The 142120-nt window shown below is 52.1% G+C and overlaps 1 protein-coding gene across 4 annotated transcripts; it reads right to left on the bottom strand.

Moving 5' to 3' along the window:
* Nucleotides 1–70726: 70726 nt before the first annotated feature.
* Bcor (BCL6 corepressor) lies at nucleotides 70727–115268 on the bottom strand. 4 transcript variants are annotated; one of them, XM_077106982.1, is made up of 15 exons: nucleotides 114435–115268; nucleotides 95311–95436; nucleotides 94044–94122; nucleotides 90212–93055; nucleotides 89492–89545; nucleotides 88814–89000; nucleotides 82677–82940; nucleotides 81941–82183; nucleotides 81063–81385; nucleotides 80514–80768; nucleotides 75286–75452; nucleotides 74053–74198; nucleotides 73055–73132; nucleotides 72714–72870; nucleotides 70727–71870 (listed from the first exon to the last, which is right to left on the bottom strand). In XM_077106982.1, the coding sequence occupies exons 2-15, from the start codon at nucleotides 95394–95396 to the stop codon at nucleotides 71579–71581; spliced, it is 5175 nt and encodes a 1724-aa protein (XP_076963097.1). In that variant the 5' UTR covers nucleotides 95397–95436; nucleotides 114435–115268; the 3' UTR covers nucleotides 70727–71578. The 4 variants fall into 4 exon arrangements, with proteins under 4 accessions (XP_076963097.1, XP_076963095.1, XP_076963098.1 ...); XM_077106980.1 differs by having other exon boundaries at nucleotides 81941–82285; XM_077106983.1 differs by lacking the exon at nucleotides 89492–89545.
* Nucleotides 115269–142120: the final 26852 nt, after the last annotated feature.

Genomic DNA, 142120 nt, shown 5'->3' on the forward strand with positions numbered 1-142120 from the left:
AGTCCCCCACTAAAGGCCCTGGAGGTGGGGCGCAGCGACCCGTCCCGATCTGCTGGGAATGAGGGTCACCCCAACCCTCAAAGCCCTGCTGGAGGCTCTCATGGCAGGAACCTGGCCCCCAGCCTAGAGTTGGGGCACACGTCCCTGCCAAAGAAAGCTGTCCCCAAGTGAAGTCGCCAGAAAACGCCTTCCTGGAGGAGCGAGCACCGGAAAAATGAGCTTCCCGGTGCAGCTGGACAGTTCCTCGGCCTCCGCTGCTCCGGAAGCATCACTTCCGCAGGCTTCCGCTCGCACCAACAATGGTGGGGCCAGTACCCGGCAGATCGAGGCAAAGAGGGGCCTCCTGGGAGGGGTGCCGTGGAGCAAGGCACACCAGGGCCGCACCCCGGGTCCCATTTCGCTCCAAGGCTTCATCGTCCTTGGCTCCCAGTTCCTTCCTGAAGCCCGCAGAGCGCTGTAGAAGCTGTGTTGTGAGGCCCGAAGGTATTCCTTGGTCAGGTGACTTTGGGAAACAGGGTGGGGTATCCTTGATGGCCCCAACCCTTTACTCCTCCCGGGATCCATGCCCTTTTTTAATATTTTCTTTTTAACCAGGGATGGAACTCAGGGCCCTCGACCACTGAGCCACATTCCCAGCCCTATTTTGTATTTCATTTAGAGACAGGGTCTCACTGAGTTGCTTAAGAGTGTTGCTAAATTGCTGAGGCTGGCTTTGAACTCGAGATCCTCCTGCCTCAGCCTCCCAAGCCGCTGCCATGACAGGCATGCACCACAAGCGCCCATTGAATCCAGGCACTTTACCTGAATTTTGCAGGGTGCTCCTGTTGTGGGGAAGGTTCCCTGCTCAGCCTCGGGACTCTGCCATGTGATTTGGCCAGTGCCATGCCAGTAGGCATGAAGAAAGCTAGCACTTGACCCCTGGCTCTCTTGGACCCACCTGGGGCCTGATTGCAGGGCAACAGGAGGGACACAGCAGACCGACCTTAGTCATCCCAGGAGGACCAGATCAGACACACCTCCAGCCACCAGAGCCAAGCACCGCAGAGATGCCCAGCCAAACCCCAGGCATATGGCAGGAGGTCCCTGAGGTTTCCTGGTGTGTGTTTCGCAGTATTGTTGAAGCAGATGACAACTGAGAGCACCCTGCACACCACCACCCTCCAGGAGAAGGGTGAAAAGCACATTAGCATAGTAAAGGTGCCTAGTAAAGGTGCTGAGAGTCCAGGAGAAACCGGCTTAGCCTCACTGAAGTCTGCAGATCCCAAACTATTTGCTCATGAACTGTTTTCTTTCCCCTAGTAACACCTTAAGGAAACACTAATGAGGACTCCCTCCTCATTTTAAGTTTCTTTCTTTCTTTTTTAATTTCCTACTGGAGATTGTCCCAGGGGCACTTTACCCCGGAGCCACATCCCCAGCCCTTTTTAAGTTTTATTTTGAGTCAAAGTCTTGCTAACTTGCTTAGGGCCTCCTTAAGCAGCTGAGGCTGGTCTCAAACTTGTAATCCTCCTGTCTCTGCCTCCAGAGTGGCTGGGATTATAGGCCCACTATGCCTGGCCCACCTCTCGTTTTATAAATGATGAAACCAGACCCAGAAAGGGAGTTCTCCTGGCTTCTGGGCTACAGTTTTTTCTCCTTAGTGACTCTGCCATTTGCTGTCGGCAAGGTTGCTATCTCCCTGGACTGAATCAAGGTCTGAGCCACACAACCTCCCATTTGACTCTTTGCTCTGTTTTTTTCTAATTCGATAAGAAAGTTTGAATGAGTACCAATTGTGTTCAAGGAACAATGCTAGGCACCCGGGACAGAGAAAAGTCACCGTCCTGACCATCAAGCAGCTGACAAACTAGTGGCAGAGGAAGGCAAAGGGAACGAGGGTGACAATCTATTGGGAGAAGTACTGTGATGGGAAAAGCATTGGGTGCTATGGGGTGGGAGGGTGACATATCAGGGAAAGCTGCATGGAAGAGGTGACATCTGATCTGGGTGTGGAAGAAACAGTAAGTAGGAGCCAGGAACGGTGGCGCATACCTGTAATCCCAGGGGTGCAGGAGGCTGAGGCAGGAGGATCACAAGTTGGAGGCCAGCCTCAGCAACTTACTGAGGCCCTAAACAACTCAGTGAGACTCTCTGTCTCTAAATAAAATATTTAAAAAAGGGCTGGGGATGTGGCTCAATGGTTGAATGCCCCTGGGTTCAATCCCTGGTACAAAAAAGTAGGAATTACCTATATAAGAAGGACAAGCTAAGATGGACCAGGGCAGGGTGGAGGCATGGGGGAGGGCTCGGAGGCCCTGGGAGTGAAGCAGGAGTGAGCAAGCTGTCAGGGGTCAGGGGTCACTTGAAGAGAATAGATCCACTCCAGCCAGTTGAAACAGAAAAGGATTCCTTGTGGGGTATTAAGAGGCTAACAGGATTATTTGGAGAGCTGAAGAAGGCCACTTGATGCTGACGAAAGTTTCCCAAAGCCACACCACAGAACTGAGCCACCACCCTCAGGAAGCCATTCCACAGTCAAGCCATGTGGCCTCAGCCATGATCCACAGAGACAAAATGCCTTCCTCTCTCTCTTGGATGGAGATCCAAACTCAGGTCTCCCACAAGAACATCTCCCGGGCAGAACCTCCTCACGCCTGCAACCCTAGCTGCAAGGGAGTCTGGGAAATGGACTGGTTTGATGTCTAAAGGAAGCTGACATGATGTCAAGCCACCAGACCGCTCCAAAGTTCTCCTGAAGGAAAACAGCCCAGGGGTTTGTTTCTTAGGGGTTCTTCCCCCCCCCCCCCCCGCTTCTAGGCATACCAGAGGCGCTCATTAAGACCTCCAGAACGCCCCAGCTATCTCTTAACTTGCCTCCTCGCCACTCGATCTCTAGGGTGGGCGGGTATCAAGATGAATAAACGCAAACTCTTTTTCGTTTTCTTTTCCTTTTTTTTTTTTTTTTCGGTTTTGCCTGGAATAAATTGCTACTTTCTCGAACACACAGAAGGTGTATTATTATGAAGGTGTTCTGTATTATTACTGAGAACAATTATTCAGAAGCCTAGAGCTGACTAGGTTATATTCTCGGAGGAGAAATTCCACAAAGCATTCCTCATTCACTTTTTTTGCTTGCAAAAAAATCACCTTTCCGTTCCCTCTAGTGGCTTTCCACTCCAAGAAGGGACTCCATACTCCACGCTCCTGCTCCCGCCACAGGAGGGAATGGCTGACTGGGGAGGCAGGGATCTCCATTCTGATCCCCAAGCCAGTGAGCAGTCCCTGGACAGGGCCTAGATGGAGACCTCCACAGGAAAGGCCTTGGCAATGAAGATTCAGCTTGGGAAAGAAAACAAGAATGTTTTCAGAGAAGTCCCAGGCCGACTGCTCATGATGGAATCCCCACCTGCCCAGGCCTCCCTGGAAGTGACAGGTCAGGTGGCAGGGTGCTCTCCTCCACTGTCCAACCGAAGCACGCTCGCTCTGCCCTAGCATCAGGAAGGCACTGCCCCTGGATCAGACATCTGTCCAAACCCCACAGGAGGCACGGGAGGCCTAATTAATTAATGTCTGTGGGGCACCTGTATGGCCTCAAATGAGAGGCGGAAGGCGACCACAAGCCCCATTAATTACCACTGCTGATGGAGCTCCGGCCCACCTCCCCTTTCATTTCAGCCGGTTGCCCAATCTCTGGGCAAAGTCAGGCAGGAACCAACTGACTGGGCCGCTAACTGGGAAGAAAAGCCCGCTGAGCCCAGAGGTCCTGGCCAGAGCCTCAGCTCCCTGCAAACACTCAGAATCACTGGAGGGTTTCTGTGCATGACCAGTTTCCTCAGAAAAAAATGACTCTATTCCTCAGAGCATACAAATGTCTTCTCCAAGTGTTTTTCTGTCCTCAGAACAAGGTACCAGAGTTAAGTTGAGACATTCACCTAAAACTCTAGCCCCTGCCCTGTGTGGTGGCGCACACCTGTGATCTCAGCATTTTGGGAGGCTAAGGAAGGAGGAACTGAAGTTAGAGGCCAGCCTCAGCAATTTAGAAAGACCCTAAGCAACTCAGTGAGACCCTGTGTCTAAATAAAATATAAAAAGGGTCTGAGGATGTGGCTCAGTGGTTAAGCACCCCAGGTTCAATCTCTGGTACAAAATAAATAAGTGAGTAAATAAATAAATAAATAGAACAAACTCTGGTCCTTGCTTTAAAGTGGACTGGATCCCTCGTGACTGTCTGCAAACTTCGAGGACCATGTTTACTTATTTGATAGTGGAGTTGGAATCCAGGGCCACTTTGCCACTGAACTACATCCCCAGTCCTTTTCTTATATTTTATTTTGCCACAGGGTCTCTCTCGCTGCTGGCCTCCAACTTGCGATCCTCTCGCCTCAGCCCCCCCCCCACCCCCCAGTCTCTAGGATTACAGGCATGGGCCATTGTGCCTGGCTCCAAGGACCATATTTAAATGCGCCAGGGTCAAATTCAGATTCCAACGTCCATCTCCTTCTTGACTTCTCTGTTTTCTTCCCCATTCTTTACCATCACCCCTGGGGAGAGGGAAGGAACAGGTTGATGAGTGAGAACCTGGTTTTCCATAAGTCAGTGAAGGCACTGAGTTGTTTAATGTTCAAGCTCCAAGGACACCCTTCGGCCAGCTCATCACCCTGGATGGAAGTTCAAGGTTGCCCCAGCCTTCCTTGTGCACAGGCTGCCAGAGCCGAAGGGCTCTGGGAATTAGCAATGTGGACACACTAGAGCATGCAGGGAAGCTGGAGGTGGCCACTCAAGGTCAAGGTCAGAGAGAACAGGATGTATAGGACCTGGGCCTGCTTGACCAAAGTCTGTAAAGTCGTCAGTGGTGTGACCCAGGCTTGTGTGGACAAAGTCTGTGTGGCTATTGCCACCTTCTTTCCTGGCCAAAAGTCTCCTGACCCAGAAGAGGGAGGTGCAGAGCAAGCCAGAAAGGTAGTGGGAATGGGGTCCCCATTGGGGAGGTGCGAGGAGGTTATGTGAGCACTCCCAGGAGGACCCTGGCACCCCTTCTCAGAGCCCGGGCCCTCCCTCCTTCGCCAGCCACCTCCTGTTTCTCTCTCCAACCCCCACCACTTTCCGGTGGGGGGAGGGGAGACACAATGAGCTAGGAGTTGTGAGTGCAATGGCCCGGGCCACCAATCTTGCCTCTCTGGGTGACAGCACAGGCTTGTTTTCTTTACCTTTCCTGACCTCCCAGGCTCCGGCCACATGGCTCAGGCAGAGAAAAGCCCGGAGGCCTGGCAGCCTTCAGAACGGGGAGAGACCTGGAAACACCACCAGAGGAACCGGCGGCCTTCATTATTAATACCAGGGTTAATATTTAATGTCACAAAACTGCAACTCTCTTCTTCGCGCGTCATTAGACCTAACCCGGTCAAACTGACCAGGACTCTCCCAACCCAGCACCCCGTAAAGCTCCATGCCAAGACCAAAACAGTACTTTAGATTTCCTTGAAATTTTAGATGCAAAATGAATTCTCAAAAAAGTAAATTCACCAGGTGCGGTGGCACATGCCTATAATCCCAGAGGCTTGGGGAGGCTGAGGCAGGAGGATCGAAACTTGGAGGCCGGTCTCAACAACAATGGGGTGCTAAGCAACTCAGCAAGACCCTGTCTCTAAATAAAATATAAAAAGGACTGAGCATGTGGCTCAGTGGTTAAGTGCCCTTGAGTTCAATCCCTGGTAACAACAACAAATTCAAATGAAATAAGGCTAATTTTTTTCTTGCTATTGAAATTAACTCTATTCTCTGGGCTGGGGATGTGGCTCAAGCGGTAGCGCGCTCGCCTGGCATGCGTGCGGCCCGGGTTCGATCCTCAGCACCACATACAAACAAAGATGTTGTGTCTGCCAAAAAATAAAACTAAAAAATAAATATTTTTTTAAAAAAAGAAATTAACTCTATTCTCTAAACATTGCCGATATTCTGGGTTGAAGTGCCAGAACATTTGATACACAGGGCAAGGAGTAAGTACAACCCTTGATATAGCAAAGGTTTATTCCTCTTGAGTATTTTGCGTGGGGTTGATATTCTGGCAGTATTTTTTTAAATTTTTTTTTTAGTTGTAGACGGACACAATACCTTTATTTTATTTATTTATATGTATGCGGTGCTGAGGATCGAACCCAGGGGCTCACACGTGCAAGACAAGTGTCCCCCCACCGAGCTGCAGCCCACGCCCTGGGAGTCTTTCTCAGCCACTAGCTCTGTGGCGTGAATGCCCTCAGCTAAATCCCTGGAGTCTGATGGCCATCCTGAGATAAAGTCAAGATATCCAAAGAACAGGAATATCTACCACTTAAGCAATCGGCTAATTCTTAACTATCAAAACCAACCTGTTTCTCAACCTGGGGCACTACTAGCATTTGAGAAGGGACACTCCTCTATTACACAGGACTGGCCTGCTCTCTAACCCCAGAATGGTCCCCTGACATTGTGACCACACAAAACACCAAGGACCCATTTCCAAATGCTGCCAGGTGGCAGGGGGTGTAGCCCCCAAGTGAAAACCCTTGATCTGGGGGCACCGAGCAGCGGTTGCCTGGGTCAACTCTGTGGCCACCACAGAGGTGTCAAAGCAAATTCAGATTTTTCCAAGGCCAGCAGACCAGAGGGACCCGTCCTCAGATCAAGGTGGTGAAGGTGGCAAGGTCTGAAGTTTGGCCACCTAAGGAGAGCCAAAACAGTATCCTACCCGCACCCCACTCCACCTTCAGCCTACCCCGACCCCACCCGACCCCAGAGCGGCAGTACCCTCCCCTCCCTGCGAACAGCAGGCTGCCACCTCCATTGGGGATAGGAGTGGCCACGACTTGCAAAGCTTTCATCTTTAAGACTTCAAAGAACAGCCTAGAAAAAATACCCCAGGCACAATTTTCCAGGATCCAGGAAACTGAATGATTCACCTGCGCTGGCACCAGCCTAGGTCCCGCCTGGCCTCCTTAGACTTGAACCACACCTACCAGACCTCACCTTAGCACTGGCTCAAGACAAATATTTCTTAAAAGGACCCGTTCCCTACCAAGCTGGGTGCAGTGACACAAGCCTGCAATCCCAGCAACTGGGAGGGCTGAGGTAGGAGGATGGGAAGTTCAAGGTCAGCCTCAGTAATTTAGCGAGACCCTGTTACAAAATAAAATAAAAAAAGATGCCAGGTGTGGTGGCGCATGCCTGTAACCCCAGCAGTTCATGAGGCTGAGGCAGCAGGATCGCAAGTTCAAAGCCAGCCTCAGCAAAAAGTGTGGCCCTAAGCAACTCAGTGAGACCCTGTCTGTAAATAAAATACAAAATTGGGCTGAGGATGTGGCTCTGTGGTTAAGCATCCCTGAGTTTAATCCTGGATACCAAAAAAGAAAAGAAGAAAGAAGTTTGATAGTTTGTGAATTTTTTTTTATCAAGCTAAACATTGACCCCACGACCTAGCCATTCTACTCCTAGGTTACATGAACATTCATTGCAGCTTTCTTTATTATAGCCTCAAACTGGAATGGATAAATAAATGGCGATGTAGTCCTACATTGGGATTCTTCTTACTGATAATAGGGACCAGACTACCAGAATATGCCAGATGATTCCATTTATATTAAAATTCTAGAAAATGCGAACTATTTTAAGTGATGGAAAGCAGATCAGTGGTTGCTTAGGGGTGGGGCATTGGGAGAAGAGGCTGGAGGGATTCCGAGGAGACACAAGGAAATTTGGGGAGGCAATGGATTTGTTCACTGTTTTGATTGTGGTGATTTCATGGGTGTGTGCACATACTGAAGCTTATCAAATTCCATACTTTAAATATTGCTGGGTATGGTGGTGCATGCCTGTAATCCCAGTGGCTTGGGAGGATGAGGCAGGAGGATTGCAAGTTTGAGGCCAGCCTCAGCAACTTTGTGAGGCCCTAAGCAACTCAGCAAGATCCTGTCTCTAAATAAAAAATAAAAACAGGCTGGAGATGTGGCTCATTGGTTGACCACCCTTGGGTTCAATTCCTGATACCAAAAAATAAATAAATATGGTTTATTGTGTATCAATTAAATCTCAATAAAGCTGATTTTTAAAAAGATGAGTATTTTACTACATGAAAAACATGCCTCCTTTTTTTTTTTTTTTTTTTGGAAGTGGGGAGTACCAGGGATAGAACTCAGGGGCACTTGACCACTGAGCCCCATCCCCAGCCCTACTGTGTATTTCATTTAGAGACAGGGTCTCACTGAGTTGCTTAGAGCCTCATTTTTGCTGAGGCTGGCTTTGAACTCACGATCCTCCTGTCTCAGCCTCTGGAGCTGCTGGGATTACAGAAGTGTGCCACCATGCCCAGCTATCTCCATTTTTTTTTTTTAAGAGAGAGTGAGAGAGGAGAGAGAGAGAGAGAGAGAGAGAATTTTTTTAAATATTTATTTATTTATTTATTTAAGTTATTGGCGGATACAACATCTTTGTTTGTATGTGGTGCTGGGGATCGAACCCGGGCCGCACGCATGCCAGGCGAGCGCGCTACCTCTTGAGCCACATCCTCAGCCCCTATCTCCATTTTTTTTAATGCTAGAATCATCCACCATCCTTCTTTCCAAACACACACACGCAAAACATAGGGGTCCCAGAATTCCACATATCATCCAAGCCATGGGATGAAGCAAGAAAAATCCTACTTTAAGCCCAAGGCAGCGACATAAATGTGGATGGCACACTGCAGAAGTGCCTGGCAGGCAAGTGTATGTGGCAGAGCCAGACCTGCCTTCCCCCCATGTGGCCCCGGCTCTCACTTATATCACAGACTAAAGGGCTGACATAAAAAACAGGCAATTATCCCCAGGGTAACTAGGGTGGTGCACGGATTTCCCCCTATCTCCACCTTCCTTCTGTCTGCTTCTCCGTGTTCCTCTTCCTTCTCAGGGGTGACTATTCTCGGCAGGAACTCCAAACCAGCTACCAAAATACTGCACCGTGACAACTTCATCTCTTAATTACAGTAAATATTTACATAATGCTCAGGCCTTGCCAGTGCAGAAAGATTCGTTAATGCAAAAACGTGCCCTTTAACCATCCCGTTTTATTACACAAACCCCCCGGGGATCTGAGCAGCCCAAGATTTGCAAAAGATGATGGAGAAATTGGCGGAGATATTAAGCCCCTTTCCAGGTGCAATTAAAAGTGGGACCGAGAGCCTCCTGCTCCCAAAGACGCATGTTTCTTTCGTTTAGAATTGGCACAGAAAGCATCCCCCGTACCTGATCGTCCATTGATGGCTAACATTTGCTGGAGATGGGGTTTTCTTTTCATTCTCATTTTCGTCTTTCCATTTCTGAATTGACAACCCCGCAGGTTTGGCTGTGCGGTCTAATATTTCCACCGTCGCCCAAGCGCGGGGCCTTGGAAATAAGCCTGAGCAGCAAAGATCCCCATAAACATTATGAACATTCTCCTTGCTTCGAGCCTTCAATTCTTCAATACAGGCCCTCTCTGCAGGGACCAACTTTAATCACATTGCCTCGAGCAACAGCCAGCTCGCCTGAGGAGGGGCAGCCCAGGCCAGGCGAGAGAAGGCGAGAAGGCGGGGTTGCCAGGGCGGGCTCCCCACTTTCAGGAGGATCCAGAATAGCATGCAAGGAAGGTCACCTAAGGAGGGAGAGGAATGACATCAAACCTGGGCTTTTGCAGGGAGCGGTGGTGCACACCTCTAATCCCAGCGGCTCAGGAGGCTGAGGCAGGAGGATGGTGAGTTCAAAGCCAGCCTCAACACAGTGAGGCCTTAAGCCACTCAGTGAGACCCTGTCTCTAAATAAAATACAAAATAGGGCTGGGGATGGGGCTCAGTGGTTAAGTGCCCCTGGGTTCAAAAAAAAAAAAAAAATACTGGGCTTTTTCCCAGACTCCCTGTCTCCCTCCCACTCTCAGCCTCTTCCCGGCTGTGTGACCTGGGAAAAGTGGCACCTCCTTCCTGTGCCTCAGTAGCCCTGTCTGTTAAGCTATGCTAACGGGACCCACTTTGCCGGGATATTATGTGACTGTCATGAGGTACCTCCGTACAGAGCCCTCAGCCAGGGCTGACAGATCAGTCCTGCACCGTGCTTGGTGGCTGCTCAGAGGTACCATTATTATTTTCTCACAATCACTGGTATTATTGCCATACCTCTCAGACCTTAGGAGGCAAAAAGGATCGCTCATGTCACCTTGCTAGCAATGAAATGACACTCAAGTGCCCTTGCATCCTCCTTGAGCAACACATGTGACCTGAAAGACGAGCCTACACCAAATCGGCTTATGAAGTACACCTCTGGGGTCCCTCTCAGATTGGCAAGAAACGACCCTGGGCTGACCGGGGTAAAGGGGCAGCTCTGAGCAGAGGGCTGGCTTGGCTGCCTGGTGGGAGAGAGGTGAGTTGGGGAGGGTGTGGGATGGAGGGAATGCGGAGGACAAGGCCAACCAAGAGCCTGGAGAAAAGTTCAGCATCTACAAAGAGCCGCGTATAGTGGTGCCTGCCTGTAATTCCAGTAGCTTGGGAGGCTGAGGCAGGAGGATCGGGAATTCAAAGCCAGCCTCAGCAACAGCGAGACTCTAAGCAACTCAGTGAGACCCTGTCTCTAAATAAAACACAAAATAGGGCTGGGGATGAGGCTCAGTGGTTGAGGGCACCTGAGTTCAATCCCCAGTATCAAAAAAAGGGAGGAGGGACTACAGATGTAGCTCTGTAGTTAAGGCCCTGGATTCAATCCTTGGCGCCCCCCCGCAAAAAAAAAATAGAACTCTTTGACCTTGAGTCATAGTATGAAACTTTGCACACACTCACCCACCTTACTAGACAAAAGGTTCACAAAGCGCTACTCCTTGTGACGCACTCTGCAATCCTCCATTCTCTTCTTCCCTATTCTAGCTCAATCATCTCACTGGTGGCCGTGACCCACATAATTGATTTTTATGGCCCACCAATGTGTTCTGACCCACAACTGGAAAAATACTAGCTTATGCACTAAGAAAACTGATGATATCAGTAACAAGGAGTGCAGAGTCGTGGGGAAGCTAGCTCCAGGTAACAAACTTTCAGCAGCTCTGTGTCCCCAAGGACCTGGGTGTCCCCATTTGCCTGCAACATTGGCTTCAGATCAACCTCTGGCTAAGACTGGTTGGTGTCTTTGGAGGTCATGAGGTGTTCAGGGGCATCCTCAGGGATACATCTGAGCAGACACGAGTTCAAAGGAAGAAAAGGCAGGTTAGACTCAGAGCACCTTTTGTAGGAGCCAGCCAGTATTTCCCAGAAGCCCCCAGAAGATCTATCTTCTCATTGTTCCGAGCTGAGCCACAAGTCTACCCCCGACCCAATCCCCAGCAGGAGAAATAGATTCACCACCCAGGGAGATGATACGTGTCAAAGATTCAGCCATGTGATCCTCTCCACAAGCCCACAGGGGCATGCCCTCATCATGGATACCAGCCAAGAAACTCAGCCCTGGGGTTTTCAGCAGAGGTGACGAGGTTAAACAGACAGGTGTCCTCAGTGGCCTTCCAGGGCTAATGCTAGACTGTGCCATGGGAGGTATGTTGGGTACCGACCAACATGAACAATGGGTGGGAACTAGATACCCTGACCATAATGTGGAGGCTGGCTCTTGGAGGGCGGCATGGAAGACTGAGGACAGGGTGCCTGTTAGCACCCAGTCCCAGTCCTACCTCTAGAAGAGACCCACATGGGACATTGAGTGAGGCATGGCAGCCACGAGTCAGGATATAGGTAATGGAGGGCAGGAAAGTTTTCCAGAGGGGCCAGGCCTGGAAAAGTGGGGTGGCATAGAACCAAGATGAGTTGGAAGTGGGGTTCAATCTACAAGAAGGAACATGGAAGCTATCTTAGTCCATTTTGTGCTGCTACAATGGAATGCTACACACTGGGTGATTACAAAGAACACAAGTTTATTCCTCCCTGCCTGGAGACTGGGAAGGCCAAGATCAAGGTGCCAGCATCTGATGAGAGCTTTTTGGCTGCATCATCACATGGCAGAAGGAAGAAGAACAAGAGAGGGACAACTCTGTTCTCAGATGATAGAAGAGCAAAACCATTCCTTGAGCTGGGTTTGTTTTGTTTTGCTTTGTTGGTACTAGGGATTGAACCCGAGGGTTCTTAACCACTGAGCCACATCCCCAGCCCTTTTTGTTTTTTATTTAGAGACAGGGTCTCCATAAGTTGCTTAGGGCCTCGCTAAGTTGCTAAGGCTGATCTTGAACTTGGGATCCTCCTGCCTCAGCCTTCTAAACTGCTGGGATTACAGACATGTGCACCAGGCCTTGCCCCCTACTTGAGTCTCCCCCCCCCTCACCCTTGAGCCTTTTTGATAGGGCACTAATCCATTCATGAGGAATTCCATTAGGCCCCATCTCCCTATAATGTCGCACTGGGGATTCAGATTCAATATGACTTTTTCTTCTTTTTCTTTTCTTTTCTTTTCTTTTTTTTTTTTTTTTTTTTTTTTTTTTTGGTACCAGGGATTGAACCCAGGAGCATTCAATCCCTGGTATTAAAAAAAAAAAAAAAGATTCTAGTGCAAGAAGTTCACGTATGCTTCAGTTATCTAAGGCTGGGCAAGGGAGCACCCCAATACTTGGTGGATTAACATAAACATTTATTTGCTCATAATTTTATAATTTGGGCATCAGCTGGGGCAGCTTGACCGGAGCTTGAAGACCTATTTCATGAGGAGCCAGCAATTCAGTCCAGGCCGTTGCCTGGCAGCTCCACTGAGGCCCGATGCTCCCCTGCAGTGGCCTCCCCATGCGATGTGGTGGCTGGACTCCCCCCTCCCCCACCCAGCACAGCGACTGGGTTCCGAGACAGAGCAGAAGCTGCCAGGCCTCTTAAGGTCTAGGCCAGACCTGGCACAGCACCCTGGCACCATCTGCTACTGGTCAAAGGAGTTCCAGGCCCAGCCCAGATTCTAAGGGGTGGAGGACACCTTGCTCCTTTCCTAGGGCTGCCATAACAGATTGCCACAGCCTAGGTGACTTTGAACGATAGAAATTCATGCTCTCGCAGTTCTGGTGGCCAGATGTCCAAATTCAAGGTGCCGGCAGGGTTGGTTTCTTTGTGGTGGCTCATTCTGGCCTCTGGTGATCTCCGGCCGTCCTTGCCATTCCTTGGTGTCTGCTACATCACCCAGGCCTCCATCTCTGCCGGGTATTCACATGGCACGTCTGTGTGTCTGTCTCTGCGTCTTCACAAGGCCCTCTCCTGAGTGTCTCCATGTCCAGATGTGTTCTTAGAAAGATACCAGTCACAGCTGGGTGCAGTGGTGCACACCTGTAATCCCAGCAGCTCCGGAGGCTGAAGCAGGAGGATTTTGAGTTCAAGGCCAGCTCAGCAACTTAGCAAGGTGCTAAACAACTTAGTGAGACCCTGTCTTTAAATAAAAAAATACAGAAAGGGCTGGGGATGTAGCTCAGTGATTAAGGGCCCCTGGGTTCAATCCTTGGACCAAAAAAAGAAAAAAAGAAGGGAGATACCAGTCATTGCATTTAAGGGACCCTATTTCCAAACAAGGTCACACTTACAGGTACCACGGGTGGGGACCTCAACATATCTTTTGGGAGTACATAGTTCAATCAATAACAACAACCTAAAATAATAATAATAACAACAACAACCTGCCTCTTAGACGTACAAAGAATCTGCTGCCGTCATTTTGTGCCACAGTCGGAAAACGACGCCAGGAAGGGAAGCCATAGGGAAGGAACGAGAAGGGAGGGGACCTGTTAAAGCTTACGCAATCAAGGCAGCTGTTAGTGTGGGCCCTGGAGCCCAGTCGTACCGGGGACCTCTGGGAGACAGTGGGGAACTCAGTTTTCCCCAACCAAGAGGCAAGGCCTCTGCCACCGATGGTTTTCATTCTGGCGGCCTGCCCTTTGTGCAAGAAGACTAAGCCACAGAAAACGCCCTGTGGCAGCCACGGGTGTTTACAGAAGTGGTCTCCCGAGCACTGAGGCCAGGCTCAGGCAGGCAGGTGGGGCACCCAGAGTGTCTGCTACAAGGGGCAGGTCAGGGCAAGCCACTCACAGGGGCAGAGGTACCTCGTGGCAATGCTCCAATCCATCAGATTGAACCACTAGTAGAGGGCTGGGGGTACGGGGCATGGGAAGACAGAAATGAACCCCAGGGGCTACCCCACAACCCTGTGAATCCGAGGCTGGAAAGCAAGGGGGGCAGAACATGGCTTTTTCATGGGTGGGCCGCTGGGAGCCCTGTTGGGGGCAGGATGAAGGCCTGTCACTAGGCCCAGGCTGTGGCTCTCAGCCAGGATCTTGGGCAGGCCCAGGACTCAGGGCTGAGCCTCAGGAGAGTGGTTTCCTGGCCTGGAAAGTTTGGGGTGGGGGTGGACCTAACCACATTGGTTCCTAGGGGAGCTAAAGTCTAGCCTGCGTCAGATCTAAGTGTGGCTGGATCACCCAAGTGGTTCCACATGGCAGCTGCTGAGACCCAGGCCTTAGGAAAACATGCAGCAGAGAGGGGAAACGGTTCTGTCAGCTTCTCCCTGCTGTTCACCTTCCCTTGATGGACCCCCAAACCCTCCCAGGCTCTCGTGGCCAGCAAGGCTGTCTGCAGAACTCACAGCCGTGACTTTCTCATGAATGATTTTAAATGATTCGTGCTCTGTCCGTGGGGGGAAATCAAGTATTGAAAATCCAGCAGAAGCTGGAGCCCACGGAGGGCTGTCCTGACAGCATTGCCACTGGCGTTCAAACCGCAAGGGGTCCTGGGAGAGAAACGAGCTCCCCAGGCCAAGGCAGGCATGAGCCTGAGGCCATCCCCTCTGAAAATCAGGCCACGGTGCCCCTACTCCGGGCCTCTCGCAGGCATGGGCTCGTTTAATCCTTGCAGCCCGGCTGCATCTCAGCCGTTCATTATGCAATGAATAATCACAAAGCACTTGCTATATGTCACTTGCTGTTCTAGGCCCTAGGAAACTGTAGTGAGCAAAACAGATTTTTTTTAAAAATCCCCAGAGCCACAGAGCTTACATCCGTGTGGGGGAGAAAAGTAGCAAACAAATAAATAGGCCAAACCTATAGAGGGTACCATGGTGGCCGGTGGGAAGGGGACATGGAACAGGGAGGCAAATAGTAAATGCTGGCACTGGAGGCTCGGGGAAGGGGACAGGATTCAGAAAAGTGACAGGGACTTACTGAGAAGTTGACACTTCAACAAAGACCTTACAGAGGTACAGGAGGGATCCCTGGGGATCAAGAGACAGAGCAGGAGAGGGAACAACATAATAGCAGGAGGAACAGCAAAATCCCGGAGGGAGCCAGGCACCATGGCGTATGCCTGTAATCCTGGCAGTTTGGGAGGCTGAGGCAGGAGGATCAAAAGTTCAAGGTCAGGGCTGGGGATGTGGCTCAAGTGGTAGCACGCTCGCCTGGCATGCGTGCTGCCCGGGTTCGATCCTCAGCACCACGTACAAACAAAGATGTTGTGTCCGCCGAGTACTAAAAAATAATAAAAATTAAAAAAAAAAAAAAAAGTTCAAGGTCAGCCTCAGCAACTTAGCGAGACTCTGTCTCTAAATAAAAATATTTTTTTAAAAGGGCTAGGAATGTGGCTTAGTGGTTAAGTGGCCCCTAGGCTCTCTCAGACAATGTAGAAATGTTCTGGAACATTCTTCACAGACTGGATGTGACTTGGGTTTTAGGGGATCCTTCTGGAAGCTGTAATCAGAACAGACTGTGGAGGAGAGAGGGCAAACGGAGGTCACCAGTGAAGAGACTAGAGGACCAGTAATTCTCTCCACCCAGATACTGAGAAGCACGCAGCTGTAGTTGGAAATGTTATTTTAGGCCAGCATGGTGGTGTCTCAGCAACTCCAGAGGCTAAGACAGAAGGACGGCAGGTTCAAGCTCAGCCTGGGCAACTTCTTGAGACCCTGTCTCCAAATAAAAAATTAAAAGGGCTGGTGATGTGGCTCAGTGGTAGAGCGACCCTGGGTTCCATCCCCAGCACCAAAAGCAAAATTCACACTCACTTCCCACGTGACCATGTGCGTAGCTCCTTGGTTTTCTATTACCGTGTAACAAATGACACGAGCCAGCAGCTTGAAATTCCACCCATTTATTACCCCCCAGTCCTAGAGGTCAAGAAGTCCAGGTGAACTTGATTGTCTGTGCTGGATCTTACAAGACCAAGGTCAAGGTGTCAGTCAGGAGAGGCTTTCATCTAGAGGGTTTGGGAAGAACTCACTTCCAAGTTTGTTCACGTTAGTCCCAAAATTCACATTCCAACCAGGGAAGGCACTTTTAATTCTACTGCTTCCAGTCTCTCTGACCTCCTGCCTTCCTCTTCTGCCAACAGCCAGGGAAAATTCTATTTTTATTTATTTATATTTTTTGGTAGTAGGAATTAAACCCAGGGGCACTTTACCGCTGAGCTACGTCCCCAGATCCAAGTTATATTTTTGGTTTTCTTTTTAGCCCAGTTCTTTTTTTATTTTGAGACAGGATCTCAATAAATTGGCCAAGTTGGCCTCAAATTGGCCATCCTCTTGCTTCAGCCTCCCCAGTTCACTGGGATTACAGGCATGTGCCACCGCACTCAGCAATTCTCTTCTTTTAAAAGTCTCCTGAAGTCGGGCTGGGGCTGTGGCTCAGTGGCAGAGCGCTTGCCTTGAACATGTGAGGCACCAGGTTCGATCCTCAGCACCACATCAAAATAAAGAAATACAGATACTGTGTCCACCTACAACTAAAAAAGTATTTAAAAAAATAAAAAAAGTTGGAGATGTAGCTCAGTGGTAGAGGGTCCCTAAATTCAAACCCCAGCATCACAAAACAAGTTTTAAAATAATAATAAAAAATAAAAGGTAGGCTCAATGGCACATGCCTGTAATCCCAGCAACTTGGGAGGCTGAGGCAAGAGGATAATGAGTTCAAAACCAGCCTCAGCAATTTGCTGAGGCCCTAAGCAATTTAGCAAGAAAATGAAAAATAAAAAAGGGCTGGGCTGTGGCTTAGTAGTTAAGCGCCCCTTTGTTCAAACACCGCTACCATAAATAAATAAATAAATAAAGGGCTCCTGTAGTTTCCTCAGAAAACTAAAAATATAAGTATCATATGATCCAGCTATTTTCACTCCTGGATATAAATCCAAAGGAAATGAAATCAGTATATCAAGGAGACACCAAGTTTACTGCAACACTTATCACAATAGCTAAGATATGAAGTTAATCTTGGAGCCCATCAAACAGATGAGTGAATAAAAAGATGTGGTCTGTATACACAATGGAATATTATTCTGCCATAAAGAAGAATGAAATCCTGTCTTTTACAGCAAACTGGATAGAACTGGAGGACATTATCTTAAGCAAAGTAAACCAGACACAGAAAGACAAAATCCACCTGTTCTCTCTCAAATGTAAAAACTAAAAATAAAGTCGACATGGCCAAGTGCGGTGGTGCATGCCTGTAATTCCAGCATCTTGGGAGGCTGAGGCAGGAGGACCTCTAGTTCAAAGCCAGCCTCAGCAATTTAGTGAGGCCCTAAGCAACTCAGTGAGACCCTGTCTCAAAATAAAAAATAAAAGGAGCTGAGGATGTGGCTCAGTGCTTAAGTGCCCCTGGGTTCTATCTCTGGTACCAAAAAATAAAATTAATTAATTAAAAAGTCGACCTGAAGGTAAAATAGTGATTGCTAGAGGCTGGGAAGGTCACATGGGGAGGGTGTGGGGGACTGAATTTGATCCATGCATTTTATACACATGTATGGAAATATCACACATGAGCCGATTCATGTGTATAATTCATATGTGTTCATAAAAATTAAAAACTTCAAATGTTAAGCTCAATGCTAGAGTGCCTGTCTCTCAAGAATATGGGTTCGATCCCCAGCACTGCAAAAAAGAAAAAAAAAGGAATGTATTTGGGGGAGTACTGAGAATCGAACTCAGGGGTGCTCTACCACTGAGCTACGTCCCAGCCCTTTTTGTTTCTTATTTTGAGACAGGGCCTCACTAAGTTGCGCAGGCTGGACTCAAACTTGGGATACTACTGTTTCTGCCTCCTGAGTCCCTGGGATTACAGGCCTGTGTCACCGTGCCTGGAAAGAAAAAAAAAAAATTTAAAAAATAAAAATAAATACAGGACTCCTGCAATAAGATGAGGCCTACCGAGATAATTTCCCTACTTTTAGGTCAACTGTCCCAATCAACAAAACACCATCCCAGGGCTGAAATGGTATCACATTCGAAGGTGACTTGGGTATGGAATTTTGATGACCCAGCATGGAAGCCAGCCCTGCAGACAAATAGCCCAGCTCCCTGGCTCTTTGGGTGGGTCAGCTCTCCACGGACTCCCAGAGATCCCCTCCTGGATCATTGGTTAATAATTCCCTTTTGGGGGGAGGAGGAGGTACCAGGAATTGAATTCAGGGGTACTCACCCACTGAGCCACATCCCCAGCCCTATTTTGTATTTTATTTAGAGACAGGGTCTCACTGAGTTGCTTAGTGCCTCGCAGTTGCTGAGGCTGGCTTTGAACTCGAGATCCTCCTGCCTCAGCCTCCCAAGCGTTCTCCAGCTCACTCCTGCACCTTGGTCCTGGTGCCTCCTCCCAAATAAAACAACTGGCCCCTCCTGATGTCAGCACCTGCCTCTAGGACCCGAGCTAAGATGGAAGGACACAAGGGATTGGAATGGGTATGAGATTGTTTCAATGTTTTATGGTTTTTTTTTTTTACACGGAATGTATTCATGTATTATTAATGCAATTAAAATCCATTTTAAATAATAAATGTTTGAAGAGGAGAAACTCCGGCTAAGGGACAGTGAAGTCACTGAAAGACACCACACCCTACATGCCGCAGTCCGTCTCCTCTTGCTCTGAGACCTCGCTGTCCCACTGACCTCCACATCTCCCCCCACCCCCCTGAGACACGACAATAGGGCGTGAGCATTTCGAGCGTTTGAATGGGAGCTGACATTTGTGGAGCAGACCCTGCGCACAGAGTCGCCCTGTTATCTATTTAACAGACCCGGGCGCAGCCCACTAGCCGCCCCTCCTGCCCAGGTCCCTTTCATAGGATCCTGAAGGAACAAAAAAAGGTATAAACCCACGTTAAGGAAGGGGGGTGTCAGCAGATGAGAGATTTCAACACATTGCTGGGAGACAGAGAGCAGAAAGAAAGGTGGTGACAGGTGACACAGAGCAGAGGGAGCCCCAGCTGGGTCCTCCCAGGCTAGGAGACAGAAGAGAGAGGCCCGGGCTGACACAGCAGGGGTACCCAGAGGGCATGTGGCTGGAAACTGAGCAGACTGAGGGGGCTCTAGATGGCTTTAGTGGCCACCCCACTACCATCCCCACCTGTGGGGTGCAGGGGGAGTGGGAGAGCCACGAGCAAGTGTCTTAGCATCTTTTTTATTTTTGAAACTGGGGATTGATGGGCTGGGGATGTGGCTCAAGTGGTAGCGCGCTCGCCTGGCATGCGTGCGGCCCGGGTTCAATCCTCAGCACCACATACAAACAAAGATGTTGTGTCCGCCGAGAACTAAAAAATAAATATTAAAATTTTAGAAAAAAAAAAAAGAAACTGGGGATTGAGCCCAGGGATGGTCTACCCACTGAGCCACATCCCCAGCACCTCCCCTGTTTTTCTTTAAATTTTATTGTTTATTTTGAGATGGTACCAAGGTTGGTTTTAAACATTCAATCCTCCTGTTTCAACCTCCCCAGCAGCTGAGATGAAGGGCAGGGGCCTCAGCCCTGACAAGTTTCTTGGCTTCTACAGTTGATATTGGAATTGAAGCCTGTTCTTCCCAATATTTGTAACAGTGAAATATCTGGAAGACCCTTTTTAAAAGAATAGGAACAGTTGGGCGTGGTGGCACATGCCTGTAATACCAGCAACTTGGGAGGCTGACACAGGAGGACGGCAAGTTCAAGGCTAGCCTCAGCAACTTAGAGAGGCCCTAAGCAATTTAGTGAGACCTTGTCTCAAAATAAAAAATAAAAAGGGCAGGGGATGTAGCTTGGTGGTTAAGTGTCCCTGGGTTCAATCCCTGGTACCAAGAACTAGAACATATTTTCTCCTTTTCTTTTTCTTTCTTTCTTTATTTTTATTTTTTATTTTATTTTATTTTATTTTATTTTTTTTTGTGTGTGTGTGTGTGTATGTGTGTATGTGGTACTAAGGATTAACCTAGGAGAAATCTACCACTGAGCCCCACGCCCAGCCCTTTTTCTATTTTATTTAGAGACAGGGTCTCACTAAGTTGCTTAGGGCCTTGCTAAATTGCTGAGGCTGGCTTTGAACTCACGATCCTCCTGCCTCAGCCTCCTGAGCTGCTGGGATTACAGGCATGTGCCACCACGCCTGGTTTTTATATATTCCTCCACTCATTCCGTGAATGAAACATCCTATAGAGCCAAAAGCAATCTATTACTGAGCTACACGGTCAGCCTTTTTTATATTTAATTTCAAGAGAGGATCTCACTAAATGTCCCCAGCTGGATTTGAACTTTCAACCCTCCTGCCTCACTCAGCCTCCTGAGTCCTCCCAAATACCTGAGATTATAGGTGTGCACCGCTGTTCCCGGCCTAAGTGGAACACAATTTCCGAGGACAACTGCTGCAGTTTGTGTGTATGGTAGTGCTTTAGAAGAGGGTCTCCCCAGAATCCATCATTTGGGAGACCGTTGCTCAGAACCCTCCCCAGGCACACATCTTATAATCCACCTCTAGGTCCCTCTCGCTCTGTGGGAAGATGCAACCATCATGCTTCGTCATCTCAAGAAAGTCTGCAACATAAAAAGGCAAAACCAAAGGGAATCAACAGAAAAATTGATCCTTGAGGAAACAGAAATAATTTCAGGAGTAGAGAAAAACTTTAAAAAGAAGAAGAAGAAGCCGGACACAGTGGTGCACACCTGTAATCCCAGCAGCTCAGGAGGCTGAGACAGGAGGATTGCTAGTTCAAAGCCAGCCTCAGAACAGCAAGGCCCTAAGCAACTCAGTGAGACTCTGTCTCTAAATAAAATACAAAACAGGGCTGGGAATGGGGCTCAGTGGTTGAGTGCCCCTGAGTTCAATTCCCGGTACAAAAAACTAAAAAAAAAAAGAAAAAGAAGAAAGCTTTCCAGAGTCCTCTCAGAGAGATTTGTGAAGCTATTGCATCCATAGGCAATTAAAGAGAAAAAAAGCTCCCGTGGAAATTAAAACTATGGAGACACAGTGAACAAAATGAATTGAAAGCCAGAAAGAAAGAAATCAAGAGAATCTTCCAGAACATAGAGCCTAATGAAAGAGACAGAAAACATAAGAGAAAAGATGAGAGACATAGAGAATCTTTCTGGGAGGTCCAATATGTGACTAATAATAGGATTTTTAGAAAGAAAGAATAGGGAAGGCAGAGGGTCGAGCAAGCCTGCCAATAGTCCTGAGCCTCGTGGCTTATGACAATGCTGGAAGGGACAGGCTCGGGGAGGCTGGGGGTGACCCCTGCACTTTGTGAGCCCGGCTGCTTTCATGGTTTTTGTGTTCTGTGTCAATTTCCCGTTTAGTGCTGTCGGCTGAGCCAAGAAGAGCCAATGGGGGAAGAGTGTGTCTATGCAGGGGACCCAAGTGTGAAATGGAGAGGGGGCGACATCGGAGACTAGTGCGGTAGAATCAGAGGACCTCAAAATGAGGTCCCTAGGGGAAAGGGACTCTAGGGGCACAAGGTTAGAGCTGCTCACTTCTCAACCCTCTGAGAGAGTGTGTTTCCAGAGCTGGATTCCCGCAGGCCCTGGGTTTGGTTTGAAAAAGGAAAGCCTAGTTTTCTCCCCCCACTCGTAGGCTGCCTGGCAGGTGGGGAAGTCAGCTTCTCTTAGATGTCCCGTACTCAGAGGGCACTAGGGTCAATAGAAGGGCTTCATAGGAGGCAACGGGAGCAGAAGTTATTGAAGACCACTTGCCCGGTGCCGTGGTGCACACCTGTAATCCCAGCAACTCAGGAGGCTGAAGCAGGAGGATCACAAGTTCAAAGCCAGCCTCAGAAACTTATGGAGGCCCCAAGCAACTCAGTGAGAGCCTGTCTCAATTTAAAATTTATAGGAGTTTGGTGGTTTAGCTCAGTGGTTAGCACCCCCGGGTTCAATCCCCACTACAAAAAAAAAAAAAAAAAAAAGACTTCTTAGCCAAAAGCTTCTTTTTTTTTTTTTTTTTTTAATTGGTACCACAGATTGAACTCAGGGGCGCTTAACTACTGAGTCACATCCTCGGTCCTTTTTATATTTTATTTTCAGACAGGGTCTCACTAAGTTGTTTAGGGCCTTGTTCAATTGCTGAGGCTGGCTTTGAACTTTCGGTTCTCCTACCTCAGCCTCCCAAGCCACTGGGATAACAGGCGTGTGCCACCGTGCCGGGCTCCACAAGCTTTCTAATTCCAGAATGAGATGTCTGGCAAAGGAGTGAGCCTTCTGTCACGGGAGGTATTGAAGCAGAACTCACATAAACATCTGTCAGCAAAATTGTAAAAGGAATTGAACTCTAGATTACGCAACTTTATAGAGACATAAAGTATACTACAGCAGAGCTTGGTGGTGCACACCTGTAATCCCAGTGATTGGGAGGCTGAGGCAGGAGGATCGAAGATTGAGACCAGCCTCAGCGATTTAGCAAGGTGCTAAACTGGGGATATGGCTCAGTGGTTAAGAGCCCCTGGGTTCAATCCCCAGTGCCTAATAATAATAATAATGTAATAAAAAGGAATTGGAACCCCCGTCCATTGCCGGTATGGATGTAAAATGGCCCAATTGCAAAGTTTGGGAAATTGCTATATGACCCAACAATTTGACTCCTAGTTATAGACCCCAGGGAACTGAAAATATGCATGCACAGAAGACTTCTATGCAAATGTCCCTGCATTACTATTCACCATCACCAAAGAGTAGAAACAACAAGAATGTCCACCAACAGGTGACCGGACGAACCAAATGTGGTACATCCATGCAATGGAATATTATTTGGCTGTGAAGTGTCAACATGGGCTCCAACACAGATGAGCCTTGGAAAATGTATGCTGAGTGAAAGAAGCTGAGCACGAACATTGTACACTGTATGATTCCACTTATGAAATGCACAAATAAGCAAACCTACAGAAACCAAAATTATATTACTGGTTGCCCAGGTTTGGGATCAGGGAAAATGAGGAGTGACTGGTAATAGGTATGTTTTCAGGTAATAAAAAGTGATGATGGAAAGCCTAGGTTGGTGGGCCGCGCCTGCAATCCTAGCTGCTAGGGAGGCTGAAACAGGAGGATTGCAAATTGGAAGCCAGTCTCAGTCACTTAACAGGATCCTGTCTCAAAAATTTTTTTAAAAAATGTTTAGGGCTGGGGATGTGGCTCAAGCGGTAGTGCGCTTGCCTGGCATGCGTGTGGCCTGGGTTCGATCCTCAGCACCACATACAAACAAAGATGTTGTCTGCCGAAAACTAAATAAATAAATAAATATTAAAATTCTCTCTCTCTCTCTCTCTCTCTCTCTTAAAAAAAAATGTTTAAAGGGCTGGGGATGTGGTTCAGTGGTAGAGCACTTTCCTAGCATGTGTAAGGCCCTGGGTTCCATCCCTAGCACCAAAAAAAAAGTGTATTTTTTTATTTTTATTTTTTTGTACCAGGGATTCAACTCAGGGGCACTGAACCCCTGAACCAGAGCCCCACCCCCCTTTATTTTCTATTTTGAGACAGGGTCTTTCTAAAGTTGCTTGGAGCCTCACTAAGTTGCTGAGGCTGGCCTCGAACCTGTGATCCTCCTACCTCAGCCTCTCAAGCCACTGGGATTACAGACATGAACCACCACACCTGGCTTTATCTTATATTTTAAAGAATGGTGATGGATTCATAACTCTGAATGTACTGAAAATCGCGGTCTGTGAATTATATCTCAATAAATCTGGATTTGTTGTTGTTGTTTTTAAAAAAAGGAATAGGCGTTTCCCACGGAGAAACTGGAGCTGGGGCCAGATCACCTCTTTCCATTCCAGACGGGGCTGGGGGGGGGGGCTGTCAGTAGCTGCTAGATGCGCTCCCCTGCCACGGTGCCTGCTAGTGGCAATCCAAAGCTTTGGGCAGCCCCAAGAAGACACCCCCGCATCCAACTGTCAGCCTGGCCCTCGGGGTTGGTTTGTTTTTCCAAGGCATAAACGTATTTTATGGAGAAATAAATGCACGATAATAAAGAGGGGGAGGGGAGAGTTTCCACAGGCCCACATTTTATCCAAAGGGGCCATGATTTGGCATCCCTGGCTGGAATATGAAATTATTACACAAGAATTGACTCTCGGTGTCTCCGATGCTCCCTGGGATGATTGCTTCTATAACTTATGGAGACAGCTGAGCGTTTGTATTCAAGTGATCACATAAATTAATATCCATATGTGGAAATGGTGTGCTGGGAGCCGGCCTGGTTGCAGAATGCATTCCTTGTAATGATCCTCACACCTGAAGAAAAATGCCCGGCCAGGGCTCTGCGTGCAGGTCTCTTGGAGGATCAGGAGGCTTGCGAGGCAAATCAGACCCGTCAAACATCACCCCCTTCAAGTGGTGAAAACTGCGTGCTACCTTCAGCCATGACGTCATCAGAGGGAGAAAATAATTGAGGTTTTTTCTTTCTTTCTTCTTCTTCTTTTTTTTTTTTTTCCTTTTGCAGTACTAGGGATGGAACCCAGAGCCTTCTGTGCACCGGGCAAGTGCTCTACCATAGAGCTACACCCCCAGCCCTCATTTTTTTTTTTTTTTTTTGCAGGGGGTACCAGGAATTGAACCCAGGGGCACTCAACCACTGAGCCCCATCCCCAGTCCTATTTTGTATTTTATTTAAAGACAGGATCTCACTGAGTTGCTTAGGGCCTCACTTTGGCTGAGGCTGGCTTTGAACTCAAGATCCTCCTGCCTCAGCCTCCTGAACTGGTGGGATTACAGGCGTGCACCAACATGCCCAGCTCCCCATCCCTCTTAATTTAAAAAAATACACAAACAAGCATGTGCCTTAAAATGTAATGTTCTGCTCCTAAGGCAGAAGTTAAGCCCAAAGTTCTCATTATATGCATGGCAGTGAAGACCTGACAGTCTTCATGCTTGCCAAAAGCTTTTATTTTGCTATGTGATAGGAGACAAAATTATTCCCTTCTCCTTAGGAGATCACCAACACCATGCCACAGTTCATGGGGGTGGCAGGGCACCAGTAAGAACTGCTGATTGCTGGCTGCGATGCCGCATGCCTAGAATCCCAGTGGCTCCAGAGGCTGAGGCAGGAGGATCTCAAGTTCAAAGCCAGCCTCAGCAACTCAGGGAGGCCCTAAGCAACTCAGTGAGACCCTGTCTCTAAATAAAATACAAAATAGGGCTGGGGCTGGGGCTCAGTGGTTGAGTGCCCCTGAGTTCAATCCCTGGTATCAAAAAAAAACAAAAACAAAAAACAAACTGCTGATGGTCTTCATGGCGGCAGGGGATGAGATCTGGACTTAGAAAACCCACGTCCCATCCTCAGATCAGGTAGGTGAGGCCACAGGGCACAGCCAGGCAAAGCTGCTGGGACCCAGAGAGTCCCAGGGACAGGAACCAAAAAATATTTGCTGAATGAAAACACAAAAGAAAAGGATCTAGTCATATGAAGCAATTTCCACCTCCCTCCTTCCCCAACTCCCTCCGTCACTTAGTAGACACTTTTGTGATCTCTGTGTGTGTCAACAATGTCCTAGAGAAATCTGGCCAGGCATGGTGGCACATCCAACTCTCTGGAGGCTGAGACAGGAGGATCTGAGTTTGAGGTAGAGTGCATGCTGGTAGAGTATTTGCTAGCACGTGTGCAGCCCTGCGGTTGATATCCAGGACCAAAAACTTCTAGCTTCACATGAAGGGGAGTCAGATAGCAGAGCCCTCTCACCAGTTGCACTCAATTCATTCTCAGGTTTTTCTTTCTTTTCTTTTTTTTTTTGGGGGGGGGCACCAGGGATTGAACTCAGAGGCACTTAACCACTGAGCCACATCCCCAGCTCTTTTTATATTTTACTTAGAGACAGGGTCTTGATATGTTGCTTAGGGCTCTGCCAAGTTGCTGAGGCTGGCTTTGAACTCTCGATCCTCCTGCCTCGGTGGTTTCCTGAACCAGTGGGATTATGGGCATGCACCACCTCGTCCAGCATTTAAGACACTGAACTCTGCGGAAGCTTACCAAAGTCTCTGCCAAGGTTTCAATGGTATGAACTACACTGTTTAACAAGCGACTCTGTGGGGGGGGGGGGGGGATGGGGGGTACAAGAACAAAAGCCTGTTTGTAGCGTTGGCCAATTTCTATGGTGTAAACACTCTTGGTGGCCGGGCGCTGCGGTGGAATCCCAGCAACTCAGGAGGCTGAGGCAGGAGAATGGCGAATTCAAAGCCAGCCTCAGCAACAGTGAGGTGCTAAGCAACTCAGTGAGACCCTATCTCTAAATAAAATACAAAATAGGGCTGGGGATGGGGCTCAGTGGTTGAGTGCCCCTGAGTTCAATCCCTGGTACCAAAAAAAAAAAAAAAAACTTCTGCTAGGCTGGATTTCAAGCTACCAGCTTCATGGCACCAGTACCAACTGTATATTTGGGAGGAGATGGGTGGAATCAGTTGTCCTTGGTTCACAGGCACCAGGAGCACAGGCAGCCACCTTTAGAAATCAGCCTGGAACAAATACCTTGGGAAGTACAAAGGGCATCACGGGAAGGGCTACACGGGCTGTCACAGGTTGAGTGCCTCTTTCCCTGGGACCATGCTGGCTCTGAGAGGTAGTCACATGCCCGCTGCCTTGATCGTCCCTAGAATCTGTTCCAATGAGAAGGAGAGATGGAACCCTTCAAACTTCCAGCAAAGTCTCCCATTTCCCCCAATTTCGAGAACATTCCCTGGCTTCTCTCTCCTTGCTTTCAAAGGACCCAAACAGTAGCCACCAGGGAGAATAGACTCCACACTCTAGAAACTTAATTGTGATTTCGTTGAAAAGCCCAGACCTTCACAGTCCAATATTTCTTAATAAGAAAGTGGGAATCAAAATTCTTCCCTCTAAGAATGAACAGTGGAATGAGAGACGGAGAAATCACTGAGGTGGAAAAATTGATTTGCAATATCCACAGCAATGTCCTTAACAGCACCTGGATGAGCCCTGTGCTTCTGCCAGAGACTGGATGTTTCTAGAACAGCATGCACTTCTACTCTGAGCAGTTTGCATGCAAGCCATAAAAGCTACGTGGCAGCTTGTGATACCAGCTTGTGATACCCCCAGTTCCTTCTCACTGAGGACCTGGTGACACCATTACTGGGCCCTTCTTCCCTCTGGATGGCATTCTGTGTCATAAGCAGATGGGTTGTACCTCCTTTGGCTTCAGGTCTTGGTGGCTGAACCCTTAATTTATTTTTTCTTTTTTGGTACTGGGGATTGAACCACATCCTCAGATCTTTTAGTTTTTAAGTTTTACTTACTGATTTGATACCAGGGGATTGAACCCAGAGTTGCTTAACCATTGAGCCACACCCCCATCCTCTTTTATTTTTTATTTTGAGACGGGGTCTCACTAAATTGCTTATGGCCTTGCTAAATTGCTGAGGCTGGCCTTGAACTTGTGAGCCTCTGACCTCAACCTCCTGATCTGGGATTACAGGTGTGCACCACCTTGCCCAGCTTAATTTTTTACTTTTAGACACGGTCTTGTTAGGTTGCTGAGGGTCTCACTAAGTTGCTGAGGCTGGCCTTAAACTTGCAGTCCTCCTGCCTCAGCTTCCCCAGTGGCCAGGATTATGCCACACCAAGGTTGCACTGCTGATCTTTGCTTACACACTGCATGCCGTGTGGTAGACACATGGTTTTTCCCAGCAAATATTCACTCCACCTCCCCATTCCAGCCCCTCCATAGAAGGAGTACACTTCCCAGCACCATGGATGTAGGGTTCAGACTTGTAATGCTTTGATTAGTGGAACAGAAATCATGTGCTACATAATGATGTCACAGCCAGTGTAGACAGCATATATGACAGTGGTCTCATGAGAGTAAAATGGAGAGGAAAACTTCCAACTGCCTAGCGACATGGTGCTGTTATGGTGCAATACACTACTTGTGTTTGTGGTGATGCTGGTGAAAACGAACCTATTACACTGCCAATCATAAGACTGTAGCACAAGATGGGTGCAGTGGCGCATGCCTGTAATCTGCCGAAGTCTGGCTGGGCACAAATCACGAGCCACTGAAGCAGGAACAAACTTTATTTCCGAACTCCCCCAAACGCCACCCATGCGGCCCTTCCAGGGACACCACACACCAACCGGAACTCCCTCTACCTGAACTTCACCAACCAATGCAAACTCTCCAGGAGTCCCAGCGAGAACTCCAAAGTAGCGGGAGCCTGAGGCAACAGGAGCCGCCCCACTGCCAGACAGCAGGGGCCTATGTACAATTGAATACACAGCCTGCTTCAATCCAGCATCATCCAGTCACAGCAATTATACACAGCTTAATTTAATTATCATCATCTTAATGGCTCGCCTCTCAACCATTACTTCTGGAAAAATGCCAGGGGCCATTCTGACTCGGCTGTGGCTCTCAACAATAATCCATGGGTTTGGGAGGCTGAGGCAGGAGTTTCAAGCCAGCCTCAGCAAAACCGAGACTCTAAGCAACTCAGCAAGACCCTGTCTCCAAATAAAATATTAAAAAGGACTGGGGATGCAGCTCAAAGTTAAGCGCCCCTGGGTTCAATCCCTGGTACCAAAAAAAAAGAAGAAGAAGAGGAAGAAGCCACATCAAGTGACTGATTTCTACCATCTAAGTTGACTTAAGTACTTCTGTAATGCTTACATAATGAGGGTCCTACCCTGCCACCATCCATCAGGAGGAGAACATGGCCCAGGTAGCTGTGGGACCCTGGAATGAGAGATGGGTGGAGCTAACCTGAATCCAGCCACAGCTGAAATAGGGGCGCTCCCAGTATCCCTGGTGAGGACGTGGGGGTGTTTTGTTCTGCTGCGTGGTGGCCATGGTTATTACACACACTGGCCTTTTGCTTCTACAGAATACTTGGCTTCTCACCAATATAGTGTCAGAGACTCTCATGTAAATTAACTCCCAGGTAACTACACTAGTACTTGAAGCATGGATTCGTCCCACTGGCCACCCATTGCACACACACATGCCTACCTGAGTTAGCAATGGCATTTGGTCTATTCTTTGTCTGTAAAAAGAAATCAGTCGCTAAGGACCTACTATATACTAGACCCCATGACTAAGAAGGCCACCGTTACACATGAGCACAGAAGTACATAAATAGATTAACATTTCAAAACTCAAGTGAGTCAGGCATGGTGACACACACTTGTAATCCCCTGCAACTCTGGAGGCTGAGGCAGGAGGATTGCAAGTTGGAGGATAGCCTCAGCCATTTATTGAGGCCCTAGGTAATTTTGCAAGACCCTATCTTAAAATATAATAATGAAGTAAAATTAAAAGGGCTGGGGATGTGGCTCAGTGATTGAACACCCCTGGGTTCAATCCCAGACAAAAGAAGAAGAGAGAGAAAGAAAGAAAAAGAAAGCCCAAGTGAAAGATACAGGTAAAGAGTGCTGGGAATTCAAGAGGGAAAGAAAAATATCAGTTTTGGATAGGAGGGAGGAGCAGAGGAAATTGAGAACATTTCATAGGAAAGGAAGAAATTGAGATGACCCTTAAAGAGAGAGTGACTGTGAGATGCGACATTCTGGTCAATGAGTCCAGGTGTGATCACAGAAGGTTTAAGGGGCAAGGTGCAGAGCAGACCCCTTAGGGGGACAGTAAACTGAGCCGGCTCACAGGGGCTTTCAACATCAAAAGACTCTTGATTCTATTCTGGGGACAGAAGCACCATGAGCGATCCAGGGTAAGGTGCAAAATCTTAAAGGTGGAACAGACTTGGAAGTTAGACCACATGGCAGTCTGAGATGATAAGCCTCAACACAGGGTTAGAGACAACAGAAAGATACAGGAAGCTACCACTTAAAAAATCAGAATAGTTATTTTTTAAAAAATCTCCTAAACTGGGTGTGGTGATACACACCTGTAATTCTAGCGGCAGGGGAGGCTGAGGAAGGAGGATCACAAGTTCAAGGCCAGCCTCAGCAACTTAGTAATTAAAAGGGTTGGGAATGTAGCTGTCATAAAGCACTTGCCTAGCATGTGTGAGGCCCTGGGTTCAATACCAGGTATTGGGGTGGGGAGGAATGTGGTAAGTAACAGAAATCCTGATAAATAATTGTCTTGGAGAAGTCAGAGGTTCTTTTTGTCATGTAGTGACAAGTTCAGAGGAACCTATAGAATCCAGTGCTTGTACATCTGCTCAAGTTATCAAGCACCCTGTCTCCTATCTTCCCCCTCTATCATTCACAGCATGTGATTTTCCTTCTTATGGTCCCAAGATGGCTGCTGCATCTCCAGGCATAGCACCCTTATTCCAAGCAGGAAGAAGGATTCAGGGTTATGCCTTTTTGGGAAGGGAAACTCTTCCCAAAGATTTCTGCTTACCTCTCATTGAGCAGCATTGAGTCACATGGTCACCACTATCTCTAAAGGAACCTGGGAACTTAAGAATTTCACTATCTATTCTCTAAGATAAAGACAGAGAAGTCAGACGGGAATTTGAATAGGTTTGAGTGAGACTAACTAGAGTATTTGCTTGATCCCAGTGTCTCTTATCTCCTGATCCAGGGCTCTCAGTAGTTTACATGTGACAAGGCTGGCTGCAGGCAGGGAGACAGGAGAGGGGACCACACATTTACCTAGGACAGAGCCAGAGAAAATGGCCACCTCTTTCTTAGATTTTTTTTTTTTTTTTTTGTACTGGGTATTGAACCCAGGGGCACTTAACCGCTGAGCCTCATCCCCAGCCCTTTTTTGTATTTTTTACTTAGAGACAGGGTCTCTGGCTAAGTTACTTAGTGCCTCACCATTGCTGAGGCTGGCCTTGAACCCATGATCCTCCTGCCTCAGCCTCCCAAGTCCCTGGGATTACAGGCATACTCGATAGCGCCTGGCTCTTTCTTAGATATTGATAAGACATCAGTCAAGACTTGAGGCACCGTCTTGAATAGAAAAGATCACATTAAGGCAATGCGTAGGAATCACGAAAATGTCCTTGGAAAGGGGGCAAGAAAACAAAACAGAAAAGCAAAGAGGAGAAGTTCATCTTGGGAGGACAGCTAAGGGGCGGGCGTGAGAGCAAAGCGTGAAGTCCTGAACAGACTCCATCACAAATAAAAGCCAGCCTTCTCCCCTGGCATGGGACGGCCCGCCCGGCCCACTCAGCTCACTTCTGGGCGGGTCCTTTGGAAAGAAAAAGAAAACTGAAAGGACAGCAAAGCTCCTTGGTCACGCACTATGGTGGAAGAAGAGAGCCCGGTTTCCATCCTGGTTCCGAATCTCCTGGATTTAACTTCTGCAAACTTCTCTGGGCATGGTGACCTCTATATTTCCCTGAGGAGGCAAATAAAACATGACTCTGTCACCTGCAAGGGACAGAAAACCCAGGCCAAAGTGATATAAGCAAAGAAATGAAATGTATTGGCACATATCCAGGAACAGGGCTGGCTTCAGGTTCAACAGGATCCAGGAACTCAAGCAACTGTCACCTGGCTCTGCTCTGTCTTTGTTGGTTTCATTCTCAGGCTGCCAATCATCCCAGAAATAAAGCCTATCTTTTTAGCAACCTCAGTAGAAAGGGTGATTCTCTTTTCCACTAGAAAAAGTAAGTTCGGGAATTTTTCTGGGACTTCTGAACCAAACATTGCCAGCGTCAGGTGAAGGAGCAGGTGCAGGATAGTCCATTCATCCCACTTTGGCATCCAGAAGAGGAAATCTGTCCCTTCTTCTCAATGCACAGGGACTAAAGGTCAAAGAGCAGTGGTTCCAAAGGGCCGGGTCTGCAGGTAGAACAGGGATGAAATGTTGGACAGGCAAAGCCAGAACTGTCACAGTGTTTCTAAGGAGCTGCCAAAAGAGCCAGAAATACCCAACCCCCACCCCTCATCCATCAAAAGCTGCCTTTTGCAAGCACCCAGCTACACCCAGTCTTGGAGATTAGAACCCTAGCTCCTGCCAGCCCTTGTCAAAGACAAGGTCAGAATGTCTGAGCTGAAGGCCCTTGCAAACCGTCCCCTCTTCAACTCAGCAAGGCGTGGGGAGGGAGGAGGCCTGTCTGAGCGTTCAGGGCTTACTCAAGGCAGGCCCACGACACCAGGCAGGAGCCCGCTGTCCCTTCCACCTGCAGCTTCCCTGGGAATGATTTACAAAGGACTAAATAGAGCACTGGACAATGTCACCAGGAATGCAAAGAGGGTCCGGCCAGCCTACTATGGGAGCTCAGTGATGAATTTCTTCAGGGGTGAGGGGTGGGGGGGATAATTCCTCTTGGACTGAAGCTGAACAAAGGGCTGCGATGGCCAGGACCCCTCCAGCCTGGATCAGGGACAGTGGGGTTGAGGGATGGAGCCTTTTTCCATGAGAGACAGATTTGGGTTGAGAAGGGCAGGTCCACGGCCAAAGGATCCCCACCGGGACCTCACCCCACAAAGAGCGCCGCTTCCGGCTGGCTCCTCAAGGAGGCCAAGGTGTGCCCTTCACTTTGTCACCACAAAGGAAAATACAGTCCCTCCCCTGGCTTCTCTTTGATCTTTCCCTTGCTGGCTACCAGCCAGCAGTACCATTTCTCAGAAACTTGGGGACACACTTAGGAAGTTGATCTGAGCAACGTTTCCCACGTCAGAGAGGCAAGTTGGTGGGGGGGGGATGGGTTGTACCGCTCTCCATTAGAGAGGCCTTTCTGTTTGTCTCTCTCTTGTGTTTTTCTTTTCCTTGTCTTTGTTTTTTCACAGGTCTCCAGCAGGAACACCAAAATGCCTCAGACCCTAAGGAATTTGAAAGGATTATCGTGATGGCTTAAGCAGGAGTTTCGAGTGGGAAGCTAGGAAAAGCCAACGAAGCTTCTAAAGCTATAACCCTTCCAAGATTGGCCAGATAAGTGTGGGGCCCGAACAAACAGACAAACCAGGGCGGCAGTGCTCTCCTTAACTCGTTCAAAGCCTGGAGAACACACACCGAAGGCCTGCGCATGTCCCTTTGGACCCCGGGTCTATAATTTACCAAGACAAGCCTTCATGCCTTAAATAAAAGTTCATGAACCCGTTCTTTTCTTCATTTGCTTTTAGTTCTCCTCCTGGGTCCTCCAAGGAGATACAGCTTGGTCCTTGGCCAGCGATCTCCTTCAATCAGGCACAAAACAGTCTCCAAGGGAGGAAAGTTGGGGTTCTCCCAGGATTAGGGGGGCTTTCAGAGCATCCAAGCCAGCAGCCAGTGCTGGGGATTAGAACCCTAGCTCCTCCCAGCCCTTGTCAAACTCAAGGCCTGACTGTCTGAGGTGAAGGCCCTTGCCCAGGGTCGCCCAGCCTTGCCTGGTCCCTTCTCTGCTGCTGCAGGGCCAGTCAGAGGCTATCCAAAAAGCCTCATATCTGGTGGCCACAAGAAGCATCCAACCCCCTGGCAGCAGAACCAGATGGAAGGCTTAGGCTGGTGGCCATTCTGGTCTGATCACCCAGGAGGGCATCCCATGATGCCCCCAGGGTCTGAGGAAGCCTCAAGGCATTTACAGCGCCAGGGGCTTCCGCTGGACAAAAAGCTGCAGGATTCAGGCCACGCCTTCTCTCCAGATATCACCGCCAGCCAGGACTGGGGGTGGGGTGGCTGCTGGCTGGTGCCCAAGGGTGCTAAACAGGGCAGGGAGCCCCCCCCCCCCTCAGGCCATACGGGCAGGGAATCTCTGCTTTCAATTTCCCCGAGTTTGCAAAAGAAAAAGAGATTCTACACAGAGTGCTGGCCTGGGTCTGGAGGACCCTGGATGTATCAGGGGACAGGTTTTATTTATGTCACTGAAGGCAGACACAACACTACAGCTTTGTGCAAATGAAGGGAAATGGGGAAGAAGTGACATTTGGTTGGGTTTTTTTAAAGATAGGTGCCTTTGAATTCTACAACTCAGGAGGGCACCAGGACAGGAATCGGTAGTGAATTTTCCAGGAACTGATAACCCCCGTGGGCCTTGCCAATCCTGGACCCAATCCTGATGCCAGGAAAGGACAAGGGGGGAGGGGGATATTCATCTGTCCCTCCCTGGGCCTCCTTCCTACTGGCAAGGGCTGCGAGGGGCCTCTGCCTGGAACCCCCACAGCCCACCCCGCCCCCACGCCATTTCCAGTCCTCTGGGCGAGGGGGGTCAATGTCGTTCAAGTAATTTCTCTGCGAACACAAGATGGCAGCCTTAAATAAATGCAACCCTGCGCAGCTTTTAATCTTACACATCATTAAATTCCTAATTTACACATTATGTTTTCGTGGGCCAACCCATAACTCATTAGTGTTGAACTCACGAGGTAGAAAGACCAACGCACGACGGGCGCCGGGCGCCGTCACCTGCCTGGGTTAGCAGTGCCCGCCGCGGGGGCAGGAAGGCGGGCGGAGAGGGGCGCCGGGGCGCCAGACGGGCAGAGGCCGGGGCGCAGGCGAGCCCCAGGTGCCAGGCCCGGTGTCACACGAGGCGCCTGCAGCGTCTGTGCGGGGAAAGTGCCCAGGCCGGTTCGCTCCTCCGCTCCCGGGCCTCGCGGGCGCGCGCGCGCGCGCACACACACTCCCCGCACACGCACACCCGGGTGGCCGCGCGGGGCTCGGAGTCGCGCAGGCCTCCTTGGCAGACATCTTCCTGTGGGAGGATTTCAAACGAGCCGTGAAAGCCAGAAACTACACGGGTTACAAACTCCGGAATCCCTGGCCGGTCCCGGGCCTCCCCCCACCTCGGCCTGGTCCCCTCCACTCGGCCCGGGGCCAGGAGCCCACCAAGGGCAAAGCGCACACGCCCAGGCCGCTGGGCGATCTGGGGCACAGACACTGCTCCCCAAGTCTGGTCTCCCTTATAGCCCCAGGACCTGCGCAGCTGAGCCATAGGGGTCCAGGGCCAACCCAAGCGCGCAGGCTTGGGGGCCCTTCCAGGCCGGAGGTGGAGCGGAAGGTCAGGATGGCCATCAGACACTTCAGGCTGGCCGTCGAGGCCCCCCAACGCCCCTCTTCAGGGAAGGGGGAGGAGGGGTCACCTGGGCGCAGCTGACAGCCTCAGGCCCCAGCCTAGGTGCACCCTAAAGAAGGAGGTGCACGCCTGTAATCCCAGTGGCTCAGGAGGCTGAGGCAGGAGGATCGCAAGTTCAATGCCAGCCTCAGCAACTTAGCGAGGCCCTAAGCAACTCAGTGAGACCCTGTCTCTAAATCAAATATAAAGGGGGGTGGCTGGGGGTGGGGCTCAGTGGTTAACTGCCCCTGGGTTCAATCCCGGGTACCGAAAAAAAAGAAATAAAGAAAAAAAGATGTGGGAGGCTGCAGCCTTAATGGCCCTGGGGCTAAGGGAACTGGCCCGCGCGCAGGAGGAAGGAACCAGAGGGGAGCGCCAAGGACAGCTGTCCAGGCGGCGAGGGCCACGGCTGGCCTCGCCTTGCGCCGCGCCTGGTGGCTGGGCCCACGAGGTGCACGGCGCCTTCTCCGCCAAAAGCCAGCTCCGCGCCGCCGGCGGAGTGGGAGGGAGGAGGCTGGGCGAGCGCCCCGCCCTCGCCGCCCGCGGTCACAGGGGCAATTACACTCCTCGCTGCAGACGGTTACCAGCTCGCCCGCGCATCCCTCTCCAGCTCCCCTCCCCTCCTCCGCCGAACTGCTAGCTCTATCTTAGCGAGGGCGCGGGGAAGCGCAGCCGAGGCCAACTGCCTCTAGGGACCTCCGGAGGCTCCTCGCTTGGTACGCAGCCCCCGGGATCGCCGGAGCCGGCCCACCGCCCCCTGAAGCACATCCCACGAGCACCACGGTCTTGGAAGTGACTTTCCAAGTCGCGAAAGGGCGGCAGGACCCTTCTCCGCGCGCTGCAAGACCCCAGCAGCCACGCTGCGCCCTGCAACCCTGCCCCCAGCCAACGCAGCCGCCCTCGCAGCCCCAGCCCCAGAAGAGCTGTTTTCTGGGTCTCTCACGCGACCCCCTGGCGTGCTTTCCTGTTCCCAACTGGACGCCTAGACCTCTTGCCTGAAACCTTTACTCTGCCAGGCGGCTCTGCTGCTAGTAAACAGTCCCCCTCCCTCCCCCTATGGTTTATACTATTCCGGAAGGTGTCTTAGAAACTGTGAATGAAAACTCGGGCTTTGGATTAAGGGCTTCAATTTCGACTAGTTGCATGATTTGTAGCAAGTTTCTTAACCTCAGTTTCTTTATCTGCAAAATGGGAGAAATGATGCCCACCGAAGTGTGGCTGCTCGTTTAAGAAGATGTATGTACGAATATGTGACATGCTTGGCACAATGTCCTTACGGTTGGCAGCATTATTACCACGTGGCCAGAACTGTGGTGACATTAAAAAGAGATTTTTTTTTTCACCCTACCAGGAGTAAGCCCTGCAGAGTTCTGGGACCTATCTCACAAAACCAGGGGATCTCAAGCAACAGGATAGGCCTTCGGGGAGGACAGAAAAGTGAAGAGACAGCCAGCCCAGCCAATCATTCAGCCTCCTGCTTTTGCAAATGAATAGGGCTCTGTCTACGCTTCCGGCCATTCCAAGGCCAGCTCTGGAACTCCTAAGGTTTAAACCGGGTGTGGTGTAAAGGTAAAAGTAGCCTGAAAGCAGCCCCTCTTAATGGGTGAGGACCTCTCCTTGGAGGAAGAAAAGGGAATAGGGTTAGGAAATGGAGTTGCAGGGCTCAGTGCTCGAATGCTTGCCTAGCATGCCCAAGGCCCTGGGTTCCATCATCAGTACAGAAAGAAAGGATTTTCTCTAGGAAGAGGGACCCCGGATAGGAAACATTCAGGGCCTCTGGCAGACCACTGACAAAAAGTAATTGGACTCAAAAGAAGCCTCCCCAGAAATTGGGCCACCGTGGGAGCTGTGCGAGACAGACTTCCCATCTGGGAAGGGCTGCCTACGGGTAATTGGGTTTGCTGGAGTTGCCTCTATAATTAATAAGTGATTTGACTTGGAGATTGGAAATAGTCATTGAAAGAAAGCCGGCGGGCGTAGGGGTATGAAGCCTGGGAGCCCCCCTTCCAAATTCAATGACCAGGAGGAGGACAGTTTAAAGAACAGAGGAAAGTGATAATATTGGCATCTAACCTTCCAGTGTTTGAGTAATTCGTTGCTTAGCTACTTTGGATAGGCCATTATTTTGCAAACTGGAAACATTTGCAAGCGGTGATATTTTGCTCCTGCCTGACGCAGGGGCTGCAAACCTACCCCAGCTCTGCTGAACTCTTCGAAATATATATGCATAAATTGTTCCTAATGAGACCATCTGTTTTTTATGGCCCCTCTGGAAGCAGGAGGAACCCGAAGACTGCTCTGTCTTGCAGAAATCTGCGGCCAGGCAGGCCTGGGAAATAAATAGGGGAGATTAGAACAGTGTGCGGTGATTTAACAATACGCGGGCAGTGGTTTGGTGGTGGAGATGTGTGCTGCTTGGCTTCCCAGGGGTGCGGGTCATTTAGGGTGATTCCGGGCTACTTGGGGCATGTTGTCTGCCGTGGATGGGCCTCCTAAGAGGCCCCAGGGCTGTGCTGGGGTTTCAAAGCACACACGAACCTCGGTATTTCCGTATTTGGAGCATCACCAGAACCACGCAAAACCCTAAACTTGCCTCCTGCCCCAGGGGCCCTGGACATGTCTCCAGCTGTGGGTGGCCTCAGGCATCGCCCACTAGCCAGAGACCCCCCAGCTATGGAGGTGAAAGGAGCCGGCCTGAGTCTCAGAGGCTAACACCGGGCCTCATTCCACTCCACGACCGACCGGATCAGAGCCTAGCGTTCACCCGGGCCTGGTCCCAAAGGCTGAGCTTTCAATGCTTTGCGCGTCTGGCAGGCCCAGGAGCCGGGCCTGAGCCCGCACCGAGGGTGGCAGGACAAACACTTTTTACATTACCGGGGGGCTGTTAATTGGGGCAGTGCAAAAGATGCCGCGCCTGCCCCTCATCGGCGGGGGAGGGGGCGTCAGGAGTGGCCAGTGGGGTCTGCTTAATAATAGAGGGGCTGCCCTGGGGAGCCTCGGATATCGGTAACCCCCATGATTAATTCATAACTCTCCACTGCGCCTGGCACCGTCTCGGGTCTTTAATCGGTTCTGAATGTCAGCGAGGCTTCCCCGACAGCCTGAGCGCTGCCTTTTGAATGTGTTGAAAGTCGCTGCGCGCACACCAGGAGACAAAGTTGCCATCTGCTCCGGGGACCACGGCAACTGGGCGCTGGGAGGGGCCTTCCTCCTGCGGCTCCTGCTGCCCAGAGCGGCCTCCTCTTCCAGGCCTGCCCTAAAGCCAACACTGTCCCCCGCAACACCCCGCCACCTCCCGTCCCGGACTCGGGGGCATGCATGGTAGAAACTCCAGCTTGCTGCGAAGTAGAGCGTGGTGGCGGGGCGCGCAGGGACTCTGCGGTCACCCAGACCGAGGCCTATGCTAATGAGATTATAAGCTCGGGTTGTTTGTGTGCGCGGACGCGGGGGTGGGGGGAGCAGATAAAGTGCGGGGACGGGAATGACTTCGAGGGGGGAGGGGGAAGCCCCGGGAGAACAAAGCTCCTGGCCTTCGGCCTCCGAAGAGTCGCAGAAGTGACCGCCACTGCCAGTACACAGGAGGAAGCGGGGTGACGGACCGGGGGTGACGGACCGGGGGGGGGGCGGGGGTGGGAAAGACTCAACCTGCAGCTAAACATTTGGCCTTCGGGATGTTTTTTCTTTTATTTTAAGGAGCTGGATCCCAGGAAGCTGGGGCGGGGGACATCGCGCCCGGTAATGGCAGGCAGGTTCTACTCTGCTTCCCGGAGGAGCCCCGTCCTTTCTCCCCTCCCGCGTCCAGGCCTGCAGAACGGGCGTTAGGCGGCCTCTCCGATCGTGACCCGCAGGAGGACGGAGCGGCAGGGGGCGGCCGGGGGTCTCCCAGCCTCCGGCCTGCGCTTCCGCACTCCGGGGCTCGGAGCGTCGCCTCCCTCGGCAGCGCCTCGCCACCAGACTGTAATTCCACACTCCCGGGAGCGCCGGGGCTGCGGGAGGGAGTTGGAACTGCATCCGATGAGCACGCCGGGAGGTGAGATCGGGTAGGAAATAGCCCAAACTTTTGAGTTTTGTGCTGGCCCACCCCCACCCCCCACCCCCTCACACTCCCACACCCCCATACCCTCCACACACCCCCCACACACATAATTTACCCTCCCTCTTCCCAGCCGCCACCTCCCCCACCCTCTCGATTCCGCAGGGTTTGCAGCCAGTCCTGTCATATGGTTTTGTTTCTGAGCTGCTGCTTTTTTTCAGACACGAAAATTGGACACGTGGAGAATTAGCCCGGCTGGAGAAGCGCGGGATGCCGACTGAACAATGGTTTCCAGCACCGAAGCTGGAGGGGGCACTTTCCCCACCCAAGCCCCGAAGGGCGGCTGCCTCGGTACACTGTGGGCATAGCCCCCGCTCGCCCCCTCCCTGAGCCCGGGAAGGGAGCAGCGCGGGTTGTGCGTTGGGGAGTCCTTTCCCCAGAAACAAACCCCGGGTGGGCCTGGGCTCTGAGGTCACTGTGCCTTGGGTCTCCGGGGACTTCCAAGTAAAGAGCTTGCAATTTTTCCTGGAGAAGGTTCTGTCTCAAAGACGCCACCCCAAATGTTAATGTTTGAAAACCCAGCCAAGCACCCCGTCCTTCAGCAATTGTACCCTTCTTAGGCTGGACTTTCTCTAGCTGCTTGGAGGCCCCCCTCATCTGATGAGGGTCCCTATGTGGCAGCTCCTCTTCCGAGTAGCTTCCTTTAGCCACAATCTTCTTGCACTGAAACCCCAACCTTCCCCCACCAGGACGCACTCAGCCCCCTCCTCCCCCCAGCAGGAACCCGCAGCAGCCCTGGTTCCCCCAGGCAGTTTCTCTTGCTCAGAACGGCTCTCGCTGGGGCACACACACACACCCCGCCACAGAAGCTCCCTTGCCTCTCCCAGCCGGTTTCCTTTTACAGGCTCCCTTGGAGCTGCTGGGGCTGTGGCAAAGCCTGCAGCTCCCTGTGCAGCTGTGGGTCTCCCTGCAGCGCTGTGGGCTGTGAATCTGCCTTCCCTTCCCTTCCTGCAAAGGTCAGGCTGCCTCCTCTCCAGTGGCCACACTTCAGTTCCGGCCTGCAGAGCTTGCACACTGCAGCCTGAATGTGGGAATGGAGTGAGTGTGCATGCAAGGGGGAGTCACCCCCTAGCCCCAGGGGCAGGGACCAAGGAGTGTGGGATTCAGGGAGGGAAACACTGCAAACCCCAAGACAGTTCAGTATTTGCAGCCAAAGACTCAAGAGGAGACAAAACCAGGAAATGCTGTTGGACCTTGAGTGCAAAAGCCGAGGCCTTTCTCCCTCAGGGGTCTACCCTAGGAGCAGGCCAAGAGGTAGGCCTGGGACCTTTGTGGCATTGTGTCCCATGAAGTTTCCTGGAGCCCTTGCAACTTGGGTAAGGCTGCAGTTCATTTCAAGCAGGGATCAGAAGCAAGCTAACAACTCAGGCGTGGAATTCATCAGCCACTTGATATCAAGTCAGCTGCAGCCCCATCAAAGAGGGACCCCCAGAGAGATCTTTGTGCCAACCCAGCCCCAGAGACTACCGGGCAGAAAGTTGTGGAGAGAAATGGGAGGAAACGCCATTAAACTTGCTTCCTCTAAAGAGCCCCTACCCCCAGTCTTCTCTGAACTGTACCTAAAAAGTCAGGAGAGAGAACTCGTTAACTTTTGTTTGGTTTAACATTGCCAGCTTCAAGTCAACCATAGGCCCCCCGAAGGTTTTGTAAAATATTTAATCTAGCTGAGACAATTTCCTGCAGTCCCTAACCGGACCACCCCACTTACTGAGCCGCTGCCAAAAAGCCAGCTTGACTGCAGGCTGGTAACCAGAGGCCTTCCAGCCGCCTGGCTGCCCTGTGACCTCCACCGGAGGAGCCACAAGACCTTGCACAGAACCCAGAGATCCAGGCCTGGGGAAGCCTGGAGGTGCAAAGGAGTGGGGAAGCAGCCCAGGAAGTGGAATTAAAGACCCTTTTCACACTAAACTGACTGTTGTCCCTGTGACCTTCTGGGGCCCTCACCCTCTGAACTTTGTAAAATACTCTTGGATAGTGTCTCACCTCCCTCCGGGTGTGGAAGAATGGGCCCTAGGAGAGGGTTGGCCCTCTGTGTGTCCCCCAGCGCCCTCCTGTTCGGTCCCATTCAATGTTTTCCTGGACTTAATCTTACTAGAGAATACAGGCGGGAGTGAAATCCTTCGACTCCGCTGAGCCTCAACCCTTTCCAAACGTGAGGCTCACGGGGAGAACGCTCTGCCCAGTTTCCATTCCCGCCTCCAGAAGAACGAGCCGAAAACATGTGTACTGTAAATAAAGCCTGTCTAAATACAGCACTCGGGTAAAGGCTGCCGAGAAAACACTCGGCATCGCTCTGCTCAGAGAGTGAGTCAGCTTCCCAGCCCCAGCCCCCGGGGAACAATGGGGACCTTCTGTCGACCCCGGACGAACCCCAGGCCCGTTTAGGTGGCAGGGGCGCGGGCACCCTGGGACCTTCGGCCCCGAGGTTTGGGGGGGAGGGGCGCTCCCGGTGGCAGAAATAGGGGTCCAGCCCCAGGATCTGCAGGCCCCGGGATCCCTCTGCCCGCAGCTGCAGCCCAGGGGTGGAGGGTTAAACAAACACCGGGCAGAGAAGCCAGCCTGCGGGGCTGCGGCCGGGGCTGCGCGGAGAAGGGAGGGGACCCGGTGCGTGCCTCGGAGCCTCCCGACGGGAAGACGACCCCTCCCTACTCCAGGCTCCCACTCTCGCCCACCCGCTGGGACGCCTCTCCTCCGCGGCCTCTAAAGTCTCAGCGGAAAGGAGCGTAGCAGCTGCCAGAGTTGCCTTACTCCTTCGATTGTCCCCATAGGCCCAGCCACGTGAACTAGCCCTCCACACCCACACACGCAAGTGTGCTGGAGACTTCAGGAAGCCTGGCCTCCAGCTGGCAGTGTGGGCACCCATATTGTGCGACCCGGCGCCTCTCTGGCAGAGGGCACAGAGGTGGGACTTGTGGTGGCCTCCAACACTACGTCTTCTGTCGTGACCTCTGGGTTTCCCTGGGGAAATTGCACTCCCCGGCGAGTGGGGCCATGTGGAGACCTGAGGTTCAGCACCGACTGGTGTGATGGCCTCTGCTCTGGTGTGGGCCGGCGGTTTCCCCGCGCCCGATGACCTTGAGGGTCAGGGATCCACCCGACAAGCCCGCGGTTTCCGGAGCCGCGCAGCCAGCCCTTCCTCTCAGCCTCGCCCGCTCAGGCCTCCCCCAGCCGCCGAGCCTCGTCGCGCTAGCCCAGCTGGCTCCCCGCCCGGAAAGGGGGCGCAGGGGGCGCAAGCACCCAGGGCTTCACCCACGCCCTAAGCACATGCGCCCGGCCAAGAGCCGGGGCCGCCACAGGCAGCCTGAAATTGCCAAATCGTCGCAGGGCAGGGTTGGGGGTGAGGCCTTGGGAACCGGGTTTGAGCAGAAGAGGAGGAAAACAAGTGAAACGGGAGGGGCGGGCTGGGGTGACGGCTCGTAAATCACCCGGCCCCACCCTCGGGCCTCAGCGCAGAGGCGCCCAGGCCCCGCGGGGGAGAGGAGGGTCACTCGGCCACTCCTGGCCGACCTCTGAGCTCCCCCGAAGCCGCCGCCCCACCCTGGGCTCACGCCGCGCTCGGACCAGCTCCGGGCCCAGATCGTAAACCGCCCGCCGGATTCGGCGGGAAGCCGCCCTTGGACGCAGCGCGCATCCGCCCAAGGGGAAGTTTATTTATAGCTTGTAAACGTAAAGGAAACCAGACCGCGCTAGCTCGCCGAGCCCGAGCCCAGCACCTGCCCACCAGGAGGGCGCAGCAGGGCGGGGGGACTGGCTGTGCTCCCCCAGTCGCTGGGCACCCAGGGGAGACCAGGGTGCTGAGATGTTGGCAAGCCTTCATTTCCTCCCGATGTGCCCGTGCGGTGCCGTGAACTGCAGAGAGGGTGGAGGCCAAGGCTCGGGCACCCCGTGGTTAAGGTGGGGGAGACCGAGTTGGCCCACTTGGCACGCACCCGCGGGCAGGCCAGGCGGCGTGGCGCGGGATTCCGCACATCCCGCTCCAGGCCGGGGGAAGTCCTGGAGTGCCAGAGAGCTGGGGAGGGGGCGCTCCGGGAGCCTCTCCTTGGAAAGCGGGATGCTTTCCCCGTTTCTCCTGCGCACGTGTCCTCCTCAGAGCAGGCAAGGGCTGCGTGCCTGGGGCTGCGATCCGCGGGTGACAACGGCTGAGATCGCGCCCTTTCCACTCCCCACCCCCGCCGTCGCCGCCTCTCCCAGGGAGCTCCAGGCTCCGGGGTGCGCTCGGGGCAGGCCGGAGGAGCCAGAGAAACGGAAAAGTGCCAGGGAGGAGATGAGGAAGAGAAGACCTTCAAAAAACGCAGCCCCGAATAGACAGCAGCCGAGCTGGAAAAAGACGCCCGCACCCCCCCCCCCGCAACCCTCGGCACGGGCGGCCCCTCCCAGTCCCAGCGGAGTGCACCCACCCCGGCCTGGGTCGGGGCGAATTCCTGTGTGTGGTGTGTGTGTGTGTGTGTGTGCGCGCGCGCGCGCACCCGGCCGCCGGGAGGGCAGTTGCGAAACGGGCTGTTGGCTGCAGCGCGGCATAATGGAGGTGGCTGGAACAATGCGCGCTTTGTGCGCGCGGGGAGTTGTTTTCCACCCGCCTCGCCCCCCTCGCTTGGGCCGTATGGCACTTTAATCCCCGCCACGGCTCGGCACAAATGCACTTGTGTCCTGCGGGTCACCGGGGGCCGCGCGACCGGAGCCGCCCCTAGCCCTCCCCCCCGGACCCCACCGCCGGCCGCTCCATCTTCCTTCCTGCGCACCCCCCACCACCACCTCTATTCCCAGCGTGGGCCGGTGAGCCGGCTTGGAAGCTTCCGGACCCGCCGGCCACTTTTATTTTCCGTGAAGGCGGCCCCTCCCCCTCCGCGCGCGCGGGGGCGCGCGCGCGCGCGCACACACACACACACACACACACACACACACACAGCGGACCTCAGGCCCCACACTCGCCGCCCGCCCTCGCCTCGCCTCGGTCCGCCCGCCCCCGCCCCGCGCTCCGGACTCCTGCGAACAATAGTAAATGTCAACAGATTCCGCGCGGCGAGTGTCTGACTCGGCCGAGATAAGGGTGCGCGGTTGGCCCTGCGCTCCGCGACGCCGCGGGGGGAGCCCACCCTGACCCCAGCTGGAAAGAACCGGCTGTGATGAAACCCAGGCCGGGGAGTGGAGGGCTGGAGGGGAGAGCCCCAGCCTGTGCCCGGGGGGGAGCCTCGTGGGGACACCAGGCCTTGCCCCGCCCCCACCCCGCTTAACCCGGTGCTGATAGGGGGCCGGTGGGCACCGGGAAAGCGACCGGGTAGACGTGGCGCTTGGGCCTGCTTTCAGCTCACGTCTCCTCCGATCCCCAGCGGAGGTCGGAAAAATGCTGATCCGGGGGAGGACTCCAGCAGTTTTCGACCTACTGGGAGCCGACACCCGAAAGACGCGAAGGACTCGAGGGCTCGTCTCTGGAAACTCATTAAAATATTTTTTGAAGCGCACACGCTCGCGGGTCCTTCCCCTCAGTTGTCCGCAACCCACCACCCAACCGAATTAAAATTCGCAAATTGATTCCCACGCGTTCGTATTAATGGGTTGTTCCTCTTAAATTGTTACCAACTTTGCTAATGGATTATTATTTAAATGATTTCTTTTTCATAAAGTACGTGTTGTTTTATAGATGCGTATTTACTTAAAGAAATCAACTGCATCTATTAACATATTAAAGAGAGAATAAAGCATCGAGGCCGGTGTAATGCACTGTTCAGCCTTACTTTGGGTGCTGCGAAGATAGGAAAATCTTATTTGTTTAATAATAAGTCACTCATGAATATGCAAATGACATCGGTGCAGTACCTCACTTCTGTCACTATTAATGAGTTGCAAATTAATGTGACAACAAAAGGAAAATCTATTTAGTGGAGGAACTCCGGTTCCTACCTGGGGAGATCACAAGCAGAGCTGGAACTTGGGTCTCGGGAAAGGAGAGGGCTGCGGCTGGACACCTCTCCATCCAGCCTTTTCCCGGAGCCACCACTATTGTCTGGACTCCAGGCCTTGCTTTGTCAGAAGCCCCTTAAAATTCCTGCTCCAGGCCAGAGGAAGAAAGGCTGCTCCCGGGTAATTAGGGCCAAGTGTGATTAATGGAAATCAGCCCACAGTTTGAAGTAAAGCAATTGGTGAAGCACAGTTTTGGGGGGTCTCCTCCCTCCCCTGGTTTAAAGATTCCCCAAAGCCTTTTTGGCCTCTGTTGCTCTGGACAAGGTTTAGGACTGGAAATAGCGAGTTAGGCCTCACAGGCCTGATCACAGGAATTAAGACAGCACCCTATGCACTCGCGTTTTATGAGGTGACTTTGCTGATGGGAGATTTAAGAGCAGATCAGCTCATTTTCCTGCCAACCTGCTTCCCAGAGGTTACGGACTGAAGTCTGGTTGTCTTCCATGTGAGCAGTCTCTCTTTTCTGGCCCACACAGCTGAGCCTCTTTTTATTTCATTGGTGGATGCTGAAGAGAGTGTTTTTAATTCAGTTTGGAAACATCACTGAGAAAAAATAAATAAGCTGCCCAGGGCCACGGGACTCATAATCCAGGAGCCTGGGTAGGATTTCAAGAAGCTGTTTGACCAGGGAATCTTCAGGGAAGTTGCAAATCTTCTGTATCTTACCTGGTTAATGGTTACATGGTTTTATACATATGTGAAAGTTCATCAGGTGTACTCTACTATGGCTAAGGCATACCTTGTTTGGGTTAGCTGTAACTGCATAAAGCTACCCCAAAACTTAGTAGCATAAAACAACAAGGAGAATTTATTTTGCTGAAGAACCTATACAGTCTGGGGCAGGGCTGGGGAGGGGCAACTCACCTGGGTTCTGTGCTGTGTCACAAACAGGGTTGGCAAGTCAGTACTGTTTCCCCTCCATGTGGGCCTCTCCTTGGGCTTCCTCCTAGCATGTTGGCTGCAAGCCAAGTGGTAGCATCCCGAGAGAGGAAACGGAAGCTACCAGTTACTTAAGGCCTAAGCCTGGAAGCAGATTTTTGTGGGTCTCCTCTTTCCAGCTTAAAGTTTCCCCAAAACCTTTTGGGCCTCTTTCTCTCACTTTGGACAGCATTTAGGTCATGGGCCTGATCCCCTATATGAAGATAGTACCTTCTGTACCTTACCACGGTGGCACTTCTGCCATAACCTATTGGTCAAGCAGTCCCAGAGGCTAGATTCAAGGAAGACAGGACATAGGTCTCTCCTTCGCACTTCTCAGATGGGAACTGTGTCGGAGATCTGGGAGCTCTTGTTTGAAAACTTCTATACAGGTAATTTTAGAAGAAAATAAAATGTGTGACGTCATTTCTTGCCTCATGTCCTACCCGTACCCTTTTCTTTTTTCAGGGTGCTGGGAATTGAGCCCTGGAAGAGACACATGCCAAAGAAGCACTCTACCACTGAGCTATGCCCAAGTCTGCAAGTCAAATTTTAATTCCTTTTACCTTAAAATTGCAAGTCTAAACTGGGCGTGGTGGAGTTCCCCTGTAATCCCAGTGGCTGGGGAGGCTGAGGCAGGAGGATTATGAGTTCAAAGCCAGCCTCAGCAATTTAGTGAGGCCATAAGCAACTCAATGAGACCCTGTCTCTCTCTATATATATATAAATAGACAGGGCTGGGGATGTAGCTCAGTGGTTAAGCACCCCTGGTACCAAAAACAATTTTTAGCTCACAAGTCTGAAGTCTGTTACATGATCTTAAGTTTGAATCAGAAGAGTAATCTATCAGATTCTTTAATGCTCTCAAGTTTTCATATATGCTAGGAATTAAATCACAGATTGTTCCTGAACTTAACACCATAATACCACTCCAGTATATTTGATTCATTTCATCTTCACCATCTTCAATTCTCAACCTTCCCAAGGTTAAAAGGACATTCTCTGAAGAACACATTTTGCCACGTCAAGGGAGTTGAAGTTACTTGATGTCAGGAAAAATTTAAGGCTTTGGAATAAGCAAAAAAATGGGAATGCCTATATACTTACAAATCTGTGAATACTTCGTATCTCTAGACTAGCAAATAACTTATCTGAAAGATGGACAACCCCACCACCCCAAAGTCAATTTTGCATCCATTTGCAAATTATTTCAACATTCTTGATGTCTGTTCTTGGGATTCTCCTTTTTTGGGGAGTGGGGGAGGGAGCAAGGATTGAACCCAGGGATGCTTAACCATGAGCCATAGCCTCAGACCTTTTTATATTTTATTTAGAGACAGGGTCTCACTAAGTTGCTTAGGGCCTCGCTAAGCTGCGGAGGTTGGCTTTGAACTCATGATCCTTCTGCCTCAGCCTCTGGAGCTGCTGGGATTATAGGTGTGCGCCACTATTGCCGGCTGGGATTCTCCTTTGAATCAGTTGTAATATCTTCCCCATCCCCTCATTTAATTATATTATACTGTATTGTATTATATTATATATTATATTATATTATGTTATAAACTATATTCATTGCATGCAATGAAACTTTTTTTTTTCTTCTTGCAGTCCCGGGGATTGAACCCAGAGCCTCACACATACTAGCCACTCCACCACTGAGCTCCATCCCAGCCCCTTTATTTTATATTTGTATGAGAGTACCAATTTCGCCTTCTCTTAAAAATGAGTCTTTACCATTGGTCAACAGCTCATCCTTCCATATGGATCATATTTGTGGCCAGCTAGCAATTAAAAACCAGGAAGCAGAATACAGGACCTGCAGAATCTAGAAGGAATTCACTTACACCCCCAACCAACCAGCACAGTCTTTTAATCCTGTTTATTCTTTGTCTACTTTGTTTTTGTTTTTGTGTTTTTAGGGTCACTGGGATTGAATCACCCAGGGCCTCTTGCATTCAAAGCACGCACTCTACCACTGAGCCACCCCCACCGTCCTGATCCTATTTATAATTGCTATGACAACGGAAGATCCAAGGCCATACCCTTCAGGTGGAATTTTTTTCTCAATCTTAAGTTCCCAGTTCAAGGTAAATCCTTACCTGATTCCTTTTGAACCTCCCCTGTTTCAGCTCTGTCATCCATGGGAGGAAAGGAAAATATGTAGCTACCATTCCATTTATGTCGCTGAAACACTTGATTGGATTCAATTAACCTATTTACCGCCTGTGGTGGTTTTAAAATATGTCCACAAATTCTTTGATTCCCCTCCCTTCAAAAGGTGGAGCTTAATTTTCCTCCCTTGAGTTGTGGACTGTAATTAGTGACTTGCTTCTAATGAATAGAATGTGACAGAAGTGGCTGTACACGACATCCAGTATTAGGATGTAACAGGCGCTGTGGCTTTCTCTTTGCTCTCTGGGAGAATCCAGCAGCCAGGTCATAAGGACGTTTAGGCAGCCCCGTGGAATAACCCATGTGTGGAAGAACTGAGGCCTCCTGCCCACAGCCATGTGAGGGAGCCATCTTGGAAGCAGCTCTTGGAGCTCCAGTCAAACCTTCAAATGATTGCAGCCCCAACCGACATCTTTTTTTTTTTTTTTTTTTGTACCAGAGATTGCACTCAGGGGCACTCAACTACTGAGCCACATCCCCAGCCCTATTTTGTGTTTTATTTAGGGAGAGTTTCTCAGTGAGTTGTTTAGCACCTCACTTTTTGCTGAAGCTGGCTTTGAACTTGCAACCCTCCTGCCTCAGCCTCCCAAGCCCCTGGGATTACAGGTGTGTGCCACTGTGCCCTGCCCCAGGCAACCTCTTAAGGGACGCTGAACCAGAGCTGTTGAGCTTAACTGTCCCCAAATTCCTGACCCATAGGTACTCTGAGATAATAAATATTTGCTGTTTCAAGCCATTGAATTGTGGGGAGATTTGTTACGCAACAGTACACGACCAACACACAGGTCAGTCTTGCATTCGGACCCAGCCCTACGCCATTCTAACACTAAACATAGTTCTGCTTTGCTCCAGGTGGTAAATGTCCCTCTTTCAACCTCCATCCAAGGCAAGACATTCACCTATTTATTCCCATCCTTGAAAACTATTTTCTAAGAGTCACAGGGAATAACCTAAATCACATTGCCGAGAGTGAGAGAAAAGAGGGAACATATATAGCAAAATAAAGTTTCCGGCACAAAAAGTGATAATAAACTAACAGAAGCAGTAAAACAGTTTTAAATAGTTCTTTTGATCACTTTGCAGTTGAAAGTCGGATCTTTGTAAGAATTCATTAGCATTTTAACTTACAGAGAGGAACCATTCTTGAGGGTAGAGTCAAAACGAAACAAAACAGACATTCATACCCTATAAGAAGCCACCAAAGTGTGAAAAGCAAACCCAGGGTGATTAAGTTGTGGAGGAGTGAATCTCCTATAGGTATGCCCCAGTGTACTGACACATCAAACGACTTCCTCCCTATCGGCACTGGTATTTTTTGAACAACTGAAATGATAAAACATTTGGAGAGTGACCTAAATGACTCAGGTTGCTTCCTGTCCCAAAAGCAGGGGCATTGTAGTATAGTTAACACTCTCCTTCACAAAAGGAGTAGAGGTTCATCCCATATTCAAATGATTTAGTCCTACTCCTCTGTAGGTGCTTAGATGGGACAAAGGAAGATGTGTGTGATTTCAGTAAATTTAAAATTAAAATGCAGTAAACTGATGAAAAAGCATAAGGAATAAAAAGCCAAGCCCAGGTGCAGTGGCACACACCTGTAATCCCAGTAGCTCAGGAGGCTGAGGCAGGAGGATCTCGAGTTCAAAGCCAGCCTCAGCAACTTAGCAAGGCCCTAAGCAACCTAGTGAGACCCTGTCTCAAAATAAAAATAAGAAGGGCTGGGGCTGGGGCTCAGTGGTAGAGCACTCGCTTAGCACGTGTGAGGCACTGAGTTGGATCCTCAGCACCACATAAATATAAATAAATAAATAAAGGTATTGTGTTCATGTTCAACTAAAAAAATAAACTAAAATAAAATAAAGTAGAAGACAATGATCCAAAAACATGGTAGACGTAACCTTTGTTAAAGATACTTATAGTGTGGTAGAGGGAAACTAGGGCCTAAATAACAGTGACATACAATAGAGTGTCATAACAGTTTCAGCAAAAGTCTTTTTAGGTTATTAGGTAACTAGGCAACTGAAATTGTATAGACATGTTCACCAAAAAAGCATGGCTGACAACAGTGCTGGTGATAATGATCTCTGCTGGGCATGATGGTGAACGCCTGTAATCCCAGTAGTTTGGGAGGCTGAGGAAGGAGGATTGCAAGTTTGAGGCCAACCTCAGCAACTGAGGCTCTAGGCACCTTCTGAGGCCTTGTCTCAAAATAAAAAATGAAAAGGGCTGTGATGTGCCTCAGTGCTTCAACATCCTTTGGTTTGATCCCTAAAAAAAAAAAAAAAAAAAAAAAAAAAAAAAAAAGTCAAATGCTCATCAACAGGAGAATGGACAAAGGAACACTCTTTTTTTTTTTTTTTTTTTGTACCAGTGATCAAACCCAGGGTCCCTTAACTACTGAGGTCACATCCCCAGCCCCTTTTCATGTTTTACTTTGACACAAGATCTCGCTAAGTTGCTTAGGGCCTTGATAAATTGTGGAGGCTGTTCTCCAATTTGCAATCCGCCAGCCTTAGCTTCCTCAGCTGCTAGGATTAAGGCGTGTGCCACTGCGCCCGACTGACTATGGAATCTCCACACAATGGAATAGTATACGCCAGTGAGAATACACAATCTATAATCACACATTACAATATGGAGGGGGCTCACCAACATATTATGGAAAGAAGAAGCCAAACAACAAAGGCGTAGACTGGGTGGTTCCAAGAAGATAAAGTTTAAAGCCAGGCCAACTGGGTGAGGTGGCACATGCCTGTAATTCAGTGACTCCGAGACGCTGAGGAAAGAGGATCGTGAGTTCAAGGCCAGCCTTAGCAATTTAGAGAGGCCCTAAGCAACTTAGCAAGACCCTGTCTCAAAATAAAAAAATACAAAATAGGGCTGGGGAGTGACTCAGTGGCTAAGCGCCTCTGGGTTCAATCCCTGAGACCAAATAAATCAATAAAACAAAACCAGGCCAAACTGACTCATGCAGTTAGAAGTTAAGAGAATAGTTACCCTTCTAGGGGGAGGGACGTAATGATGGGAGGTGGCCCCAAGGGGCACCTCCGGAAGACTGGGAATGTTCTGGGTCTTGATCTGGGTGCATGCTTACGTACAAAGGCATCAAGTGTGTTCCGTTTATGAGAAGTCATTGAGCCAAGCAACTTACACTTTCTATATGTGTGCAGTACATCAATAAAATGTGTTAAACACACACACACACACACAAGTCCACCCTCGGGTGCGGTGGGTGGTCAGTGAAGAGGGAGAGGTGATGTGGGTCTGGTCCTCACAGGGAGCTCCATTGTAGCCTTGGGGACAATAAGGGAAGATGTTGGAGAAAGGGAAGCGGTCCAGCAGAGCAGAGCCCAGTGGCTGGAAACAGCCCAAGCCCTGGGGACCTGGAGGCGACAGTGGCAAGCAGTCAGCAGCCAGGACAGCTGGCACAGTTTGATCAGAGAAGCTGCCTTGCTCCTTGCTCACCAGTGTCACTTGGGAGTGGGAACTGGAGAGGGCAGGATGACATTTTTGTTCTCGGAAGCTCTCCCAGCGACAAGCAGGACCGAAAGCTGAGGGAACTTTCCAAAATATGATCCAGGCCAGGGGCAGGGTGCGCTGTGGGGGTGGGGACAGAGGATTCTAAGGGACAGGAAGAGGAGCTACAGAAACATGAGAAAGAAGCTCAGAGCAAGGAGGAGAATGAAAGGAGGGGTATTTTTAAAGCTTCCGGTTACACATATAAAAATACAGTCTGTTCAGCTTTCTATAAAGACAGTTTCCCTGAATTCTTAAGAAGGACAGAATTGGTCATCAAAGGGATGCCCCGGTTTCTCTCTAAAATAGGGCTTCTTGGCATCCAGAGATGGAATTCAGGGGACTTGGGAACTTGGATAGGGGGGGCGTTTTTCTTTTTCTTTTCATTCACCTTGAATTGGCTGAGCACAGTGGCACACACCTGTCTTCCCAGCAGCTAGGGAGGCTGAGGCAGGAGGATCATGAGTTCAAAGCCAGCCTCGGCAACTTAGTGAGGCCCTAAGCAACTCAGTGAGACCCTGTCTCTAAATAAAAGGCAAAATAGGGCTGGGATGTGGCTCAGTGGTCAAGTACCCCTGAGATTAATCCCTGGTACCTCCCCCCAAAAAAGACAATTTAATGGCTAAAACAGCAATAATCATAACAATCTATTTTTGTTCTTTGAACCAGAGATTGAACTCAAGGGCACTGGACCACTGAGCCCCATCCCCAGCCCTATTTTGTATTTTATTAGAGACAGGGTCTCACTGAGTTGCTTAGCATCTTGCTCTTGCTGAGGCTGGCTTTCAACTTGCTATCCTCCTGCATCAGCTTCCCAAGCAGCTGTGATTACAGGCGTGTGCCACTGCGCCCGGCATACAATCAATTTAGTGTGTGTGTGGGGGGGGTACTGGGGATTTATTTAACCCAGGCACAATCTACCACTAAGCCACGTGATGCCTGTCTGTCCCTCTTCAAGTCTTCTGACCTCTCCTTGTCCCCCACCCTACCCTCTCTCTCTCTCTCTCTCTCTCTCTCTCTCTCTCTCTCTCTCTGCTAGGGATTGAATGCAGGAACTTGTACATGCAAGGCAGGTATTCTACCACTCGGCTACACCCCCAGTATCCTTTATTTTTTATTTTATTTTGAGATGAGTTCTCACTGGGTAGCTGAGGCTGGCCTCGAACTTGCCATTCTCCTGCCTCAGCCTCCTGATTCATGGGGATCATAAGCATGCACCACTGTACCTGGCCATAGCTGAGCTTCTTACAGGATAGCTCACAGCCTCCAAGAGTGTCACAGTGTGCAAGGCGGAAGCTGCCAGGCTTCCTCTGAACTAGCTTTAGAAATTCCAGAATGCTGCCCCTGCCATGTTCTATTGGTCAAACAAATCTCTTACTAAGATCAACCTTACACATAAAAGGAAGGACCATAAAGCCCACCTCTCAGCTGGGGAAGTATCAAAAGAATTTGTGGTCACTGAGCATGGTGGTGTACGCCTGTAATCCCAGAGACTGGGAAGAGGCCGAGGCAGGAGGACCGCAAGCTCGAGGCCAGCCTCAGCAACTTAGCAAGACCCTCTCTCAATTTGCTTGTTTACTTTTAAGGTACTGGGGATGGAACTTAGGGTGTCACACATGCTAAGAAAGTGCTCTATCACTGAGCTACACCTCCAGCCCATTGGATACTCTCTCAAAATAAAAAATTTTAAAAAGGACTGAGGCTGTAGCTTTGTGACAGAGTGCTTGCCTAGCACATGTGAGACCCTGGGATCTATCCCTAGGATGGAAAAAAAAAATTCCCACAATGACTATATCACAAATGTATGTTTTTTTAAAAAAATATATTTTTCAATTGTAGTTGGACACAATAATATTTGTTTATTTTTTTAATTGTTTTTAGTTGTAGATGGACACAATCTCTGTTTTATTTATTTACTTATATTATGTGCTGCTAAGGATCGAACCCAGTGCCTCATGCATGCAAGGCAAGCGCTCAACCACTGAGCCCCAGCCCAGCCCCCTTATTTGTTTATTTTTATGTGCTGAGGATTGAACCCAGTCCGTGTCTGACACATGCTAGGCGAGAGCTCCACCACTGAGCCACATCCCCAGCCCCGCCCCACCTCCTGTTTAAGAAATTTTGAGACAACCTGTCACTAAATTGCTTAGGGCCTTGCTAAATTGCTAAGGCTAGCCTTGAACTTGCGAGCCTCCTGCCTGGACCTCCAGAGCTGCTGGGGTTACAGACCTGCTTCCCTCTGCCAGGCATATTCTATGCATTTTAAAATATAATTATGAGAAGGTGCTGATAAGCTTTATCTGTCAGGTTAAAGAGTCAATGATGAAGAATCTCTGCTCCAGAATGTTGCTGTCATTATAAGCATTCTCGTGTCCAGTCCCCATGGCCCAGATTCCGTCATTCTTTTTTTTTTTTTTTTTTGGGGGGGGGGTTTACCAGGGGTTGAACCCAGGGCACTTCACCATTGAGCCACATCCCCAGCCCATTTAAAAAAAATTGATTTGTTTATTTTTTTTAGTTGTAGATGGACAAGATACTTTTATTTATTTGTATGTGGTGCTGAGGATCCAAGCCAGTGCTTCACACATGTGAGGCAGGTGCTATACCACTGAGCCATGACCTCAGCCCCACCAGCCCTTTTTATATTTTATTTTGAGACAGTGTCTTGCTAAGTTGCTGAGGCTGGCCTGAAATTTGTGATCCTCGTGTCTCAGCCTCCCAGATTGCTGGGATTACAGTTATCCATCAGTACACTGGGCTCTCGTTTGTTCTTCCATTCACTCAATGAATGAAACATCCTATATAGCCATAGTAAACTGATCCATTGCTTGGGCTGGGGTGTAGCTCACTGGTAGAACACTTGGTTAGCACACACAGGGTTTGATTTAAAAAAAAAAAAAAAAAACTATGCATTTCTAATGAGGAGGATCCCAAAGGCTTTTTGTGGCCACCTTGTACGTTTAGACCTAGAATATCAGACATGGGCCGGGATTGCAGGCTGAATCCCACAGTCATTGGCAGACCTCATTGTCATGGGTCTCAGATCCCCGTCACCCCCATTGCTCCATGGGCTTCTCCATAGGCAGGTCCCCAAATGACAGTTGTCTTCCCCTAGACCTAGTGATCCAAGAGAGCAATATACAGACCAAGCAGAGGTCCACAGTGGGTTAGGACCTAATCATGTTCCCTTTACTCACTTCATTGGAAGTAAGTAAGGAAGTCTAGCCCTCACCCAAGGGAAAAAAACTTGGTTTTACTTTTTTTGGGGGAGGATACTAGGGATTGAACCCAGGGGCAGTTGACCACTGAGCCCCATCCCCAGCCCTATTTTATATTTTATTTAGAGACAGGGTCTCCCTGAGTTTTGCTGGGGCTGGCTTTGAACTTACGTTCCTCCTACCTCAGCTTCCTAAGCCACTAGGATTCTGGGTGTGCGCCACCACACCCAGCTTAGTTCCACTTTTTGAAGAAAGCAATGGCTAAAGAATTTGTAGACCGGGCTGGAGATTTGGCTCAAGCAGTAGCGCGCTCGCCTGGCATGCGTGCGGCCCGGGTTCGATCCTCAGCACCACATACAAACAAAGATGTTGTGTCCCCAAGAACTAAAAAATAAATATTAAAAAAAAAATTCTCTCTCTCTCTCTAAAAAAAAAAAAAAATTTGTAGACCACTGGGCAAGGTGGCACATGCCTGTAATACCAGGGGCTCTGGAGGCTGAGGTAGGAGGATGGATTGCAAGTTAGAGGCCAGCCTCAGCAACTTAGTGAGGCCCTGTCTTACAATAAATAAATAAATAAATAAATAAATAAATAAATAAATAAATAAAAATAAAAACAGACTGGGCGGGGGATGTTAGCTCAATGTTAAGGCACCTCTTGGTTCATCATCATTACCATTAGGGACCACCACAATCACCTCCCTGTAAGTACTTAAAAGCACAGAGCATTTAAATAGCTACTTGCTTAGGTTATTTGCCTTTTCTACCATCAAAGCCCAAGAAGTTGTATTCAGACTTCCCAGAAAGCTTTGAACTGAGAGATTTTGTCAGCACTAGTGTACTGGGTCGCCTGACACAGCTTTCCAAAACAAGCGACCTGCCTTTGCTGACTAAGTAGCTGGGGACCCGAGGGTTTCCATATGAAAATGCACCGAAAGCTAAAAGAACTCATTGCTATTCCCTTGGTTCCTTCTTTTTGTGTCCATTTGTGGCCTTCAAACAGAACCACCAAGTGCATTCACCAAGTGCATTCAGTGGTCTTTGTTTTTCGTTTGGTACTGGCAGTTGAGCCCAGGACTCTACCACTGAGCTACCCTTTAGGTTATTTATTTACTTATTTGGTATCAGAGATTGAACCCAGGGGTGCTTAACCACGAGCAACATCCCCAGCCCTTTTTATTCTTTATTTTGAGACAGAGTTTCTTTAAATTGCTGAAGCTGACCTTGAACTTGCAATCCTCCTGCTTCCACCTCCTAAATTAATGGGATTACTTACAGGTAAGTGCCACTATTTATTCATGACAATATCCAAGTAGTGGTGTCCGCCAAAGATGGTTAAATCTTGGTCAAGTTTCTTTGTTTCTTTTCTTTCTTTGCCTTTTGGTTTTGGTATGCTGATTATGTCAGGTGACCTCTTTAAGTATTGCAAACTAGCATTGATTGAGATCACTTCAGGCTACAAGGACTTCCCCAAGCACCCCATTGTTATTCAAAAATAAAGTAACTGAGAGTGTCCTGTAATGCAGCAATTTTGCTTGGCCTTAAATATAAGACCACCACCCAGGCACACCTGCAATCCCCAGCAACTCAGGAGGCATATATGTATAGGCAACTGTGGAATATTTACAGAATGGTATGCCACACAGCAACAGCAAGGTACAATGACTTGGACTAATCGCTTTAGCCATATGGATGAATCTGCAAATTAAATGCTCAGCAAAAGAAGCCACACAGAGCCAGGCCCACTGTCACATGCTTATAATCCCAGCAACTCCTCTGGGGAGGCTGAGGCAGAAGGGTCACAAATTAGAGGCCAATCTGCACAATTATTTAGCTAGACCCTGTCTCAAAATTAAAAATGAGAAGACCTGTTACTGGGCTTGGCTGTATGGTAGAGCAGCCCTGGGTTCACTCCCCAATACCAATTAAAAAAAGAAAGAAAGAAGGAAAAGGAAAAAAAGAGAAATTTCATACTAATCCATCTGTTTCTTTTCACTTGCTTTCAAACCCAGTATCTTCTGGAATCTGCCCAACTGTGGACAGTAAGTCCAAGAAGTTGAGAACTGTGTGTTTGCCATTTGACCTCAGTTTCTGATATGTGACCTGACCTATAGTAAGTGTTCAATAAATAGTTTTTTTTTTTTTTTTTGTGCCAGGCATTGAACCCAGGGGTGCTTAAACACTGAGCCACCTCCCCAGCCCTTTTTATGTTTTATTTTGAGACAGGATTTCACGAAGTTGCTGAGGCTGGCCTTGAACACTTGATCCTTCTGCCTCAGCCTTCCAAGTTGCCAGGGTGACAGGTGTGCACACTGTCCAGCAATGAAGTTCTTGAATAAGGTGAATGTCAGGTTCGTTTTGTGACTTGTATTATGCCATTGCTGTGATCTCTTGCCTCCTACCTCTGTGTACTGAGCCCTCATCCCAGGCCATGCTTTTGAAATCCTAGTGTCCTTCAAGAGCAGGTGTTTTGTCACCTCTTCAGGAATTCATCTGTTTTGAGTTGAATTATGTACCCCTAAAACTCATATGCTGAATTCCTGCCCCTAGCATGTCTGAATGTGATCATATTTGCAAATAAGGTGTCTGAAGATGCAGTTGGTTCAGGTGAGGTCATAATGGAGTAGAGCAGCCGCTAATCCAATACAGCTGATGTCCTGGTTAGAAGAGGGGAAACCTGGTTGGGCATTTCCGGAGGCTGAGACTGAGACAAGAGGATTGTGAGTTCAAAGCCAGCCTCAGCAACTCAGTGAGACCCTGTCTCTAAATAAAGTATAAAAGGGGTTGGGGATGGGGCTCAGGGGTAAAAGGCACCTGGGTTAAATCTCTAGTCCCAAGAAATAAAAGGAGGGGGAAGACAGACATTCCTGAGGGACAGCTAGAGGTCAGAATGATGCTTCTACAAGCCAAGGAACCTTCAAGACCGGCCAGTCGCCAAAAGCTAGGTGAGGAGTGGGAACAGGTTCTCTGTTCACTGTATGCAAAGGAGCCAAGCCCAGTAACACCTTGATGTCAGACTTCCAGGCTCCAGGAGAGACAATAGCAAAGTACTGTCATTGTGGCCCTTTGTTCTAGCAGTTCCCCAGGGGCCCTCCTTGCACTGTCTCAAGCAGGTGAAATTCAGAATTGGCTCTGCTCAGGGGCCTGTCGCCTTAGTCCTGCATGTGAAGCCCTGAGGCAAAGGCCCCAGGAGTCCTGCAGTCAAACATTTGTGAGTTTGACAGGGTCACAGAATTTTCCAGAGCCCTGGAAGTTAGGCTATGTTTGAGGTAGTACTGTGACTTGGCCATATTTTCCTTTCTTCTAATAATGATTACTAAGGGGCTGGAGATATGGCTCAGTTGGAAGAGTGCTTGCCTCGCATGCACAAGGCTCTGGGTTCCATCCCCAGCACCACAAACAACCAACCAAACAAATAATAATAATAATAATAACTAAAAAAATAGAATCTACACCCTCCAATGGAGAGAATTAGTACATTTGTAGGATTTTTTCATTCTTTTTTTCTTTCCTCTTTGGTACTGAGAATTGAACCACCCAAGGGTGCTTAACCACTGAGCCCCATCCCCAGCCCTTTTTATTTTTTTATTTAGAGACAGGGTCTGGCTGAGTTATTTAGGGCCTCGGTAAGTTGCAGAGGCTGGCTTTGAACTCTCGGTCCTCCTGCCTCAACCTCCCATGTTACTGGGGTCAAAGACACAGGTCTACCAGGCTCTGAATTGTTTTCAAACCAAGCAATACAATCTAAGAAAATCTTTTTTTCTTCTTGTTCTTCTTGGTAATGGTATTGCTGCTTTCAAGAAATGATCTGTCTGCTTTACAGATTGCCCAATTAAAATGATAGGAAACAGGAACAGGAAAAACCAGGGGGACATGGGGCTGGGCAGGAAAGGCTGTCAGTGTGAGAGAGAGTGGCCCAAAACACAGCTGTAGAAGGGAAATGGAACTTTCCAGGTGTTGATGAGCTGGTGACTGCAACGTACGCTTCTTAGGGGTTTGTTGTTTTTGTTTTCTTGGATTTTTATTTTATTTTATTTTATTTATTTTATTTTTTTGAGACGCGATTTCTGAGTTGGTGTGCCTCCCAACTCCTGGCTCAAGTGATCCTGCCATCTCCGGCTCGGAATAGCTGGCACAGCCCAAGGATTCTAAGGTCAAAATCCCTGCTGCCTGAATTCTGAAATTCTGCAAGGCTGCATGTTTCCCGAAAGATGTTGGAGAGTTTAATTAACTAGCAAACAAATAAACAAACAAAAGAAAACAACGTCATTTCTGCTTGGGGCTTCCAGGAGGGGACAGTGGCTTCCTGTCACTTCTCTTTGCTAACAGGGAAAGAGGTGCGATTCTGCACATTGAGACAGGGCCTTGTACAAGTGCTCAGAGAACACAAAGAAAACTCTCTTCAGCCTCCAAGATCTTGCAATTTAGTGACAGACAATACAAATTCCTCCAGGTAGGTTGCCCGGGATACAAATTGGCCAGTGTAGAGTGACCCAGCCTTAGAGATGGGATTGCTTCACTCCTTGAAACTGGTAATTAGGGAACCCAGGCCAAGTCTGCCTGCGTCCTTGATGGGAAGGCCATTGTGTGTGGAAGGCTGAGGAGACCTTGGTCCTTATCGTCACAGAATTTAGGACACCCAGGGCAGAATGTAGTGCGTCTGTCAGAGTTTCTGGGCGTGGAAAAGAAATGAGCTGAGACCCAAGAGCTTCCCTCTCTCTTTCTCTCTCTCTCTCTCTCCCTCTCCCCCACCTGGGATTGAACTCAAGGGCGCTTAACCACTGAGCAGTTACATCCCAGCCCTATTTTGTATTTTATTTAGAGACAGGGTCTCACTGAGTTGCTTAGTGCTTCACTTTTGCTGAGGCTGGCTTTGAACTCAAGATCCTCCTGCCTCAGCCTCCCCAAGTCACTTTCAACTTTACTTTTTTTTTTTTTTTTCAGTGCTAGAGATTAAACCTGGGCCTTGAATCTGTGGTACCACGGATCTCCAGCCCCAGCCCTTTATGTTAATTAATTAATTAATTAATCATTCTGAAGATTGAACTCAGGGACACTCAACCACTGAGCCACATCCCACCCCTATTTTATTTTGAGATGGGGTCTTTCTGAGCTGCTGCAGCTGGCTTTGAACTCGCGATTCTCCTGCCTCAGCCTCCGGAGCAGCTGAGATTACAGGTGTGCACCACCTCCTTGGCTGTTTTTATTTATTTTTAGAACCGTGAAGGCAGGAAGGATTTCAAAAGGGCTAAAAGAGGCAGGTTTGCGGGTGGAGCCACCACTCTGGGTGGAGGGAAGATTTAGAAATATTCCCACAGAATTGGTGGTGGTGGTGGTGGTGGTGGTGAGCTGGGGTTGTGGCTCAGTGGCAGAGTGCTTGCCTAGCATGTGTGTGGCACTGGGTTCGATCCTCAGCACTATGTAAAAATACAGAAACCAAATAAGGGCATGCTGGCCATCTACAACTACAAAAAAAAAAAAAAAAGAAAGAAATAAAAAAGAAAAGAAAAAAAGAACCGTTGGTGGGAAGGAAAGGAAGGACGATTGGGCAAAAAATACGACTTGTGAGCAGAAGGGGAGGAGACAAGGCCTAGTGTGTAGAAAATGATATATCTTCCAGAAAGTTCTGCTCAGAACAGAACATCTCTCCCCACCCACACCCACTCCCTCCTCAGGTAAGGCCGCGCCCACACGCTGCACCCTCAGGACAGCCCCTTCCCCTGCCTTGGACACAGCTTTTCTTGTCAAGGTGCCTCGCAGTGTGACTTTATGTTGGGGACACACAGTGAGCCTGAATCACGCCCATCGTAAAAACAGGCCCAGTGAAGGTTAGTAGCAAAGTCAAGAGGTCAGACCACTTGGTGGAGGTTCTGCTGGAGACAGAGGGTTTGTACAGGGCAGGAACAAAGAAGGGAAGTGACTAGAAGGAAGGAATCCAAGGGAAAGCAGAAGTTCTAGAAGTCCTACGTGACAGGAGCAGCCCCACCTACACCTGAGGAGCCTAATGTGAGGCCACTTTTTAGTCAAGACAGTGAGAGCTTTGGAGAAGGCGTGAGACTTGGGGCCTAACCACTTGGGTCTGGTGCTTGGTGCTCCTGCCAAGTGCAGGAGTGACCTTCCTGATGAGCCACCTTGAAAGGTGTCAGGGTGGTGGTGGGGTCACTGGGGGGACAAGACCCACCAGGATTCAGAAGACTGACATTCTTTTTTTTTTTTTTTTTTTGGTACTAAGGATTGAACCAATGGCCTTTAATTGCTGAGCCTCATCCCTAGCCCTTTTATATTTTATTTAGAGACAGGGTCTCACTAGGTTGCTTAGGGCCTTGCTAAATTGCTGAGGCTGGCCTTGAACTTGCTAGCCTCCTACCTCAGCCTCTCAACTTGCTGGGATTACAGGTGTGCGCCACTGCGTCCAGCATTGGATTCTAAAAATGCTTACCCTGAGTTCTACACTGGATTCTCTTATGTATTTACCAGAAAATTAACCAAGACCTGAAGCTCAGGCTCTTGAAATGCTCTTCTGGCTCCTGCACAGGGTATGAATGATATGAATGATTATGGGAATTTTTTTAGTTGTAAAGGGACATAATACCTTTATTTATATGTGGTGCTGAGGATTGAACCCAGTGCCTCATGAGTGCTAGGCAAGTGCTCTACCACTGAGCTACAGCCCCAGGCTGAAAATATTTTTTAAAAACTCCTATTATATATTTTTATGTTATTTATTGATTTTGGTGCCAGGGATTAAACTCAGGGATGCTTAACCAAATCCCCAGTCCTTTTTTCATCTGATACCAAGGATTGAACTCAGGGGCACTCCACCATTGAGCCCCATCCCCAACCCTATTTTGTATTTTATTTAGAGACAGGGTCTCACTGAGTTGATTAGGGCCTTGCTAAATTGCTGAGGCTGGTTTTGAACTCAGCATCCTCCTGCCTCAGCCTCCGGAGTTGCTGGGATTACAGGGGTGTGCCACCACACCCTGGTAGAAACTCTTATTACATATTTTTTGTGAGGGGAAAATTCTCCACCACTTTCTGCCAGAGTTTTCAATCTGGTGGCCCTTGCTTTGAATCCAGTTTGGAGATGGTTCCATGTGGCCTACTCCATGTTCTACCAATGTCATGAAAGAATGAGAGTTCACATAAAAATCCAGATTACACAAAGAAATTTTTAAGTAAGGCAGGTGTGGAGATACACGCCTGTAATCCCAGCTACTCAGAAGGCTGAGGCAGGAAGATTGAAAGTTCAAGGCCAGCCTGGGCAACTTAAGGAGAACCTGTGTCAAAATAAACTTTTTAAAAAGAGCTGAGAATGTAATTTGATGATAGAGTGCTTGCTTAGCTTAGCATGTGTGAGGCTCTGGGTTCAATCTCCAGGACCAGGAGGAAAAAAAAAATTTAATTACAAAACTTAATAGAAGGAAAATTTTAAAAAAAATTTAGTTTTAGGTGGACACTATATCTGTATTTTATTTTAGTTTTTAGTTGTGCTAAGGATCAAACCCAGTGCTTCACGCATGGTAGGTAGCCATAACCCCAGCCTGTGGCATTGCAAAATTTCCCTCTGTAAAGATTCTGAGTGCATGGGGTGGGGGCGGGGTAAGGGAGAGGGCGAGGCTTTTGAAATGCACCTGATGACTCTCCAACATGTCCCACAATAAGTAGGGTCTAATCATGGCTTCTTGAATATAGGCTGGTCTTAGTTACTGGCTTCTAACAGAAGAAAATGACATGTTGTCACACATGCATCTGCTAGGTCAGAAAAGGAAACAGAGCTTCTGAGTGGCCCCCATACCCTCTGGGGATGCTCACCCTTGTAACCTAAGTGCCAAGGAAGAGACCTGGGCCTCCTGCAGAGTGAAGGTTCCAGCCAACAAACTGCTCCTACTGGGGTCCCAGCCCATAACAAACACCTTCTATCACTAGCCAGAGGAGTGAAGGAACTTCCAGAAGATTCCAGCCCCAGTCCTTAGGGTCCACCAGCTGACTCCCAGTGGAACATAGGTGAGCTCTCCCAAGGAAGACCTGCTCAAAAGGCAGATTCATAAGCAAACCAAATGTTCTTGCTTTGAGACATGAAGTTCCTTTTAAAAATCTTTATGGAGATATAATTTTCATGCCATAAAATTTACTCATTTAAAATGTACAATTAAATGGTGTTAGTATACTCACAGAGTTGTGCAACCACCACCACAATCAATTTGAGAATATTTTCAGCACCTCTCCCCGTCAAAGATAGGTCCCAGGATTCCTGTTCCTGGGTCCCCTTTCCTTTCCCTAGTCTCTGGGAATCACTGTTCAACTTACTGTCTGTCTGGACTTGCTTATTTGGGGTATTTCTTTCTTTTCTTTTTTTGGTACCAGGGATTGAACCAGGAGTGCTTCACCACTGAGCCACATCCCCATTCCTCTTTTGTATTTTATTTAGAGACAGGGTCTCACTGAGTTGCTTAGGGCCTTGCTAAATTGCTGAGGCTGGCCTCAAACTTGCCATCCTCCTGCCTCAGCCTCCCGAACCGCTGTAGGTGTGCACCAGTGTGTCTGGCTGCCTAAATTCTTATACTCTAGAAATGCCCAAGCCAAGTGCAGTGGCTCATTCCTATTATCTGAGGTGAGCGGAGGCAGGAGGACCACAAAATAGAAACCCACATTGCACCTGCATAAGTCCCCATCTTTTGGCCACAAGAGATGGACCAGGTCGGTTGCTCCTTTATGGACGAGTGAAATCAATTGGCAGAAGAGAACCAGGAGGCGAACTTGAAAGGTTGCAGGCTGGCCCTTGTGTGGCTCTCCTTTTCCAAGAAACCCAGCGCAGTTAGGCGTGGGGGGTGGTGGGGGGCAGATGTTCCCACGGGGCTAATCAGACAGCGTCTCTGTTGTCTCCTAAATGTGGAAGCCATTCTCCCACCCCCTGGCAAGGGGAAGGAAGCAGTCAGAGAAGGAATAATTGCCAACTGTTATCATTTTCCTTCCTCTTTCCTCCCCCCCCAGGCCATTTCCTTTGGCTGCTTCAGTTAACTCTTTCCTTGCTCCTGGCTGGCCCACCCACAGGTAGCTACTATTGTGTTGTCAACTAGTTAGATACTCATCACTTATAACATGGTATTTTGCCTATTTTTAAACTTGATGTAAGTGTGTCCTATTATACATATTCTTCTGCCATATGCCTTCTATTTTGAGTGTATCTTATGTTTGTGGCATTTATCTGTGTTTCATGAACAGGTGGGGAATACATGCCATTGTTGCTCTACAAGTCAATTTATTGACATGTTCTGTTGAAAAATCACCTCCCCAGCATAACCTTTCCTGATCTGACCACCTAGCTCAAACATCTTTTTCTTTTTCTTTCTTTTTCTCTCATCTTCTTCCTCTTTCTTTCTTCTTTCCTTTTCTTTGAGACAGGGTCTTGCTGTGTTGTCCAGGCTGCTTTTGAACTCCTGGGCTCAAGCCCTTCTCCTGCCTCACATTCCTGAACAAATGCCTGGCAGCCTGCGTGGCTCCTCCTCTTGTTTCCTTTTTTATTTCACTTTATTTTTTCAGTACTGGAGGTTGAAGGCAGGGGTGCTCTATCATGGAGGAGCCACGTCCCCAGCCCTTTTATGTCTTTTATTTAGAGACAGGGTCTCACTGAGTTGCTTAGCGCCTCACCATTGCTGAGGCTGGCTTTGAACTCATGATCCTCCTGCCTCAGCCTCCTGAGCCACTGGGATTACAGGTGTGTGCCACCACACCTGGCTCGATTTATTATTTTGAAAAATCCCAAACGTATAGACAATTTGCAAGAATAGTTTAAAATATACTTTGCCTAGACCCCTCAATTATTAATATTTTGCCATGGCTTGTTATCTGTGTGTATACTTCTTTTGCTAAAGCATTTGGAAGTCAATTACAGATACCATGGTAATTCAGCCCTGAACACCCTAGCATACACGCCCCAAGGGTAAGAACATTCTCTCACATAGCCACAATGCCATTATCTGTCTTCAGAAAATTAACATTTATTCAATAACATCTCTAACTTAGTCTTTATTTGAGTTTCCTCATTGTTCACAGAAAAGTGTTTGGAGGGGCCCCTGGGCTGTGAGGGAAGTTTCTCTTTTTGCAGTTCTGGGAATGGAACCCTGGCTTTGCACAGGATAGGCAAGTGCCCTACACTAAGTCACATCGCAGCCCTTTATATTTTAGTTGCTGAGGCTGGCCTCAAACTTTCCTCTTTCCCTAGCCTCCCTAGTAGCTGAGATTGCAAGCATGCACCACAGCATGTGACTTGTGAGGGAAGTTTTCTTTTTTGTGTGAGGGAACTTTTCTAATGGAAATATTAGATTCTTTATTGGGAGTGGTGTTTCCATGAGTGTAGAATTACCAAAACTGAGAATTAGACACAGGGTGTCTTTCATTATATATATATATATATATATATATATATATATATATATATATATATATATATATATATATAAAATATTGATTTTTATTAAAGATTTTTTTAATATTTATTTTTTAGTTGTAGTTGGACACAATATCTTTATTCTATTTATTTTTATGTAGTGCTGGGGATTGAACCCAGGGCCTTGTATATGCAAGGTAAACACTCTACCAACTGAGCTATATTCCCAGCCCCCTATTTTTAAAATTTTGACACAAGGTCTCATTAAATTGCCTGGGATCTTCCTAAATTACTAAAGCTGGCCTCAAACTTGAGATCCTCCTGCCTCAGCCTCCCAACTCACTGAGATTACAGGCGTGTACTACCATATCTGGAATGACATTAACTTTTTTAAAAAAAATATTTTTAGTTGTAGTTGGACACAATACCTTTATTTTATTTACTTATTTTTATGTGGTGCTGAGGATTCAACCCGGTGCCTCACACACCACACAGCGCTCTAACACTGAGCCACAGCCTCAGCCCCCATGACACTGATTTTTGAAAAAGGGGAAAAAGTGAAGCTAGCTCTTCGCGAACGTCCCACATTCTGGGTTTACCTGCTCTCTCACGACTGGATTCGGGCCACATTGTGTCTTACAAGAATGCTGCAGAGGTACTGGGGGTCCTTCTTTGTCACCTTAGGAGTCAAATGGAGCCTGTCTGTCCCACTACTGGCCAGATGTGCCTTCTGTGATCCTTGCTACAGCCTCTGGGCTGGCGGTTCAAGTCGTCCATCATTCTTGTCGGTGGGGAACGGCATTTAGAAACCCAAAATTTGGTGCTACCTGTGCTCATTGCTACTGGGCTGACAATGGTTCTTAAGGCCTTTTACTGAAAGAACTTGGAAATCCAAGCAAAATGTGGGCTGGCTACTGAGATTTTTAGATATGACCGACCCCTGGCTTATTGTATATAGTGACACTTTTCTCCAGTTCTCCTGTGCCAAAGTGGAATCAACCATTTCTCAGAGACCTGCAGTTGTTAGTGGGAAAAGGTATTTAGAAACCACAGTCTGGGAACGAGTGGTGCTCATTTCTATCAGTCACTGTTTTTAGGATTTTTCAGTGCAAACAAACTTTTTTAAGAAACAGGATATCACAGCCAGGTGCACCCCTGTAATCCCAGCAGCTCTGGAGGCTGAGGCAGGAGGATTTAGAGTTCAAAGCCAGCCTCAGCAAAAGCGAGGTGCTAAGCAACTCAGGGAGACCCTGTCACTAAATAAAATACAAGAAAGGGCTGGGGATGGGGCTCAGGGATTAAATGCCCCTGGGTTCAATTCCTGGTCTCCCCCCCCAAAAAAAAAAATACCCCAATATATCACAAATTCAGTGATATTCTTTTTGGAGCTTTTGTGGTGCTAGGGACGGAAGCCAGGACCTCACACATGCTAGGAAGTGCCCAACCACTAAGCCCCCACCCTCTGTTCTCATAATGCTATATTTCTAATTTTAACTATGACATAATTTTTTATCTCATCCCATCAGTCCTGTATTTCCATCTCCTTTCTTCCACGTTGAAAATCCCAGTGGTTAATACCAACATTTCTTTTTTCTTTATCTCACAACAGGACAGACTCAGAATAACAATACTGACACCATCATCAAGGACAGGATTACTGAAAACACTTTAAAAAGTTTTACACTTCTTTCTCTCCTTAGGGTAAATCCACAAGAGATTATACAATTGATTTATTTTTGTCTTAAAGTCACTCAAAATAGTTCTCTGTGTGATTGTGCTACCAACTGGATGCATGGATTTATTCTTGTTTTGCTTTATTTTTTAATTATTTTTTTTGTACCAAGGACACAACCACTGGGCCATATCTCCAGCCTCCTTTTATGTTTTGAGACATAAGTTTAGAGACACTGAGTTTCTTAGGGCCTTGCTAAGTTGCTAAGGCTGGCTTGGAACTTGCAATCCTCCTGCCTCAGCCTCTCTGGCCCTTGTTTTTATTTGTGTGTGGGACTGAGGATGGAACCCACAGTCTCACTCGTGCTAGGCAGGTGCTCTACCATTGGGCTACACTCCTAGTCCCTCATTTTGCTTCTTGACTTACAGGAATTGCTTCTGATTTATAATTCTGTAAATACTAAAGTCAAATCTATACTCTGGGAACACTTGAAGAAGCAGAGCTTCGGTCCCAGTTCTTTCCCAGGGGTGACCATTTTTAAGTCTTTGTGAACACTTTCATTTTAAAAAAAATAAAGCCAAGTTGGGCGTGGTGGGGCACGCCTGTAATCCCAGCAGCTCAGGAGGCTGAGGCAGGAGGATTTAGAGTTCAAGCCAGCCTCAGCAACAACAAGGCCCTAAGCAACTCAGTGAGACCCTGTCTCGCTCCTGAGTTCAATCCCTAGTATCCTCCCCCCAAATATTTTTTAAAAATAAAGCAGATAGGTGTATATGCTTTAAACTGAGTATTTTCCTTCATTTTTTTTCACTTAATGATAATATGCTGGAGTCCAGTGGACTAACTCCTCGATTCTCCTGATAGTTGCATAATTCCACCAGTGCCCGACTACTGGAGATGTGGGTGTTCTCCCTCTTGCTATTACAACTATTAGACCAATTCTGACAAAACAGGAAAACACGGCTGAGAGGGTAAGCAGTTTGTCCAAGTTCACCCAGATGGGAAGCATATTAATGAGATTTGATTTGGCTAGAGGAGGAGAAAACCTCAAAAGAACAGTAGTTTTAATATAATAGTTTATTTCTCTTAACAGCATAGGCCAGGTGGGTGGCACAGTGGCTCTGGCTCAGGGACCTGGGATTCTTCACATTTCTTGTTCTGGAGCACTTGATGTCATAACCTCCTGCCCCAAGGTGGCTGCTTTAGCTGCAGCTTTCACAACAGCATCCTACCCAGAAGGAAAAAGAACAAGACAAAGGGCATAACCTTGACCTTTGGTGACTCCTACAGAAATTGAAAGGGTTACTTTTGTTGTCTATCCCTAGGGAGGACAGACCCAAAGTAGGGTCCTCTCCAGAGGGCATGCTCTGTACCTGTTCTGTTTTGGGTTCTACTGTGTTAGTCATCACCCTTACCCATGGCACGTCCCCGCCAACCTGGGTGAGGTGCATGCCCTTGGGTCTCCTTCTCCGACTGGGGTCACTGCTTCAGTATAGGGAGCACCAGGACCACTCCACCCTAGTGATGAGTGCCACCCCAAGAAGACCGGGTCCCTGTGTGTGACCCCTCCACTGCTATGAATTGCGCTTCCTTCTACCCCAGACCTTGCTCTGCCCCGATGACTTCATCTGTGGGGTCCAAGGAGTCTTCGGCACTTGTGCTTCCAACCATCTCATAGGTTCTGATGGCCAATGTTGGTTCCAACTGTCCGCTCTTCCATCTGGTGAAGCACAAGTTCGGAGGTCTCCTACGCCAAGAGGTTATTATGTCCCCCAAGGCCCTGAAGCCTGGGGCGCTCAACCCTTCTCTTGGCTTCATGAACCCAATGGCCTTCCACCCGAAGGCAAAAAGGTAAATGCCACCGAGTGGTCACTATTTTAAACACTTGAAGCCCCCAGGGAGCCCCTGGTGGCCTACAGGTGGCTGCGGCTCACCGAGTCCACTTTTGTTGAAAGCTTCTCTGCAGGTCCATGTTGCTGGGCTGAGTGTCTGCTTTTGGAGGTGGTTTCCTAGGAAATAAAAATCCAGCCAACTATCAGCAAGAGAGGGCAAGGGGGCTGGCAGAGGGAGGAGGAGAACCTCATTTCTAGAACACTCGGATCTTTATAATCAGAAAAACGAGGAGAGCCAAACAGTTGTATTTGCTGCCCTTTTGTGTTGTGTTCGGGGTCCATTCCAAATTTTGTTTGGTATCACGTCTTCCAAAAGAAGTGTGTGTGTGTATGTGTGTGTAGGTGTGTGAGAGAGAGAGAGAGAGAGAGAGAGAGAGAGAGAGAGAGAGAGACAGAGCGCTGTCTGCCATTCCCCATGGAGCTCTGACCACACATTGGCTGTCCCCTCACCAGCCTTCCCCATCCCCCATGCACTTCAGGATTCCACTCACACAGTGTGCCCATGGCCTCTCCAGTGACCCAGCTGTCCCTTTCTGCCTCAAAGGTCTCTGGGATCCAAGAAGGATGGGAAGGCATTTAGGACATTTGGGATATCAATATGATGCAACAACTCAGATATTTATCAGGTTTTTGGAAGGGCTAAAGGAACCAGTCAAGGAAAACTCTGGAATCCTAGCACTGGTGATGGGGCCTGCATCTCACTGAATGCATGGCCCAGCAGCCGCCGAACCAGGGGAACATGTTCCCTCCCAAGGGAACATGGCTGGAGAACCTAGCTGCAAGGGAAGCAAGTAGTTCCAGACTTCTAGACTCTGCAATGAAGGACAGGTGTTGAAGAGATGTGGGATGAAATCAAGGGTCAAGTGACAGTGCCCAGAGCAGATTCTTCAGGACTTCACTTGAGGCTAAGCTAAGGGCCACACAACCAAAGGAAGCCGGAAGGGGGAGTGACCAGCAAATAGGGGGGTTCAGGAGAAACCCAGCTCCCCTGAAGATCAAGGGCTGGCCATTGTTTTGGTCAGAAAAGACCTGATGAGAATAATTTCAAAAAGAGTTTACTTGGGGGCTCAGTTTCAGAGGTCTCAGTCCACAGACAGCAGAATCCATTCCTCGGGGCTGGAGGTGAGGCAGGACATCATGGAGGAAGAGTGTGGTGGAGGGAAGCGGCTCACATGATGATCAGGAAGCAGAGAGACTCCACTCTCCAGGTACAAAATATAGACCCCACAGCCATGTCCCCAGTGCCCACCTGCCTCTAGTCATCACTCAGTTCATGCCATCAGGGGATTTATTCTCCTGTAAACCTTCTTGCATTGTCTCAAACACAAACTTTTTGGGGATACAACAGCCATGATGCAGGATTGCTGCAGGTCAAGGTCAAGTGCAATGCAAGAGCCTGCCAAGGCATCGAAGGAGATGAATGGGGAAGAGAAGAACCAAGGACAAAGATTGATATCTAAGAACTGCGCTCCTGGAATAGGACTCGGATTGAACCCAGTGATGTTTAACCACTGAGCCACATCCCCAGTCCTTTTTGTTTTGAGAACAGGGTCTCGCTAAATTGCTTATGGCTTCAGTAAGTTGCTGAGGCTGTTCTCAAACTTGAGATCCTCCTGCCTCAGCCTCCTGAGTCACTGGGATTACAGGCGTGTGGCTTCCACTTTGGTTTATGGAGACCATAAGTGGTTCAAAAGTTATCCATAGAGAAATGATCATCAACCTGTTACCAACAACCACCACCATCCTTTAGGAATACATAGGACGCAAGATACTACCATTTTCTCCTTTCCTCAACAGTTTTATTGCCTTTTAAGAAAATTTTTGTAAAATATAAATACAAAGGCAGAGAATTTACTTACAAAGTTAAAACACAGATTTCAAACATAAACACACAATCCAGAAAATTTTAGTTTTATGTACATCTTTCAAGCAACCTCAACATATTATGTTAGTTTTCAATATTTTACAGAGTACAGAAAAAAATAGCTCAAAGTCTTCTTTAAATAAGAGCATAAAATGTTTAAACATATAAACAATCCGGTTTGATGCGTGAAAACTAATTTCACAGCTTTTAAATTAGGATATAAAAGTTTCATACAATTAGTTGTCGTGTGTGGATATGGTTTGGGTTTATATTACACACTACTGGATCACATCCAGTAGCATTTACCTGGCCCGAGCAGGTGCTCTGTAAACAAAACATAAAAGGTACAACTCCACCAAGTGCCTTCACCCAATGCGCCCCTGCAAACCAACCACACGGTCCTGACCACACGTGACACGGTTACCCACCGCGTCACCAGAGCTTTGTATGAAATAAAATCAAAGCGTGGAGCTCCTCGACAGCTTTTTTTTTTTTTCTCCTTAAAAAAGAACAGAAAACAAACAAATGTTCCAAGTAAAAACATACATATCTCAAAGCACTGGAAAGTAAAGAAACGTTATAACAACTTCGTAAAAACCGACTTAAAAGATTAAAAAGAAAAGAACAGGTTTCTAAGTCCTTCTGACTGGAGTAATTTCTCTTATATAAAGAAGAGATATTTTCATATGTAATAGTGTCCTTTCTTTACAGAAATAGTCGTATTATGACACATATGCACAAGGGTTGACACTATGACACACTGTACACGGGGCGCCTGCGCGCTCACCAGTAGTCCTGGGGCGCCGTGTCGCTGGGGTGCAGCCATTCCACGGACGAGCCCAGCAGCGTCTGCAGCTCGCTGGTGAACTCCACCAGATCCAGCAGCTCCTTGCTTTCGGGGTTGAAGGCTTCCAGGTCTTTGGAGCAAGAGAACAAGAGGCTCGCAGAAACCTGCCGGAAGAACTCTGCCTCGGCGATCGTGACGATTTCCACGTTGGGAAAATTGCAGCGGAATATGCGGGAGGACATTTTCAACTTCTTGAGCACGTCGGAAAGCAGCAGCCAGTTCCGTGGCCTGCAAAAGAGCAACACGAGCAGGTGAGTTTCTGGGGAGGCTGAGGCAGGAGGATGGCAAGTTGGAGGCCAGACTCTGATTTAGTGAGGCCCTAAGCAACTCAGCAAGACCCTGTCTCTAGAGCATGACAAACGCAGAAGGCCCGCATCCCAACCTCTATCCCTCAATCTTACTGGAGTGACATTTTAAGAAGGTGTTACATTCCTTATGTACACCCTGCCATACTTTCCGATTTTCATCACTGTTTGTGATGGCATACATGTTCACAGCTTCAAAGCCTGAGAACCACCTTACTCATGAAGCCCCTTTTGGTAGCACGAAGGCATAGCAGCCTGACTTGGACACCCCAAGACACTAACTACCCAGATCACATGGGCCAGACTGGATCTAACCAAATCTGAGGATCAAGATTTCCCAGTGTCACATATCCTTAGGTGAGAAGGTAGTATGTCACTGAAGGCCATCAGACCTCAAATGACTGGGAGGGCCCTATGGTGACCTGTTGGAGTCTGAAGAAGGTGGTGCCTACCAGGAACCCCTTTCCAAAGTGTTCGGTGACTTAAGTATCCAAATGCTGACTCTTCTGTGAAATTCTAGCTACTGACTTCAATGCCCCTTGGTCTCGTAAGGGTGACTTCGAACCTTCTTCAGCTGAGAGCTATCTGTTTTCTGCCGCACCGCCCTGGTCAGCTTAATCAGCTGATGTGTGCTCTTTGTGGAAGAGGCTGATGGCAGTACCTGAGGTCCATGGACATTTGAGAAGTCACCCACTCACCCATCTGCTTAAAAGGGGCCTCTCCCCCCGCCACCCACGTGTGGCCACACCCGAGGAGCCATGCTCACCCCTGAGCAACGGACACTTGGATGTTGTAGCACGGCAAGAGGGGGCTTTCTGAAAACTCAAATTCAAACACGTCGCTGTAGGAGTCGTCGTCGCCATCCTGGTCTTCAGGACCTGGGGGGTTTGCTAAAACATCATATCCGCTTTCATCATCGGGTTCTAATATGGGGCAAGAGAGGGGGGGAGAGTCGGTTAAACTTAGAACGACGGGGGTCCTAAATAACAAGATTCTCTCCCACTGGGTCCTGCTTCTGCTGCCCACCGCCGGCCGCCCCCGCCCACAGACTGGACCCCGCCAACTCATCCCCTTCCCCAGAGACCCCAGGAGAACGAAGCTGCTCACCACACACGGAGCTGCCGTAGAACTCCCAAGTGCCACTAGAGTCATCGTCACTGCGACCCTGGAGGTCATTTAAATAATCTGCAGAGAACAGGAAGAAAAACAAGAAAAAAACCTCCAGGTGAGAACAAAACGATGTGCACATGGTGAGGGCATCCCCGCGCAGGTATTTTGTCCTCAATTCACAACAGGCTGGCATGTCCCTTCCTGTCTTCCCATTTTGATCACCGATGCGGTATCCGCAGCTCTGTTCTCCGTGGTGTCTGACCAAGATCTATTCACCTCTTCCCCCAAGGCACAGATCACCCTGGCCCTCAAAACCAGAGCTAGACTGGGGAGTGAAGGGGTCTTCCAGCCTCACACCCCAAAACAAAGTAGCATCTTCTGTGTGGACCCTTTCTTTGATGCGCTGAGCAACAGAAGGTAAACAAGGCTGTGCCACCAGGCAGGCAGTGGCGTTCCTTGGCAAGAAGAGTCTGGTAAGGAACTGAGCCACAGTGTCTGGGGCTGAGAAGACGGGTCAGCCCAAGACGACGCACCGCAAAGTGACCCAAAGAATCTCGCTCAGGGGACGTGTGAGTCATTTCACCCAGACTCATGATGTAAACCCCAAGAGCCAAACTCTAGTGAAAAATGCATTTGAAGAAAATGCAAATAGCTTTAGGAAACATTTTAGAATCTTCAAGCAAAGAGATCAACTGGCCTCGCTAGCGTAGGGTCACCTCATACCAAAGGCCCAACGCCTGGCTGCTGTTGCTCAGAGCTTTAAAAAACCCAGCCTTTTTGGTTTCTGCCCTGTCACATCCCAATCTAAAAGTAGCTCCTACCATCTGACTTGTGGCGTTCCTTGGCAGGAAGAGTCTGGTAAAGAACTGACTTAGTGCTAGGGATGGAACCCAGGGCCTCGGCCGTGTCAGGCAAGAGCTGTACTGCTCAGCCACACCGGCCGGTGGCCCCCAATCTAACTTTTGGATGAGAACATTGCTTGGGCTCTGTCATACCTGTGAGAAACTTCTCCATCAGTTCGCTGTGGGTCATTTTCATGATGGTTCTACCTGAGTATGTAGCCAAAGTGGGGTCAGCACCATAAGAAAGAAGCAAGCGGACAATTTCCAAGTGGTCATTCTCCACGGCATCATGCAGAGGCCTGGGGACAGAGGTGCGACAACATTCAGACTGGGCCCGTGCCACTTCCTCCCAGGTAGTCTCATTTAGTAACAGGTACACAGGGCACACGGGTGCCATAGGCTGCTGGCCCTCCTGGGTGTAATATCTCACCCGGGAGGGGAGTAAGGTGAGCAAGGTCGCTGCTTTTGCAGAAGGGGAGGCTGAGGCACAGGGACGGGCCCAAGGCCCTGCAAGTAATTACTGTCATTTTGACACTTAACCCCAAGGCAGGTGAAGGGACTTCTTTGGACTAATTCTCAAATGCAAATTGACCTCACTCCCAGGCCTAAAATAAAAGTCTTCTCAATGAACTGCAATAGCGATTCGCCAGGTAAAGGGAACTGACTGGGATTAAGAGAAAACAACCCAATCACCACAGAGGCCAAGGCACAAGCCATTGCTATAGCATCCAATGGGGGCGGGGCGGGAATCCACCATGTCCAGTGTCCAGTGCACAGACACTGTTCTGAAAGCCTGGCTCGGGCCACACACTGACCAATGACGCTCAGGGCTGGGTGAGGTGTGTCCTCGGGAGGGTACAGAGCCCTCCCACTGCCCCCAGCCACACCCCATTCTGAGGGAATGCCAACTGCCAAGTGCAGAAGCCCCAAAGCTTCTGTGTGGCTCCTTCGATGAGAATCCAGGAACCCCATTGCCCTGCCTCCAGGCGGGGCCCTAAGGTGCTGGAGCCAGGAAGACGCTTGAGCTGACTCAGACCTGGGTCTCTGACCAATAAACTGAGGTCAAGGACAGGACGAGGGCCAGGGCCTGGGATGTGGATAGTGAGGCAGGTCCTGCAGAACTGGTGGAGGGAGGGCAGTTGGCTCTGTCTGTGTCTTAGGACTTCCAGCTCAGATATTTTTAAGTAGTGATTTCAGAGAGGGTAATAAGCAGCCCAGGGCCTTAAAGGCCACACCCCTGACCATTCACAGAGACCTCTGGTCCATTTACATTCAAATAGGCCAGAAAGGTCAGTTCCCTCTGTGGTTCTTCCCAGGGTTTCCACTACCCTGAGAGCCACTGTCTCGGCCTTGCTGGGCCAGGCCAAGGGAAGACACACTACTGACCTGGTTCCATCCTGGGCACTGCAGTTGACATCAGCCCCATATTCAAGGAGGTGTCGCACGATGTTGAGCCATCCTCGAGCACAAGCTTCGTGCAGGGCACAGTAACCTGCGTTGTCACGGTGATTCACATCACAAATCTTGTTCTCCAGGCAGTACAAGACCACTTCCTGTGGGGCGGAGATGGGAGACACCACTGGATCACCACAGTGACCTCACCAGGGGAGACTGCTTTGCAGTATTCGAAGACTCACACCCTGGGGCCCCAGAACCCACGGCGGCTTGGCCAGTTCAGGGATGGTGTCATCCAGGGCTCTGTAGCCACCGACTTTGAGACCTGGCTTGGAGCCAATGATGCTTCAACTTTTTCAGTCTCCATTTCCTCCTCTGAAGGAGCCCACACCCAGGGTGGTGAGAGGGTGTAAGCAGACTCACAAAAATTCTTAGCCTAAGCAAGGCCTGGGTTTCTACTGCACTACATGGTTCTTTCTTTCTTTTTTTTTTGGGGGGTACTGGGAATTGAATCCAGGGACACTTGACCACTGAGCCACATCCCCAAGCCTTTTTTTTTTTTTTTTTTTTTAATTGAGAGACAGGACCTCACTGAGTTGCTTAGGGCCTTGCTAAGTTGCTGAGGCTGGCTTTGAACTCAGGATCCTCTTGCCTCAGCCTCCTGAGCCCCTGGGATTACACACACAAAAAATCCTTATCCCAGTTTCCAGCATGAGGTCAGAGGGATTCAGCTGTTACCATTTCAAACAAAGCATTAGCAGGTATAAGGGCATTCTCATTTCTCAGGCCACTTAGCAGGCAGGAATGGGGGTCACAAATCTAGATGAAAAGTGGGATGAGACGGGCACAATGGGGCACGCCTGTACTCCCAGTGGTTTGGGAGGCTGAGGCAGGAGGATCACGAGTTCAAAGCCAGCCTCAGCAATCAACAAGTAACTCAGTGAGACGCTGTCTCTAAATTTAAAAACTCAAAATAGGGCTGGGATGTGGCTTAGTGGTTGAGTGCCCCTGAGTTCAATCCCTGGTACACACACACAAACAACAACAACTCCCCAAACCAGGTTGACCAAGGCAGAACATCCCCCCAACACAGGAGGTTAACCAGGACAGAGAGGTGTGTTTATAGGTTCAACAGATGGCAGAGGGTGTGTCTGGCCTGCTCAAGGCCTGGGTTCCATCCCCAGCAGGGGGGGGGGGGGAGAGACAAAAAGGCTTCACATAGCCCCACCCCCACCTTCCTCCACTGTCCCCCCACTTGGGGCTGGATCAATACAATCTTTTCTTATTTACTTAAGCTAACGACAGGAATCTGGTAGACCATGGACTGCAACCTACACATTTCCAAAATGAAACAAAACGAGCCTCCCCTCCCCCCCTTGCAGAACGTGCTCTGTGTCAACAGTTTGCATGAGAATCACTGGTATTAATCTTCCTTCTTTGGCGTGTTAAAATATTAATATGAACCGCTCCCAGTAAGCCGAGCAGAGCAGTAATTTATGCAATGCCTTATTACCTTGATTAAGAAAGTTTTAAAACACACTGAACACTATCTGCTACCAGAAATCAGGTTTCACTATTTCCTGCCGAGCCATGCCCAGCGGAGAGCTGTCAGGGTCTGAGAATGGGGGGGCGGCAGAGCGTGTGGGGGGCCTGACACCCAGCCACTGGGGAAGGGGGAGCCCCGCGGTCTGTCTTAAACTCTTAGGTCACTCATCTGTAAGGCCACCCAAGGATGTGAGGTGGGTTCTGGAAAACCTTTTGTGCCCTTTTCTAAGACAAGCCAGTCAAAGGTGAGGGCTGGCTTGGGTGCTAACTAGAATGTTCCAGACCCTCTCCCATATGAAGCGAAGGCTGTACACCCACTTGGCCAACCTGGCCACCCGTGCCCTGTTGCTTCAGGTCACGGTGACAGCTCCCTTCCCAAGAAAGAGGAGGAGGAGCTGAGGCGTGCCCACGGAGGCATCTTCCTTGGCGTCCTGACCTGCCAGAAAGCCCACAGTCCTCTGAGCTCCCGGGCCACCTGCCCCGAGCGCTGGTATCCAGGATACCGCATGAAGCCGCTGTTCTTTTAGCAGGCCCTCCCGAGCCGGCCTCGAGTGGATGGCTGCAAGCTAATGAGTTGTGCGCCCCAGCCAGGGAGAGGCCCGGGCAGGTGACCCAGGATCAGTTCCGAGCGCACCGACCGCTGTGCACGGATCAATTTCCGTGGGTCCCGGCGGCCTGCCTGGTGTCCTCCCAACCCGAGGGTTATTTGTTCTGACAATTATGGCCTTCACCTGGAAACCTTCACGGCCACTAGGGCTGATGGGAGGGAACCTCCAAGTGAAGGGCCCCTGGAGCCGAAGGGAAGGCACCTGTTCCTGGAGGAAGCAGGAGCCATCCCCAGGCGGTTCCGCTGGGAAGCACTACAGGGCACAGCACTGCCCCTCTGCCCTGGGGGGCCCACAGCAACCTCAGCGCTCAGGAAGAGGAAGGGGAAGGGCTCCTGCAACACTCAGGAGACCGAGTTAACCCCAAGTTCAATGAACATGAAGCCCTGGGCCTGGCACTCAGGCCTTCCGCTACCTGGTCTGCTGGGGAGACTCCAAAGGCCCAGCCAAGGGCCCAGGATAGAGCGCTGGGGTCCAGCTGTGACCACCATCCCTCCCACCCTGTCTATTGGGGTCAAGAGGGCTAAAGGTACATTCCTAGCTGGCCTCAAAGACGGTGCGACCGCTGTTACCAACACAGAGTGGCGAAGACGTGGGACAACGGTGCCTACCCGCTACATTTCTTGGCTCCTTTTCTATGCTAGAAATGGGAACAAGGAAGGCAGCCCTCCTGTTCCCAAACAAAATCAAACTGTTTTTGTTGGACAATTTTGTTAAGCAGCTATAAGCCGAATGCCATTAACCGCAAAATGTAACCATAAAGGCCATAAACCCGACATTGTTAATTAATTAAATGCCTCATTAACTTTTTTAAAAACATGATTTATTCAATTCATAGAAAATTTAACCACCACCACTAAATGCACAAGCAAGTGGTTAAACACTGGCATTTGAGCCCCAGAACCAGGCCTCCCCAGCGGGAGGGAGAGGTTCCAGGGGGTCTGGTCTTTCCGGAGGTCTAGTTAAGACAGGAAGGGAGAGGATGTTCCTAGGGAGCCAGATGGACAGGGAGGAAAGCTCCATTACCTTTTGGATTCCTGGGGGTAGCGTTTATACAAAGTGGGAAACAATAAGACCCTTGGGAAACCATTCCAAAGCTAGGGTTCCAAAGGCACCTTACCCCAGGAAAGGGGTATGTAAATGGCTACATGGGCATAGCCCACCAGCCCAACATTGCCAATTCTGCCTCACAAATCAGGAGAGAAGCTTTATCTAGTAGTTAAAACAATTGGCGAGAAGAAGGGTGACCTGTGACATTTACATACTGCAATTTACATTTGAAGCAGGTGGGGAGTTGTCCTTATGCAAACATTCCCAAGGCTATCAAAGGCTCGGGTAGCCTAAAAAGTGTAGTTCAAGTTCTCCTTGGTCTAGGCTCTCAAACCCACCCATTGGAAGTAGAAAAACTAAACCTCGGAGGACACAGAAGGGGTGAGACCGGAGCAAAGGTCAGGCCAGAAACACCCCCACCCCACCCCAGCTCTGGCTGCCCTTCCACCCTCCCTCACCGTCAGTGCTTGTGGGAAGCATAAGTCATAGTCACTGGTGGGTGGCCTTGCTCCTGGGCAAGGCCTGGCACCTGCCCTGTTCTCCTAGCTCAGCTTATGGGGGATGGATTGGTTGCCACTCAAATTTAATCCACAAGTAACTGAACTAATTACCACGTCCTTCCAGAGAGTTCTTCCCAAGATAATCCAGACATTCCCAAAGAGACAGGAGGTACAAACAATGGCACACACAACCCAAAACACCCTGCTGGCACTTCAAAGGACTGTCCCAGAGGTGAGAACCAACTTCCAAGTTCCTACCCTTTCAGCCATGCCTCTGGGGTGGGCTCTAGGTCAAGGGGTGACCTGTGGCTTTGGTGAGCCCCAAGAAAGTTCCAGGAGCCAGGTGAGGTGGCGCATGACTGTAATCCCAGTGGCTCCCGAGGCTGAGGCAGGAGGATCGTGAGTTCAAAGCCAGCCTCAGCAACTTAGAAAGACGCATCTCAAAATAAAATATAAAAGGTCTAGGGATGTGGCTAGGTTCAATCCCTAGTACCCCCAACCCCCCCAAAAAAAAAGAAAAAAAATGGGTCAAGGCACAATAGACAGCAGCAGGGTCAAGATATGGAAGCCAGGCTCCTGCGAACGCCTGGGCCTCAGTGCAGCCCGGCCAGCAGCCTCCACCTAGGCACCTCTGCACCTCCCCTCTTGGCTCCCTGAGCTGCAGTTTATATTCCCCATCCAACTCCCAGAGGACTGATGCCAGCATCAAAACCGCCTTGGCCCTGTGGGCCATTACACCACAACTTCAACCTACAAGTGTGGCTGCGCAGGGGCCGCTCCAACCAGAGCTAGTCTGGGGGGGCTGGGGTTCAGAGCTCTGCTGATTATTATCTCTCCAAGTCGCTGAAGCCTTTGGGGGCTCAGTTTCCTCATCTGACACGGGGGGATAGGGGGATAATACCAGTGGCTATGACACAAAGGTGAGTGCCGTGTGATCATGTGGGCTTAGGAAAAGCATGCAGTCTCTATGAGCTATGATGGCCAAGGTCAGCCAAGCCAAGCCAAACCTGCGGGACAGGTGGGGGGAAGGAACAGTGAGCCTGAGGCAAAGCCCAGAGGCTACTCATTAAGACACCACTCAGGTGGGCCTTCCCTTCCCCTATCTCAGAGGGCCAGTGCCCCAACCCTGCACAACCACTTTGTGCTTGTCACGGATTGCCACCCCTCCACCAGCAACAGCACAAGCAACTCCAAAACCAGTCTCTTCCTCTCTGTCGGTCTCTCTCCTTGCATAAGTGAATCCAAAGGGTGCATTCGAACTTCCCCCAGCCACAAGGCCGGCAGACCTGCCCGCACACGACCTGAACATCAGAGGGGCCTTTCTTTTCCTACTGAACAAGCCACCAAAGACACAGCAAACCAGCTGACATCAACATCCTGCTGCCATGTGGCCCAGCCCCCTGATGAGGGGGTGGGGTTTGGGCTGGTCTCCAAATCCCCCAGCCAGCGCCCCCAACCTGAAGCTGCCGCCGCCTCTGCTGGGCGCTCTGGAACCCAGAAGGCCCGAGAGGACACTCACCTCATAGCCAAGCCTGGCTGCCCGCTGCAGAAGGGTCTCCCCGGCGTTCTTGTTGACAATAAGTCTCCGTGCCTCTGGTGGCATGGGGCGCGACTGGGTGGTCTCCTGTGGGGAACTGGCGCGAGGCAGCTGCGTGGACTGGGGGGCTGGTAGCAACTGCTGCAAGCGGTCCAAGGGCTTTGGCTCCTGCTTGGCCGGTGACAGATCGTAGTCCGAAGTGGGCTCAGGCCGCTTCCGGACTCTCCGGACAGTCACCTGTTAGGAAACCAGGTAGTGCCCACTTAAGTCGGTGTCCCTTCAACACCCCCAGGCCACTTGCCCTCCTGCCCCCAGAGTGTAAGACCCGCTTTTTTCTCCTGGACTTTTTTTTGGGGGGGAGACAGCTGGGGTGGGGGGAACCTATCAGAGGAGGGCTGGGGCAGGGGTTTCATTCTTACTAGTTTGAAACTGTGCTGCCACCAAGACATGCCTCCCCAGGACAGGAGGGACCTGGGGGCGGGGTGGAGGCAGGAGTCTGGGGACAAGGCAGCCCTGGCCCAGGGGTGCTACCTTGCCATCCGAGTTGTCCACGTAGTAGTCCCCGGTCAGCGCTGAGCTCCGCCTGGGCTCCTGCGGGATCAAGTGCTTGGTTTTACACAGTCTCTTGCCGGACGGCTTCTCGCTGTTCTCGGGGTCCTTGTGCAGCAGGGCGGCCGCCTGGCCGTCGGCCTCGTCGGCACTCGGCACATCTGTCTTCTGGCTTTCTTTAATTTTCTGCTGTTTGGCAGGAGGCCTCGAGGCCGGCGTGCAGCTTGGCTGAGTCTGCTTTCTGCTGCTTGCGTTGCTGGATGAAAGGCTCTTCATGGGCGGGGAGCTGGAGAACACAGGCAGGCCTGCAGACGGGGGGCGGGCGCGGGGACAGGACGGGGACAGAGAGGCAGGCGTTACACAGTTGTAGCCGGTGCGGGGAGAAAAGCCCATTGTGAGCACTGATCACTGGAGCGGCTTCAGTTTTTAGAGGTATACCAATTATGTTTTCAAAGCATTAATATTTTAATTATCCCACATTCAAATGGCAAATAGGTTAACCCACAAGATGCCAAGTGGCAAGTTTCTTCAAAGGGCCAGGACAAGAGGACCGAAGCCAGCTCTCCAGGTTCGGTTACCCCACTCAGAGGGTGGGGGGAACCCGAGGATTGGTGACTGGAGACAGCCCAAGGTTGGCAAGGCCCCGGGGCCACCCACACTTCCCTTCCTGCCCGGCCGTGGGGTAGTCAGGAAGGAAGTGGGGAGGGCACAGGGAACCGGCTAGGGCATAGTGACAACTGTGCCCGCCACCTCCTAGTCACATTCAACTTCTGGGGCCTTGGTCCCACTAAGAAGCCCCTCCCACAGCAAGTGACCTGCCCTCTAGAGCAGGGCCGGTGGTCAAGGTGGCCCCCGCCTACCTTGCTCGTTGTCGCTCGACTTGAGGGACTCTTCCGTCCAGCCTCTGTTGCCCTTGGCCTCTGCCCTTTTCCTGGCGGGTTTCTCTTCGGTGGTGTTATTCCCCTGGGCTGTGACCTCAGGCTGAGTGGCCTGGGTCACTTCCTTCCTGCTTTGGCGGCCAGGTTTGCTCTCTGCTGCGGACACCTGCTGCTCCCAGCGTTCCCTAAGGTGCAGCAGGTGGCGTTGCTTTTTAGGATGGAGCCCTGTTAATTCAATGCACACCTTCAGGTTGGTCAGCTCACTATAATGTGGGTCTTCTAAGTGGTTAGAGGAACTGTTTGTCATTTCCCTCTCAGGCCAGTCATCTAATGGAGAAATAACTACAAATTAATCAAAAAGCCCCCTGGGGGGAGAACAAACCGTCTTACACATCACTAATGGGGTGGGGGAGGGGGAGGGATGCGGTCAATGTCAGCTGGAGCAGGTCACCTATTTTGTCTTTGGCCATCTCTGGGCTAGGGCTGGCATGTGCCATGGGGGATGGGGAGGGAAGGGGACAGCAGCTTCCCAGGGCTCCAGGGTGAGGTCTGGTGGAGGTGGTGTGGGAATGGCCATGCTCACTGCTGTGCCCCGTGGCCCCCCTCTCAGATGCTGTCTATGGGGCCAGCGCGCCACACACGTCCGCATCTCCTGGCCATCCGCCGAGGCCACATGCACAGGCCTCCCGAGCAGGCAGCCGAAGCCGGCCGAGCTCACCTTTGGGGACCCGCCTTCGCTTGGCTTTCAGCAGAGGGTCCTCCGTCAGCTCTTCCGCAGTGGTCTCAGTATGGCTGCTGTCACCTGAGACTTTGCGCTTCCTGTCCAGCCGGAGGGTGGGACTACCGGGCACCTCGGCAGCCCCCTGCTCAGAGGAGGGTGGCTCGCTCACAGGCGGCCTGTCCACCAGGTACTTCTCCACGGGGAGGTCTTTGTCCTCTGGGGCTTCAAAGGGATCATGTTTGTTCCCAGCAGTAAACTCGCCTATAGGGATGGGGGACGAGAAGATGGGAATGCAGGGTTGAGACCGAGGTCCGCACAAGATGGCCGGGCTGGAAGAGCAGGCGAGACCGCCACGCCCAGGGTAATCTGCTACCCTTCTTGGGGGATCACGGTCCTCCTGCATTAGCACAGAGTGGAAGGACACTTGGCAAGCAGATCAGCAACTACAGCAGCAAGCGAGGCCTGGGCGCCGACCCACGCTCTGTCTCTCCACCTTTTGGCAAAGGGGGCATGAGGGGTGCGAGGAGGCAGATGAGGTGCTGCCACTTTGAAAGCGCTTGAGGCCTCTCAGCAAGACCCAACCAAGCTGGCCAGGCTGCAAACATCTCTATGGAAACCTTTGTTGAGGTCACTGTTTTGAAATACACGAAGGGCTGATGTAATAAAAACACTAAATACCCCCCCAATGTCACCTATGGGACACATACCACCCATGTTCTCTTGGGTCAACAGGAGAGATGGTGAAGAAAGAGGACCGGGAGGCGGGATGTTGAGGACCAGGAGGCGGCCCAGGGCTGCAGAGACGGGACAGCCCAGCCAGGGGAGAACTCTCAGTACACACACAAGTTCAGAGACAGCTCTAAAGGGCGCAATCTGATAGCCAACACAGAATGCCTACTGCTAACGCTAGGGGCTGTTCCAGTTTCCTGTCCGAGATAGGGGACTCTGGTCATGTCTATAGACAAGACACCCCATCCCCTTTCAGGGCTGGCCGTGTCTGGTTGGCCTGGTCAGGCCAGCTGCTTGCAAAACTGCTCACTCAGGCTCCTTTGGGGCCACTTCTGCTTCTTAAACTTGGCCTCTATCGGTGCCGGGACGCGGGAGGTGGGTGCTTGCACCTCCCAAGGTGATCTCGGCTCTCCTTTCCTCAACCCGTTTCAAATACCACTTCTCCTCGAGACCAGCTCTGCTTCTGGACACCTCGGTTTCTCCGGGGCATTGCCAGTGTCTAGTGGTGGTTGGCTGCACAGAAAACTTCCAACTTCACCTTGGCCTTGACTTGCCTGCACTGCTGCTGCTGCTCCCTTTTGTTCTTTTTGGTACTGGGAATTGAACTTTCGCTCTACTATGAAGCCACATCCCCAGCCCTCTTCTATGTGTTTTCTTTTATTTTGAGACAAGGTCTTGCTAAGTTGCTGAGGCTGGCCTTGAACTTGTGATCCCCTGCCTCCGCAGGTGCTGGGATTACAGGCGCCTGGCTAGCCTGTGTTTTCAATGGCAGAAAGGCCCCCGCAGGCCCGTGCCTGCTCTCACTGACGAATGGCTGCACCTCCCCAAATGCTCTCCATGATGATGATGCATCATGTGCACCAGGAGAGTGGAGCCTGGGACTCAGCAGCCAAGCTCCCTGCAGGGAATAGCTTGGCGGGCCTCTGCAGGTGCATACCAGCCCAGGATATGGCCAAGGCTGGCCTGCCATCATGGTGGAGTTGAGACAGAGCTAGGCAGCAGCCAGAAAAGACACTTGGGGGCCTAACCCTCCTGTCTAAGCTCACATGGGTGCTGTCGGGATGGCCGCCATACCGAGCTTGGCAGGGCACATGGTGAGGGCTGGCTGGGGTCTCACTTGTACTGCTTTGTGACTCTCTTAAGCGCTCTGGCAGTAATAGGGCCACTTTACAACTTGGCCCCCTTTGGCTGCAAAGTGGGAATACAACGGCATGTGGCCTCCCTGGGGATGGGCTTCATCAGCTCAGGCTGAGCAAAGCAAAGAGGCTGCTTAGGCAGGATGGCAAAATCCTTCAGGGCGCTTCAGCGCACGCTTGTGATCCCAGCAGCTCAGGAGGCTGAGGCAGGAGGATCGTGAGTTCAAAGCCAGCCTCAGCAACTCAGGAAGGCCCTAAGCAACCCAGTGAGGCCCTGTCTCTAAATAAAATACCAAAAAGGGCTGGGGTTGTGGCTCAGAGGCCAAGTGCCCCTGAGTTCAATTCCTGGTACCCAAAACAAACAAAAAAACAATGCTAAGCTGCCCTTGCTTACCAGCCTGACATTAGCCCCAATATTTTAAACTTCTAAAGTGTACTCCCTCCCCTCTAGTCTTTCATAGAGAAGATGATCCAAACCGAGTGGCTGGCAAGGAGACTGGGTAGTATCACAATGCCTCCAAGGTCAGTGTCAAACAGTGGCTTAGCCAGTGTGGGGTCTTCCCCCAGAACACACCGTCCCCCAATCAGTAAGGATCTTACAGTCCCGAGTGTGTCCCTTCCTGCGTTCTCGTGTCACACTATACCTATTGCAGGCCTGGGGTAGCTCCCTGTGTTTCTAACAGTCTGGCCCTTGTCGAAAGGGTCTCTCTCTGAGGTTTTCAACTTAAATTTTCAGCCTCACTGTCAACTTCCTTAACAGTGAGATGAGTAGATCACACCCACTCGACCTTTTGGGAAAACTGCCAGTATCTTCCACCCACAGGAAACCACCTGGAAGGTTTGAGATCACCAACATCACGGCGCAGGTGTTGACCTAGAGGACCTGTCTCTCTGCTTGCTGAACAGGAGCACCCCATGAGATGAGGGGCCTTGTGGCCTGTCTCTGCTGGGGTCCTCCATCTGGGAAAAGCTGCCCACTGTGGGGGCAGGTGAGGAGGGGTGCACTGCACACTCATCCTGTGCCCTGCAGGCCAGGGCTCACCATGTGGCCAGTCCCCTCCTGCCTTGTCCTGAGGGGCCAATACCTGAGGTTCCCCATCCCAAACTATTGCCAGTCGCCGAGACTGCATCCTGCCATAGCGCAGCCACTTTCTCCTCATCTCTTCCCAAACTGGGTCTATCCTCCCCCTCCCCCTATGTCTCTGGGGACAAAGATTCCAACTCCCTTGAGTGAGGCTGCAGATGAAGCTCCCTGGGAGAGCTCTTGCCTAGCATATGGGAGGCCCTGGGTTCCCTTCAGTGAAGGCCCCCCAAGACCTTATGTTAGGGTCACCTTCCATGAGCCAATAATAATCCCAAAGAATATCCACCCTGACGGCCCAAGGTGCACCTGGCCACCAGCTATGGGGAAAGCTCATGTCACATTCCTGCACACCTTGAGTTGGACCTCCTCAAAGGGCGCTTCTCCAGTCACTCGGCACAGGGTCACCTCGGGGGCAAAGGGGTGAGTGCACAGGGGGAAGGCAGACGGGGCATGGGGTTGGGACCGGTGGGCTCCCTCACTACGAGGCCATGCTCTTGGCCCTTGTCAATGTGGGCAGCCATGTCCCCTTGGCCACATGATGTAGGCAGATGTAGCCATGACTGTCGTTCATGGTTTAGCACTTGCTCCCTGCAGCACTGTCATATGACTTGGAGCACATACATCCCATAATCTATCATGGTTGTGCCATAGCAGTACCTCTCAGAAGTATCGCCATGGCAACATTTACAAGTCACCGTGGCAACAAAGCGACTTCACCACTGTGGCAGCCATGCCCAGCGAGCCCTACACAACACGTGAGAGCTGGAGGCTTCGGGAGGTCGCCCAAGAGGTCACTTCCGTCTGCGGACAGCCCCGCCATTGGCAGCTGAGGCCGACCTTGCTGTGACTGGTGCCCGCCACAGCCAGGGCATTGGCATCTCTGCTCCAAACTCAACGCGGGTCATAGACTCGCTGGTGCTCTCCTGACGGGGAGAAGTGTCACAAGCCAGGAAGTCCCACGAAGCCCCCCTTGACTCAGGGACACAGAGAGTCACCCGTGTTCAGCAAAGAAGGGGTCAAACGGCCTCTTGTCCCTTCTCCTGTCTCCAAAATGCTATTGGCGCTTCCTACCAACGAATGTGAGCATGGGGAGGCCTCCTTGCTCATTTGATCAACCTCTAAAATAAAAACTGGACACAGCACCCCTGCTACCATAGAAGAAATGAAAGGGACAGTCTGGGGGAGGCGTCCCATACCCTACTGGTGACCAACGCCCACCTTAAATCTGCACCCTGCCTCTTGTAGGCATACAGTTTGGCTCCTGCCCGCGGTGACATGCGGGAGAAGAGAGCGGAAGAGACCCAGGTGGGCAGGGCAAGGCTGAGGGCCACCCGAGGCGGGCTGTTCATTTGCACCTGGATGGCTCCAGCAAGTGCTGTCCCTGAATGAGGCGGCGGCAGCAGCACTAAGGGAAACGACTCCTGGTCAACCACAAATCCCACGTCCCTAGAAGATCTGGAGCTGATAATCCACCTCCTTCTTCAAATGAGCCCCGCACCTTCCCAGCCCTCCTCCTGCCACTGAGAAGCACCGGGTGCACTCCTGGCTCCCCGGCCCACGGGGCCTTGTGCTGCAGGCCCAGGAACAGAGCCGTTGTGTGCAGCTGGGACGGGCTTAGGGGACAGGGAGGAATCATTCAACACTCGCTCCCCGCCAGCACCCCGGTTCAGGCCTCCAGGTTCAGCAGGAGAAGGGAGGAACGAGAACCTCTGGGAAAGCGGGCAGGAACGGAGGGCTGTACTCTGGTTTGCCTTTGAGGGCAGCAGTCACCCTGGTTTGGCAAGTCCCCACCCCTTCCTCTGGAGTCATTTGCCATCCACTCAGAACACAGAGGGGCTTCCCCCTGGGGACAGATGGCCCTTCCACAAACACCTTGCCTTTGAGCCCATCTTGAGCCCATGCCGCCCACAGCTTGGGTCTGAGAAAACTTCTTAAGAGCCAGTGTTTCCCAGCAACTTAGAACGAAGGGTGGCTTCGTGCCTGCCCCAGGACAGCAGGAAGGCAGTCTCTGTCACTTTGCCCAAGAGTGACCTGGACCCTCCAGTGCCCCATATATCCACCCTGTGAGGTGGCGTGTAAGGCAAGTTCAGGTCCATCAAGAGATCCTGCCCGGAAGGCCACCACTCGCTAGCAACAAAACTAACTTCTTCAAGACTAACTCAACAGAGGGGTCCTGGTGTAGCCCAACCTGGAGCCTGGCCAGTGGCCTCCACTGGACAGAGGGCAAGAAGGGCGTGCTCTGGTCCCCCCATCTCTGACCACAGATCTCCCCGCAACTCCATCAGGCACGACCAAGTATGCCGGGAGCACCAAACCCACAGCGACTAATGGAATGAAGCTCTCAGAGGCACCCAGCGTGTGACCAACCTGTCTACAGAGGGTTTTGTACCCACCCTCTTCCATATTCACCCAGACACCAGACTTCACCTTGGTCAGAAAAACATCTGAGGTCTGTCGTTCACATGCGCGTTCAAGAATGAAGACAAAACCTTCTCCAATCAACGCCAAAACCTCTCTTGTCCTGGGAAGTCTCGGGATGGACTAAGTCAACCCCCAGTGCCTGCTGCGACTGCAGAGTGTCCTGAGGACACTTTCAGCCCCCATTTCACCTCCAGGACATAAACCACCTGTCTGGTGGATAGAGCCCCTCACGTATATGCCACGTTCTCTTGGATTCTGTTGCCCACTCCCAAAGATGGCAAATGCAGCTAACGGCTGAGCTCATTATGGCGTGTTTCATCGCCCTCATCCGGGTTCCGACAAAATCTTACATCTCTGGAGGGAGAAAACGGTGCTCTCCATTCCAGAGCAGACTGGTCCCCTTGGGTGCTGGCAGTGCCATTCCACCTCTACTGACCCCTACACCATGAGTGTCCTGTGGCCTGCAGCGTCCTGGAGTGTCACTAACTATAGGACCAGGTATTTCTTTGAAAAGATGGATCTCAGGAAGAGTCTTCTGCAGTCACCCCATTCCTATCTACCTGCCATGACATTAGAAAAGACCATTAGCCCTTCCTTGCTTCCACAGGTGGCAAAGTGGCCCACGTCTCCAAGTCACCACCAACTGGACCTCGGGCCACCATTCACGAGGGGCTTCCTCTCACCTCCCCGGGTGCCAGGAGCAGAGTGGCCCCGTCCTCTCTCACCCACAGGGTACCACGAGCCAGCCGCTCGGTTTAACTTACATCGCTCACTGTCGTTCTGGTCGGCAATGGCCTCCTCCAGGGTGACCGACTTTGGCTTTTTGTCCTGATTTCCTTTCAACCTTTCCCAGTCGGCTGGGCTGAACTTGCACACCTCGGAATCTTTGGTTGCTGGGTGGCCACCTTCTCTCTCTTTCATCTCCAACTCTGAGAAGCGCATCATTGCACGCTAGAAAGAGAACGGAGATGGGAGAAAAAAAAAGAGAACACACACCTTACCATGAGAGCGAGTTCACGCGCCTTACACTAAAGGAAAGTACTTTCAAAGAAAAGTTTGCCCAAAACCAACCACAATTTACGAGATACAACTCAGATATTTTAAAGTTTAACAGATAAAATTTAAGAGTATCTATATGAAAGTAGCCACACATTCTTTATCCATAAAGTCGTGTGTGTGTATAGATACAGATGTGGTGTGTATGCATATCCACACATACACTGTTGCAGAGACAGACATTCTCTTTGGAAGGTAAATAAAACAAAACAAAAACACAACGCAAAGAAAACAAAAGAAAAAAAAAACACAACAGAAAGGAAACAAAAATGCACAATGAATAAAGACGACCATGGCCCACAAACTTCCCTTTGTATATTTGGAAATGAAATTTAACTCAAAAAGGTTTATGGAAGATTCTAGTAATAAAAATTTGAAGAACTGACCTCACAGTAAGCAGCAGGTAGACATAAAATACTGTCCTCTTGTAATCCTTCCATCTATGTAATTAAAATGGGCACTCAATGGATCATTTAGATAACTTCATCCATTTTTATAAGCATAAACCAATTTTTTTCTTAACATTGCAAAACAATTTGGCTTTATTCATCTTTTAATTAAAAGTAAAATATCTTAAGGAAATTCCTACACAACATCTATCATAATTCACTAGCAAATTAAATACATACTCTATCCCTTTAAGCGAGCTTTCTTTTTCTCTTTCTTTTTGGTGAAAAAAAACTGCAAGATTCCCATAGACATGCGGCTGCTACACATCTCCAGCAAGTATCAAGTAAGGCATTCTAAGGCAGCGCTTCTATCTATTTGTTATCTTACAGGCAGAGAAATCAAAGCAATTGATAGGTAAACGTCATGCAGTCTTTAGACATCCTTCATAATAATTAAAACTTATCAGCATTCCAGTGGAGTTCTCTCATAATCTACAGAATAATCTTAAAAGTATCCAGACACACGAAGCTCGGCTCTGAAGAGCTGAGCTACCACTCGCTCGCTGAGCACCCTTGCACACATTCAAATCACCATAAGCTCCATTAACCCAATCTGCCTGCAGCCCTGCCCTACCCGACTGCCCCGCCCCCAATCCTCTGTGCACATTACAAAACTGACAACCGATAAAGGTACTGAGATGCGGGTGGGGGGCTCACCTGCAGTGCCCGCTGCTCCCGGCTGAGCTGGCTGGAATCTGCATACAGTTCGGTCGTGACACACTTGAATCGGTCCCCCACGTAACCGGCCGAGTTGGCGATTCTCTTGGCCAGCTTAGATGGCTTCGGTTTCAGAACTTTGCCATCGTTGGATTCGGCCTCGTCAGCTCCATCTTTGGTATAGGTGGGGGTGACGTCCACACTCGGAGGGGCGCCACCCATGCAAAATGGTTTGGGATCCTCTTGGCTTTTACCAAAAGTCACGGTGGGGCCGTCGCTCCCCAGAGTTGGCTCCAGGAACGGAGCTGCGACCGGCATCCCCAGGCTCTCTTTGTTGGCTCCTGCAGGAGCGCTGTCCTTGCCCACGCTGAACACGGGCTGGCCTGAGGCCTGTTTGAAAGCATAGGCCTCGTGGAAGTCCCCGATACGCCCCAGCTCCTCTCTTAGGGCCATGAAATCTCTGTGCTGCTGCAGGCCCGGCTCGGCCGGGGGCTTGGCAGGCTCTGCGCTCTGGCTGACACTCTCGGCCGCAAAGCTGGGTTTGGACACATTGGCCTCCGTCTTGGCATCCGATTCTTCTCGGAGGAGGTCGACATAGACAAGCTTGTCGCTTTTGACGACCGTCTTCCCTTGACTCCAGCTAGGATTCGGCTTTGGGGTCTTGTCGGCGGGGACCTCGGGGTGCAGCTTGCTGCTATTGGCTTCCAAGATCTCCGAGAAGCGGCTGCGGAGGGTGGGGTCCTCGTAGCGGGCTCTCTCGTGGGACCGGGACCGCCTCTCTGGTTTCTCCTCTTTAGTGATCTCGATGGGGGTGTGCGGGATCAACATGGGGTGTACCATGCCCAACCCCAGGGCGTCTTGGTAGGTCACAAACTCTGGCCGGCCCGTGGGCAGCCCGTAGGGCAGGCCAGGCTTTGGGGCAAGGTGCCCGGGAAACAGACTGCCGTTGGGTAACAAAACAGGGTGAGGGTACACGGGTCCTTTGCCATGTAAGGACAGCGGACTGATTGCGATGCCCTCAGGGGCCGGGTAAGGGAGGTAACTTCTGGGGTAGGGGATCGGTGGGGACCTGAATGCTTCGTTTGGAGACAGAAAGATGGAGCTTGGCGGGAGCCCGTTCTCGCTTGCTTTGAAAGTCGGTTCTGGGTTGCTGGCTTTGGCGCCCTTGCTGCTGGTGCTGCCACCATGCTTGGCGGGCGTGGTCGGGGGCTGGCCCACGTGCTGAATGACGGACGGCGTGGTGTCCACAGAGCTCCTGCTGGTCTTGGTGCCATCTGCATTGGCATTGGGCGCTGGCGATGCTGAGGCTGGGCGGCCCGCGCTCGACACTGCCCCCGACACATTAGTGATCACGGCGTCTGTGCCACCCATGCGGGGACACGACGAGCTCCGCTGCTGTGGTATGGCCCAGTCCAACGCCTTGTTTTTCAGCGACATGCTTTTGCCATTGGTCTCCTCGTTGGGACTTGGCCCCGGCACCACCCAGGATGAGGGCGCAGTGCTAATGATCTCAGATCTATAGATAGCACAGCCATTTCCTGGAGGAGATAATGTTTCTTTTGGAATCTCACTTCCGGACAGCACGAGGCCGCTTGCAGCCCTGCTGTGAACCAGCACGGTGGGGGCCATCTTCTTCATGTGGTCAGCTTTGGAAGCGTCCACATCCACGACTTTAGAAGACAAGTCCAGCGGCTTATCTGTGACGTCTTTGGTAACAGTCTGCTTCTCCAACAGAGGAGGAGAGCCCCCATCCTTTCTGTCTTGAACCGTTGTCTTCCGGGTATGCCCGGGCACCGGTTGGGCACCCTCTCCGCCTTCTGACGCTTTGGAATACTTGCCATTGGAGAGCCGGCTCATGGGGAACTCGCTGCTGACCGTCATGTATGGCTTCGACAGGGTGACCGAGGGGGAGGTGGACAACCTGGCGTAGTGCTTATGGAACTCGGAGTAGGTGTCCGCGGCAGGCTGGCTGGGAAGGTGGACACGTGGCGAGGGCCGTGGCGACGGAGGCAGCAGGAGAGCAGAGTCCCCTGGCAGGCCGCTGGTGACCGCCTTCGCAGAGGGCACCCTGGGCTGTTTGCTGTTCTGGATATGGGGATAGGCATGGGAATCAACGGGGTTCCCGGGACTGACGCCCATCTTCCACGGGAGGCTTTTGTCTGGGCAGTGGACGAGAGGCGGGATGGCTGGGGAGGCCGAGGGCGTAGAGAGCCTCATGGGAGAGGCCAAGGACGATGGGATGTGGGGACTGACGTAGTGGGGCGGCGGCAGGTAGAGGAAGCGCTCCCCGTTGGTGCACACGGGAGAGTACAGCGGCTGGGCCAGGCTGTAGGACTGCTGAGGTAGCAAGGCCTTGTACATGTTCAGGGAATACTTATTTGGCGAGTCGAGGAAAGGGTAGATGGCTGGCGTGGCGCCCTCCATGTAAGGGTTGACCCAGGGCAGCCGCAGGTAACTAGCACCATTGATGTTGAGAGGGCTCTGTTTGTCGCTGGCGGGCCTGTCCAAGCCCAGGGTTTCTGCTGTGGCCACAGCACTTTTTTGTATTCCAGGCGGAGTTTTGTACATAGCACTGAAGCCATTGGGGGCCTTTCCGGAGACGGAGGGCGGCTCCACGGTCTCGGGCGTATTGGGCTTGAACTGCATCTCTGGATTCCTTTCCGAAGAAAACCCAAGGCCTCCGAGAGTGCTCGCGGCGGCCTCCCGGCCCTTCTCGGAGCCCAGTCCACACAAGCTGGAGTACACAATGTTTCCGGGGACCCGGAGGCCTTCCCGGATGAGGCTGCTGCGGTCCATGCTCAGCGCAGCCAGGCCATCGATCCGATGGGCGGTGCTCGCATCCACCTTTGCAGAGAGATGGACACGCCGATTACTTGGGACAGTCATTACAAAAAGCAGTAGCACCTACCCTGAAGAGACACCCCCAGCCAGACCCCAGGACATCAGCCTTAACATCCCCACCAGAAAAGGTTGAGGGCAGGAATCCTGAGGCTCACGGCCCCTCCCCGCTCCCCCAGCCCTTTGCAGCCCGCCCCTCACCCTGGCTCACTCCAGTACCGTGAAAGCACAAAGCTCCCTCTGGACTAGAGGCCCTCTATGAACTCTGGACAATTCGCCCTTTCAGCAAAAATTCTTGACTATAACCCAGAGAAGACACCAATCGCAGTCTTCTCTGCACCCTCTCATGGGGCCCAGGGCTCTCTGGTCCCTCCAGGCCCGGGAAGGTTTAAGGGGAGGGAGGAACAGTCACTTTGTTTTTCCCAGTCATAGGAAGGCATCACTGAACATGACAAGAAAACAATCTGCAGTGGGACACAGCAATGGACGGCTTTAGCTGTCTGATTTCTAAATCAATAAAGAGGCCAGGGGTCAAACTGCGGCTGCGTCTTTTGACTTCCTCTCCCTGGTGCCCAGAGAGACAGTCGTGTTTTACATCTTACTGGAAAGGTAAACCCTAAGGGGATACTGGGAGGCTGGAAACTTACCCAGCTGGGTGCACATGGGTGGCACACACCCCACCAGGACCTGAACCATGGGGGACCTCAGGGGGTGAAGCATGTCAAAAAGGGTACACTGGGTAGAGATGGGGCTCAGTGGTGGAGCACCTGCCTAGCATGCATGAAGCCCTGGGTTCATCCCCAGTACTGGGGGAGAAAAGCAAAACCCCCCAAATGGGTGCATCGCCCAGAGGGCAAGGCAGCAGGGCTTTCTATATGGCTTAGCCTGAAGCCCTCCCACGCCAGGCCCCTTAATGTCATGCAAATTAATGCACGATTGATTACAGATCACTGATATTCAGATATCACATCAACAGAAGCCATTAATCTCTTACCACGTTGTGGTTCAAGGGGTTCTCTTCTCTTAGTTCCAGTCTGGCTTTTGAAGCGTCACCATCATTTACAGGAATTTTCCTATTTAAAAGGACACAAACTTCATGAAAACATTCCTTACTGAATCCTTCTTTCCCAGATCTCCCCAGACCAGACCAGTTCCCACTAATCCCAGACTTTTGACTGTCCTTAACCCCCAGATGACCCACTTTGAAAGTTGCCTCCAAAACAGTGAGGAAAAACAGGAAAGGCCCGATAGCGGGGGACACCAATGGAACATGTCCCCGAGGGGGGCAAGTCAGGCCGCTTTGGCTTGGCCAATCCTCACTAGCCGTCCTGGAGAGCAAGTGTAACAGGCGGAGACCAAGCCTGCTGCCGGCCCCGCCACCAGCCACTTCTGTGTTAAGCACAAGGGCAGGCTTTCAAAACTTTTCCCAAAACAAAGTTAGGGACCATGTCCCAGGAAAATGGGTTTCCATGGCGACGATGAAGTCATATTCGACTGCCTTTATCAAAAGGATTGGGGGGAGATACACACCACTATCACACAAATGTCAGCTGCTCCAGGCTGAAGAGGAAGCTACACATCTGTGCCAGGCTGCTGCGGCTGCCCTGGGACTTGTTATCAGAGCGCATCGATAAAGAAAGTGCTCCATGCCAACTTCCAAATCCCCAGGACAGAATCGCTGACAAGCCGCAGAGGAAAAGTTTCATCATTACCCCAAAGAGCAGCTCGGGCCGTCTACTATTCAGCAGGTCGACTCTCCCCCATTCCCAAATTATTGATCAGGAAGCGTAACAGAGCCGCCAGGCATCCGAAAGCAGGGGCCAATGGCCTCACCAAACGGGCAGCACAGGGCAAACCCAAAGCCTGGGCTCCACCGCAGGAAAGGGTAGCCATCTCCCCGTTTATTACTGAGCAAACTATTTGTTTTAAAAGCGCATGGAATGCCGATGCACCTGGGCCCACACTCCTGACATTTAGAGTTAAAGCAGCATCTAGACTGGGATTAATTCTCCTTCATAAATATGAAATAATAAATTAAGGACGAAAGTGCACGGAAAGGCCGCTTTAGGGGCTAATCTTTTAAAGGGCGGCAATGCTTCGCTGAGCCAGGTTGCCTGTTCCAACTGTAAATCAAGGGCCGCCAGCCAGGCAGGAGATGGCTCTCCCCCAGCCCTGCCAGGGCCCCTGCGGCTGTGAGGTGCTCTGCTCAGGAGAGCAGGGGAGCTCTCCCTTCCCAGGCCTGGCCGGGCATGCGCCTTCACCTGTCTTCGCTAGTCCCACACATGCGGACCCGCTCGCTGTTCATCCAGCTGTGAACGTTCCCATACAGGGGGGTTGCTGAGAGCATGTCGTCCTCTTGGATGGCAGCTTGCCTTCAAGCGTCTAGTCTGTTTCAAAAAGAGAAAAAGGAAAAAAAAATTCGCAGGAGGTTGAGGAAAGGCGAAGTAGAGAAGGCCTCTCTCAAGGCAACCCATACAGGCTGTGCTGGATGGTCTACAGATGGCCGCAGGAGGACCCACCTGACCCCCATATCCAGCCAGGGGGACGAGGCTTCCCTTGCAGGGGGCAGTGGGGGAGGGCTGCAGATTAAAGGGAAACAGTCCACGTCACTGCACCAGCTCTCCCCTTTCCCAGCCTTTCAAAGTGTACGGTGGTCAAGAAAGAAGCATTCATTCTTGCCACTTGCTACAGAAGGAAGTGTTTATGGGGGGGGGGGCGCTGTGGCAAGAGCCGCAGGGACCAGTGCCGTGGGTGCCAGATCACTGGCAAGCATGCGCTGACCCTCCCTGGGGCTGTCGTCGAAGGCACAAGAGCACAAGAGCGAGGTGCTGGCGGCAGGTCCAGGGCTCAAACTCTGCTGGGTTCCCAGGGCTGCATTTCCAAGGTTGCTGCGTGTGCAACTTCCAGGTGGAGGGTGAAACCGGGGCGGGGGGCTGCTGGGCTGCCCCACCAGAGCCCTAGATTAGATTAAGCACCTAACCCGGGTGGTTTTGCCTGGGTGGTTCTGCCTGGGAGCTGCAGAGGGAGGAGGCTGAGTAATTCAATGACGCCTGCTCGCTGGGGACAAGAAATCATTAGCGAGCGCAGAAGTCTTTGCAGCCCAGGCTGATGGGCTAGGAGCCGCTGGCACATGGGAGAGCCGGCCAAAGCCACCCATTGCCCACCCCGAGCCACCCATTGCCCACCTCTGGGGAGGGGAGGGCTGCCGAGGCGGAGGAGCCCAGGCCACCCCCCCTTACCTTCTCTGCCCACCGCCCCCCCACCCACATCACATTCTAGTTTGCTGCATGAGTGAAGGGTCAGGACAAGCTGCATTTTATTAACAGGATTATCACGGCGCGTGATTTATCCTCGTGCAGGATTTTAATTGCTCTTTGGAGGTTGAGCCGTTTCTTTTGACTGCGCTTCAGCCCATATCCTGCTGTTAAATGCTGGGTTAATAAGTAGGGGAGCCTTTAATGCCTGGGACCGATGGCCCTCGGCAATTCCCTGCTCACAAACACATCTCAGTTTCCCTTGTCCGGGGCCAGCCACGGCCTTTTTCCACGGGACTAAAACCTGAGTGTGAAATAATTGGTGTGCAGATCATCAGGGGAACTTTTCTCTCTCCTCCCTCACACACCCACCCACACAGTTTCCGAAAGCCCAAATGTTCCCTAAGTCGACACATTTCCTTTGTTAGCAGGAGAAAATATGCAAATGCTTGCTTTTACACTTTAAGCACACGGAGGAGAGCAGACTGCCAGGTCGGTTGGTTGGAGGAACCAGGTCCAGGGACTCTTCTGCCACAGTGACGGGGGCTGGGGGTTGGGGGAGCACCAAGGAGGGCAGAATCCCAAAGCCAGGCTATCCTTCTTCATTTCTTTGTCCTAACTAGGTCTTTTGTCCACCAGCATCCCCCACCAGCCCCCATCCACAGAACAACGTCTGTTAATCACAATCCACACGCACCGACACACCACACAGAGTTACAGCTCAACAATGAATCGGGAAGGGAAGGAAGGAAGGGCCGAGGGACAGGCAGCAATCTGCAGAGGCGCCAGGCAGGGTGGGCTTCTGAGAAGCTATTTCCCTAGAAAGGGTCTTTTCTTCAGACAGACTGGAGCATTTCCGAGGGGTTAGCCACAGCGCCCCGAAAGGACTGAGGTGTCAGGGAAGGTGTGGGGGGGGAGCTCATGGGCTCTTCTCCCATCTTCTAAATAAACAAAGCAAACGGGAAGGCCTGCAGCACAGTGCGTGGCAGACCACAGGGCACATCCCACCAAGTGTCCCCTTCCTAATCTCCACTGCCCCTTTTGACAAAAGGATAGACCTTCTGGGTGGTCTAATAAGAAAGCAGACTATCATTCCTTGGTGTGTCCTGGTGGTTGGGCAGTGGCAGTGCCCATATTATGCCATCCCCTTCCTATGCATGGGTGAAATGCAGGAATTCCACCAGGAGCAAAAGGCTTACTCCATCAAGTCCCCAAGAAAAGGAGGCAGAAGAAGCAGATGCCTAAGAAAAAAAATCCATCTTGTGATATCCTGGTTTTTAAAAACTGGTCTTCCCTTTAAATGAGCTGCCCCGCTCTACACCTCCCGAAGTAGACACCTTGGTAAAAGGGTGACCTCAAGGCACCTTAGAGAGGAACAGAATAGTCCCACTAAGCGCTTGACCCCCCTTCCCACAAAAGGCTAGTAGCTTGTTTACCCAAAGAGGGCTTCATTCAGAGAAGGCCACCAGGAACCCCTGGGTGCTCATGAAACTTCCCTAGTTCTCCGGGGCTGGTCCTTTGGGGTTTTCGATAACAATGCTGCACAGACAAATGACACCCACTATCAGAATGAAGTGTTTACACCAGGTGGAGAGGCGCATGCTTGGAATCCAGGTTACTTAGGAGGGAGAGGCAGAATTCCAAGTTCAAGGCCAGCCTCAGCAACTTAGCAAGACCCTCTGTCTGGAGAGAAAGTTAAAACAGAAAGGGCTGGGGATGTAGCTCAGTGGGGCAGCATGAGTAAAACACACACACGCCTGCCACCGAAACTGCCCTCCTGGCCTCAACCTTCCACCTGATCCCGTGCGGGTCAAAACATGTTTCTCTTCTTCTTCTTTTTTTTTTTTTGGTGGTGGTACTGGGGGAGGAACCCAGGGCCTTGGTCATGCAAAAGTTGGGGGGGGGGGGGGCTGGGGGTGAACATAAAGAAGCAGAAGTGGGATGGCATTGTTGGATCCTGCTATGGACTACACACACACACACACACACAATCTTTAGCTGCCCCATGAACTTTTTGTGAACTGTTTAAAAGTGGAGGTCTGTTGAACAAACAGCGGCGCCACTGCCAGCCATAATTTCATTGCAACAAGCTAAAGACTTTTAACTCTTTGGGTGCCTGGCCAAAGATGGGGCAGAGTGGAAAGGGCCAAGGGACCAGGGCCCCACCTGACAGGAGGCCCTTCTCCAGGGTAAAGAGCAGCCCAAGCCCCCAGCAGGAGTAACAGGTGTGGCAAAGGCCATCCTGCTTTGGCGGAGTCAATGTCAAAGAGAATTCCCATGGCCCACAGCCCACAGCCCACAGCCCACAGCCCACAGGCACACGGTGGGCTTCCCTGGGATGCAGAACGCTGGGGTAAAAACAAAAAGATCGAGAGGGAGAGGCATGGTGACAGTCACCTCAACCCAATTCTAGAAGCTGCTGTTGAAACAGATGCCCCCCCCCACCTCTAAGGCAAAAGGCTTCAAAAGCGACCATGCTGACCCTTGGCTGTGGGATATGGCGGGAGAGGGCAAAAGATCTGATCTCTATGACAAACAGAGCCCCTCAAGGCACTTTCCTGCTGTATTTAAGGGCTGGTTTGCCCTTACTTCTCAACGCCTCCCCCCATTCAGACTATGCTTCTAGAAGTGCCGAGACGTGTTAAGTCACTCAGGAAAAGCACTTTACAAGCACCAACCTGTTCGCAGTGGGAGCTGCTAAGCTGTACCTTGGCTCTGGGTTTTAACCCTTTTTTCCAGCAGTAGAGAGAAAGGGACAAGGAGGGGGGAGGGGAACAAGGAGGGAAGATGGCTGAGACAAGAGACCAGACAGGAAAGGGTGCCTGGTTCCTAAAGAGCAGACTGTGACTGCAGGAGCCAGTGGCTGGAACACCCAGTTCCAGGGAGACCCGCTTGCAGATCAGGCACGCACAGCACGGCTCCCAGCTCTTGGGGCAGGGGCAGCAGAAAGCCTGGGTCACAGGGACACACTAGGAGCAGTCATTTGCTCCATGGCAAGGGCTGTGTTAGGGCACCTGCACACATGGCCTGGACAGCCAAGAGGAGGGCCTGGCTGGCAGAAGGGGGGGTCAGAGGGGCGGGGTTTTAGAAGACACTCCAACCTTGGCATCCCTGAGAAGGGGCACTGTGCCCTCCATGAACAGAAGCGAGGGGAACCACAGGCTCCGCAGAGCACCCACTGCTCATATTTTGCTGAGTCCTGCCAAAAAGACACCATTGTGGACCCAGGCAAGGGACAGCACGCTCCTCCATAGAGAGCTGGAGCTGAACGGAAGGGCAAGAAGACAGCACCAGGCCCCTCCTGCCCCACCCAGCACCTGGGCCAAGCCAGGCCACTTTCCACCGTTCCGCCCTTGAGGTGGCTGTCAGTTCCATGGGTTCAACCTGCAGTTGCGCTTGTCAAAGGGCACAAACAACACGAAAGGCATGGCCGCAGCACTGTACCAGGGCCCAGAAATCAAGTCGCACCTCCCTGCCCGCCACACAGACATTGGCCGCACCCCTTCTCTAAGTTTCCTCACTAGGCTCCTCCGGTCCCCCAGAGCCATTCGTCAGCCAATGACCAAAGACTTAGACAGGCCTGAGGAGTCTCTGGCTCAGGTGGCTGAACAGTGTTCCCAGCCAGCGCCCGGGGTCCTGTTCAGGTAAGGGGCCTCACCCAGTGCACAGCTGGTCCTGTGTGTGGAAGGTTCAGGAAGAACATGGTCCGGGCAGCCTCCCAGCTCCCACCCTCACCTACAGCATGTCTCTGGGCAGGTGGCTGAACCTCTCCAACCTTGGTCCCCTCTGTAAATATTTGGCACTGTGTTTTCCAGAGGATTAACCTGCACTATGGACTTGAGTTTTGCCTGGCAATAGCTGGTACCGGCCACGTTTAACCCCAGGGAACAGCACCTGACTGTGCCCCACACAAGGTCTAGCGAGCCCTGGGTGACTGCAGAGCCCTGGTGGCTGCTCGGGCTCTTTGTGGCAGTACCATCCCACTCACTGGAAGGGGGAGGTGGAGGCAGGGAGGGGTGGCCTTCAGTTGAGTTGTGTGGATTTCACCGAAGCCCAAAGCTAGCGCCAGCGCTTCCTGGGGCTGCTCCAAACCCAGACTGAGTCACAGCAGCAGCAGGCTCCTGGTGTCAAGGGAAGGAGGGGTGAAGACGTTCCTATTTTCGGATGTTGGGGGGAGGGCCTGTGTGGGGGTGGGAGATGAGAAGAAAAGGCTTGCCGGGCTGCGTGTGGGGCGGGTCCTCCCCGCCGCTCTCCCTGGCATTCTGTGGCTCTGGAGTAGGGGGACCGCCAGCCGTTCCCAGGTCCCAGGCCATCAGGGCTTCCAGGGTTGTGATGGAGGAGGGCACTGGCCAGGGATCCTCTGGGCCTGGTGGGGCTAGGGGGCTGATAAAGCCCACAGGGTGCTGTTTCTTGGCACTTTCCAAGGACTGGCCATGGCCTAACCTCCCCCGGTGCCCCACCCACACCCCCAAGTTTTGTGTCAGCGACACATTCAGCCAGGGAGCAGGAGGGGAGATGGGGGAGGGAGGGGGTTGCCGGGGCCCTGACCTTTTCGCACTCAGAACCTTCCCAGCCTCCTCCCAGAGCGCAGGGGTTAGAGCAGAGAGCCACCTGGGTGGAGAGTGAACTTGGCCCTGGTGGCGACGGCGAGGGAGAGAGGGGGAGGGGCGCCCCCTCTCCGCGCCTCCGCGAGCGCGATCGGTCTGCAACAAAGGGATTTCTCTCCCACCACACACACCCGTGCTGCTCAGGGCTCCCGCCCCTCCTCCACCAAGGTCCCGGCGGTGGCGACAACACACATTCGCGCCCTCGGGACGCGACCCCGCTGGGCCTTCCGAGAACTCCCAACAGTGTCTCCCAGAGGCGGCCGACCTCCCCGGTCCCCGACCCCAGTTAACCCCTCGGACCCTGCCGCCCCGCGCCTCCAGCCCAGCTTCCAGAGTGAGCCTCCGCCGCACCTCCCGGCCCCGCTGTTGAATCTGACAGAAAGAAACTTTGGGTGGGCTCGGGGAGGGGGGGGAAGCCCAGACCTCACGGGAAATGCCGCCAAGCCCATCGGGGAATCGGCACTAAGACCCCTCCCACCATAGTTCTGGGCTCCCTTCCGATCAGACAGAGGGATGGCTCCTCTGGACGCCTCCTCTAGAAAGAGGCAAGCCAAGGGTAGCCAACTGCAGAGGGGGAGGGGAGGCACCAGCAGGGATCGACCCTGAGAGTCGCTGCCAAATCCGGGTGGCTGGCCTCGCAGCCTCCGCCCGAGGCAGAGCCAAGGCCGGGATCAGGTACTCGGGCTCTCCCAGCTCAGGGACCAGGAACAGAGACACTTCCCCCTTCCCAGGGATGGCCTGTCCTGGCCCAACACTGGCTTTTTGTTCCTTTCACTTTCCTTCACGGTCACGGCAGACCAGGAGCCAGGGAACTCGGTGTGTATTCAAGAGGGCAAGAGGGAGTGAACTTGGAAACAGGTGTCCCTCAACAGGAGGCCACACAGCACCAGAACCCTAAGACAAAAGCCAGGAATCCTCCTAGCGACACCCCCCACCAACACACACACACACACACACACACGCTGCGTCCTCTCTGGAGAGTGTACACAGCCTGGGCAAATCCCCAACAAATGCTCCTCGCCAAGCCACCCAAGGCCACGTCTATGCACTTTGTCTCCTTCAGGGCTTTGTAGGGATAAAATGCATTTGGTGCCACCCGCCCCCAGCAGAAAGGAACAAGCTATACTATACTGCAAGGCTAATAACAGCTATCACCGGTATACACAGGAAGCACAAAGGAACTTTTAACATACTTAAAACCCGGGGATCCTGCCATGTGCATGGAGGTTCCTTGCTGACTGTACAGCCTGGGCATCCTGGGAAGGCCGAGCGGGAGGGTCAGAAGGAGAGGGACACCCACTTTCTTTACAAGGAACAAAAGGAACCCCATGTCTGCTATTCGCTCTCAGAACTCCAAGTACCCCAAAACAAAGCCGTGGAACTACACTATAGATGGGGGCCCAAGAATTTTTGTAGCTGTTCAGAGTTTAATTACTCCTCCTTGATCCATAGGACTAGACGACACGACACTGCCAAGGTTAAAATGCCCCGAACAGCGCCGAGCAGATGTGAGCGAGCTGGCAGACGCGCAAATGAGGCCTGCCTCGGAGCACGATAACAAGTGACTAATACATTGCATATCGTTGAAAGAAAATTATTTTTCTCTAATTTGCATTTGCTTGGGGGGAAAAAAAAGCCAAGCCAGAGTCCCTCCTCACAAGCATGAGTCTAATCCTGGAAATACAGCCCGGCTGCTTTAAGAGAGCTGGAAGGAGGGAAAGACTGCCAGTGTTTTGGCGTTGCAGGCTTGTTTATCTTTCCGCCTTTCCTCCAAGGCGAAACTCGTTTTGCAAGCAACATTCCTACAGAAAATGGCACACGTCATAAAAAGAGACCAATTTATAGAACTGGCACCGAAGTTCATGTATCACTCCAGAAGCATCTCCCAGCTCCCCATAAGGGAACCCAAGTAGACGTAGAAGTCAGTCCACATTAAAACTCAAATGGTAGACCTGGGGGGGGGGGGCGGGCAGGGGACGACAGACTAGATCTGCAGATATTCAGCAGGCTGCCCATCCAGGGACAAGCCACACAGAGGGGCAGGATATAGAATGAAATCAGCCCTAACCGATCCTCCAAACCTCAGGGACAGCCAGGGGCCCAGGCCTGGAAAACTTCAGCCTAGGGATTCCTGGGGGGTTGGGGTGACGCTTTATAGTCCAGAGTGTCCCAGGCCAGCCCAGAGGCAGGCCCACGTTCCTGGCCATTCATGCTATCTCCAAGACTGGCCTTAGGTGATGACTGCCACCAATTGCTCTCCCTCCCACCTGGCTGCTCCCTGTAGGGCCTGGCAGGGGACCAGGAACTCAGAAGCCTGTGGCTGTGGCTATCAAGTTGGTGCCCACAGAGTGGGTGGTGCTGTGGACAGGCCTCAGGACTGCCCCTTTGCCTCCTGCAGCTGGAGGCAAATGCATCCCGGAAAATGGCAAGGTGAAGGGAGTCATCAAGAGCTAACCTGTACCCCTTCCCTGAATTACAACCGATCTGTGGTCGTGAACCTACACACACGCATTTCTCCTGGGAAACAGGGTCCAGAGCCCAGAAAGCAGTGCCGGCCTGTCTTCAACTTGCCTGAACACAGGGCCACTGCAGAGGGGACCCCCAGGAAGCCTTCAGTTAATACATTCTTCCCAACAAACTTACTTAGGACTGCGAGGTAATTTCCCCCAAATCTTACAAACTCTGTCCCAAGCAGCTGAGGACCCCGTGCCTGGATCCTGGCCAAAACCCCCCAGACAGAGACACTCCTGACCCAGCAGGCCTTCCCCTGCCACCTCGGCCTGAAGAGCTCCCTAAACCACAACATCAGAACCACCTGGCCTCCTGCCCCTCCCCTGGGAAGTCATAAAGGTGTGTGCCGGCTGTGGGGGGAGGGGCGTGTCTCTGAGCTCCCTCTCCTCTGGAAGACACGCTGGCCAGAAAGTGGCGGTCACCTCTGCGGCTCCTCCGCGGGCCTGCATAGTGCGCGCTTTGTGCAAGTGCTGAGGAGGCGCAGCGCTGCTCGCGAGCCAACAGCTGTCACATTATTTGCACTCGCTGTAAACAGCCTTCACATTCCCCCCTTACCACATAGTTAAAGCCAGACTAACAATCCACAGTTAGAGATCAAACCAACAACAGCAGCATTGTGTCTGCCTTCGCCTTCGCACCAAGCCCAGCAGCTGGCAGGTTTCTCCGGAACAAGGGACCCCCGCCCCCCCACCCCTCGGGGCTCCAGCCAAGGCCAGCCAAGGAAGCATGCGTTTGTCAGTGCTGTTTGTTAAAGCCAAAGAGCACCGCCATTTCGCAGAGATTTCTCGGTGGTTTATCAACCCTCTTCCAGATTTGGTGCCTTCTGGGGGTCTGGAGAAGCAGGGTGGGAAGCGAGGTTGCTGGGACTCCAGGACGCTCGGCCCTGTGGGGGCTGGCCCCAGCGGGCCAGGCTGGGGTCGGGGCAGGCAGGCCCTGGGGCAGAGGCCAGGCCCGACTGGGTTGGTGCAGCCCCGCCAAGGACCGCCTCTGGTCCTTCAGAAATTGCCCAACTCACGGAAGACTTACTGGCCGCCCCACTGATCAAAATGTCTCCTTTATGATTTTTGGTTAAGTTGAACATTTCCATAATCGTCATTATTAGTGCAAATTACACGCCTAATCGGTCCTTAAATAGATTTTAATTAAATAATCATACAAGGCTCATTTTATGACTTAAGAAAGGCATTACTTTTCGTTATAAACTTTCCACCAGGATACGGAATGACGACAGCAGACAAATACTTATTCTTTGAAAATGACCAATAACCAATGGGCAGAGTAGCCGGAAACGGACCCGGTTTCATTCACCCTCCAGGAGGGAAGGGAGACCGGACGCACAGCACAGCGACACAACTTTCCTCCTGGGGTGGGAGAGGGCATCTCTTCCTCCCAGGCAAGACTTCTGTCTTCTCTTTGGCCAGGAGAAACAAATCCCCTTACCCGACGGGAGAGATTCCTCCAGCTAGTGGCTTCTAGAGACCACTGCTCCCCACCCCCACCCATTTTCCACCCCAGTCTGCTCGAAGTCTTGCTCGAAGCAAGCAGGCCGGGCTTGTTAAATGCTGTGTAAAATGCTGTTAATAAAATAATAAATACAAAGGATGGAGGCTGCGGGGTCCATGGGTGTTTTGACTGGAAATGCCTTGGCACTTGCCACGTGTTTATGGAGAGCAGACAACTCCAGGATTTACATACTTTGGACATTTCTGTACTTCATTTATTCTTTCCTAAATGACGTAGGCCTCGAGCTATTTCAAGTTTGCATTTGTACAGAACTGTGAAATGCCTAGGAGTTTCTCCAATTAAACCAAGTTGGAAATCAGACCCAAAGCTCCAACAGACTCCCTAGCTAGCAGCGACTCCACCCTCAGCCTCTCTGGCTGGAGAAAACAAACAGACCCTCCAGAACAATCCTCAGCCCTCGAGCTCCCCACCTTCCCCCCCCTTCCTGGAGGGCCCCCAGGGCAAAGGTTAAGGCGTCTTCAGATTCCAGGCCCAGCCTGCCTACACGCTGTGGCAATCCCAGCAGCTCCCCGGCAGCTCGGCGCATCCTGGCTGTCCGCTACCTCTAAAATAGGGAGCTCAAATGGGGGCAAAACTGCTGGCCTGGTAAAAGCCACTGCTCACACAACAATGTCAGCAAAGGCTGGAAGGCATTCTTTAGAGGGACCAGGGATTCGTGCCTACTGAAGCTCTTTCAGCACAAAGGCTTTTAGGGGAAGAAGGGAAAAAGAGGGAGGGGGAGAGGAGAGAGAAAGGGAGGGAGGGCTCCTGTTTCAGAGCAGGCATCCCCTGAGAGTCAAGAACCAAGTGTAGCTTCAATCAAACGCTGACTTCCCCTCTGGGAGTCGAGTAGGAAACCTGATCACAGTAGCTTACTACCGGCCTGGATCCATACAGGTCTGGTTTTCTTCTCATGCTAGTAATTTTTTTAAATACATATCGATATAAAAGAAGCAATCCCTGGCAGACTTTATTGAAAACCACACTGAGCCCTCATAACATCCGGACTTAATCCCTATCAAACAAACCACAGCACCTCAGGCCTCAGCAGCGGGCCACCCCCCTCTCACCTCTTCCAACCAGGTCTCTCCCCTCCAGACGCCCCCATCCCCTCCCCCAAAATAAAGAGAGGAAGACTTGCCCAAAGCACCTAGATAGTGGTTCTGGAATCAATTCCTAACCATATAATGATCCCACTGGGGGGGGGGGCAAGTCTTTTCATATGGAATCCTTTAAAAGGCAGCATGCAAAGACCCGGAACAAAGGCAAAGAGGAGCCCACAGAGGCAGACCCAGAAGAGTACCCAGGGAGGGGCCCTTAACCCACATCCTTGGTCCCTCTCTGGACACTGGCCTAACAGGTCTCCCAGAGCACGGGGTAGCAGGGAATGGAGGAGCAAGCTATAGGAACATGACCAGTTATTCAAAGCAATTATTAATCCTCGGGGCCTACTATGTGCCAAGTATTCCTCTTTGATCCTAAAGGTGGATAATTATTCCCAGTCTTACAAATGAAGAAACTTACTGAGGCTCAGAGGCCATAAATAACTTGCCCCCAAGGTCACACAGCTAGTAAAAATGGGCCACGGTCAAACTCAGTCCTGGAGTTTCGGAGAGGAGCCAATTATGGGTCTAATTGTACCATTCAGAATCCCTATTTTCCCATACTGTCTCCTCAAAGAAGTTGGGAAGACTTCTTGGGCCTTGTGCGCCCACGTGCAGAGCAAAAATAAATAAATAAATTAGATAGATTGTACTTAACGCCTAAGTAACTGGGTCCACTACCAACCCCAAGCCCAGTTTCTCTTACACCCGATCATCTCTGGGTCCACTCAAAGTCTTTCACAATCTCCCCCTACATCCTACAAGTCTCCCTACCCGGAAATATCCTGGTGTGAGGCCAAGGAACCCAACAAGACGCCACTTTCCCTTCCTAGCAGCCCACAAGAGGCAGGGTAGGTGAGTTTGCCACTCCCAGGCCTCCAGAAAAGTGCCAACTACCATCACTGGGAACTTGGGGCTTGCCACTCTAAGTTTTGCCACATAAAGCAATAAATCAAATTATCTAGATGGAGCAAAAGCCCTTTGGAAGGAGCTCCTACACCTACCTCTTCTAGGGTTGAAACGAAAACCCAAGGGACCAAATGGGTGGGAGAGGGAATTACCAGACAAGTGGCTTGCACGACGCAGGCCCTGGTGGACCCGAGTGTTCCCACAGAAGGCGAAAGCCCGAGGCGAGCTGGGGAGCGGGATGCCCTTCCTTCTCCCAACCTTTCCTCCGAAAACCCTTGGGCGCCAAAGCTCAGGGCCCCACTTTCCCCACCTACCCTATCCCCAATTTCGAGGTCTGCCCCAGGCTTTCAGATGTTCCAGGGAAACTACCTACATCCGAAGCCGCAGGCTCCACTGCAGAGGGCCAGCTCCAGCTCGGGTCAGCGGGGACCAACCGGGGCACCGGACGCCCCTGCGAGCTTCCTGGACCGGACCGCTCCCTCCCAACAACGTCGAAGCTCCGGATGTGCGAAATGGCCCCACGGCGCGGCTCTGCGGGCAAGGGCCTCGGTGGCGAGCCGGGTCGAGGGGCACCGGGCACTCACCCGCTCGCGGGCGGAGTACGCCCCGCGGCCCGGCGGCCCCTGGCTCCAGGCCAGCCCTCCGAAAGTGGCTTTCTTTCTCTTTTTTAAACTTTCCAGCCTAGGCGAGCCGAGTTTCCAGCCCGCCCTTCTACCCAGCCCAAGCAGGGCCTCCCGACCCCTCCCGGGAGGCGACCTCCCGCCCCGGGCACCGCTAGCCGGCGGCCCGGACAGACGCCTTCCTCCGCCCACCGCACCCCACCTCACCCCCGCCTACTTGGCCCACCTGGAACCGGAGGCTTCCCGGAGCGATCGCCGTCCAGTCAAGCCCGCGGCCACGGCGTCTAAAGAGAAACTCTCCTGCATCTCCAAGGCGCGGGCCTGCCCGCGGCGCGCGTGAAGTGCGCCCCACACATTGGCGCTCTCTCGGAATGGCCTAACGCTTAGGAAGGGGGAGGGGGAAAAGCGAGGCGGGAAGGGGGAAGGGCTGCCTTTTTTTTTTTTTAACTCTTCCGAGGCAAGAGTTTTTGGTGTCCCTAGCACGATTGCAAATGTCCCGGCAGAACAATAGAAATGGGGGGTGGGGAGTGCCGGAAATGGTGCTGGAAGACCACTATAACCTTATAAACCTCCTCTTCCCTTAGTCACTATTGGCATGGAGAGACCCCAGTGCCTGCCCCGCAATAGTGCCTTTTAAATAACTTTTTCCTAAACACGTCCCCCTCCCCACTTTATGAAATCACGAGGGCTAAGATCGCTCCCAAAGTTGTGACCTCCTAAAGCTCCAGCCTCTCACCTGCTCGGCCCCGGGCACTCTGACCTGGCTCACCCCCTCCCCCAACAGTTCCCGGGGTTTGCACCTAGACAATAAATTTAGTTTAATTTAGCTTCCGGTCTTTAATTTTAGCAGGTCTCCTTTTTGCATGCAAATCAATATGGCAATTACCATCTAAAAGCTCGCCCAGCCCCGGGTCAATGTAAATTGATCATTGTCCGCCTTCCACAAAATAACACAGGGAGTCTGTGGTGCATAATGAGATTATACTGGAAACTGTCTTTTAGATCACAAATTATATTTTATGCTGTCAGGATCTTCTCCGAGTGGACTTTCCCGCTTGTCTAATCACGGGGAGCCCAGCCCGTGGGTACTGGCTGGGGAGACACGACTCTGCAAGAAAACCAAGTGAGGATCCGCGTTTGTGAGACCCTGGACAGACAGCACAGGGAAAGTGAGCCTGCACCCCGAAAGAGGCCTTCAGAAAAAAGCTGCAGAGCACCGTTAATGAACTCCCACCCAGCAAAAAGTCAGATGGCCCTTTCTAGGGAACACGTTGGAGCTACCAGAGAAAGCCGTCGGGGTAGCGTAGGAGAGCAGCGCACGCCCCGGGCCAAGTGCTCGCGTCGGAACGCCACAGGGTCGCCACCCGGGAGGACCAAGGAGGCCCCAACAGTCCTGCAGGGCGGATTCTCCGGGCTTCACCACCTAGGCCTCAGCGGCACGGCTGGCTGTGCAAACGGAATCCCGTCGGCCATAAACACTGGCAAAGAAACGGGGCGGGCCGTGGTCTCCCTCCTCTAGTCTGGGCGAGTCCCCCACCAGGCCCGATCTGGCGACACTGGCCGCTCAGGACCCCAGGCAAGGAAAAGGACCTCCCTCACCCAGAGCACTGCTCTCCCGCCCTTCAGCGGCCCCCGGGGCACGGGTGTGACCCCGAGGCCTAACAAAGGGCCTTCAGAGCTCCTTTCGGCCTCAGGCCGGCGGGGGAGGGGTGGGGCACGGCGGACGAGGCGGACCCACGCGGTCCCCTGCCCGGCCGAGTTGACTGGGCCTCTGGGCCTGGCGCCCTCGAGGAAATCAGCAGGGTGGCATTGTCAGGGGCTGGCGGTCGTGCCTGAGGACCATCCCGGGTTTGGGGCGGCACTTTGGCCACAAGAGACTGCAAGCCTCCCGCCAGCCAGAGGCCCAGCCCTGCCCCGCCCGGCCGGGGCTCCACCCAAGTGCGGTCTTCCCAATAAAAGCTGGAATTCCCGGCTGGGCTCAGACAAAGAGGGACCGCGGCAAATCGACGCCGCTGGCAAACTAAACCCTAGCCGGAGTTTACATGCGCGTCTGGGGTCACCCAGGCGCCTGCTAATCCACCCTACACTGGCCGGCCGGCACGTTCTCCCCCAGCAAAAACAAACAAACAAACAAACAAACAAACACAACAGACCCAAATAAAAGCATGCCTGCCTTCCCTTTAATTCCTCCCAGGAGCCAAACGTTTTTCCATTGGTCTTTCCCAGTCTGCCAGGCTCTGCCTCACCTTAGCCAACAGGCCCCAGCAGTGCCACATCCATTCCTGGAGGCCACGGAGTGGCAAGCTATCCCCTTTTCCTTCACCATCCGGCCATTCTAGGTGAACTTCAAATCTCTTCGGAATCCCTCCTACCTGCTCAGCACACACCCTCACCCCCTCTTGTATTAGACAAGAGACTCCATCCCTTGGGAGCTGCTCTGCCCCTGGTTCCTTCCAGCCAGAAACACCATTCCCTTGTGAATGTGCGTGTGAATGTGGTTGTGTGGCCTGCACTTTTGTATCCACATTGGTCTCACTGGGCAGGAAAGTCTCCGTCAGGCTTTGAGGGGGTTTGGTCATTCAGCCTGTGCATCTAAGCATGGGTGTATGCATATGAATGCTTTTTGTGTTTCCAAGTGACCCTCCTCACACCTTGAAATGGACTTTTGTTTCTGGAACCCACTTACTGAAATTCTGCCCCAGTTTCCAGTTCAACAAAGTTGGACTTTTCTTAGAACATCGCCATACATCTTTGCATTTGCACACCCCTGTTTACATTTCTCTTGGCTGGTTCTTTATCTCTTATGGATCTCTTGTTCCATTTGGACATTGGAGTCCCAAGTGTCTTGATTTGTCTCAGCACCTGTCATTCAGGCACACGTCTTAATCTGAGCATTCCCGTCCAACATACGTCTCCTTATACTACTTATGTTTTTCTTGCTTTGCCTATATGTGGCTCATGCCCAGGACCGGCCAGTATGGGTTTACCATTTAAAAGTAAATAGAGGATCCCTAGACCACAAACCCTTAAAAGAAAGGTAGGGGAGAAGAGCGTAGAATTAGTAGCAAGTTATTGATGTACAGGGTCACACAACTACCAATTAATTTCAGACTCTGGAAAAAACTAGACTAATGTCTGCAAAGTTGGATTAAATTTTCAGACCAATTCACTATTAGCACCATATGTGTATACAAATGATGGATCTCCTAACAACACATCAGTGTCCAGACCAACTTGTATTCGAAGTCTGACTCTCTTGCATACAAGTTCATGGTTAAAAGTGTTTATTTATACGGACAACTCAAAGACCCCCCCCCCCCGCCCTGCTCTCTCAGGGCATACCTGTACATTCTGGCCTGGCATTTCAGGCTCAGGTTCTTAGTCTGCAGCACTCAGTCAGAGGCCCCACCCGATTAGAGCTCTGTGCAGACCATCCCTCACTTGAATGCCAGCAAAAATTCTCTCTTGGGAACATTGAGGTGTACACATCTGCATCTCCCAAACTCAGTTCCTTAAGTGAGGGTGCCCATTGTGTGTGTTCACAGCTTCCCCACTGACAAGTATCCGGTGAAGCTAGATCATTTAGCAGCTGCATTTGTTTTTTATTAAGAATTGAGAGGATGCACCAGGATGTGTCCATGCACACACAGAAGAGAAAGGAAAACCCTAGGCCTAGATTCCTGACTCCTTTCCCCTGGGGGGCTACTCGGCCTCCAAGAATTTCTACTCTCGACTCTTTGCTTTGCACCCCTTCCCCATTACACTATCTCTACCCACCTTAAAGGGTTAAGACAAGCGCCCCCCCCCCCAGCCTTCCTTCCACCCAGCTCTCTGGGCCCCGCAGGCTAGCTCGCTCACTCGCTGCTAGCGGGAGTCTGCTGCCGTCTCCGCGTCCGCCGCCCCCCCCCCGCGTCCTTCAGCCGGGAGGGAGCCTGCATGCCTGTCTAGACCGATCTATCACCGGCACACCAACAACACCCGCGAGAGCGCGGAGACCCTGCCCAGGTCCCCCGGCCCGCACGGTTCACGGCGGACCGACTCCGGGGAGCGTGACGGAGCCTGCGGGGTGGGGGTGGGGGACTACAGGCGCTGGCCGCCCAGAGCGCCCGGCGGGTGCTCCCCAGCTCCTGCCCCCCGCGCTCCCACCAGCCCGGCTGCCGGGGCACAGTCACAGCTCTGCGCGCTGGGCAGTCCTATTTTTATCTTGTCTAATCCCAAACTGGGCGGGGAGCACAGGCGTCGTGCTTAGAGAACAAGAGATAGGCGAGGGAGGCGGGGAGGAGCAGCCAGGCAGCGACGCGAGCGGGAGCGAGTTAAAGACACAGAGGAGGCGACCGTGAGCAGGAAGAAAGAGCGGGCTGCGCGGGCCTCGCGGCGCCGCACGCAACGCGCCGCCCGGCGAAGTTACACTCGCCTCCCTGCGGTCCCTAGCTGCCCGCCCCTCCCCACTTCCCAGCGGCGCTCTCCGCAGCCAGGACCGCGGGGCCCCGGCCTGTGTGGGAGGCGGAGGCCAGGCCGGCCCTGCAAAGGGCTGGAGAGAATCGCTAATGAGCTGTGCGGCCCATTGATCCAGAGAACACTTCCTAATTAACTCTCAGTCACCTACTGGTGACAGCGCCTCAAAGGACAGCGTTGGGGCCGGCCAAGCCCCAGCCCGGACCTGGCGGCGGAGCTCCCAGCGCCCGAAACCCGCGCGCTCCCCTAACCACCCTGGGCAATTTGCGTGCGTGGCGGTGTATACCCGCACGCCGAAGGCCAGCCTCGGATTAGACCTGGACGGCATATTAATCATAGCTTACCCCCCACTTCCTCTACGCGGTGAAATCGTGCCCAAAACAAACACTAGAACCTACACTGCAAAGCCCAGACCAGACCAGATAACAGGTCGGGGGCGGAGTGGGAAGGGTCGAAAAGGGAGCATATCCTCCAAGTGTCCATGCACAGGAGCCTGAGGCTGACAATTAAAATGCCTTCCACACAAGCAATTCTGTTGGCAAAACCGAATCCAACACCTCTTAAGGGTAGATTTCGGTCCGCGGTGTCCGTTTCCAGTGCCACAGGAAGTGTCAGATGGCTAGAAATACCCAAGTCTGTCTGCGCTCACCACCCACCACCTTCTGGGGTGGGCCATTTCCTCCTCATTTTTACTCCCAGGCCTTTTAAAGGGTTTTTCTCCAAGGGGTTACCCCTAGAACCAAACACCAGTACCCCTTTCTTCTCCCCTAGTCCCCTCTCCAGAAGGGGAGGAAAAACAGCCACAATGCTAAACCAGGAGCTGTCTAGTCTAGACGCAGTGAGGCTGTGCGAATACCTATTTGAAGCGCGTTGGTTTCTTTTTAAGATTTGTTTTTAAATACACATAACCCTCCTTCCTCAGTCGCTCTTCCATTCCCCCAACCCCCACACTCTAGACGCCGGCGGCGCGCGTCCCCGTGCGCGGGCACTCACAGTCTCTAGCTGGAGATCGCGGACTTTCTGGAAAAGATTCATTAACAGCAAATTAAGCCTCACCCGGCCTCGGCCTACACGCGGCCAGGCACGGCAGTCTTCGGGACCCGGGTTCGTGCCCCTCGAGCGTTCGGGCGGCGGGAAGCCCGCCGGGACCACGCGTGCCTCGAGCCGACCTAGTCCGCACACGGCGCCCCAAGGCTCCTTTCGTAAACAGCAGGCGCTCGCCGCCGCCGCCGCCCCAAGCCCCCGAGTTGGCTGAGGCTCTGCGGCGCAGCCTCCCGCCCGCTCCAAGCGCGGGCCCCGCGGCGCCTCGCCCTCCCCGCCTCAACCGAGGATCGCACCCGGTGCGCAAGTTCCTCTTCGCGCTGAGCCTCCGCGCCGCACGCCCTCCGAGTGGGACCAACTTCCTCCGGCAGCAGACTTTCACACGCCCATCAGCGCTTCCCACCAGACTCCCCACTGCCCAGCGGAGGGCCAGGTCTCCCCGCCCCCCCCCGCCCTCCCTTCCCGCCGCCGCCCGCACACAAGCACATTCTACACCACCCACCCCTGGGGGCTCATAACTTCAACCAAGCCCACGACGCCTCCGGGAGGGTGGAGGCGGCAGGGGGCCGCGGATTACAATTTTAAAAGAACATTTACAAAACAAAGCATCTGACCTGGCGGGCCGACCGGCCGAGTGGGAACCCCTGGCTCTGCACAATTTCCTAGTAGTTTTTTTTTTTTAATCCACGTGATCCGAGCTTTGGGGCAAGCCAAGGGAAAAAAAAAAAAACCGGGACTCCCCTCCCGAGTTCCGCGGCGGCGACAGGTCGAGCTCGACTCGGCCGGAGGCGCCCGCCACACACCCTTGCGCACGCACACGCCGTCGTTCCACTTGGAAGAACGATCGGCCCCCGGAGAGGAGAGACCAGGCGGCGGAGGCTGGGGGTTTTTACAGTTCTTTCCCGAGTCGAAAAAGAAAGCAGACGGGAACCCGCCGCCCTCCCCTTCCTGCTCTCGAGCTAGCGCCGAGCAGAGCTTCCCAGCTTCCAGCCCAGTTCCCCCCCTTCACCCGACAAGCGGCGCTCAGCGGCGACCGCGCTCCCGCGCAGACACACACAGGCTGCAAACTTCCACTCTGCGAACTCCCTGCTCTCCTCCCAGCCCCCCGGGAGGCGGCAGGCCCCCAGCTGCGCCCTCCCTCCCCGTTGCCTACGCGGGGCCGCTTAGGTTGGCTGCATTTCTAATAACTTACAGCTATGAAATAAAAACGAAAGCGAGCAATGAAGCTAAGGGAAAGCGCGAGGCAAAAGGTTCGCGGGGTACGCGAGAGTCGGAGGAGAAACCCGCGACCGGCGGGGGCCCCAGGGGAGGGGGCCGACTGCAGCCCGCGGCGCGCCAGCCCGCCCGCGGCCTCCCTGGGGAAAGGTGTTCCGGGCACTGACCTGAAATCCCCAGTCGGGGAGTAGGCAGAGAGCCTGCGATCCGGCGCTTTGAAGTTTTCCCCGGAGCAGAGTCGAGGCGGCAAGGAGGAGCGGGGGTCGGCTGGGTGGCTGGGAAGTGGTGTGCGGGGCTGGGGGTTGGCGACGCTACGGAGCGGAGAAGGAGCCGGGCCGGGGAAGCGCAGCGAGCAGCAAAGTTTGCCGTCCCCGGCTGCCCGCAGCCCGCTCAGGCGCCGCGCTCCCTCGCCGTCTGCTGCCAGCCGGCTGCCCTCGGGGTCGGCCCCGCCGAGGGGTGGGCTCTCAGCCGCGTGGGGGTGGGGCGGGGCGGGGCGGGCTCCGAGCCTCCGGGCAGGTGGCGACAGCCCCGCGCGAACCTCCGGGCTCCCGCAGCTGGACTGGACTCCGCCTGGCTCAGCAGCTCCCGCGCCGCCGCTGCCGCCCGCGCTCGGGCAAGAGCCCCAGCGCCATGTTGACGGTTCGCCGCGAGCGCCCGCTCGGGCTCTGTGTGTGTGTGTGTGTGTGTGTGTGTGTGTGTGTGTGAGAGAGAGAGAGAGAGAGAAAGAGAGAGAGAGAGAGAAGGAGAGAGGGAGGGAGAGAGAGAGAGAGAGAGAGAGAGTGTGTGTGAGAGAGAGAGAGAGTGTGTTGGCCAAGTCGTCCCTGCGCGGCGACAGCGCGGCTTGGGCTCTCCGCCCGGCGGCTCTCGGGCTCCCCCTCCGCCGCCGCCCGCCTAGCTCCCGCTCTCGGTCGCGGTCTGGGCTCCGGCGCGTCTCCCCCGCAGCCGCCGAGCTCCGCCCGCGTTCAGCGAGGAGCGCAGCTCTGCCTCACCTTGCCGCTGGGAGCCCGGGCTCCGTCTGCAGCCGCACGCCGCGATCCCAACGCGTCCCCCCTCCCTGGTTCCCTCCTCTTCCTCCTCCCCCTCCCTCCGCCCGCCCTCCCTCCCTCCCTCCCAGCAGCCGCCTCCCCTCCCCCCGCAGGCGCAGCGCTCGGGCGACAGCCGCCGCCTCCAGCTCTCGCAAGTTTGAGCTCCCCCAGTCTCTGCTCTCCCTCCGTTGCGGCGCCTCCGCGGTGGGGTTTCGGGAGGGGTGATTCCCCAGGAAAGGTTTGCCCGAGTTTCCCGGGCCGTCATCGATTCCCAGGCCGGTGCGTCGGGGCCTCTCCACGTCCGTACCCCGGACCACCTGGGTGGCACCCCCGTAGTCCCCTGCTGTCCCCTCCCCAGCTCGGGCCGACTTGGCTGCACACACCCGGCCAGGACGCACGTCCTGGGCGAGCCGGAGACCGACTTGGGCGGCGGCGGAGGAGGCGGCGGAGGCGGCGGCGAGGGCGGCCCGCAGAGCCCGAGCCGAGGGGATGGGGGCTGCGGGGGCAGCTCTCCCAGGCGCGCGCCGAGACTCCCCTTGCTACCCAGAAGGCCAGTGGAGGACCGCAATTACCATAAAGCGCCTCGCACTCCGCTCAGTCAAAGCTGTCAAACCCCAGCGGCAGCCGCCACTGCCGCCTCTCGCCACCAGTGCTGCGCTCTTTCGGCCTCGCGTCCCCTCCGAAACCCAGCAGAGCCTAGCAGTGCGCGTCTGCGCCCAACCCCACCCCAGATCGCCCCTTCTTCCCGAAGGAGCTCCTTCCCATTTTGGTGTCCTGAGCTACCTGAAAACACCACCCGGGGCAACAGTGGCTGTTCCGCCCTAACTCCGCGGCCGAGTTCCCCGGACGTTTCAATTGTGTGGGAATTGTTTAGAGGGGGGGCGGGGGAGGCGCAGGGAGCAGCTCTTGGGGACACCAGGAGGCGGGGGAGGGATAGGGGAGTGGAGATCCGACAGAATTTTTCCCGTTTTTTCGGCATTTCAGGGTCTGCACCTCAGATGGTTGGAGGGTCTGCCCTGGTCCCTCACCCTGGCTCCCAGAGATTATCTCCCGCGTTTTATTTTCCTTGGCAGGGAGCAACTTTTGGCTTACAGCGTTCGCCCCATAAATTTCCACTCGGTAACGTCGTGCTGATCGGTGCTCGGCGGCGGCGTACAGCCTGCACCCGCAGCAGTTCAATTCAATTGACACGTATTGAGCTTCTCCGGCGCACCGCCGCGGCGCTGAGCGCGGGTGGGGTGGGGAGGTGGGGGCAGACGGGCGGGGCGGGGGGTGAAGCGGAGGAGCAAGGTTCCGGCCTACCCCGAGCGCAGAACCTCAAGGGCGAACGGGAGCCCCAGTTCACAAAGCTGGCGGGAAGGGGTGAGCGTGGGGGAGGGGTGTTCCGGCCTAACTGTTCCCAGACTGGGGGCACGGACGTCGAGGCCAAAGGTGATCCCCGTTGGGCTGCTCACAAGGGTCTTTTATGCTGGGAAGGGGGTGGGGTGTCTGTTCTGCCTAAGGACAAGATGGTGCAGGCTTGATGAGAACATAAATCCGAAATGGAGGTGGTTTGTAAATCCACACGGAAAGTTTTTAAATATCCTGGAGTGTCCCCATGCCAAAAATAATCAAAAGCATCTCAAGTTGATTACTAAGTCAAGGTCAAGGCCAAAATCAGCTCTAGCTAGCAGATATTTTCCCTTTTAAAAATGAGACTATTGACTGGGACTGATATTGGGTGCGATTTTATTCATTCTGTTTTAGTTCTCATCACATAGTTATAAAAAACAGCCATTCTCAAAGCAGAAGTGAAACATCTCTACCGTTTGAAACCCGAAACTTGGGCAGAATTAAATCTTCATGCTCCAGAGCTGCTTGTAACAACTGATGCAAAAGGCAGGAGGGGAAGGGCCCCTGCGAGCAGTGCCCAGTCGAGCTGGGCCGCGAGCGAGCGATTCCAGGACCCGCGCCTGCAGAATGGAATGCATATCTTTTTCTTCCTGGTCTTTCTGGGGTGGACATCTCTGAAAGCTAACCCACACATTTTTTTAATCTCCAGTAACAAGCAGAAAGACACCTGGACTATTATGCTGTAAAGCTATTTTTTATAAAGACATTTTAGGGCCAGACATTAAAAGTTATTAGACTGAACGCATGCGAGTTAGAGACACAGCTGGAGAAAAGGCCTCTAGTTGTGTGTTGTAGCAACATTTCTTTTTGAAGCGACTCCTTTTATTCAAAACAAGTCTAAAATAACTGGGAAGGCTGGCATTGGGATTTGTGGGGGAACTCTGTGTATGCGGTTCCAGGCAAAAAGGCCGCTGGGCTGCTGTGGGCTGGGCGGGAGAGCTGGCCTGGGCGAGTGCAGAGCGGTGCCAGGCCCTTCCGGCTGGGTTAGGCCGCACCACAGAGGCCCTGGCCCAGTGCCTGGCCACCTTCTCTCCCCTCCCCTCATCTCCCCAACTCTTCCCCCAGGCACAGGCTTTTCCCAGAGTTTCTAGTGGCATATAACAGTCCAGAACTTTTGGAAAATCCAGGAGCTGACCACGGAGCTTGCTGCTTCTCGGACTCCTGTGGCCTCCCGGGGCTGCTGACAAAGGGGCCTGTTTGTCTAACTTTAAGTCCTAGAGGTAAAATGAATGGAGGGGGGTGCTATAAATGCAAAGGGGCCCGTGGTGAGGGCTGACTGCAGGAGAAATTTGATGCTGTAGACAAACAGGCCAGTAAATTCGCCTTTGACTTAATTTGCAGTATTCACCCCCACGCCCCCCTTTTGCAAGGACTCTCCCCTCCATGGTATATTGCAGGATGGGCTGGTGGGATTGAAGGGCTTCTTCTCCATCTCTTAGGGATACATTTTCCAACTCCATGGGATTTTTAAAATATCGTATTAAGGGAGTCCTAAGAGGCATGAGAGGGGGGATTGACTCACTGGGAATTAAAACGTGGGATTTTCCCGAGGCGCCCTAAGGCGAAGGAAAAGGGGGGCAGGATTACACCTATTGGCCTGGTTAGTTGGAATTGTTCTGGGAAATAGAGGCAGCAAGAAAGATCTTATGGCCCCTCTGAGGAAGAGGTTGCAGGAGCTGGGGACTTGGCCTGCAGTGTGTGCGGGCGTCTGGCCCTTTCCCTGCTCCCTCCTCCTCTGCCCTCCCAGGAGCCCCTCGGGAGCTGACCTGGGGGTCAGGCCGCTATACCAGGCACTCAGAGAGGGGAGGATTTCAATAAAAGCAGAGGAGGAGGCGGAGAGGGAGTGCAAGGGAGGGGAGGCCTGTAGCCAGTGGAGAAATAAAGAAATAAGCGCAGAAATGAGAGGTGCTTGGAGGGGGGGGGGCTGCCCCTCCTCAACCAGCCCCATCCCCATGAAAGGGTCCTGTGGTTATAACATATGGCTGGGCCGCTCTGCTACTCCAGGTTCTGCAACTGGGCAAGCAACTTGGAGCTTCTGGCCACAGACCTTGCTGCCCTTTGCAGGTCGGGTGACTGCAAGATGTGCTAGGGCCTCTTTCACACCTTCAGCCATGCCCAGGCTTGGGGAAAAGGCCAGGAATCCTGTGTTGAGGTCCTAGCCAGTGTTTGGGGATGGCACCCTGGGCTCCCAACATTGTTGGGGGGCATATTTGTAACAAAGTAGAATGGACATCCTAAAAGCTCTCTAGGCCTCTGAGGCTGTTCTCTGGCCTATGACACTCCATATTGGAGTAATGGGAACTTTTGGCATTTGAATGGGTATAATTTGTTTTTTACTTTACAAACTGTGAGGTAGCCTGTTACTGTTTAAAAACACCCAAACACTCACACCTACAGTCATCTGGTCATTTTGTAAAAAAACTCTGGGCTTATCCAATGGTACTTTAAAGATACACTGGCTCACCCTTCCAAGCACAGAGCATATGTCCTGCTTCCCTTTCCAAATTCATTTGAGGTAAAGATGCGCGGCCCATCCTTGTCCCAGGGATTTAGCTGATCACTAAATCTGAAGATGGCTACTTCCAGGGCAGAGCACTGCTGAACTTGGGGTTCACCATGTTAAAAATGGCTGTTCTTTCTTCTGCCTGGCCTTTGAAGGGTCCTTGAGTGTTTGGGAGAAGAAGGGCCAAAGAGTTCCTGGTTCAAGGGAACTGTCTGGATTGGATTTGTGTCATGACCTGAGCTCCTGGGACTCAGGCACTCTATACAGTGGGGCCTGCAGGGTGGTTGGGTGACAACTGAATGGGCAGAAAAACAGGAGGCTTCTGGGAGGCCCTGTCTCCTGCATGGCCTGTCCTAAGTTTAAGAGCCTTCGAAGCCGCCTTGCAGGCCGGATGCTCCTGCAGATAAACCCGGACGCCACGTCCCCGCGCGGGTGCTTATTTAGCAAGGCGCCTCCTGCTCATATTTTACGCGGCTGGGGGCAGTGAGTGGGAACCGCAGGGAGAGGGGGCGGGGAACCGTCAACTACTCGCCCTGGGACTCAGCTTGCCGGCCTCCAGCCCCAACCATTTTGTATCCAGCTTCCCTCCTCCACTTCCTCGGGGTCCCTGCGGAGGCTCACCACCCCGGGCCCTTCTTGGGCACTACCCGGGGACTGGGGTGTATGTGGGGGGGGGGAGGTTGGAAGGCTCAGTCTGCCCCTCGCCCACTGCAGGGGGGGAAGGGAGGGCCAGCAGATGGAAACGCGGAGCTGATCTGTCTGTAAACACCTCGGAGCTCACCCGCCTCCCTCCAAAGCCGGGCACAGAGGTGAGTGGCGCAGGGTGGTTGCCTTGGGAAGGTCGCAGCCAGGAGCAGACCTCTGGGCTCATGCAGAGCTGGGGATTCCAAAGAACTTAATCTGCAGCACACTCTACCCCCTCCTATTCCACCTCCGGGGCCACTCAGTTCTGCCTCCGCCCCCCAGCCTCCCCATCCCTGCTTCTCCAGCGCCTTAGCAGCGGTGGGGCTGCAGGGTGGTTTCTGTTGCGAGGCCTGACAGAACCTTCTGTGTGCGGTGGAGGGAGGAGGCTAATGCATAATGCACAGCGCCTGGAAGCCCGGCCATTAGCGGCCTGTCGGTGACACAGACAAACGACTCAGAGGGAGGAGATCCAGCTCGCTCTGGAGTTTAAATATACCAGCGTGGAGGGGAAACGCCATGATTTAAAAGTGTGTGTTTGCAGACACTCGCATATATTTTAATGATTTCCAGCAGGCTATGCGCCCCAGCCTTGCATCCCCCCTCCCCAAAAGGGGAAAGTGTATAGAGGAGGAGGGATGGAGGCAGGAAGACCTCAACCCGAGACCCTCCACCGGCTTTTGAGAGGTTGGCAGTGCTGAGAAAGAGAGGCCTGGAGAAGCCGCTGGAACCAAGGCCATCCTGTGTTGTTGTTTTTTTTTCCTTAAAAAAAAAAAACCTCAGGCCATGGGGCCTTCCAGCCTCGACTGGACCTCTGTGCTGTTCTAGAAAGCCCCGGGGGGAAGAATAAACCTTGCCATCCTCCCTTCCCCCCAGGAGCCCCCATTTTTGAATCTTCCTTTTCTACTGACAATCCAGAGACCTCCTTCCTGCCCGTTTAACACACCAGTGTTTTTTAGCAATTAAGGCGAGAAGGGGGTGGGGATAAAGATAAGCCAATTTTTTTTCCGCCATGCAAGTGTGAAAGATAAGATAAGGCTAAGCTGGGGCAAAGCGGCTGCTTACAACCTCCCCTCAGCGATTTTGATCGGTCACTTCTTATCTCGCCAAAATGCTCCTTTTCGAAAACTGCATCAAAAAAAGAAAAAGGCTGAAGGAAAGCATTTTCATTTGGAAGTGACATTTAAAACCCACCTCCCCTCCATCAGCTACCCCCGCCCCACTGGCAAGGCTCCCCAGGAAAAGTCGCACCTCTACTGCAGGGTTTCAGGCTTTCTCGTGGGGGGCAGGATTACTAGTGTAATTAGGCTGAATAAAACCAGGGATGCGTGATGAGGATTTATCCTGCATCCAACCCAAGCTCGAAGCCGGGTTTTCCTTCTCTTAGTTACTGGTCCATGTTTGTTTCGCCATCGCGCTTCTGTGTTTAAACTGAGTAGGTAGTTATATTTGGGAGGGTCATATAACTATGTCAACATGAGGTGGTTGTTAATGTGAAATAATAAGAAACTCTGCTGATTTTTACAGGCCCTGTAAAGGGAGGAAAAGGCATCACACGCCCCAGAATCCGACAACTCTAGCCGAACTGGACTCTCCGGGAGTTTTAAGAAATCCTTTCCCCCCTGGCACAGGAATCTCACGAAGGGGTTTCCGGAAGACTTTGTATTTGTTGGGGAAGGTTTCAGTACCGAACTCCAGGCCCGCAGGGCGGCCTGCGAATTTCCCCCAGCTCAGCTGCTGGACCCAGATCGCAGACATCAAGAAGGGCCTGCCCCCAAACCAAGCTGACCCAGCCTCTGCCCACCTTGGGCTCAGAGTCTTGAGGCTCCAACCCGCCCCCTCGGTCCCCATCCCGGGTGCCATCCTTGGAGCCCGGCATGCAGCGAGTCTGCTCCCTCCGGCCAAGCTGCAAGACCCAGAGCCCGGGGCCAGCCACAGACGGACCGTCCCCGGGGAGCCGAAACCGCCGAGCGGGGGAAACCCCTCCTCTAGCCCTTCCCCGAAAAGCCTGGCCGCGGCGTAAGCGCCGAGCGAGCGGGCATCCGCTGACAGCCGGGCCTCACGTAAGGCCCACACGCGTCCCATTAGTCAGCCCGAGTTCCCCTCGGGCAAGCCGTCTGGCGCGGCCCCAAGGCCGGGCGCGGGCGGGGAGGGGGTGCGTGGCCGCGTCAAGCAGGGGGCAGGGGGCAGGGGCGCGGGGCCGGGCCAGGCTCGGTTCCGCGTTCCTGGACCCGCGGGTAAGCTGAGCCGGCGGGGCAGGCCGCTCCCTGGCTGGCGCCGGGGCGCCGAGCTGCGCTTCACGTGCCCGCCATATCAGCGGCGGCGGCGGTGGCGAGGAGGGGGGCTGAGAGGCGCGCGGCCGCTCCTGCGGGGTCCCTGGCCCCCGCCTCCCCGCTGGGGGCTGGGCCGGGACCACCCCGCGGCCACCATCCCCGCGCAAGCCGACAGCCGCTTAGCCAGACACCCAGAGGCTCCCAGGACGCCGCTCCGAGAGCTGTGCGGCGGCAGCAGCCAGGGGAGGGTGCTCCTCGCGGCCGCCCCGGGAACTTCCCGGCCGCCCCGCCGCCGCCGCCGCCGCCGTCACGGGGGCCGGAAGCCCTCGCGCCGCCCTGTGAGGCCTCCGCGGGCCCCCAAGGCTGTTGCAGACGAGGGCTGGCCGCACGTCACCCCTGCTCCCTCCTCGCCACAGGCAGACAGTCCGCGCCCTTGGGTATCCCCCATTTAAGCCAGAGGACCCTCCTCGCGGTCCGGCGAGACGTCCCTCAGCCACCGCCAGAAGCACGCCCCCGCCCCCCTCTCCAGCCCCGCAGCTGGGACCGGAGGGGCGCGGAGCCGCCACTCCGGCCGGGCAAGAACACCTGCTCCCGGGCCCTGCAGCTGGGCGCGTGGTGCCGGGAGAGGCTGCCTACTGTTGTGTGCAAAGATCGCGGAGAAGAAAATGGGGCTCCGAAGCTCTGGGCCAGGAGCAGCGGGGTCCTCGGCCACCCCCCATCTCCCACCCTCTCTGGGCGATCCAGCCGAAAGCCAGAAGGCCTGCCGACGACCCGGGTCTCCTTTCGAGGGTCGAAGGGCCACCACCCTGGGATCCAGCTTCTGGCCTTAAGAGGTCGTCCGCAAGACATGGGAGAAAACCTGTTTGGGGAGCCTTCCCAGTGTCAGTCCCCGCTCCCCCAACCAGACACTCATCTGCCCCTCGGCCCCCCTCGAGCCACGGGCGGGGAACGGGAGTAGGTCAAGGCGGCACCAGCACCTCCCCCCCCCCCCCCCCCGTCCCCATAGGGACATAGAGTCTGGTACTGGGCTTCGACTTTGCCACTGAGCGTGGGGGAGGACAGATGGACCCCCCATCCCCTCCGTGCCCTGAGGAGCCCGGGCGGTCCAGCTAACCTGCGCGGCTGGCCCTGCCCCCCCCCCCGCGTCCCGCCCTCCCCGACTCTCCTGGCCCAGGGCCCGGCCGGGGAAGGCGTTGTTTTGCCAGCGGGAGTCGAGCGAGTGCGCAGAGAAAAGCCTCCCTGCTCTAATGAGAGTGCACACAGCGCTGCAGCGAGGAGGATGATTACCCGGCGGGCGGGGGGCGCGGGCCCGGGCCGCGGGCGGCGTGTGCGGTGGCCCCGCGGGCCCGGAGTCCCCGCCTGTCTGGCTGCTAATCGCACGCTTTCTGCTGTTACGGAGGCAGGCGGGAGCCGGCGGCCGAGCCCAGCGCCGGCGACTCGGCGGGTGACACGGAAACATGGCGCAGCGCCCCTCCCCCGCCCGCCCTCCCCGCTCTCCCGCCTCCCGCCTCGCACTTCCTCCCGCCCGCGCGGCTTTTGCAGTTCTAATGCTCTGCTTTCGGCCTGGCACCATTACGCTAGCAGCCGCTTCTCTGCGGCCCCGCGCGTCTCTTTCCCCTTTGTTTTCGGGGTCTATAGAAAACGTTTGCTTTTGTCCTGAGCTCTCGTTAAACCAAACTTGTGGTGGCAACGGAAGGCGGTGAGGGCGGGGAGGGGCCCGGGGATTTTGGCAGCAGTGGACCAGAGCGTGGTGGAAACTTCTCTCGCTGGGTTCCCCACCACCCCGCCTTCCTCCCCTCCCCCACACACGGATCCGCCGCCCGGCGACCCTTCTCCCCGAGAGGCTCCAGCACTCCAGGAAGGAGGTCTGGGACACAAGGACTGTGACCGTGGGTGACGGGCCCGGGGTGCGTGTCTGTAAGCCCCGAGTTTGGGGCACTCGGTGACCTCGCTCCTTGCAGCCTGGACTTGCCTGCTTCTCCTTCCCTTTGGTCCTTTGGGGCTTTGTATCTCAGTCGGTGGAGAAGAGGAGGGAAGAGAAAGTGTTTCTTGTGTGTGGTTTTTATTTTAAGGTTTTATTGGAATCTCTCACCCCCAACTGCACAGCCTACTCCTTTATAGGATCTAGGGCGAGAAGGGGGAAACGTGGACTGTACCCGGGAAAGGATCGAAAACCTAGCCCTGGAGGCTGGATCGTACTCTGCTGGCCAGCTCGGCCACACTCAATCGGGTGGGGCGACCCTGCAGAGTGGGGGAGGCGAGGGTCAGGTCCCTAGATTCAGAGACGCCAAACCTCCCTCCCTAGGAGCGAGAGAGTAGGATCCCCACCACCACCACCCCCTCCACACGCGCGGCGCGCTCCCTAGACCGTCGCGCACGCCGTGGCTCTCCACACCAGAGCTGCTCAGGCGGCAATTTTTTAAGCCTGCAATTAAGCGAGGCGTCGCCGTGTCCTCTGCTAGTGTCGATCCTGTCAGTCGCACATGGCCTTGGTGCTCCGGTCCGAGGCCCCGCGATTAGTCACAGGCTCGCTTCGCTCCTTCCCTAATCCGCCTCTGCAGGCAGCCTGGGGACGCGGCCGACTTGGCGGCGCTGGCAGGGAGCCACCGCACGCGGGGCGGGCCGCCTGGCCAGTGCCAGCCCCACTGTGCCCTAGCCGGCGCGGGCCCCAAGGTGCGGGCTTGGCGCCCCCTCCTCCCTTACCGCCCCCTGGATCGGGCGGCGGCGCCCCTCCTCCTCCCGCCCCTCTCCGGGGCCTGCGAGATCTATTTGTGTGGTGTCATTTGCATAAAAATAGGACAAGTGTTTCAGTGCGTTCGAACGCGGGAGGCGAAATCCTTATTGATGTGTCTGTGTGGAGCCTTCGGTTGTCGGAGCGGTTTGATTTAGGGTGTTTGTGTTGCCTTCTACGAGAAATGAGAGGAAATCCTGCGCAACGCCTACGGCGACCAGGGCCCCCTGGAGCACCCCCCTCTGCGCGGCTGAGAACGGTGCACCGCTTGGGCCCTGGCGCGCCGGGTCCACAAGGAGCAGGTTGAGGGCCAGGCGGGCGGCCCATTATGACTCATAAAACCGGGCGGCCTAATCACCAGCTGCCAACCCATTTACATGCGGTGCTTCCCAATGCTTCCTTCGCCCAGGCCCGGCCTCCCGCGGGTTCGCCCCGGACACGACTAGAGCCGCCCAGTGGGAGCTAATCAAGTGGCCGCTCCTACCCGTCGGCAGCCTGGCCTCCCATTCTGGGAGACCCCCGCTCTCTCCTGGCCTCTGCGCTATTCGCCAGCAACTCCTCAGCTGGGACAAATAGCTGGGAGGGCGCCGGCCTCGCGGAGCCAGTAAATCAATCATTAACTCCTTGGCGAGGCCAGGCCAAGGGAGGGAGCGGTGGCCAGAGCCGAGTCTGCCGGGCGAGCGCAAGGGAATGGAAGGCATCCACGTGCTTGCCAGCCAACAGGGTGCGTGAAGGCATGTCCCGCCAGAACCTCCCCGTCCCTTCCAGAAGCCTCCGCCCTCAGGGCCTTTCAGGCCCGCACCTTGCCTCACCGGGCAGGTCGGGTTACTGCGCGGCCCTTGGCCGGGCTTGAACATTAACGAGCCGCCTCGGGCCTCGCGGCCTGTTCTCCCCAGGAGAGTGTGCTGCGCTTGGGCAAGCTCCTCGGATCCGACCGGGCTCCTCCAGGCTCCAGCTTGCCAAAGCAAACTGACCGCGCCCGGTGTCGACCAGTGTCCCTGCGGCACCCTCTCCGCCACGGTGGGGCCGGCATTGAAGGGGTTAAAAGCGCCAGTTCGCCCTGGCTCCTCGGCGGCGTGGAGGAAACGCTGATCAAAGTGCCTACGGGGAAGGAAACACACGCACAGTGGCACCCGGGTCGGAGCAGGCCGACTGGAGACCACTCTGGAGCCGCTCGCCTCGACCCGCTTCCCACACTCCCGGGAACACGATCGCAGCAGCGGCGCTGGCCCGCGCGATTCACCCGGCGGAGCTCTGCGCGCCGGGGCCGAGGAGGAGGAGGGACCAGGGGGCGGGAGGCGAGCCCGGGCTGCGCGCCAAGAGGCCCGGAGCCGCAGATTAGTCACCGCTCCGCTCGGCGCTCACGGGTGCGCCCGGGAACCGGGAGGGCAGGCGTCGGCCGCGCTCAGCCCGGCTCCTGGGGCCTCGGCGCCGGTGCCCCCGCCCCCACCCCCGCGCGCGCCTGGCGCGGCTGGCTTGACTCTCAGGAACTCGCGCAGCCGAGATCCACTTGTCAGTTCAAGGGCAGGACAGAAACTCTGCAAGCTGAGTCTTGCGAACAGGAAATTTCTCATTGGCAAGGTGCTGCCCATCCCCCACGCCGGCTTCAAAACAAAACAAAACCCCGGCGCGAGCGGCCAGCGCTCCCAGCTTCTGCCCGCCGGGCCCGAGCCCCTTCGCCGTCTCGGCGACCCCCGCTCCTCAGCCCCCGGCGGGGGATAGGAGAGCTCGCCGAGCGCCGGGCCCCGAGAGGAGGCAGCGCCGGCGGCGGCGAACACACAGGCCCAGCGGACGGGCTCGGCTCGGGCCCCGCGGAGGGTGATCGGCTGCCACCCTCGGGGCCAAGGCAGGGTCGGGCGGGGGCGCGGAGCCCCGGAGGCCCCGCGCCTGCTCGGGCGGTGAACCCCGCTGAGCGGTTTGGCGGTGCTGCTGTGGGCCGCCGGGTCAGCGGCTCCCCGGAGGGGGTGGGGGCGGGGAGGCTGCGCGGCGCCGCCGACTCGGCGAATCCCGCTGCGGGAACCCGGGAGGGCTGCGAGCTCGGCCTGGCAAAGTTCCTGTGGAAACTCCATGTTTTGAAACTCCAGCGGCGTCGCGGAAGGAGGGGGAGCGGGGAGCACGCGGGGGCGGCCTGCACCAGCGGGTCGCGCCCCGCGAGGGGGCTCCGCGCCCCCTTCCAGTCTCCCGGGAAGTCGGAGGGCGGGGACGACCGGCTCCCCGAGCCCGATCTTTTGTGTTCCCTTTTTTCCTCCTCACTCTCAGGGAAACGTATAAACCCGTTTTATTTATTAAATTCAGCCAGGAGAGGAAGGCTGCCTTTTTAGGGGCCCCGATGTTCAGGGTAATTTCGTATTTGACACATGTAAATACTTAGTACTCTCAGGTAAGGTCAAATTATTTATCATCTTAATTTATATTTCAATAGGCCTACAATTTAGAGGCGCGAAATGCCTCCTTATGAATCATTATGGTCTATTAGGGGAAGTAATGTATAAACAGCACTGTTTGGGAGGGAATCACTTATGTTGACATTTAAATGGCTCCTCAATAGTTAAAAAAAAAAAAGACATTCGAGTGCCTTTGATTAAATGTACAATTTACAAGACCATCAGCAAAGCCATCAGGAATATAAATTCTTCTTGGGATTTTTATTTATTTCCAATTTTTAAAAAGCCTTCCAGGACGTGTAATTTTAATCCCTATGAGAAAAATGTACAAATTTCAGGCGAAAATATCATTCTCCTCTCCCCCAGCTAATGTCTTCTCAGGGAACCTCCTCTAGGACTGAGCAAACTCCACCAGCAGGACTCCCCACTCCGGGAGGGGGGGGAGCGGGGGTTGTAGGTGGCTGTACCTCAGCGACAGAATCAACCACTTTTTAACGGCATAGCTTGCCTGCTGGTTTCCAACCATTCTGAAGGCCTGTGTTCAGCCAGCTATTCCAGTATCCCCACAGCACCCAGGCCAGGACTTCCCACAGTTTGCGTTTTTTTGTTTTTTTTTTTTTTTTTAAACTGGGGATTGAGCTCAGGGACACTGAGCCACATCCCCAGCCCTATTTTGTATTTTATTTAGAGACAGGGTCTCACTGGGTTGCTTAGCGCCTTGCCTTTTCTGAGGCTGCCTTTGAACTTGAGATCCTCCTGCCTCAGCCTCCTGAACCACTGGGATTACAGGCGTGCACCTCCAAGCCAGGCTCCCACAGTTTGAAGTCATCCTACATCTGCCACATAATCTTCAGAGACTCTTCCTGACTGTTTCCACCCACAGCCCCTGTCCTTTCTTGCGGAGAGAGGGCTATGTTAACCCAGGGCTTCTACAGGCATGCACCACCCTTGCCTGGTCTATGAACTACTCATTGAGGGGACCCCCCTCACCCCCATTGCATTCATTTGCTTGAAGCATTGTCCATCTTCAGAATATCCTTCTTTAACCCCACATCTCCTGCCCTGGCTCCCTATTTATCTGTTTCCCTGTACAGCTGTACTTTGAATTTTTTACTTTATCTGTCAATCAATCCATAGATCATACCGGGGATTGAACCCAGGGGCGCTGTACCACTGAGCTGCAGCCCCAGCCCCTTTATATTTTATTTTGAGACAGGGTCTCATAATGTGACCCCGGCTGGCCTTGAACTTGCAACCCTCCTGTCTCAGACTCCCCAGTGGCTGGGATTGCAGGCTTGTGCCATCCACCAAGTCTGGCGATAGCTGCACTTTTCAAAAAATGTGTCTCGGTCCATGTGGCATTTCTACTTCCATAATGGTATTCATTCTAAAACATCAGCTAATTTCGAAGTTATTCTAAGATATTGGCTAAATACAGCTTTGTTTACAGGAGCACAAGTTTAGGAATCACCTAAATGTCCAGTGATGATATTGATACAAAGCACACAATGGAATCTTCTATACTATTCAAAAAGTGAAGATCTCTGTGTGCTGGTATAGAAAGACCCTCCGGGGTGGATGACTAAGGAAAACACATAGTTATGTTACCATTTGTATAAAAACAAACACGGGGAACACTAGATCCTGTTTGTGTGTACATTAAAGATGTCCAACACTGCTGGCCAACACCCCCCCCCTGTTCTTTGCATACAACACACTGCACAAGCTGTTCTGAACTTCACCTGTGAAACTTATTGCTACATCTTGCACTTGGAGTTGCCTGTGTTTGTTTTGAGACAGGGTCTTGTTCTGTTGCCAGGCTGGCCGGGAATTCCTGGGCTCCAGCAATCCTGCTGCCTGGGCCTCCTACTCGGCCTCCCAGGGATTACAGGTGTGGGCAGCCTGCAGATCTTTTTCTATCCCGCAGGAGATGGACCTTGTCTGCAAAGCTTGTGGAAATTCATTGCATAGATACATTGTTTACCAAGCTCTCTAACCCATACCCCCTGATCATTCTGCAGAAAGTGCTCAGGGTCACCAGTCACTTCCTTGTTGCTAGGAGTAGGAAGGCCTCGTTCTTTCCTGCCTTGGCTACTCCCCACTTCAACTGGTCCCTCTTCGTGGCTCCCAGATGCCCAACATATATGCTTTTCATCCAAGCTTCGAGCCTCTCAGTTTCCTCTGGCTTGTTCTATGTGCTCTACCAGTTGCTTGGGGTCCGAATGCTCCCCTCCTCCCCAGCAAACTCACCCAGGCTTATGGCTTGAAATACCACTCACTTGTTGATGACTCTTAAATCTGTCCCACCCATCCCCCCAGTTCCAGGCCACCCATATCAAACTGCAGGCCCCATATCTTGACTTGGCATCCACATCCAGCTTGGTAAAAATAGCTAACATTTACATAGCGCTTGTTAGGTGAGCACTTTATATAAATTGACTATGAATTCTTACAACTCTCATACAAGGTAGGTGGAGTCACTATCCACATTTTACAGAGGAGGAAATGGAGACACAGAGGATTTAGAACATTCCTGGAAAATGGTGGCTCTAGGATTCAAATCCAGGGAGCACTCTCTCCAGAGTCAAGGTTCTCACCCCAATCACCCGTACTGGGGGTTGAGCCCTAGGGGAGCTCTACCACTGAGCTACATCCCAGACCTTTTAAATGTAATTTTGACACAGGCTCTTGCCCAGTTACCCAAGATGGCCTTGAACATGTGATCCTCCCGCTTCAGTCTCCAGAGTACCTGGGATGACAGGCATTTGCCACTGTGCCCAGCTCAAAGTCCATGTTCTTAACCATTCCACAGAATCCTCATCAAGAATGACCTCTCCTTGCCAGGTGTGGTGACAGATGCCTGTAATCCCAGCAGCTCCAGAGGCTGAGGCAGGAGGATCACAAGTGGGAGGCCAGCCTTAGCAATTTAGTGAGGGTCTGAGCAACTCAGTGAGACCCTGTCTCTAAATAAAATATAAAAAGGGCTGAGGATGTGGCTCAGGGGTTAAGCACCCCTGAGTTCAATTCCCGGTATCAAAAAAAAAGAAAAGAAAAGAAAAGAATGAGCTCTCCTTCATCTCCCACTTACCCTCTTTCCACTCCACTGGCAGAGTTAACTGTACTTCCAAGTGTTCACCAGTAGACACACTTCTTCCCATTAGATCCATCTTAGGCCAGGCCCCCACCTTCTCTTTGCTGTGTTATTATCCAGGGTTATTATTCCAGCTGGTCTGTATGCCGCCATCATTGCTCTCCTGCAATCTACCTTCTGAATGGCACTAGAAAGTTCTTTCAAAAATATGTCACAAGTCTGCCAGGTGTGATGGTACACTCCTGTAATCCCAGTGGCTCAGGAGGCTGAGGCAGGAGGATCGTGACTTTAAGGCCAGCCTCAGCAACTTAGCGAGGTCCTAAGCAACTCAGTGAGACCCTGTCTCTAAATAAAATACAAAATAGGGCTAGGGATGGGGTTCAGTGGTCGAGGGCCCCTGAGTTCAATCCCAGGTACCCAAAAGAAAAAATATGTCACATGTCACTACCTCACTAGTTCTCATTGGACTTGGAAGAAAACCCAAACTCCTTCACAAGGCCACTCGTTTCCCTGCCGCTTTGTTCTCGCCAATGTGTACCTTACTCTCTGAGAGGCTGATACGCAGGACTGCTGTCAATTCCCAAATAGATTATTTTTTTCTTTTTTGTACCAGGGATTGAATTCAAGGCTGCTTACCCACTAAGCCACATCCCCAGCCCTTTTTATTTAGAGACAGGGTCTCACTGAGTAGCTTAGGGCCTTCCTAAATTGCTGAAGCAGGCTTCCAACTTGCAATCCTCCTGCCTCAGCCTCTGGAACCGATGGGGTTACAGGTGTGCACCACCTCGCCTGGCTCCAAAGAGGTTCTTGAGTTCTTCTCTGGTCAGTCTCTATGTTCCATATGGGCAGGGCATGTCATCACCACGTCCTAAGCATGCATCCATTACCAGCAATAAGTACATATACATATAATGTTCTCAGAATACTGTTTCTGGATATATCTGGATCCCGGCAATAGAGATGCCAAAAGAAGACTTGATAAACAATCAACTCTCAAGTGCTCAATACATTCATATTCTGTATAATGGGGCAGAGAAGAAACCAACTTCAAAAGACCAAGATGGTTGTAAATTTGGGGTAACAGGCAGGGGAGGACCCAGATGTTCAGGAGGTGGACCTGTGATTCTGCCAAGTGACAGAAATTGGGGAAAGTAAAATATGAGTCTAGGGTAGCCATGACCTACAGGGTAAAAATAGCTAATGCTTCTCCACCCCCATCCCCTACCAGGTATTGAACCCAGGGGTGCTTAACCACTGAGGCACATCTGCAGCCTTTCTTATTTTGAGACAGATTCTCACTAAGTTGCTTAGGGCCCTTGCTAAAGTGCTAAGGCTGGCCTCAAACTTGAGATCCTCCTACGTCAGCCTCCCGAGTTGTTGGGATTACAGGCATGTACCATCACGCCCGGCAAAATAGCTACTGCTTATTGAGGACCTTTTCTTCCATGACTTTATTCAGTACATTTCAAAGTTATCTCACTTTTACCCCAAATAACCCTATGGAGTAGGTATTACTATTCACATTTTCTGGTCGAGGACACTGAAACTCTGAGAATTAACCTCCCTACACCAAAATATAGGGCCAATTCTAGCAGAAAATGGTGACAAGGATTCCACCCGACTCCAAACCTCAGCTCTTTCCTGTCAAGTACATGGTTTGCCTCCCATGCACATGAAGTGTCTCCCCAAATGTTAAAAGTACTTCAGGGATGAGATCCTACACAGCGAGATTCTCCAACAGTGTTCTTCTGGGGTCATCCTGGCCACTTGCCAACTGCGGTAAATATCATATAAAGGAATTTCTTCCTGGGATCAGCAGGTCTCAGCTGATCAGTCTTGTTCGCCATGGGAACCTAAGAATTTATCATCTGAATAACGACTCACCCTCCTCCCTCCCTCCGGGGAAGCCTTGCCAAAGTGTGGGGTGGGCAGATTCAGCCAGGACTTCCTTCCCAGCATAAGCAGAATCTGTAGCTGTGTTTGGAAAGTGTCTGCATCTCGGCCAATACCAAAGTGTGGCTCAGTGGTGGGAAAAGGAGACTTAAGCTCTTGTCACGGAGAGGACACATGCAAGAACAGGTGCCACAAGAAAGGACCCCCACCGCCAGCTCTCCTGAAGCTGGAGAACTCTTGAGACTGAGGGGGAGCGGGTCACTAGTTTTCTTCAGCTCTTACAAGAACAATAGCCAGAACTGATCAAGGCTTCTGATGTGCCAAGCACAGTTCTAAACACTTCACGAACCTGATCATGTCATTTCACATCGAAAACAACTATCACACGGGTAGGATTAATATCCCCACTTCACAGATGAGGAAACTGAGGCTGAGACGTGCCCGCTTGCCTGGAAACTCATTACCTTATTCCCAAAGCCCCAGTTGTTATCCAAGTTGTCAATGTCCCTGCCATCAGGGTGCGACACTGGCAACTAAATTCCAGAGGCACCTTCATTATTCGGCCAACTCTAAGGGATCCTCGCCACTGGGTGCTTTAATAGGATCTGAGGACAATGGCCAGGCTGCATTCTGGCATGTAAATGAAGTCCCCTGAAGACATCATTGTCCTGCAGTGAATTGATCCTGCGGGTTCCCCTGAGAGGCCTTTGGATCAGGGGAGAGGTTCTGGGCTGACCCACAGGCGGGATGGCAATCCGGGCCCTGCACGCTGTGGCCAAGCCCGCTGAGCAGCCGCCGGTGGATGCTCTTGTGAGTTCAATGCCAGAGGCTGCGCCAGGACCTTCCTGGCCCCGCTCGCTGGCACAGGGAGCTCGGAGGAGAGAAGATCAATCTTGAAGATAATTTCGGTTCTGTCTTTCCTCAGACTAGCTATTGTCCTCTGCTCTAAGGTCTGCGGCTATGATTAATGCGCCGCCGCCTCTGCAGCTCCTTCCTTGCTTTTGGGGTTGGTTTTCCAGCTGTTGCCAGAGTCACTCCTCAGAAGAGAGGAAACACTCCCAGGCTGCAGCTCTGACACTGTCCTGGGTGGCCACTGTACCCGGCCGCTCCTGCAGTAGGTGATGTTACTGTTTATAGAGTTCAGAGCGCACCCGCCACCTCCACCCATGGAGGCCTAATCCTTTAATTATTCTCAAAAGACCAAAAATAAAGATTGCAATTAATAGGATCATGCAGTCTATTCCTCATTTATAATTATATATTATTATTTTTCTCCCTACTTTGTTCCAATAATGATTTAAGGCTGCTTCCAAAGATACACAAAACCCCAGCAAAGATAAATAGAAGAAGTAGGACATGAATTATAATGTCACGCCTGCTCACGACATCTTTGCCCCATTCCACATAATAGAACTGAATTCATAACGCCTTGCAAAAATGAGGTAATTCAGCTCTTTGGGTGGCAACACTAGGCTCTTTGTAAAGTGAGAGGGTGGTACATAGTAATGGACAGAACCGTGAAGGGGACAAAAGACCCAGTTTCTAAGGCTGGCTCCCTCAGTGCATGACCTTGGGAAAGTCACTCAGTCTTGGTTCATTTTGTGTTGCTGTAACAAAGTAGCTGAGGTTGAGTGTTGGATAAAGTAAAGAGGTTCATCTGGCTCACAATTCTGGTAGCTAGAAGGTTCAAACAGCCTGGTACTGGTGTTCTGAGGGCTGCCTGACTATATTACACCATGGCAGACAAGCAGGAAGGGAAACAGCCTCATGTAGAGGAGGCCAAGAGAGGAAAGTGGTGGCTTTGCTTTTTTGGGGGGAGGGTACCAGGAATTGAACTCAGGGGCACTCAACCACTGAGCCGCATCCCCAGCCCTATTTTGTATTTTATTTAGAGACAGGGTCTCACTGAGTTGCTTAGGGCCTCGCTAAGTTGCTGAGACTGGCTTTGAACTTGCAATCCTCCTGCCTCAGCCTCCAGGTCACTAGGACTACAGGCATCTGCCACTGCACCCAGCTAAGGTGGTGGCTTTCCGTTAAGGAGCTCATTCTCATCCACTGCTGTGAGACCTACATTAATCCCTTCCCAAGTGCTGTCAGGACCCCATCACCTGGCCACCTGCCCCTGGGCCCCACCACCTCAACACCACCACACTGGGGACCGAGCTTCCAGCCTCTGAATCACTAAGGGACACACAACTTCCAAATCACAGCACTCACCCTCTCTGGACTCAGCATTCTACAATTGTCAAAGGTCTCTGCCAATCCATAGGCCCCCTACCCTCTACCCTCTGTGATGTTCAAGGGCAGCATCTTGGAGGCAGAGGCCAATGCGGTTCACTCTGCAAGAGGCCCCCAGAAATCACTATCAGAGATATGAGTTGCTAACTAGTGTGAGCATCCTCTCCCTCCCTCCTTCTCTCTCTCTCTCTCATGCACACGCACACACGCACACCACCTTCCTGCATGACTTGCAACAATAGAACTTGTATTCTCTTCCTCCAAGGCAATTTCTCCCCTTCTAATCCTTAAAGAGAGCTTTCCAGAAGATAGGCTTGGGTAGCAGAGAGCATCCTTTGGCGAGGCAGGGAGTGACCCTGCCAACCTTCCCACCACGTTCTCCCTCTTTCCGCTATGAGCTACTTTCTTCCCTCTCCTTACGGTTTAAGACACTTATAAGCCAGGTATGGCGCACACCTGTAATCCCAGCGGCTCAGGAGGCTGAGGCAGGAGGATTGCGAGTTCAAAGCCAGTCTCAGCAAGAGTGAAGCACCAAGCAGCTCAGCAGTAGAGTGCTCATCTAGCATGTGTGAGGCACTGGGTTCGATCCTCAGCACCGCATATAAATAAAATAAGTAAAGGTATCATGTGTGTCTACAACTAAAAAAATATTTTAAAAAGGAGGGGGCAGGGATGTAGCTCAGTGGTTGAGTGCCCCTGAGTTCAATCCCCAATGACCCCCCCCCCCCGAAAAAAAATAAACACACAACCTGACTGACTCTTATCTCCCTTAACCACTTCTTCCACTTCTGTATCTCCCGCTGCACCTCACACAATGTTATCACTGACTTAAAACACCCATATGATCCTCTGGGCCACACAGAGTGACTAGTGAGTCCCCGGCCCCTGCTGGCTCTATGAGGACTCCTCTTTCCTTGAAGTATTCCACAGGCCACAGGGAATTGCTTGCGCTCAGCCTGGATCATTTGCCTTATTTGGGAGGCTGCTTGTTTGGGGAACTGAAAGCACACACCCCAACATAGATTCCTCCCAGGAGGGAAGAGCCACACCAAGGAAGTCAGCTTCAAAAACTGCACAGGACAGCTGCTTGGGAGGCTGAGGCAGGAGGATTGTGAGTTGTTTTTTTTTTTTAATATTTTTTAGTTATAGGTGGACACAATACCTTTATTTTATTTATTTATTTTTATGTGGTGCTGGGGATAGAACCCAGGGCCTCATACATGTGAGGCAAGTGCTCTGCCACTGAGCCCCAACCCCAGCCCCTAGGATTGTAAATTTGAGGCCAGCTTCATCAAGTTTGAAGCCCTAAGCAACTTAGTGGATCCCATCCCAAAATAAAGTAAAAAGGGCTGGGGGTGCAGCTCAGTGGTAGAGGACCTCTGAGTTCAACACCCAGTACCCCCTCCCCGTCCCCCAAAATGGCAGGAGGATTCCATTTGCATCATGTTTAAAAATGGGCAAAGACATATTAATCTAAGGTGTTAGAAGTCGGACCAAGAGTTACCCTTGGAGTGGGGAGCACAGTGGGTTGCAGGGGGCTGGGAGTATTCTGCATGTTGTTCCTAGATGCTGGCCTTGGGGACGTGCTCAATTTGTTGAAATTCATCAGACAGGATTTATACACTTTTCTGTGTGCTATACTTCAATAAAATGGTAACAAATTAAAAATACAATAAATTATTCAAAGTAAACAAATGGCAGAGAATAAAGCTTAAAATTGCATGCCTGCTCTGGGTACAAGATGTCACAGCAGGAGCATATAGCCCGGGCATGGTGGCGTACGCCTGTAATTCCAGCTGCTCAGGAGGCTGAGGCAGGAGGATCTCCAGTTCAAAGCCAGCCTCAGCAAAAGCAAGGCCCTAAGCAACTCAGTGAGCCCCTGTCTCTAAATAAAATACAAAATAGATCTGAGGATGGGGCTCAATGGTCGAGTGCCCCTGAGTTCAATCCCTGGTACCAAGATAATATTTTTTAAAAACAAAATAAAAATTATAAAAGGGCTGGGGATGTGGCTCAGTGGTTAAGCGCCCTTAGGTTCAATCTCCAGCACCAAGAAAGAAAGAGAAATGATTTGGAGCCAAGAAGATACCAACTGCATGAGTCTGAGGGAAAGAGAGTACCAGAAAGGCAAATGGCAGTGCACAGGCCTTGCAAGGACTGACCTTGGACTCTGAGGGACACAAAACTGCTCCTAAGCTGGAGCCCGCAGCCTGTCTGCAGGTAGGACAGGAGTCCTGCATGCCCCTCATTCCCCTGTGTGCCCTTCTGAGTTTGCTGAATGCAGGTGTACAGACGCCTCTCTGTCTCTTTCTGTTTCCCCCCTGGGGACAGAACGCAGGGCCTCACACGTGCTCAACACGCTGCACCACGGACCACCTCCCCAGCCCCTGAAGGGGGGAGATTTCCGCCCTGCCCACCCTTCAGTCTTCCTTCCTCCATGACTCTTCCTGTCCCCTGCAGCCCCCCAGGAACGCTCCTTCCCTGCAAGCCAAACTGCAGTCCTTTCACTTGAGGTCCCTTTTGTTGGCACTGGAGATTAAATCCAGGGGTGCTTTACCACAGGGTCTCACAAAGTTGCTGAGGCTGGCCTCAGATTTGAGACCTTCCTGCTTCAGCCTCTGAGTCACTGGGATTACAGGCATATGCCACCATGCCCAGCTCACTTGAGGTCCTTGGAGGGTCTACTTGTGGCCAGCAACCCCTTGAAATGGTGTCAATGTGAAGGTCCTAGAGGGCACAGGGCTTGAGAGGCCACAGATGTTGGTGAAGTGGTTGAGTGCTCCTGAGTTCGATCCCCATTTTGCAGATGAAGAAACCGAGGCCTATGGGTGAGAACCTGTCCTTGGTGTAGCTAGCTTCCCTGTCAGGCTCTCAGCTGCTAGGCCACAAGATCCACCCCATCTGGCTACAAGAAGCCAGGGCAGGAGCTCTTGCTTGGAATTTGCTGTCCCTGAGCCTCTGGTCCCTTTACAGTACCCTGTGGTGGCTCAAGGTCTTCTGGGATTATATATTCCTTGAAGGGGGTTGTTTTTGTTTGTTTTTGTCCTGGGGATTGAACCCAGGGGCGCTTAACCACTGAGCCACATCCCCAGCCCTTTTAATTTTTTATTCCGAGACAGGCTGAGGCTGGCCTTGAACTTTCAATCCTCCTACCTCAGCCTCCCAGCCATTGAGATTATAGGAGTGTACCACTTGCCGGGCTGGGGTAGCTATTTTTCAATGTTCCTTTTTTCTTTCCGTCCATGTCTATCCGCTTCCAGCTGAGGGACTGCTGGGCTCTGGCTGCCCAGCGAGTCCCTTCCTCCCATGCCGGAAGGACCACGGAAGCCGTCATGTGGGGTGTTAACTGGCTTGTGGTCAGGGCTTATGGCTGGATATTCTTAGCAGCCTTCAGTCACTCGTCCCGAGAATTCAAACTCCCCTGTCACCAGGGCTTAGATCTCTCACCACCGGGGCAGAGAGGTTTTCTATTTCCAGGCAGGCAAGTCACAGCCCAAGGGACAGGAGCGCTTGCTTAAAAGGCCCCAGCTTTGGGGCGCAGCCCAGAGAGACACTCAGCCTGTTGCTACCCACCACCGCCCTGGGCCTGGTTGAGCGGCCAGGCTGTTTGGAAAACATGTTCTGGTTTAGCAGTGCTGCTTGCTACGGCACGAGCTTTGGCCAGAGCACAGCAGTCACCACATCTGACCTCATTCCTAGGGCCTGAGGCAACCTGAGTGTCCGGACACTTGCTACCTTTTTTTTTTTTTGGAACCAGGGATTGAACCCAGGAGCACTTAACCACTGAGCCCCATCCCCAGCCCTATTTTGTATTTTATTTAGAGACAGGGTCTCACTGGGTTGCTTAGCACCTCACTTTGAGGCTGGCTTTGAACTGGCGATCCTCCTGCCTCGGCCTCCTGAGCAGCTGGGACGACAGGCATGGGCATTCAATTTTCCCTTAAAGATACCCACTGGAGTCCAGCAGCAAATTTCAACCAGGGCCGTGGGGATTAGTAATTCGCATCCCAGTCCTTTCTTCCCATTCCTGGGTGAATTCCTCTTTGGGATAAAATTGCATCCCCCATTTTCAAGGGGATAGAAACCTGTGGGAGGGATCTTAGGGAGGGACTGGGGACAGTGGTTGAGAAAGTGTCCAGGGGACCTTCCAAAGAGCCTTGGGGGAGGCTGGGTCTACACTCAGCTAAGCACGTGCTGTGCGGAAGGGTTCTGCACGGTTGCCCTCAGCGCCTGGCAGTGACCACAGGGACAGAGTCAGGCTTCCCTGCGGGACCCCAGCTCCCGTGGCAGGTGCTGGCTTTTCTGTTACACTGCCACCACTTTTTCTGCTACACTGCCACCAGCTCGGCTTGCTGTGCCCTGAGCACATCAGAGCTGTGAACAATGTGACCTCTGGTGACTCGATGCCATTTCGTTTTCTCGTTTTCTTCCACACTTTCTCATTTCTCTCGGGGGATGGTGATTTCTGCAGCTCTGTCTTCCTGCTATTTACCTGGCTCTGGAAGTGCTGGGGACACAGCCCCAGGGGACATGCAGGATGCTGAGCCAAAACCTTTCCAGGTATGTGTTGGGGGGTGGTGAGGGCGGAGGGTTAGGGGAAGCAGAATTGCTAACACTCTCCCAGTACCACCCTTCCACCAATCCACAGCCTGCAGGTCAAGTTCAATGTCAAAAACCCTGCTTCTAACAGGGTGTCATGTGGCGAGAGGAAGGGCAGCTGTGAAATGGATTCAAAGGAAGGGACGGGGGGCCTTGGAGGGGAGGAAAAGCCCCAGAGAAGCTGTGATAGCAAAATCTTCAGAATCTCTGAGACTCTTTGTAACTTCAGAATTTCGGGGGGGGGGTGTTGGTGAGCTGGGAGCTGAAGGGTGCCCTAAAGATTGTTTAAACAGTCCCTATATAGTCAGCTGTGGTGGTGCATACCTGGAATCCCAGCAACACAGGAGGCTGAGACAGGAGGATGGCAAGTTGGAGGCCAGCCTCAACAACTTAGCAAGACCCTGTCTCAAAATAAAAATTTAAAAGGGCTTAGAGTGTAGCTCAGCAGCAGAGTACCTGAGTTCGATCCCCAGCACCTCAAAAACAAGAAAACTTCAAAAAGCCCTATATATAAATCAAGTGCTCTGGGAACTAGTAAGACATCGTGTCGAGGAAGGCTGCTCTGGGAGAGACACGCCAGGCATCTTCGGGAAAACGTCGGGTCAGATGGAAGACACAGGGTTATGCATGGGGTGGCATAGGTGGGTGTGGCCAGCCTCGCTTGTCCTGTTCTGGGACACCGCCCACACAGTCCACTCCAGTGCAGTGAAGGAATGGGAAGGGAGGTGGCAAAGGTAGGTGAGGAGGTCCCCGGAGCCTGTGCGGGCCTGGGAAAGGGGCCTGACTGTGGGGGAAACCGAGTCAGCGTGACACAAGGACCTGTCGCTACAGCTTCTTCTCATTAACCTTGAAATGGGTGGATAATAGAAGCGCAGAGACAGTAAAATTAGCAGCTGACATGTCTGAGCATGGGCCACGGCGGGGCACTGGGCAGTCTCACAAGTTCAGGAAACGTGGCCACAAGGGCTGGGCTGAGGCTCAGTGGTAGAGCACTCGCCTAGCATGCCTGAGGCCCTGGGTTCAATCCTCAGCACCACATAAAAATAAATAATAAAAAAGTCCATCAATATCTAAAAAAAGTATTTAAAAAACATGGCCACAAATTCTTTTTTTCTTTTTTTTTTTTTGGTACCAGAGATTGAACTCAAGGGCCCTCTACCACTGAGCCACATCCCCAGCCCTATTTTGTATTTTATTTAGAGACAGGGTCTCACTGAGTTGCTTAAGGCAGTGCTAAATTGCTGAGGGAGGCTTTGAACTGTGTGTGTCATGGCGGAAGTCTTGACCCCCAGGATCTCAGAATGTGACCTTATCTGGAAATATGGCCCTTAAAGAGGGAATTAAGTACAAATGAGGTCATGAGGGGACTCTAATGCACTATGACAGGCGTCCTCATAAGAGGAGGTGAGGACACGCACGGAGGGAAGGGGAGAAGGCGACCATTTACAAGCCAACGAGAGTGGCCTCAGGAGGAAGCAGCCCTGAACGGTGAGAAAATGCATCTCCATTAGTTAGGCCACCCAGGCCGAGGGACTTTGCTGTGACAGCCCCCGTAGACCAAATACAGGGTGAAACCCTTGTCCCCTTCCCTGGAATGTGGGCTGGCCTAGTGACTTGCTCTGACCAAGAGAAAGAACCAAGTGTGCTACTGCGGGGCTTCTGACATGAAGCCTTGACAGGCCTGGCAGCTTCTGGCTCGCTCCTCTGAGGCAGTTCTGTGACTGCCACGTCAGGAAGCCAGTCTCACATACTGGAGCACTAGAGCCCACAGGAAGGGGAGCTGCAGTTCATCCCAGCTGACAGCTGGCACCAACTTCCAAACTGTTGGTGAAGCCATCTTGGCCCTCCCCACAGCTGTCCCCTTCCTGATTCCAGCTGCGAGTGTTAGTTCAGTTGGGTCCAGTTCAGGGACCGCCCAGCCAGCTACCCAACTGCAAGGGAATGAAATTGTTGTTGCTTTTAGCCACTGTGGATTAGGATGTGTCTTAGTCCGTTTTCTGTTGCTATACCAAGACTCCTGACAACAGGTAATTTATAAAGAATAGAAGTATATTTGGCTCACGGTTCTGGAGGCCAGGAAGTCCAAGAGCCTGGCACCCACAATGGCTTGGCATGTGGTGGGGCCTTCTTGCTGCATAACATGGCTGAGGCATCACATGGAGAGACAGAGTAACCACACTAGAGCCAGCTGTGTTATTCCTTCCTTCCTTCCTTCTTTATTTTTTTGTACCAGGGATTAAATTCAGAGGTACTATACTGCTGAACTACATCCTTAGTTCTTTTTATTTTTATTTTGAGACAGGATCTTCCTTAAGTGGCTGAGGCTGGCCTCGAACTTGCAATCCTCCTGTCTCAGCCTCCAGAGTCACTGGGATCATAAGCATGCACCATAGCACCCACCTTCTTGTTCTCACTCTCACAGTCAGCACTCCCATTATGGGAATCCTGCCTTGAAGACCTTAACTAATCCTAATGTCCTGCACAGGCCCCACCTCTAGTCAACATATGAATTTTGGAATTAAGTTTCCAAAACATAGGCTGGGGGCTGGGGGCTGGGGTTACAGCTCAGTTGGTGGTGTGCTTGCCTCACATGCACAAGGCCCTGGGTTCAATCCTCAGCACCACATAAATATAAAATCAAGATATTATGTCCACCTAAAACTAAAAAATAAATATTTTTTAAAAAAGTTTCCAAAACATGAAACGCGGATGCCATATTCAGACCATAACAGGGTGGTTTGTTCCACAGCAATAGCCAATGGATGCATCTCATGGAAACATACTGTTGAGAAGTTTCCATGCCGGAGTTTTGGATGCAAGCATGTTTGTGTAAATATTGAGGAAACTGTCAATGAACTGAGAAGAACTTTTATCTAAACCATTTATTTCCTAAGGGAGTCCCTGCTACCCCCCAACACCCACTGCGTCTGTTCCCACTGTTTGCATCAGGGGAAAGAGGGGGGCCCTCCATTTCCCTATCTACCTCTAATGATAAGCATCCCGCGGTGCAGGTTAAATCCCTGGTGTCTCTTCATCAAAAGGC

The sequence above is a fragment of the Callospermophilus lateralis genome, chromosome X (assembly GCF_048772815.1).
Source record: "Callospermophilus lateralis isolate mCalLat2 chromosome X, mCalLat2.hap1, whole genome shotgun sequence".
In the NCBI taxonomy this organism is placed as follows: domain Eukaryota; kingdom Metazoa; phylum Chordata; class Mammalia; order Rodentia; family Sciuridae; genus Callospermophilus; species Callospermophilus lateralis.

Coding starts and splice junctions, on each gene's coding strand:
- Bcor (XM_077106980.1), bottom strand. CDS start 95,396: ATGCTCTCAGCAACCCCCCTGTATGGGAACGTTCACAGCTGGATGAAC. Junction 82,941..88,813: donor CCAGAACGACAGTGAGCGAT/GTAAGTTAAACC, acceptor CCATCCCTATAG/GCGAGTTTACTGCTGGGAAC. Junction 80,769..81,062: donor TGGACAACTCGGATGGCAAG/GTAGCACCCCTG, acceptor GTTTCCTAACAG/GTGACTGTCCGGAGAGTCCG.